The sequence below is a fragment of the Chanodichthys erythropterus genome, chromosome 19 (genome assembly GCF_024489055.1).
Source record: "Chanodichthys erythropterus isolate Z2021 chromosome 19, ASM2448905v1, whole genome shotgun sequence".
NCBI lineage: Eukaryota > Metazoa > Chordata > Actinopteri > Cypriniformes > Xenocyprididae > Chanodichthys > Chanodichthys erythropterus.
In genome coordinates this window covers 15,316,149-15,460,327 of record NC_090239.1, presented here as the reverse complement: position 1 = coordinate 15,460,327, position 144,179 = coordinate 15,316,149, and the positions used below count along the sequence as shown (strand labels likewise).

General features: G+C 36.6%; 4 protein-coding genes across 8 annotated transcripts; 3 read left to right on the top strand and 1 right to left on the bottom strand.

Annotated features, from left to right (window-relative positions):
• The first annotated feature begins 1,988 nt into the window (after positions 1-1,988).
• Positions 1,989-3,936, top strand: six3b (SIX homeobox 3b). The gene is made up of 2 exons (XM_067369462.1): positions 1,989-2,680; positions 3,618-3,936. The coding sequence occupies exons 1-2, from the start codon at positions 1,989-1,991 to the stop codon at positions 3,805-3,807; spliced, it is 882 nt and encodes a 293-aa protein (XP_067225563.1). The 3' UTR covers positions 3,808-3,936.
• A 6,126-nt stretch (positions 3,937-10,062) lies between these two features.
• six2b (SIX homeobox 2b) lies at positions 10,063-11,814 on the bottom strand. Of its 3 annotated transcripts, none has more exons than XM_067369459.1 (2): positions 11,252-11,814; positions 10,063-10,381 (listed from the first exon to the last, which is right to left on the bottom strand). In XM_067369459.1, the coding sequence occupies exons 1-2, from the start codon at positions 11,812-11,814 to the stop codon at positions 10,063-10,065; spliced, it is 882 nt and encodes a 293-aa protein (XP_067225560.1). The 3 variants fall into 3 exon arrangements, with proteins under 3 accessions (XP_067225560.1, XP_067225561.1, XP_067225562.1); XM_067369460.1 differs by having other exon boundaries at positions 10,063-10,375; positions 11,255-11,814; XM_067369461.1 differs by lacking the exon at positions 10,063-10,381 and adding an exon at positions 10,597-10,614 and having other exon boundaries at positions 11,272-11,814.
• Positions 11,815-27,947: 16,133 nt separating this feature from the next.
• Positions 27,948-104,723, top strand: prkcea (protein kinase C, epsilon a). 2 transcript variants are annotated; one of them, XM_067370324.1, is made up of 15 exons: positions 27,948-28,934; positions 42,770-42,833; positions 64,343-64,508; positions 65,033-65,067; positions 65,338-65,426; positions 68,148-68,277; positions 68,360-68,502; positions 68,735-68,834; positions 72,643-72,845; positions 72,928-73,101; positions 88,476-88,630; positions 99,852-99,990; positions 100,070-100,258; positions 100,801-100,947; positions 104,073-104,723. In XM_067370324.1, exons 1-15 carry the CDS (start codon positions 28,587-28,589, stop codon positions 104,217-104,219), a joined length of 2,229 nt encoding a protein of 742 aa, XP_067226425.1. In that variant the 5' UTR covers positions 27,948-28,586; the 3' UTR covers positions 104,220-104,723. The 2 variants fall into 2 exon arrangements, with proteins under 2 accessions (XP_067226425.1, XP_067226423.1); XM_067370322.1 differs by having other exon boundaries at positions 27,949-28,934; positions 72,640-72,845.
• Positions 104,724-107,395: 2,672 nt separating this feature from the next.
• Positions 107,396-134,995, top strand: epas1a (endothelial PAS domain protein 1a). Of its 2 annotated transcripts, none has more exons than XM_067369942.1 (16): positions 107,396-107,690; positions 113,965-114,155; positions 117,904-118,055; positions 118,182-118,266; positions 120,153-120,271; positions 120,366-120,568; positions 122,944-123,050; positions 126,392-126,539; positions 126,617-126,834; positions 127,872-128,074; positions 128,363-128,473; positions 129,390-129,802; positions 130,774-130,900; positions 130,996-131,107; positions 131,235-131,390; positions 133,123-134,995. In XM_067369942.1, the coding sequence occupies exons 1-16, from the start codon at positions 107,665-107,667 to the stop codon at positions 133,272-133,274; spliced, it is 2,523 nt and encodes an 840-aa protein (XP_067226043.1). In that variant the 5' UTR covers positions 107,396-107,664; the 3' UTR covers positions 133,275-134,995. The 2 variants fall into 2 exon arrangements, with proteins under 2 accessions (XP_067226043.1, XP_067226042.1); XM_067369941.1 differs by having other exon boundaries at positions 130,993-131,107.
• Positions 134,996-144,179: the final 9,184 nt, after the last annotated feature.

Below are 144,179 nucleotides of genomic sequence, written 5' to 3'. Positions count from 1 at the left end.
TGAACTGGGAATAATTACGCTACAACGAAACTTTACATTTCGTGTTTATTTTGTAATTCTGCAACAGATTTGTAAGTGTTGTTAAGCCAGCCCACTGATAAGCTGCCTTAAGCTTTACCGTGGATTATTAAGACTTCTCCACCGACGAAAATCCAAAAGTAATCGCAGATTAATTTTGTATCCTGTTATCTGTAACTTTAATAAATGGCTTTGACTGTCGACCTAATGAGTGTTTGCAAGTATTTGTTTTTCCTATGCGAGTTGCTCTGAATGTGACCTTCCCCTTGACCGTATCACAATCTCAAAGTTCAGTATACATTAATAGGCCTATATATATATATATATATATATATATATATATATATATATATATATATATATATATATATATATATATATATATATATATATATATATATATATATATATAATATTTCCAGAACATTTTTTTTTCCACTTGAGAAACTGTTGAGACATCTGTAAATAATTAAAATGTAAAAGATTGGAAGTTGTAGGCTTACTCTGCTATTGCAGAACTGTAGTGACCATAATATAATCCTACATTTAGATCTTTCGGTTTCTTGCAACTTTACAAAACGTGCTCCTTAAAGCGCTTTGCTCAATTTTGTGCTCAGTTCGTGTGTAAATAGAGGTTCATATTTGCGGTGAACACGATATTCAACCAATTAACTAATCCTGATGAACAAAGACGTCTCGTTACTTGTCTACGGGGCGCGAGATTAGTGCTTTTGTTTCCAGTTATTATTATGCCAACACCTATAGCCCAGAAGATAATGTTTAAATCTTGCCTTGGAGCAATGCCGTTTTTAAAATCGTTCAAAACGCATTTTATTATAGCGACTGTTTTTTTCTTTACTAATAGCCAATTAATCACTAATGATAACTATGCAGACATCACCGCCTTTTAACTGTATACACATTAATCTTTAATGTAAGACAGTAGTGGTGTGCCCACTGGAGAGAAGGCCATTAAGCGCTAAGCCCCAGGATAAACAGACAATTAGGCCAAATGAATTAACTTGTTTGTGGCATTAATTACACGCTTTGTGCAAACAAAAAGCCTTGTGAAAGAATGTTATTTGACTCAGGCCTAACAAGCCGATCTCGTTTCCTCCTGACATTTTATCTTGCCTTTAAATTGATAAATAGACAAAATAACTAATAGTCTAATAATTACACGGAATACGCATTATGTCATAGACTAATAAAAACGCGTCAAAAAATATATAGGCTATAAAAAACGTTACCGATTGAACAAAGCTTAGATTCTTCTGTAATAAATATTTAAAACATTATTTAATTTTACAAGTGAGTGCCAACGTTTCTTGAGGATCACATAACTGTTTTTTATTTAATTATTTTTGTATTTTATGGATAAATAGATTATATTTATTATATCAAATATATAGAAAAAAAGAAAAAAATGTGCACGTGCACTAACTGTAAACTAATTTCCTTTTATCACCTATTTAATTCAATAATTGCCTCGTTATATAAATATTTGATAAGTAATTAAACGATGTGTTATTTATTTGTTGACTAGCTCGACAACTTTCACACCCATTCACGGAAGCATACTCGCACTAATATAACAATATTCCACCTATTAATCCTCCTACCGTCGAGTGAACTAGCGCACCATTCGCCTGCTTGAAAACATCCCGCAGTGAGTGGCCAGTTCTGATTGGAGCGACGATAAAACCCTGCGCGCGAAGCAAATGTGCAGAAGGGCAGCGCGCACTGGCTAATGACGGGCGAGCTTGACAGTGATTGGCAGGGCTGCCATGACAACCACAGCACGACTCAAGGAAGACCAATAGAAAAGCGAAACAAAATGTTTCACCGTTGCACTCGAAGTTGATTAAGGGTAGATATCACGCGTTCGGTAGTACTGCAGCGATAGCAGCGCAAACACGTCGTCAGTTTTGCCGTCTTTTCCCGTCTGTTTGTCTCTGTCCGGCGACTCCATGGTGTTCAGGTCTCCTTTAGAGCTTTATCCCTCACATCTTTTCCTGCCCAATTTCGCGGATCGCCCTCTGCTTCTAGCGGGCAGCATTCCCAGAGCGAGGTCCCCGGAGGACTTACCGATGTTTCAACTGCCCACCCTAAACTTCTCTGCGGAACAGGTGGCCAGCGTGTGCGAGACGCTGGAGGAAACCGGGGACATCGAGAGGCTCGGACGTTTCCTTTGGTCCTTGCCCGTGGCACCCGGAGCCTGCGATGCCATCAACAAGCACGAGTCCATCCAGCGAGCCCGAGCGGTGGTCGCGTATCACACTGGAAGCTTCCGCGAATTGTACCACATCCTGGAAAACCACAAGTTCACCAAAGACTCTCATGGAAAGCTGCAAGCGATGTGGCTCGAGGCGCACTACCAAGAGGCAGAGAAGCTGCGCGGTCGTCCCCTCGGTCCAGTTGATAAATACCGAGTCCGCAAGAAGTTCCCCTTGCCACGGACCATCTGGGATGGCGAACAGAAGACGCACTGTTTCAAGGAACGGACTCGCGGCTTGTTGAGGGAGTGGTACCTTCAGGATCCTTACCCCAATCCGAGCAAGAAAAGGGAACTGGCACAAGCCACTGGACTGACTCCCACTCAAGTGGGCAATTGGTTTAAAAATCGGAGGCAAAGAGACAGGGCGGCAGCTGCCAAAAACAGGTCAGTTTAATGGTTTCCACTTAACTCGGGGAGGAAATAAAACGAATATTTGTGTAGACATAAAGAAAATAAATGGTAATAGATTGCATAAGCTGTCATTAAATCTGAATGATGTGCTCAATCTTGGTTGAAAGAAATCGCACAATTTTTTGTTTAATTTAGACTATATGAATAATCCAAAGCAGCAGTTTGCTTAATAGCATAATAAATTAAGCCAGTCTCTGAGATTGAATTGTTAAAGCTTTGGAAAACACATATTATTTGACGTTTTTAAATATAAAAAGAATAAAAGTAAATGTGTAGCACTTAAAGAAATTAATCAACAAAAAAGCAACAAAAACATCAGACATTTCGTTATGATTATTGTTTTTTTTTTTTTCCCTCAGACACATTTCTTCCTCATTGGTAAATAAACAAATTTCATATAAATATTAAAATATAAATTAATATAAATATAATTTATATATATATATATATATATATATATATATATATATATATATATATATATATATATATATATATATGTTTTATGTAATTGCAAAATAAATGTACCAAATACCAAACTAATATAATCAAACAGGCTTCATACATCAACCTAATATATAAAATGTCATTAAGGATGTCTAGAGCTCATATTAAGCAGTTCTGTTCTTAAATAACAATTAAAATATATAGTTATATATTAAAGAATAGAAATGATTACTTCATAAACATATACGCTTGTATATAAATATTATCCACCTTATAATCATTGACTTGTGTAATTAAATCTCTTTTTACTCTTATTGATGTGATCCTCACATTTCAATGGTTAAAATTTGGGTTTGTTATCATAAGAGACTGTATAACATGTCGAATTCTTCAGTCTGTGATGTATGTACTGAAAATGATGTTGCATAAATAATCTTAGTTTCTAAAAACTTGTGTTTTTTAGGCTTCAACATCACGGACTGGGTCAAAGCGGCCTGCGCTCCATGTCAGAGTCCGGGTGCACACCGCACAGCTCGGCCGAATCCCCGTGCGCGGCCGCCAGTCCCACTACCAGCGTCTCCAGTATGAATGAACGAGGCGACGGCGGGACCATCCTCTCAGTTACAGACAGTGACTCTGATTTCGATGTATGATGCACCGTCAGACAAATATGGAACATTTTTGCCCAGAGAAAAATGAACTTGTGAGAAAATGTGGGCAACATGAGGACCGGCCATTTTGCCACCTTGTGTTTGACAAAAGCATGCTGTTTTTCCAGCGCTTCATCGGACTGACGCCCTTTCCTTTCATTTCCAAGGCCTACACGACCATTTTGCATGTTCATTTGTGAATATTTTGCATTTTTAAAAGGCATTTATGAAGTGGAGTCTGAGAAAGTAGAACTCGATGCTCAAAGAAATGAGTGAACCAGAGAGGCAATTTTGTTGTTTTGTGTTTATCAGACAATCGTTGAAGTCAAAAGCACCTTTATTCCCCATCGTCTTTTACTCGGCAGCAGATGTTCATACTAATTTTATCGCGAGATTTATATTGAATTGTCCATGTCTGATTCAAAGTTTTCCTTAGGTCTAGGCTTGTCTAGATATGCTTGTATGATATCGCAATTACGCCACTCTCTTTCCTGCAAATTTCTTTATGTTGTGTCCATAAAGCGTGAGTAACTGTTAAGTGCTTGGAGATTTTAAGTGTCTGTTCATTCTGCTCGTTTTTATACTGTAAATGGGTTAATGGCGCTGAAAACACAGTGTTATGGGTCACTTTTATGCAAATAAATATAATTTAATATAACGACTATCAGAGTATTATTTGTTTATTTAACATTATGTCAGAAAATACAGGAAAAAATTGATATTTTTTATTCTGTACATTAATTTCTTCGTTTTTATTTTAATTTCAGGAGTTTATCATTTGTCTTATACTGAGCGAGAACTTAATTCCATTCAAATCGCACTCAAAAAAAAAAGAAAGAGGTGAAGAATATGTTGTTTATTTGTTTAGCCTATTTTTTAAAATCTACTATTATTTGGTTATTATTATTGTTAAAAGAGTTGAATATTGGCGCACGTGCGGTTCTGAAATAACACGAATTTTATTTGCAGTATATAAATCAAATGGGAGAGTAGCCTAGCTACAGCTTTCGTGTTGCCAGTGATTGTGCGTTTATTTTATTTTTTTATTTTGTGTGTGTGTATGTGAGAGAGATAATTGTTGGAAATGTTTTATGCTTTAGGTAGAGAGCAATTCGCAGAATAATAGTAAACAATAACACATTTCTGTGGCTAATTTACACCCGTGGTGTAGGCTATGTGTAGGTTTGTTTTAGTTCAGCCTTACATTCAAGAAAAAATAAAATGCTGAAATACTTTTTTTTTTTTTTCGTAACAAAACAAACCAACGTATTCTTACATCATGCCATCTTTTAAGTCTATACTTCAACCACACTACTTAGGCTACACATTATTGCAAGAAACTCAATGTAATCACCTCAATGTTCAAACGTCATTTATCTGCCTAATAATGCCGTCATTCAATTTCACTCTCTCTCTTACTACGACCAAAAGGGTAAATAACAAGAGGATGGTTTGTTTGTAGTTTCCTAATAGCATTCCATATAAGAGAAAGAGTGTGTCGTTTACTGTGAGAGGATTTCTGTTCCCTCTTCTCCCCTTTGATTTGATCGCTTAACTGAGCACAACTTTTTATTCATGTTTATTCACGCGGCAGTTCCCCTTGACCTGGATTCATTGTGCTGCGTGGAGCTGCGCTATAAAATAAACGCGACGAGAAGCACACCAGAAGTGCAATTTCAAGGTTACATTTAGTAAGTATTAACATGTTATAGTGAGGTAAATGTAGTGAAAATGGAATATATTGTTGAAGTGTTACCTGTGGCCTAAATCTGCTTCACAATTTTTGGTTAATTTAATTTAATAGCATGTTAAATGAATTAATTAATAAGCCAACCTATGTCGAAAAAGGGAAATTCGATTACACGTAATAAATATTTCTAAATATACGCGTTTTTAAAGCAACCACAAGTCACAGGCTCGCCAACAGAAGTTACGTTTAGCCTGAGGAAGCAACCATAGCAACATTACACCGATCGAGCGACTTCCGTTTAGATCAGTATCAGACGGTAAGTCTACAAAACTTAAGTACGCCTTGTCATTATCGCTTATTGTAGATTTACAAAGACATACCACAACACCAATTACCAATAGCCTGACTAAAACTGAAGTGTTTTGTTTACAAGCTCTTTTAAAATAGGTGAGTTGGTTGGTGACAGCATGTAAATTGAGAAACCTCGAATTTAGGATTTAGGCCTATGAAAAAAACGCATTTTATAATTCGCACAATGACATGAGAGTGAACGCCTGTAACAAGCCGTTTGAAATTTGCAACTGCAACGATCGCGGCCTTTCCACACAGCGCGGCGAAAGAGCATTTTCATGCTGATAAAACAAGTTTTAAGCTACTACATTTTGTGACAGCTTTGCATTTACCTCGATTAAGCACTTGTGTTTTATGTAGTGATAGGCCTATTCTTAATCATTAGGTAAATGTTTGCTCAGCTCTTGTCTTCACCACAAACATTATCAGCTGCACACACAGCGATGACGTTACACGGCTGACGACATTTGAACAATTACAACTGTCAAATGAAGCAAATTTATTCAACTGTGGATCTGTTAGTGACAGAAAGGAGCTGTTTAAATGAGACGTAAAGCTTTATTAAGTGTATGAATCGATATATGTGTCGTGAACTTTTCTTACAGTAGAAAGGCTTTACATCTTATTCATGTGCTCATGTCGCCATCATGTGGTGAATACTTGGTAAAACAATCTAAAAGAAGCTGTAGGTCTGTATGCTTCTGCAGTTTCAAAACGAGGGGTGCATGGACCCCTAGTGGTCCTTGACATAATGCCAGGGGGTCCTTATAAAATATTTGAATATTAATTTTTGTATATTTTGACATTTGACATGTTCCCATAAAAGAAGATAATATATAATATAACTGATGATATGACTGAATATTGGACAAGTCAACTAACGTAAATTACACTTGATTGCATTTGGTCGTCACAAAGACATTAATGATACCAATGAGCCAATTTACTACCACATTTTTTAAAATACTATAAGTATAAGGGGTGTAACGATTTATCGTAGATGGTGTGTCTCAATCAGCTCTCTAGTTCAGTAAGTGTTTTTCGGGCACACACTGAATCTTGCAAGCAGGTTTAAACGTTTCTCATGTCAGTCTCTTGCATGGTCGCGTGAGAAAAATCGTGGCTTTCTTTCACCGCAGTGCACAGCAACAGCTGTGCTCACAGAAAAGCAAAAGACTCTTGCGATGCTTTGCTTAAGAAGTTCTGTGGGGCCGTTCACATATTGCGTCTTTTCCGCGTGCAAGTCAGTTATTATTTTCAAATGTAGCCGCGCGGCAGGCGCGCTCATAATGGGATCGACGCGCACGCAATTCTCAAATGCCGCAAGCGCACAGCAGGTCGTGTGACAAGAATCAACCGATCAGTTATGGCCTTTCCGTAACAAAACATCAAAAGCTCAGCCGAACAGCTGATCATAGCTGTACATGGTGGTTTTTATATCTTATCTCCATCAATATATCTCGTAGTAAAACTAATGCAAGGGCTAGAAATCATTTATCCTTTGCAGAAACATCCTGATCCTCTTGGAGAGCTCAGTTCATGGTTGCATAGCAACGACCGACGCCACGGGAGCGCAAGCGCTTTGGAAAGAAGGAGAAGCGGTGCGGCCGCGCCTTCCACGCGTTTTTACACGCGATATGTGAACGGCCCCTATTCATAATTCTAAGTTCATGTTAAATTAAAAAAAAAAAATTCAGTGACAGACAGCCCTATTCAACTGTTAATTTGAATACAGAAGGTTTTTATTAACATTTTATATTTATTTATTTTGTTGAAATGTGATCTTGTATGTACAACAAGGGAAATTATTGAAATTTGTTAATGTTTTTTTTAATAAATCTTGTTTGAATTTCAGTTTCATTTTGTTCAAAATATCGTGATACGTATCGTATCGTGACCTGAGCGTATCGTTACACCCCTAATATGTATATGTATATATATATATATATATATATATATATATATATATATTATATATTAGAGAGAGAGAGAGAGAGAGAGAGGGTTAGGAATAAAGTGACTAAAAGCCTGATATTTACATTATACCGAACCAGGTTGTAACTTTTTTGGCACCACGGTTATTTTACTTAAAACATACAATTTTTAGTTTTGTCTGAAACTGTGAAGTCGATACAGCCTTTGTTTGTAATGCCAGATGTGGCCTATTTTTAAGAAAAATATTATCATGATTTATTCTCATTTAAGATGGTTGTTTTAAAAAATAGTTTCATTTAAAGTTATTAAAATAATATAGGCCTATATTAATATTTGTCTGCTTTTCACCTCTACATCCATAATGTATGCCTACTTTGATGATGATAATAATACAGTAGAAAGATGAACTATTCTTAATAGTTCACAAGAAAACATGTGACCATGTGATAGTTTTAATATCATTATTATTATTATTTTACAAACAAATTTATAAAGATGAATTTCCTCCTCCCCTTTCTCCCCTTTTTGAAGCCCTGCTTTACCAAAGTTATAATCATTTATTTTATTACATTCAGAAATAGTTTATTACTTTCAGCCCCTCAATGATGGAGTGAAATTTTATTATTAAGCTACTTCAAGTTATTTTCACGCTGAGGAAACAAACTTTTAGACACGATGGGCGAAAGTTTCTGCGATTTATACACGCTTGTTTGGGGAATTGAATTGTTATTCCTTTGTATAATGAATTACAAGGATAGTTCACTTTAAAATGAAAATCACCCCAAGCTTTACTCCCTCAAGCCATAGCTAGTTGTAGCTTCTGCCCGTCCGCATTCCGTATTCAACTTACAAAATTTTTCGTAATTTGATTACGGAAAGTCGTAGGACGCAGCATAAGCATTTCCAACTGCAAGAGTTTTACACTTTCTTCGTAAGTTGAATACAGAAGGCAGTCTGCCGGAAGCTATTTACTTTATAACTTGTTAAATATGTATATTTTTCTTGCACAAATGCATCACTTCGCTTCAGAAGGCATTTATTAACCCCCTGGAGCCGTGTGGAGTATGTTTATGATGGATGGATGCACTTTCTTGAGCTTCATACTTGTTGGTCCCATTCACTGCCATTATAAAGCTTGGATGCATCAGGATATTTATTAATATAACTCCAATTGTGTTCATCAGAAAGAAAGTAAAAGTCATGGCTTGAGGGTGAGTAGAGCTTGGGGTAATTTTCATTTTAAAGTGAACTAATCCTTTAAGATCATCTCAGCAGTGATTTGCAACTTAATAGGGGAAACCCAGCAGCAGGTTTATGCCTATAATGTCATACCGTCACCAATAGAGGGCAGTACATCTCCATAATTTCGGCTTCAAAAAAAAAAAGTAGGCCTAAGCCTAACAAAATAGAGAAAAAAAGTGAAAAACATAAATTTGCAAAAATGGCATGTTCTCTATAAAAAGTAAAAGTCTATTTTTATGCTATATACAGAATTTATATTAGAAACGGCTTCATTGCTGCCTTCATTTTTAAAATCACAGTTGTGATAAAATTACAGTCTGCAGCGACAAGATAATTGCTCATTTTTCGACCACGCTGAATTTAATAACTGATGAAAAATTTACGAAGAACAAGTTGGACAGAAATAAAATTGTTATATCCCTAAATAAAGATGTGTGAACTGTACATATGTTTTGGCAAAGCACTGCACTTTGACAGATAATAAGGTTATGCTACATTGAACATGGACAGTCATACCTTTTATCAAGAATATTAAGTATGCAAACTGCAAGCAAGAAAGAAAAGAATAGATTTATCCAAACATGACTAAGCGTCATGCGCTTAAAAAGAAAATCCAAACTAAATCGTTTTATTTGTTGGTTTGCTCCTATAATATTTCAGATATACTGTAGCCTATTAATGTTGATGGTCGCATTTATTGTATTGCATTAATGATTCAGCATGAGAGATTCTCCTCAATCCGCTATTAATATTGACAAATATAGTATTAGACCATACGAACATAATATTCAACCGCAAGGAGACAACACATTTTGACTTTATTAAATATATATTTTATTAGTTCATTTTATAGCTAGACATATCAAAAACTATCCCTTGATTACATTAAATTGTTACAGTAATTTCTGATGGAAACATCGTTCTTCACGTAGGCCCGGCATTTTTTGGCTAATGTCCTCTACTCTTGACTAATAAAATGTTTGGTATATGATAACGAAGCTATAATTGCTGAGAAAGTCAAAGAAGATGTTCTTTATTCCTTATGATCCAAGTTCCACCAGGCTGGCCGTCATGGGGTTGAGGAGGCCGTCGTGCATGGAGAAGTGGTGGTGGCCCTGAGAGTCTGAGCCGCTGACGGGGATGATGGAGGCGCTGGGGCCGGGCGGAGGCGCAAAGCTGTGCAGGGGTGGCAGACCTGAACTGGAGGGCATGAGGATGGCCGGGCTCATGGAGGTGTGATCCGGAGTCGCCGCGGGGGATTTATCATCCTCCGAACTTTCACATAGAGATTTGTTTTCGTTCACGTGAGAGGTCAGTGGGTTGTGGCCGCTTGGATTTGCTCCATCGTTTTCCCTGTTGAAGCAGATCATTGAAATTTATTAGCGAGACAGCAAAAACAAAAATGACCGCTTGCACATACAAACACCTGGACTGTGCATACTAAAATATATGATACTTCTATTTTTCAGCATTAGGAGGACATTATAGGCATATTTCAATTTTAAAGCAAAAGCTTTAACTATGAACTAGGCCTATATTTAACAATTATAGAAGGCTACAGTAATTATATATGATTATGACGACAACTCCGTCTTAATTAAGCATGTTCTTTGGCTCCGTTTCTCGATGATTTTACTGAGTTGATATGATTTTTTTTTTTCAAATTACACATTTAAATACACAAGATTTTAAAAGATTAATAATATTAAATATCCATATCTATATTTTAATATAATATGGATAATATAGGATATTTTTTTCGTGTGTTTAGTTTTACTATATATATATATATATATATATATATATATATATATATATATATATATATATATATATATATATATATATATATATATATATATATATATATATATATATATATATATATATATATATATAGGCTACATAGGCCTGTAGTTATTTTGTCAAACAATGACTTTAGCGTTACTTGTTGAATAAAAAGACAGCATCAATTGTCATGCACTGATGCCATCAAATTGATCAAACATTTATAAAACGTATATTTGGGGTTATATAAGCCTATCTATTTTCTAAAATCCAGTTGTTTTTAAATCTTTGACATTTTATATTTAGTCTTTACTTTTTCTTACCATCAAGGACACTAATTAATGTAATTTAAAGTTTTTACATGTTATTATATGAGCATTTTGGTCATTGTTAGCATAGATAACAGCTTGTTTAAAGTCTTGAGAGTAATGGTGTTCTTATTACCTTTCCTTTGCTTCTGCGGCACGATCCCTCTGCCTTCTGTTCTTGAACCAGTTGCTGACCTGCGTCGTGGTGAGGCCCGTGGCCTCGGCCAGTTCTCTCTTCTCTCTCGGGGAAGGATACGGGTTGTGAGTGTACCACTCTTTAAGCACACATCGGCTCTTCTCTTTAAAACAGTAGCTGGTCTCCTCTCCATCCCAAATGGTTCGAGGCAGCGGGAACTTTCTGCGCACGCGGTACTTTCCAACTGCACCCAGAGGACGACCGCGCAATTTCTCCGCTTCGATGTAGTGCGCTTTCAGCCAGAGCTGTTGCAGTTTAGGGTGGTTGTGCGGAGAAAACTGGTGGCTCTCTAATACTTTGTAGAGCTCCCTGAAGTTGCCCCGGTGGAAAGCAACCACGGCTTTCGCTTTCAATACGCTCTCGTTTTTGTGGAGGTGCTCACAAGCAGGTAAGGACCACAGAAAGCGTCCGAGACGTTCGATACTCCCACCTTGCTGAAGGACCTCGCAAACGCAGGCAACCTGCTCTTGGGTAAATCCAAAAGTTGGTGGCATAGACATAGTTGAGCGCAATGGGATACTTGATGTCCTGTGCGTATCTCACCCACTCTTAAGGCGATATCCACTTTGGAAACTCAAGCAATGAAGCTCCCCCAACTGCAGAATTTCAATTCGTGATGTACATTTTCCATGAAAAAAAGTCCAAAGTAAAAAAAAAACCAAACAAGAAAAACTAACAGTTTGAGTCAGCGTCTTGCATCGCTCAATCACATTAGTTGCAATATCATGACGCGCTAATCATTTCATTCTTACGCGCTCTCCTCGTGCGCAATAGATTATTTTTCCTCGACTGTCCTTAGCTATCAGCCCGCCCTCTGGTTATCATATCTCTTACAGACTCGCTAGTGTGTAAGGACGGCTAGCGCATCCTCCTGGGCAATCATACGGGCAAGTGTGGAGAGAAGTTGTGTAGCAGAAACTAACCCTGCCTCTTGGATATAGAGTGGCACTTGGATGTCATGCACCTCGGGGGAAGGAGTGCGCGCAACACACTCCAAAAACAGACACTGCTGTGCTCTATTATAATCTCAAAATAAGGGGAAATCTAGCTATAGCTACAGTGACATGTTTTTGTTATTATTAACAAAAAGCTTTGCAGGGAAACCACTGCCCTTTTGATAGACTGTAGTTTCATTTCACCATCACTTGTTTGCATGAAAATGCATAGGCGACACGTGAATACTGCATTTACGTCATTTTCTAAACTAACACGGAATCATAAAATATTTGTGCAAATTTGCAAATAGCTTTTAACACAAGGTAAATATGGGAAACATAAAGAAAATCTGAGAAAACATTTTAAATATGTTTTCGAATTAATTATTTTATTAGTAATGGATGGCGGGCACCAAGGGTTTGCTGGATTGATGTTTGTGACGAGAAGTCTCTGGTGTCGTGTATCTGACGAGTTATTTTGGAATGTAACGCGACTCCAGCGTACTTTTTCATATGGACATTGTAATTCTAGCATTTGGTTCCAGAGGGACACGGATATTTGGCAAATTCATTTTATGGGGAGCTAATATATTCAGTATATGCCAGCTCTCACCGAGTCATGAAAATAATTTGTTGTTAGTTTGCATATGAAAGCAAAACATATTAGGTCTTTTTAGATCGAATATGCTGCTCAGTGGTATTAATATATTTTATTGCATTGCAAAATATAGTAGTCATAAAACTATAACTTTAATATTAAATAGAAATTCACATCTTAAAAAAAATTATGGTTCAGCAAAAATGATTCCTCTTATCAAACACAATTTTAAGCTGTATAAATTAGTTTTTTTGGAGATTAAAAACAGATTTTTGGTGTTAAATTGTATGTTCTTCAGATCAAGGTTCCCTTTTTAATTAATTGGAATCTTAATTCAAGATTTTTAAAGGAAAAATGGTTTTTTTAGAAGCAAAAAAATGTACCAGTAACCATATATCTCACATATATTTTTATGCATTCAGAAACAGTGGTCACGTATTTCCCCTAAGTACCTTTAAATTTGCATGGCATGTTTCACGTTTGCATTGTGGCATATTGTATTACGTATTTTACTTGTCTTTTTGTAAAAAGTCCACACCCATCTCAATAGCCTGCCGACACACATGCTCATTCTCTCACACGTGCACACGCAGACGTAAAGGGTTGAGTTTTCAGTAAAAGGACCTGATTGATTATACATGGCTGGGATCATTTTCCAGTGAAGGGGAGGAGATGTCTGAGCAGCCGTTAGCCAGTCTGAGACCTCCTGAGGGCAGCCACAGCAGCAGAGATGGGCGATGGTGGACGTTTAGTAAGCGCCTTCAGCTCACAGCACGACAGAAGGAGTCAGTTCAAGTCCATTTTGAAAGCCATTCTTTATTCAGCGGAGCTGCTTCACGCTAGCTTTGCTGTGTCATTCTAAACCCTGCGTCAGAGACAGTGAGCCGAGCTTGGCTGCTGTCTGGTGCTCCAGCCTCTGACCTTGATGATGGAGAACTGAGGAGATGATGGAGACAATGTTTGCCTCTTAAAGGGCTAGTTTACTCTTTAAAGGCACAATATGTAAGATTTTTGGATTAAAATATCCAAAAATACTGTATATTTTGTTGACTTGTGTATGTACGTTATCCCAAAAGTTTCCAAGAATGTTTAAATCCAGAGAAATAAGCAATTATAACCAGGACATGGACTGTCAATGATATCATATCCACGTTACCCTCGATTTCCAGTTTTATTTTGTAGAAACCATGGAAACACCAAAAACGCTTTTTAATTAGACAGTTGAGCCACTGTTTGGATACATTAATTGACAGAAAACAAATCATTATCATATAGCTCAACACAGTAAGTCTTATTGTTTAAATCTCATTTTCTTGATTTACCACGAATACCATGCCTGATATAGATCTACCTTACTGCAGTGTGCAACTAGTGCCTCATAGCAGCTGCTGAGCGAACGCACAGAGTAGCATTATAACAACTTTCAACACATAAATGTATCTAATATGATAAACAGCACTGCGTATGTGTAAGCTAGTAGTCGCTGTGCAAGTAAACCTCACTCCTCTGATCTCAAGAGATGCTCTAGCGACTGACGCTAGGGGTTGCAGCCTTTAGCCTCCTTGTTAGGGCGTCTGACTCCCAGAGCAGGGCGAGTAGGACCTGGGTGAGGGGTTACATTGGTGCCGTGGCCTGGATGGGAGTGAGGTTTAGGGGGTGAGTGTAACAGAGGCCAGCTAGTAGTCGCTGTGCAATTAAACCTCACTCCTCTGATCTCAAGAGATGCTCTAGCAACTGACACTAGGGGTTGCAGCCTTTGGCCTCCTTGTTAGAGCGTCTGACTTCCACGCCGGAGACCCAGGTTTGAAACCCGCACAGAGTGGGGCGAGGTTTGTAATTTGGGTGAGGTTACATATACCCCACATACTCATGCATGACTGGAAGAAGTGGAAACAGTCGTCTGTGGCATAATAAGAGCTCCGCTGCTCTCGAGCCGTGTCGTGCTTGTCTCCAGTGACCTCGTTCCGCTCCAACTGCTTTTAGCCCCACCCTACTTCATACTACAGTAATGTTAATAAATCTTTAATACATTAGCTCATCCGTGAATATGATTTCTGCCCGAGTCTTGTCGGATTCTTTTCCAGAAGACAACACCGCCCATGATTCCGCAAAATCAAGGAGTCATCAAGCTACGCCTTTGTTTTGAATCGTATTGTTGTGTCACTCGTATTGTTTTGAATGGGAGAAAGTGTAACGCGCAATATGGCGGAATAAGTCCCGCCTTCTAAATAAGAGCCAATCGCCGACTGGTAAAGTCTTCGCGTCACTTCAGCGGCCGTTAGAAGCACCGGTTTCTATAGAAACAGTCAGACACGCGCCTCCGAAGAGACACTCATTCAGGTCTGCGCATGCGCATTAGCTTGATCCAGCCTGAAACATACAGTTTTTTTGTCATGATTCAAGCGTTTAGAAACTGAATTTATGAGCCAGTTGTTGTTAGATTTCATTGGTGATTTCAAATATGAAATTTAACCATAAGGTTGGAGAACAGTTTTGGAGAATTTGATGTTTCACCATTCAAAGAGATTGCATGATGCCCAGGATGCCCGAGAGGCGTTTCAAAGATGGCCGCCGAGTGAAATTACTTGTCTTAAAGGGACTTTATTATCGTGCAAAGATTGACGGTTTCTCCTAAAGATAGTTTGCCCAAATGATTCACCCAAAAATGGAACATCTGTCATCTACCTCACCTTCATGTCATTCCAAACATGTATGACTTTATTTTTTGTGCAGAACACAAAGGTAGACATTTTGAAGAATGTTTCAACTGTTTTTGTCCATACAATGAAGGTATTTTTTCTAAATCTTCTTTTGTGTTCTGCAGAAGAAAATGTCATACAAGTTTGGAACAACATGAAGGTGAGTAGCCTAAATAATGATAAACTTACCATTTTTGTGTAGACTATCCCTTTAAAAGTGAATCATATTACTTCAAGAGATTAAGCCAATAATAATAATAATAATAAATAATAAAAAAGTAATCATTTACTCACGGTCATGTCATTCCAAACCTGTATAACATCCTTTTGTCAGTAAAAAAAAAAAAAAAAAAAAAAGATATTTTGAAGAATGTTTTAACTGTTTTTGACCACAAGGGAAGTAAATTAGGTCCAAAACAACAATGGTCAGCTCTGACTTTCCCTGTATGGACAAAATAACCTTTTTCAAAATCTTCTTTTGGTGGACTAATTAATACGGAATCAATAAAACCCCAAAATTAAAATTCTGTCATCATTTACCCTTACGTCATTACAAACCTATATGACTATATGCAAAACACAAAAGAAGATATTTTGAAGGATGTTTGGTAACCAAACAATTTTGATTACCATTGACTTCCATTGTATGGACAAAAAACAACTTCTCAACATTTCTCAAAACATTTCCTTTTATGTTCCACAGAAGAAAGAAAGTTATGCAGATTTGGAAAAAAAATATGAACAAACAAAATTCATGACAGAATTTTCATTTTTGGGTGTTTGTCTGTTACAGTGAAACCAGCTGACATTCTCTGGTATATCCACCTTACTGATCATCTTGCTTTATTTTCTGACTGTATATTAAACTTTCACACTTTTCTTCTTTGAAAAAAAACTCTTGAGTTACACTAAAAGCATTTTACACTGTGATTTGGCATCCAAGGAAATGCACATCACCACCTGGACCGAAAGAGGAAGAACAGGCAATCCAAGCAGCTCTCTGCACACACCTGCACCTGTCTAATGTTTCATGGGCCATGAGTGAGAAAGATGTCTGCTAATCTGCCCACACGGCTGGGCAGCGTTCGTTTTTCCTGGAGGCCCGTTGCTGACCATGCAGTGGCCTAAGCCTTTTTCTTTATTCAAATCAAGGCAGTTGTGTAGGGGGCCATGGGCAGAGACACCCAACACCCGGCAATCACACTGTCCTCCACTCACAGCGCACACTCTAAATGATTAATGAAGCTGGCTCACCTTCCCTCTCAGGAGGGACGCGAAACCTGATAGCGCCGGGAGAGGCTGCGCTCAGCCGCGCGCATGTGTGTGTGTGTGTGTGTGTGTGTGTTCATGAGCGAGAGCACTAGGAGAAGACGTGTAGGGCCATAAGTTTCATCAGTTTTGTCTGGTGTTTGACGCAGAGAGCATTCACAGTAGTATACCGGTGACGATTATGTAGAAGATGATGACTGGCTAGAAGCAATATTTCACTGCGTTCACTTGATAGTTAATATTAATGTTCCACCACCACATGCATCATATCAAGCTTTAACACATAATCAGAGTATTGTGCCATTATCTAAGATGCTAAATCATGTCAGTACTTGTTCTCTTTCTCTCTCTCACACACTCTCCTTCTCCTGTCCTCTTGTGTGTTGGCCCCCTGGGTGATCAAGTTTCAGCCCTCTGTCCTCCTGGCAGGCAGAGGGATTAAATGTTCATGCATAGGGAAGTGACACCACCAGTGTCTGGGCAGGAACATGCTTCTCAGACTGTAATCAAAGCACTATCTTTCATTCTCCTTCTCTCTATCTCATTTACTCACTCTTATAGTTTCATATGCTCGTTTTGAATATGTTTCTGAACTATGAAAGATTATTAGCAATTTTATCCAATAAAAACGGTCTCTGTCAAAAGATATAATCTCTGGTGTAAGTATATTTGCTAATCCATACCAATCACAGTAATGTCGTTATGGTGTGTAATGTGTTGAAACACCTGTGACATATAAATCTAACTTTGTCACAGATCTTATTAGCAGCTGATCCTCCGCATTCCCAAGTGTTTTATTGGGAATGTTGGCTTATAGCAGATGAGTAGCCTGCAGAAACTACTCCCCTAATGTTTCATATACATTTAAAGAATGCGTCCATATGTGTGATATAGAGTGAGCATTGTATATTTTCCAGAACAGCAAACTATGTCCTATACAAGTGTCACTGTATAATTTTCTGTAAATAGGTTGATGACATGGCACTCCATAATATCCTTTAATGTATTAAAAAAAAAATACTTTAAAAATTCAATTTGTACATACAGTATAATCCCTCAAACCCCACCCCACAACTACTCAGGCATCCACACACACATCTGTTAGACACTAGGTGGCGCTATAAAAATGTCAATTGCGTTTTGGTTCATAGGACAAGTCCTACAAAAATGTATACCTCCTGTTTCATTTGTGTCTATAATGCCTGTTACAGACTGTATGTAGAATGTACGATGATGACACCTATTGAATCATAGGCTATAGTATAGAAGAATAAAACGTCATCAGCATTTGCTAGTGGTAAACAAATAGAGCAAGATGGATCGCACTTTGGCAATTGGGGTTTTTATGTGAGCTGAAAAAAAGAGGAGAAAGCGAAGGAGGAGAATATGGACGCGGTCATGGCTAGGGAAAAGAGGCCAACTTGGTATGCCAATTTTGCAAATGGAGCTTAAGGTAGGAAATTTTAAGTTTTAGCGTTTATAGTTTTTTGAAAACAATTTTTTTGAAAACTATAAAACTCTTTCTAGGCTGTTTGCCCAATCTTTACCAAGCTTTTTATTTTGATAACTTTTTGCAAAAATAGACTATAGCTGCTTTGAGCTACTTTTGCAAAAAGTTGTCAAAATAATTTTGATACATAGAAGCATTGCAAAGATGTTAATGAATTACATTGGCTGGCATTACGCATTTTGACGAATTGACCTGTCTCTTGTGAACGCAAAGTCGAAGTTTAACAAAACTTGACACACATAGTCAACAGGCCATTCTGAATAAACACACAAAGTCGCTTCAAATTCTACCCATAGGGGGTGCTACAAAAAACACCTGTAACGCTGTAGCTGAACGAATAAATCAAGTGGGAAATGGGTATGAAGGAGAGAGTGAGAGTCAGAGAGAGAGAAAGAACAAGCACTGACATGATTTAGCATCTTAGAAAATGGCGCAATAGTCTTCAAATATTACTCTTATATCCCAACAAACATGGCCAACAGCAGCCAATCAAACTTAAGCAACTTATAACGTCAAATTTGAATGGCAGATTATAACTAAATATTGCAGACACTTAGAAGGTGATTAAGCTGTGTGTTAAATTTGGTGAAAATCAGCCACAAGGTAGCGTTATAACACATTTTTGCCTATAACTTGGGAATCGTCATTGATAAGATGAAAATGTTTGCTAAATAATGCAGTGCCCCCAAATCAGATGATCGTATGCGTATCCACTTCTGCATGACAACTTTTCCACCATTTTGAGTTTTTGAAAAGCCTACTTTTTCTAAACTTCTCTAAGCTGTTTGTCAACAAAATTGGGTATCTACCTTTGTGAGACACTCCTGACAAAAAGTTGTCAAAATAATTTTGATTTGTTTTATGTGGTTTTTGTGGGTGTGACCCATAATAACTAATTGGCCTATATCTTGTAAGCGTATCAACAGCAATTTTTACAAAAGCAGCCATTTATATCAATGGGAATGAGAGATGAAAGGTCCTCGAGGGAGCTTTGCAGAATATGTGGAGTGGGTGCTAGTAAAGTATGGTTCCCTGCTCACTGTGTACATTGTGGAAGAGGAGAATGCCAGCCCCACTCCAGACCCAGAGCCCAGCTCATTTAGCCATGCCCACCATGGATTACAAGCCAGAGCCAACCGCTGACTCAGAGCCCGAGCCTGCCACGAAGATCGAGCCAGAGTGATTGCCAGAGGTCATGCTCGTCCCAGATCCCGAGCCCATTGCGAACTCTGAATATGGATGGCATATTAGTGGAGTTTGTCTCTATGGTTTGGAGCCCCACCCACACTCCTGTCGCTGAGGTGCATACACAAAGTGCGTAACTCAATGGAATTGTTATATGATTAGCTGGATTTTGAAATGTTCCATCCAGTTCCTCTGCCTCACCTCCGCTGTCTCCCTTCAGACGCTTGGCTCTTCCAGTGGTTCCAGCGTGCTGCTTGGATCTGCCTGGGGCTTCCCAGTCATCAGCTCCGCCTTGGCCTGTGGATCCCTCATACCTCTGGCTCTACCTTGGTCAATTGTCACTCTGGCTCTGCCTCGGATTTCCGAGTCATCAGCTGTGCCTCATCCCGCCACCTCTCACCTCTCATAACCGTTGTATACTTCCTAACTCCTAACTCTTTCCTCCATTTCCACTGTTGTGTTTCCCCCTGCCAGATCTTGAGTCGCAACGTTCTCCGTCTACTCCTAGTCCTCTTTGGGAACCCCCTCCCTCCCGCGCTTTCACAATAATGTTCTGTTCAAGTTCATTGTCATGTTCTGTTTAATTTCACTTCTGCTGTCGTTTATCTGAGTTCTCATTCATTTGTTGTCATGGTTTCTGATTAGTTCACATCTGTTTCTTGTTTGGTTGATTATCATTCCATGTGAATTTAAGCCCCCAGTTTTCTTCAGTTCATGGTTCTGCGTTGTCAACATTTATGTGTAAAATTGTTTTATTGTTCCTGTCTCGGTTTAAAAACCACATAAAAACAACATGAATACAAACAGTATACTTTTCTAAGAATTTGGCACGTATTTTAAACTTTTTTTTTTTTTTTTTTTTAGATTTTCCTTTTCTTTATCAGGGACACAACTGCTAATGCTATTTGTTTATTTGCTCGAATAATGAATTTTAAATACTATAAATATGTGTACAGTTTGGACAAGACTATATACAGTGTAACAATGGTGTGTGGCTGTCATCATTCCACTATAATTCCATCAGATTATTCAAGCAATAGCTCTTTCGCATACAGTGATTATGGGAACCATATTTCATAACCACAGATACAAAGTTTGTCTTATGAAAAGTTTAATATTTCAAAAGAGCAGTCAGAGCCTAAAATCAACAAATTGTTACCATACGCTCTCTTTCAATAAAGCTGTCAAGAAAACGTACACACTAACCCGACTAGAATAAAATGGAATGGAACGAGCGATTGATGTCACTATCTGTTATGTTCTTGATCACCATTGGACCATTAAGGACCAGTCCAAGCTCAAAGATAACCTGTTTAAAGTGACCGTAGCCTGCCTGTGTGATATTCGTTGTTATTTGTGACAGTACTCTCAAAGAGCTTCTGCTTGTTCGGCTGTTATGAGGAGTGTTCTGTAAATATTTTGTAACCGTCTACCATGCCAGTGAAACCATACACTTGCTACAATGTGGAAAACATTCTGACTACATACTCATCTTCTGCTTGCCAGAGACTGAAAACAGATCTTGGAACTCAGGGATAGGAATCAGTCCAGTTGACTGGGTCATCTGACCTGTTCTAAGGCAGCTGTCCTGCTTGCAAGCCCCTTTCCCCATGCTAAACGGGGGTCAACACATTTAACCATGAAGTTATGGGAGCAATTCGAGGAATAAGCAGACAGAGGCTCTTGGGGAAGCCTGTACATGACGCTTTTCTTGCCATCTGACCTTTCTGCTGTGACACTCTAACTGCTAATTCAAATACCAGCAGCATTTGCAAAGCTGCACAAATCGGCTTCATCAAACTTGGTCATGAAGGCATATAAATCAACAGCAGGGGCCTGTTTTTGGAGTCTGACAGTGTAGACTGAGTGCAAAGAGCTTTGTGTGTAAGATTAGGTCCGCAAGCGATGCATGTCTGTGTGCGTGTGTGTTTGAAGTTTCTAAGTCTAAACAAGGTTGTTAGGCCTGTGCTGATAGGTCTAAATGTGTGCTAATGATGAAGTGTTAATGGAGGGTTGGGTTGATATTGACACTTTAAACCTGTGCTATTCCCAGTGGACCAACGGTAGGATTTGACACTGTTTGGGGCAGTGCATGTATGTATGTGAGTCTGTATACGTTTGCTGGTTTGTAAGTGTGTGTGCTCATTGTCAATGGCGTGCAGAGTTTCCTCAAGGCTACTTTTACACAGCAGAAGAATACGGTTGTCAGTTCTTTATTTGAGTAATGTAAATGGGCATCAAAAAACCCTACTTTTAGTCATTTTAAAATAGAAATAGATCACCACCTTCACTCTTTAACAGCAACAAGAAATAACAAGGCAAAAAAGACTGCAATTATTAGTTTTAATTCTATATTCTCAGCATTTGATTTGCTATGATTGGTATTTGTCATAATTTCCTTTAATTATGTGTTCAGTGTTCAAAATGTTGCAGTTAAATACAGTCCTTTATTTGAGTGCTTAATACGTTTATGTTATTTACAAGAGTTTCAACTGAACTCACTCATCTAAAGGACTCACAACCTCATTTTCTGCATTTTGTTTTGTGTTTTCAAGTGCAGTTTCTGGTAACTTATAGAGACCGAGATATGAGCTGCTTGTATGTGAAGCTTTTAGATCCATTCAGCATCTTACACCAGAGCTGTTCCCGTCAGCTTAATGGTCTGCGTGTGATTCAAATGCTATGATAATTAAAATTTGAGTTGGGTTCCAGATGTGAAAATCCCATTTATTTTCTGCATATGGGAATTGATTTTCACTATATAGCCTAACCTAAATCTTTAAAGACAGATCTATGATAGATCTGTCTTTAAAGATCTGAGACAGATCTGAGCTATGAGGTTGTGAACCAATGATATATGCTTTTGTTGAAACCATCAGTCCATATTATTTTAACATATTTTTTAAATAATCACAATTAATGGTGGAATTTATTTGCTTAAAAAAAAAAAACATTACCCATGATTATGCAAAGAAATCTCCACCAGTCAGATGAAGCCCTGCAAATAATGTAATAGTCAGTCTCCCTATGTGCTCTCAAAGTACTTAAATATTTGTTGCTCTATATATGCATATTTTGCAATACATGTAAAATGTGTTGTTTTTATACACAATCAACATCTTTAAATCAATAGTTTTATATTATCCTTGGTTTTTAATTATGTAATTTGCAATGCTTCATAGGAATGTAGTTCTTGTACCTTTGTCTTTTTGTCTGATTTTCAAATAGTTTTTGCTTCAAATCAAAGTTTGTATGTTGTGAAAAGCACAATCCTGCTGAAAAATCCAGCATTGCTGGTCACCTGCATAAGGTATGTTTTGCATGCTTGGTCCAGCATGGGAAGCAGGAGTGCTGGTGGACCAGCTCAGTTTTGCTTGAGAACAGCATGACTATGCTGGTCCACCAGCTAGACCAGCACTACACCAGCTCTAACCAGCATAAATCAGCCTGGACCAACATGGAATTCATGCTGGTTTATGCTGGATTTTTCAGCAGGGAAGAATGAGGATTGACATTGGCTTACTCATTCATACAGTACTGACTTGAATACTGTATATAAGCTGTTGTGTGAACAAGACAATCTGAGAGTCACATGAGAGCAGTGACATCTGTCCATCCAAAGTACTTTAAAGAAAAAGTGAGACTTTCTTTAGGCCTATGTGTTTTATGAATTTTAAATGCATTCTACGGATCCTATTTCTTCTAATTTTCCTTGTTTTTTACCTAACAGGGGATTTTTAATGCAAATACATTTGCATGGCTCGACTCATGGCTCATAGTTGTGTTAGTTTGTGTGTTTAACACAAACAAAGGGTCTGCTGCTTTTAATACACCCTTTCTCACGCAAATTTCTGTCTTGTCTCACCAAATCTCACCTCTTATTAGGCCACCAGAAATGTGGGTGAGCATGTTTGTGGTGGCCTAATAACATGCAAGCTTTGGTGAGACAAGATAAATCCAATCAATACTATTATTTATAGTATTTTATATATATATATATATATATATATATATATATATATATATATATATATATATATATATATATATATATATATATATATATATATATATATATATATATATATATATATATATATATATATATATATAAAATCAATCATGACAACTGTCAGAAGATTTTTAGCATGGTAATGGATATGACAATGTTAATGTATTTGGAATAGATCTGCTACGCTGCTGTTGTTGTAGATTATTGCTGCTGCAGCATAGCAAGTACAGGAACTTGCTACTGCCAATACATACGCTGATACGCTGGTGCAAGTAAGACATAGTGCTGCTGCTGCACAAATAGCATATATCAATAACCCATAGCAGATCTATACAGGTGGAGCTGGGGAAGGTGGAGGGTTTTAGAGGAACTTTGAAGCACACTGCAAACTGCTATAGTGAATGTAACCAGCCATTTAAACGTGCTCATTGGCTGCAGAAGTGACATGAACCAGTCAGCTTGTGCCAAGTAGTTAATGCTGTAATTATCATCAGCTTGCATTAAGGACCCATCAGTGGTATAAATCAAAGAGAGCTGTATATGTAAAACCAGTGAAGTGATTTGTTATTAATCACTCATTATGCCACAACTGAAACATTCATTTAAATCACAGGATTTCGTATAGTGGTATACACGCCCATAGCAATGTACTCATACATCCATAAACACATAAAGAAGGTATTTTTGGCCCAGTCGGTTGGACTAAAATGAGCCCTCTGTAATTCACTGGAAGAGTTTGGGGTGTATAGGTTTACAGTGTATGCCGCAGGCACATCCTCTCACTAATGTTACAATGCAATGTTATACCACCATTGTTCAGATCCAGAAAATGACACTTCCCTTAAGGGCATGCACATCAACTTACAGGCTCCACACAGCCCCACACCCCTCTTAGACCAGCTTGATTTGGCTAAAACATCATCCATGAATGGGCAAAACTTGCTAAAATACAATATCTCTCTCTCTCTGGTGCACACTGAGAAAGACTGTGGTAACAAATAAGCAAAACAACATATATATACAGTTAATATGTATTATTTCTTTATGTATAGCTTGCTGTATTTTTAATGAATCATTTTAATTAAAATGTTTAAATTTTCATGTTTGACGTCACATTTTGATATTTTAAAAATGAATTTCATAACACTATTTCTGCAATGTATTTGTGTGTGTAGTAATTTAATATGTTGTCATATTTTTCATTAATCATTTCATTTTTTGTAGTCCTAATTTCCTAACATTATTTCTCTTTTAAAGAATGTATGCCTCATTTGTGCAGCAGCCTTTTTGTGTATGTAAACAGTAATTTTTATATCACTTTGTATTATTTATTTCTATTTTTATTTGTATTTTCAGTAAGTAAATGCAGTCTGCACCTTTTTGTTTATACAGCTTCAGAAGCAGCTTATATGCTGCATTTGTGGTGTAAAGACAGCAACAATCCCGTTACAGTATCTGCTGATAACCATCCAACTAAACAGCACCTGTTTTACATGTTTTACAGCCCACAAGAAAAGTACATGCTAAAATTGCATTTAATTGACTGGACACGTGTAGTAACCCAAGTGCGTGACCTTTCTCTTGGCCGTGGGTTCCCCTGACCTTTCCGCAGTGGACACCTGTGTGGGCAGATAGCAGGTTTGTTCACCTGAGAAGAGGAGCAAGGAGTGTGCTGTGAAAGGACCACACACTCCTGTGCAGCGAGGCCAGCTTTTCCTCACAATGGCTGGAATTATCCAAATCAATACACCTTTGTGCACCTTAAGCAGAGAGGAACTAATGCCAGTCAAGGTCTCAGACTTTATTTGAGAGCTTTAAAGAGCAAGATCTTGCACATTTTATTAAATCTGTGTCTGGAATTATAAAATCCTGTTTGCCAATCAACTTTCAGAGCTAATGCACCTAAACATGAGTTGGGTAATATAACAATAATTCCTTTTGATCATATTCCTTGTGTTCTCTTTTACAATTTGAGACTCAATATATCAACACAAGGATAAAATTAGTTTCATTATACTGTATGCAAAGTAATGAGTATATGTTACAAAACAAAAACAGAACAATGGAAGAAAGCAGCAGTGAAGTTCCATATTGTGCACTGACTTATGCTAATCGGTGATATGGGTATGATTATGGCAGAATATGTAATTAAAACAAGATTCCCTCTCTATTATAACAGAAAACTTCAAGCTTCAAAATGCTGAATGTCTGAAAGAAGAAATGGAAACTTGTATTCTTTTTAGCTTCACTCTGCTTTTATGTTCTATTTTTATGTTCACAAAATTAAAGCCTACTGATGCACAAATCACAAACTGGGAAATGTTAATGCCAATCTCACATGACCGAGTATCATCCATTTATCTATGCATTTGTGTTCCAATGAATAAGAGCCCAATGCTCATTTCTAATCTCAGTCTGGAGTTTGAGCCGAAATAAACACAACACTACCCCCTGCATGGCTGGCATGGTACTGCAGCCATATGGTGAGGGCAGCCACCCAAGGGGGTTTGGCTATTCTAACATAGCCAGTCTTTTGACTGCCTGATTAGTCAGGAGGAAACTCTCTGACCTACATGTAAAGCAAACAATAACAGTTTGTTTATATGTGCCATCACCATACCACAATAATAGGCGAGGCAATCTCTTTAAACAGTTGTCAGGAACAGTGGAAAATGTGCACAGTAAGCACTTTGTGAGCAGATTTTCTCTCCATTGTAATGGAGTAAAAAAGTAAGATGTTTTTCTCTATTGACGGCCATTCAAAAGTATTACTCTTACTATTTCTTCCATAGAAAGATATGGTAAATGTAGTAAGAGTCGTGCATATGTGGTTCCGAATTCAAAAAAAGAGAGATACTTTGGCAGGAATGGGTAAATGCTGACTTGGCAATATGACCCCAACCCTTAAAAAATTCTGGCTGCGAAAATGGCTAGCGTACACGTAAAAACTGAAGTAGCCTATTTAGAGCAGGGGTGGGAAACTCTGGTCCTCAAGATCCACTTTCCTGCAGAATTCAGCTCCAAACCTAATTAAACATACCTGAACAAGCTAATCAGGATCTTTAGGATTACTAGAAAACAACTGGCATGTGAGTTTGATCAGGGTTGGAGGTAATCTCTGCAGGAAAGTTGACCTCTAGGGCCGGAGATCCCTGCTTTAGAGGTTGTTCCACTTGGTAAACTGTAACCTGAATCTATAGTGCCACCTACTGGAATAATATTCTCATTGTATGCATGTATTATTCATATACTGTCTGACCTCTTTGCTATAATTCAATATGCACATGTAGATTTCCCTTTAAATTCTTTGGTTTGTTTACTTCCATGTCATCCATCAACTTGAACATCCTGTTCTGATTTCTGTTTGCGTGCATAAATAATTCTTGTAATGCTACCTGTGTAGCACTAATTTCCACCACTAGAGTTCACTAAATTACATCATTAGAATAGGCTACTATATACTATCCGTTTCAAACAACTTGTAACTATCTCTTGGAGTAGACATTGTGGCCACATGACACTAAGCTGTAGTTTCAGATGACCCAGTGTGATACAATTCCTAAATATAATTTTGTAATAAGGGACAGAAATGCAACCGAAATATTTTGATTTGGAATAAGTCCCAGATGTAGTTATTTGACTTATCAATGTCAAGCAGCATGAGACATTTTGGAAATGCAAGTGATTCAGACAGAGAGAGAGAGAGAGAGAGATCTTGTATGTCCTCTACTGACTTCTATGGTTCTTAATGATCGTATCGTCATTAAAAAGTGCACAAACATATCTATGTGTGATCCTCAAGCCAAATTGGACCTACAATGAAAACAATTTATTTATTAAAAGCTAATTTTAATTGAATATCGTTGAAATAACATGACTCAAAGTTCAACATGTTTTACACAACTGACAAAGACTTCTTCCTGGTTAACCTCATTAACTTTTATACTTTAAAATCTCAGGCCTATTTCATAACTTCTTCACATGAACGCGCGCGCGCGCACACACATACACACACAGAGACAGGCTGCGAATGTGAACAGTCAAAATCGTTATAAACTACATAAAAACTCGTTATAAACTGAAAATATGTTGTTTAAAACCCTAACAACGACTTAAATTAGACCTGCTTGTATTAAATCCTACCATTAACCCTTCCTTTAACAGACACCTTATAGCCAAGCCATTGTTTGGTCCATTGATGAAACCAACAGACTCTTCTAATCCAACCCTCGGGTGCCTTCCTCTGTTTCCCCACGTTTCTGCTCCTCTGTCTGTACACACACGCTCCCCCATCCGGTGTAGAGTGGACGCGGCGCGGCTTAAATCATCTGACGTGTTTTGCGCATTTCCTGATCTGGCGCTTGAGCGTAGGGAGGGAGAGAGAGGGTGAGTGAGAGAAAGAGAGAGAGAGAGGGGGGAGAAGGAGAGAGAGAGAGAGAGAGAGAGAGAGAGGGCGAACAGGGAGGAAGGCTGCAGCGCAAAAGACTACATGAGCGTGTAGCTCAAATGCTTTCGCCTTCTCAAATCAACAAAGAAAAGAAGCAGCTGAATATCTCGGCGAGTGGATGGCAATAGTCTCCGAGCGGTTCGTCAGCAGACTGGGAGAAGGAGGAATCCCAAACGCCTCTCCCACTCAACGCATATTGGAAAACGAATAGTACAAGACAACCCCATCTGAAGACCATCACATTTGGGATATTTTCCTCTATATTACTGCCGCTATTTCGCCTCCTGGACTCGTTTCTGTACACAGCGCTATTCCTGACGTAGGGAATTCGATTGTTTACGTATGCTTTCCCATTACGAGGAGAGACGGGTCGTAAACAAAAACAGGAGCCTCTGGGTTTGCATATCGCGTTTTTGCATCCTATTTGATTGTTCCGCTCAAATGAGAGAATCAGGTTGATCCGTGTAGTGGTTTGAGGGATTAAAGCAGCACAGCATCCATCTATATGTGCATACTGATGACGTGATGACATCTATGGGTATAGCGACCCCCTGAATCAAAACCTGAAAACGTCTGTTCTCGCAAAGAAGCCAGCTGCATCTCACTTGAGCGTCATCATGGTGGTTTTTAATGGAGTGTTGAAGATCAAAGTTTGCGAGGCGCTGGACCTGAAGCCCACTCCGTGGTCGCTCCGGCATGCTGTTGGACCGAAGACCCAGACCTTCCTACTGGACACGTACATTGCCCTCAACGTGGATGATTCACGTGTGGGCCAAACTTCTACCAAGCAAAAGACAAACAGTCCAGCTTGGAATGATGAGTTTGTAACTGAGGTTTATGATGGGAAGAAAATTGAACTGTCCGTCTTTCACGACGCACCAATTGGCTATGATGACTTTGTGGCCAACTGCACTATACAGTTTGAGGACCTGCTGCAGAATGGCAGTAGGCACTTTGAAGATTGGGTATGTTTATCTCACAATTTATTGGCATGGTGTAATCACTTCAGTCTGGCCCCTCAACACTATTCATTTTGGGTGTCTTACTATTCTCTCACACCCAAGGTTATGGAGCACTTCTAATGAGACAGGATTGAGAAACGCTGGTGTAATCTAGTGCGGTGGTTCTCAATCCCGGTCCTGAAGTAGCTCAGCACTGGACATTAAGAATGTCTGTTTACTTATCACCCATGATTTATATAATCAGCTCATATACCTGTACAAACACCTAAAGTTGGTGTGGAGACATCCAAAATGTGCAATTCTGCAGAATTAAAGAAAACACTGATCTGTTGTCTAGGCCATAATTTTCACAGGGGCTGGTCGGTTTCTTCTTCTCCCCAGCAAAGCCCCTTATTTCCCAGCCTTCCTCATGGGTTCTCACGCTCTGGGGGTTTTCCCATTTCTCGACAAAACATGTTCTTGCTGCTGTTGAATCCAGACCTACATTTACCATTTCCGTCAAGTGAAGCTGTTTTGCAAATTGGCTTTATGAGATGTAATGCTCTCATGCTAGAGAAGGAAATAATCAATGCTTATTATGCAAGCTGCAAAACGAGTTTGACACATAGTTTGCTAGATGTATAAGTTACAACCTGTCATTTGTCTTGCAATCTTCTCTGAAGAATTATGATACCTATAGTGCTTAGATAGATAGACCTGAGTGCTTCACCTTGCTAGTCACCTTATTTTGGATTTTGTCCACTTGAAAGAAATAGGCCCATTTAGAGCTCAGTTCATTGGCTTTCATGAGAGTTTTAATAGGGTTGGCACTTTTGTGTCTTCTCTTTTGAGAAAAGAAAGGCTATATGCAATATAGATTGTAATATTGTTTGCAATTACATGCTATTGTGTGTTTTTATAGGGTGTATAACACGCATAAAAACTTGTCATTGTTTTTTTACAATAGTCTAAAAGTGGAATGTTTTGATGCTGCTGTGTTATAATGTGTTTCAGTGTCATGGAAAAATAGTCAGAGATTAATTTAGCATTCTAATCATGCCTGGAATTATGAGTTGGTCTGTTATATAATCTTCGCCCAGCTGAGGGGCTGCAGTAGGGAGTGCTTTGTGTGTTTGGTCGTTAGACACCCAGGGAAAGGTCAGCATATATCGATTATGTCGCTGCATTGGTCAATCTTCCCCTCCTGTCGCTGGCAACTCACGCTGTAAATGTGTCAGACGAGAGAGTGAGAAGGAAATCAATTTAATCTCTGCATTCCCCCATCACGGCTTTGACGACCAGCCTAATCGTCATAACACATCCTGAGCCCTCTGTCTCACTGTCAGCTCTTTATTTCACCTGTGTAGTAACATTAGTCCAGTAAGAAATTGTTAACCCATCCCAGTTGTATATGCTAAACTAATTTTACAGGGTTTTTTTGCAAATATTGCTCGTTTCCAAATGTTAACCTTTCAAATTTACAACAAAATGTACAAGTTCTTGTTGTTTTTTTTTTCTTTTCTTTTTTTTTTTTTTTAGACTGTTAGTCTAGTTTTGGCCGTTGAAAGGGTAATATTGCATTCACTATGCCAATGCCAATCATAAAAAAATGGCTTTACAAAAAGGGCAGTTGCTGGCATATGTTAATTATGGCAAATGCATCGAACATAATTGGAGCTGAATGTTTTGTCAGACTCCATAGCCACAGACACGCTTGATAACAACGATTCAGACAGAAGCTCTGGTATGTCTAATTTCCCAGAGAGGCAGAGAAGTACAATCTTCATCTGCCAAGTCTCGTTTATGCAAATTAATAAAGCAAGAGTTTGCTTTCAAGAGACAGTGACCGGAGACAGAGGGCAAAGGTGTCTGGTAATCAGAGTTGTACGGCATTCAAATTTGAATTGAGAATGTTCAAAAACAATGCCTGAATTTAAACAGAATTTGAATTGAGGTAACAAATAGGAAAAAGAATCTTAATTTGAATATTAAGAAGTACAATGTAAAGAAATTCATGTAACTGTATTTATTATTATCTTTTTATCTAGAAAAGCAACTTACAAACTAACGGGCTGATAAAGCCTTGTTAGAAAATGTTTGATTGAAAAAGCTTTGAAAGCCTGGAAATGTAAATTTTTTGGCTTTGCAGACAGAGAGAATAACACATAGACAGATAATATAGTTAATATTTAATAAACTTTTGTGGACTTTTCTTTGAACTGTAATTCAGTAAATTCCTCTTCCTGTCATTCCAATTTTAATTAAACTTAGGCCCCGTTTACACTAGTGCGTTTTTGTTTTAAAACAGCGTTTTAAAATGAAAACGATCCTCATCTACACTGGTGTTTCCATAGCATTTCAGAAACGATCCCCGTCGGCCGAAAACGCATGTCACATGACCGTTCACACACACTGGGTTGCCTCTGCATGTAGGTAGCTGCAGTATTAAAAAATGCAGAGTTTAACTGCACATTGGCTGCTAAAAATGACAGCAAAGCCATCAAAGATTGCAGTTCAGTCTCTGTGTTATTGTTTACATGGTCGTCAAGGATACGCAGAGCGAACGTGGGCAGCCACGCCATCGTTTTCAGAAGACTCCGTTTTGGTACGTTTACACTGAAATGCAACCCCCGCGTTTTCAAACTAAACCAGGCTCTGCTGCGTTTTCGAAAGTCTCTGTATTCGAGGTTCAAAAACATCGGCATAGTGTAAACGACAGGCGTAACTGTAGCAAAACTTATGAGTTTTAAAACGAAAATGCACTAGTGTAAATGGGGCCTTACTATAGATCATTGTCAATTCAATTTAAATTCAAGTAAATTCTTTAATTCCGAATTTTACACAAACCTGTTGGTGATGTGATATTGAATTTGTTGGGGCTTTTTCCTATTAGAATACATGGCATATGAGACTTAGGATGTAAACTTCTTGAAGTTTTTAGTGTCGTCTCGAATGAATAGAGGGGCACTATAGGTGCGTCCCAATTTGCATACTTATGCACTATTCTATGACATTTTTAAGTATAAATAGTGCAAGTAGTGTGTTCACACTGAAAATTCCAAAAAGAAAAAGTACACTTTAAATACCCGAATGATGCACTAAATTAACGGAAAAAACAAAGTGTGGAATGTTGGACTCTTCATGCAGGGAGGGCGTATCATCGTACTCCGTTGTTAAATGATAAAATAACCTTATACAATTCACACACTACATGGATGAGTACATAGTGTATAAGTGCATAGTATAGTGCGTCGTTTGAGACGCAACTTATGTCTAAGACTGAAAAAGAAACCAAATGAGGCTAATTTTTAGGAAGACAGTTGTTTCTTGGCTCATCATTTGAGCAGCAGAGACTGGAGCCAGACGTCTCCAGAGAAACCCACACTGTTCACTCAGTGGACTCACATCCAATGAGCTTCATCTGTACATTTACTCCCACTGTTACCCACACAGGTGGAGCTTTATTCTGCTTGGAACAAGGAGAGCATGCTTGCTAATTTGGATAACCACCTCTACTTCAACAAACACAAACAAAACCGCTGAGAAACAGTAGCAGCAGTGTTACAAAACTGTTTAGTGGAAAAAGTAACCAAGAAGGACCTCAGACCCTAAAGAAGACACTATTGTGTCATGTTTGTTGCTTTACCACTTCTCTGTTGGGTTTCTGGCCTGTAATCGTTCCCCAATACATGTTGCGGTGGCCTGGTACGATGCAACAAAGTTTTCAGAAATTGCACCACTTTTGGGCTCACACATCTTCTCCTAAGCTGATGGTTAGTTTGGTTTGAGTAGACATGTTAGCTGTCTGTGTAGCGTTTAGCGGAAGAGGTAATTGGAGCCTGGTTATTGTGGATGGTTCTCAGACACTACTAAGACAGCCTCCCGTCTTTGTTGTGTGAGGCAGGGACGGACTGAATAATTTACAACCCTTCCATCAGCCTCTTTATGGAATGTCTGACCCTGCAGAGATCATCCACAACACCCTTAGCTCAAGTTAGCAACAATCCCATTATCACCAGCGAAAGTGGCCCTTATCTTTAAGGAAATCTCTGCCTTCAGTTACCAGCCCTTTACTTAGGGGTCACCTGAGAAAGAGGGGACCGCTCGTGGCAGGGCGAACTTCTGTTGATCTTGTAGCCATTCATTCGCTCTTGTCTTTTTCAGGTTCATTCATTCTCCTTCCTCATATTGTCCTCCTCCTGCTGTCCCTCTGCTTCCTTCATTTTCTCTCTTCTGGGTTTCCTTCCCTTCCATTTTGTTGTCCGAACTATCCTTGTTAATTTCATAGATATTCATGCTAGTCCAGGCCTTTACAAACCAGCTCCAAATGCTTAAAACACATTTCACTAGGAGTGTTGCTTTAGCCACAGATAATGAGCTTTAAAGGCCTGCAGTTTCCTTAATGTCTTTCCACTGCATTACAGCTTACATTACAGTTATCGATTGCACTCAGTATTTTACAGGTTTATGCCCAGCAGCTCTCTTTCCATTGTGTCTTCTTAAATGTTGGTGTTAGCTATACAGTTCTTCCTGGTTACTGGACATTGACATCATCTGCCCTCACTTCTCCCTGGCCATTTGCGCAAATAGGCCAGGCTGAGGCTAAAACACAAACTCCTCCCTCTCCTTGGCATACCGTTGCCACAGGAACCCACATCACCCTTTTGCCAAGCCAAGGCATATCGGTGTTGATTAAGTTCCTTCACCCATCAGGGATTTCATAGGAATCTCGTATCTATGCTTCTAGAGGAAGGTGGCAACACCTTGACTTGCACAGACATAAACCTTCTCACGTCACGCCGGTTCACAGTGTTTTTCATCAGTTCTCAAATCTCGGGATTTGAGGGGGGAAGGGTGAATTGTGGGTAAGCAGGATCAGTCCATCCAGCATCACTAATTAATTTCATGAAATGACTCGATGAGAGACCAGTGAAATGTCTTTATATGTTTGTTGTGGCTGTCCTCATTCGTTCCTCTTGTGTAGTTTGGTTTGTGTGTGTGCTTTGCAGTTTTGTGTGTCACCGCCGGTTGTCTAGCTTTCACATGCTGCGTTGAGCTCTTGCCTGGGGCACATTTAGCATGCTTACAGTGAAAGGGAACAATACAGGTGACATATGAGATACTCTGGCAAATATGCCTGATCTGCACCGCTATCTACATGACCCAGTTATTCACACACTCACTCACACTTATACACTCAGCTCCAGAGCAAAATACAGCCCAAATGTGAATATCGTCTCTTTGTAGCTAGTGCTAATGGGTTTTAAACTTCTGACTTGTTGATCTTTGGTGTGGATTGAGGGTTAAGTTCATATTAATTAGTGAATGGAAAAAGGGATCTATTACAATGTGATAGATTTCATTTTAATCTTAAAACTTTGAAGCCATTTTTCACAGTTCCAGTGTTGGCATAGTTTTGCGTTTTGACTTTTTGGGCATCATCATTTATCCTTTTTTTTAATAAAGAAATTAATACTTTTATTCCGCAAGAACACATTAAATTGATCAAACGTGACAATAAATACCATAGACTGTAAAAAAAAAAAAAAAAAAAAAAAAAAAGTATGGATGACGCACCTCCACTCTCTTCCATTTCCCAATATGGCTCTGACATCTTGTGTTGATTCGGGACCTTAGTCTGCGGAGTAGTGAGAGAGAAGTAGAGCCGCTATCAAGGCCCCGCCCACACTCCTGCAGAATTGTTTAGTACAGTTTACTGCAGAACAACTCATTAATGTTGGTGTGAAATAAACAGTAGAATTAAAGTTAAAGCTCCAATCTCCTCCCGAAAATCCCAAAAAATGTCAGTGACTACTTCACTCAGAGAAGCTGTCAATCACAGCTCTCAATCATGACGCCACACCCCGTTTTTATAGCATTAAATAATAATTAAATAAATTAAATAACTACCTAAAAACAAATTTCGTTAAAAAACGAAAACTTAAACTTACATCCGTGTGATTAAAAACTACATAAAATAAACATAAACATCTTTGGAAAAAAATATTTGAAATGTAATTTAATTTAGTTTGTCTCATGTCTATAAGATTACATGGAGAGGGGCGGGGTTTATGACCTATACTGGGACTAGCCACCTGTGGGAAATCGAGATGCTTTGGGTTCACTTTTCAGGATTTGTGCGGCACGCTTGTTAAATACATTATGTTACTAAAACAATAATGTTACTAAAGATGTCAATTTCGAATAAATGCTGTTCTTTTGAACTTCTTATTCATCAAACAAGAACAAAAAAATTTAATTTGAAATAAAATTAACTGTTTCCACAAAAATATTAAGCAGCACAACTGATTTCAACATTGATAATAATAATAAGAAATGTTTGTTGTCCAGCAAATCGGCATATTATAATGATTTCTGCAGGATCATGTGACAATGAAGACTGGAGTAATGGCTGTTGAAAATTCAGCTTTGGCATCACAGGAATAAATTATATTTAATATATATTAAAATAGAAAACCGTTATTTTGAACTGTAGTGCATATATTTCAAAATGTATTTCTAATTATCTTTTAGGCACTGTAGATGCAAAATATGCTTGTTAATGTTACAAATGAAATATATTATTATACATTTTTACTGAAAAAAAAATGACTTCTTTTCCCAAAGAAGTGTTCATATGGCCCACAGAGAGGCCAGAATCTCCCATCATCACCATCATCATATCTGCAGTCATCTTCACTGCAGGAGCCGGCAACAGACTCGAATCTTCTCAGCACCCTGTTCACACTCTGCATGTTCACACACACACATACCAGTGCACCACAACCATCAGTGAACATGTGTGTGTGTGCTCGTTTTATGAGATTAAATCAAAGTAATTCACACCCCATGATGTTTGAGACACAAAGGCTTGTAGTCTGTTCCTGTGTTTCATCTCCAGATGGCTGTTTTCGTTTTGTCTGGTCTCTTTTTACGCTATTTACTAAATTAAAGCCGCGAAGCCCTCTCAGGACCTAGTGTTTATTCAAACTGAATTCCAATCAGACCTTCAAAGGCTCTCATTATTAGTCTGTATCATGAATTATGCACAATTAGCCCTGGTGTGGTGTCTTATTAGTAATTCATGGAGCTCTGAAGGTTTCACTCAGAGCCGGTGCGTTCACGGAGCCGAATGCGCTCGTATGGCCACATTTGTGTGTGATTTTGAGTGTGAATGGGAGCCGTGTGTGCCGCCCCGCCGTCATGCTGAGGCTCTGCTGTTGACAGATGGACGTAGGAGGACTGTTGCCGAGCTCAAACTGTCTTAGAGAGAGGGTAAGAAATGGATGAGGAGAGTATAATGGAGGAGAGGGCGAAATTGAGGAGGAGTGCAAAGTATTCCTCTATGTTTAATCATAGCAGAGATTCATTTATAAATCGGTGGCACATGTGTTTAAAACTTCTTGGACCTACTTTTGATTTCCCATGTGCGCAGTTAGGAGGCTGTCTTCAGTCGCACACAGCCTTTACGTCTCTCTCTCTCGCATCTCTACACTGGGCTCTCCTAGTCAAATCAACAGTCCTAATAGGACTAACAGCTTAATGTGATGAACTTCTTGACCACAGCCTACTCTTTTCATATTTCATTTTTAAAGAAACAGGCCGCTTTTTTTGTATAGTCGGGATTGACGCATCACTTTATATTTAGTACTGAGACGCAGATCCATAAATCGCAACCACCTCCACGTATACTGAATGTACAAGGTGGAAGTTTAGCATAAACTGTCTTTCCAGTGCCTCATACAAACTAATTCAAACTTCATGTTTATATTAAAGGATTGTTTTACCCAGAAATAAAAATTCTGACATCATTTACTCACTCTCATGTCATTCCAAACCTGACTTCTGTGAAACCTAAATGAAGAACTTGTTTAAAATTCTCAGTCATTTTTTTTTTGCCAATGCAGTGAAATTTAATTATTTTCTACAGATTTTTTTCCCCCTGAGGGTGAGTAAAGGCCCGTTGACACCAATGATGATAACTACAATGTTTTAATAATCATTCTAATTCTATGACAATAGTCCTCAACTATAATGATAACAACACAGAGGAACAATTTCATTTCAGAACCACTTTTTTTTCAGCTGATGAACAATAAAAACATTGACAGCCAATCAGAATCCAACTTGCTTAAAAGACCTTGAGCAAATAAAGCGGCAGATGACTTAAAGGTGCAGTAGGTGATCTGTGAAATGCTAACGTTAGCCTACTAGCATTGAGAGCATAAGATCCCACCCTCCCTGCAAATCGCTGTCCAAAGCCACGACTCCTCCAAAACACACTCACACACACACAGCTGCTTCCTGCAAAGCATCACAAGAGATGGTGTTAAACTACCTCATGTCTCAAAGTAGAGTTGTCAAAAGTACCGACTTCGGTACCTATAGTTACTGAAATTTTAAAAATGTGATGCTTTGAGCGCTGTTGTGCAGATTCGTTAACACCTCTGATTGACCATTGTGTATATATAGACACCTGCTTTCAAACGCTCCTGTGAATCTGTGTAAGCGCTCAGTGAAGAGCTTCACTGATGATTATTTACAACGTTTTTACAGTATTGATCATTGAGGCCAATCACAGACATGTCCAATGAGCCGTGAACACAATGGCCAATCAGAGGTGTTTACGAATCCGCACAACACCACTCAAAGCGTCACATTTTTAAAATTTCAGTACTGACTAGGTACTGAAACGTGCTGATGACGTGTGATGTCTGCGCGAACAGGGTACGTTAGGCTATGTGAAAACATATGTTGACAAGTAGGCAAGTAGGAAATTGTATTGTTTCATTCGGACCGAACATTTTATGGTCCTACACCTTCCATAGATTATATATATATATATATATATATATATATATATATATATATATAGAAATACATTTAGACCGTTAAACATAGTGATTCCTATCAGGATATGAGGAGACTTTCAACAAGTATAACAAAAAATGTTTCTGTAGAGAATCACCTATTGCATCTTTAATGGCAGCGCATGCTTGTAATAAACAGGACATTATCTTGTATTGATGCTAATATAGTTATCTTTAAAGTCCTCGTTCGTAGTGTAAATTGGAATTTAATAGTGAAATTAATAATTAAAATCGTGTTGTTTCAAAAACCTCAGCTTGTTTTTAGACCGCTGAGCAGTGCTAAGCATTTTTCCATAGAGACGCGCATTCAGGAGAGCGTGAGCGGCATGTGTTCTCTGTGGCTTGTGGGTATCTGTTTGCACAGCGGTGATTAGAACAGAGAGAGGGCGAGTTAAGGCCAATGAGGGGTGCACGTTCTGGCTCTGGAGGACAGTAACCAGAGCAAGAGTTTGTTTTCTTTGTGTTGTACTTGATAGCCTTTCCACATACACACCACACTGGCATATCCGCATGTGTAGAACTGGTCCTGAGGTGATTTTTTAGCGGATGTATGAAGTCAGTTCTCCTCAAGTTCTCACAGGTGTCTTTTCAGACTAACCACAGGTGTAGGTCATCACATTAACTATTGAAGATGTTCCACTAACATCCCAGATACATTCTAGAAACTTCTTGTTGTAACTTTGAACAGTATATACGTGTTATTTTGTACTTCTCCTTCTCATTCCATATAGGAGAAAACAAACTAGACACAAATGAGACAATTGTTTACATTCAGTAAGACAACTGATCTATGTAGTTGTTGTGAATAGTATTATTCCAATAATCTGGTCTTGTACGAATTTGAGAAATGTTTTGAGTTCATATAAATCTTTTAGAGAATCTGTGAGGCTGGAGACTCTTCACAGTATCTATTTGTTCTCCATGTCATGTCATTTCTGTCTAGGAGAAACAGTTGAGATATTAAAGCGATCTCATATGTGATATCTCTTTTGTAAGGGGAGGGACAGTGATACAGTGAGCCTCTTGAGCTGTGGGTGTGGACGAGGTTGAGCTGCAGGGTGTTGCATAAGAGGAGCTGATTATGTCCCACGGCTTATCTCTGGGTTTTATCCTCCCTTTCTCCCCTTTCTCTCTCTCTCTGATTTTTCTCTCTGTTCCTTTCCCGTTACATCCTCATGATATCCGTATGATGACTTTAGTTTGACCCCCTGTAACATCCACTGTTATAACTGATTTTGTGCATGAAGTGCTACAGTAACTTGAGCAAAAGTTTGAGACTGTGTACTAAATTAAAAGCACTAAACTACACATCCCATGTAACATTGCAAATGATACTCCAATCAGAAACAACAGTACAAACCTGTATTGACCTATAGTGAGCTTTAGTATGTAATTTATAATTATTAAAGCACTATTTTTGTAAAGATTAATGAAGATTACAATGTGTGTGTGAAAACTGATTTTTTTCATAAGTTATTTTCATATGGGTTTGGACCAATGACAGGGAGTCAACATGACAGTGAGTAAATGATGGTAGAATTTTTCCATTGAGATGTACAGTATGTTCTGGAAAGTTTAAGCTCTCTTAACAAAAATTGATGATAATATTATTAATATACTGAATTATTGTTAAATGTTTAATATTGTAATGTTATTTAAAAATAGATATTTCATTTTTACATTTAATATTAGTCTTTTTAGAACTGATAAATTCTGTGTAGGTGTGAACAGTCAGTTATAGTGGTACGTATGAGATCTATGTATGAAAAAGGAGTGAAAGAGAGAGCAAGCCTCAGAGATGCCACAAAAGGAGGAAGAAAGAAACAGCGCAGAAAAAGATAAAGGCAGGAAGAAACAGTTTCTCTGTGCAAGTAATGTAATCTAACACTCTGCAGCAGTGCTGCTGTACATTATTCAAAAGGGACAAATCAGTATTGATTGACAGACTGTTGTACATCTGTCTGTATTGTGTGCTTATAGTGCTCTCTGGTTTTCCTCAGTGGTGTTTTTTTTTTTTCCTTTCTCCCACTTGTTCATTTTATAAAAGCTTATAAAATTATAAAACTTAAAAGCTTCATAAAATTTCTCATGTTATCAGTGTAATATTGGCATGTATGCATTTGACAGCCTTTTGACATCACATGCAACAGACAGATTAATTACATCAGTTTGTCCACTGCCAGTTAGCAAGAGATTTTAAAGTAATGCATTGTGGGGTGCTAAAGTCTCAGACCACATTAACAATTTTGACAGACTGTTGATTCAATCTGTTAAACCTAGAAATTAAGAATATTAAATGTTATGACTTGAAATGATTAAGAAAAAATGTAAGATTCTGCTCTATTTCTGAGTCACTTAGTAAATAATACATTTACCTTTTATTTGTTGTGTATAGCATTATATATATGCATAAAGTATGCCTTATAGCATTTTCGCTGGTGATATCAAATGTTTGGGCCCCATTGTATTTTTACAATTCTGATGTCATTCAAATGCAGTTAATGCACCATTTTAAGATCATTTTAAGAAACATATTCAATAGCAGCATCTTTTGAGCCATATAAGAGAGACTGGTATCATGCCACAGGCTGTTTCTTTCACATGAGTTCTTCTCTTTTCATATTTGGCCTTGTCCCAAATGATGTACGTGACATAGACTTTGCTTGCCTTCGTTTGCGCATGTAAGTAAAGACAACAAAATTGTGTTGCATTTGTCATTTTAGGATTGAGTTGATGCTTATTAGCTCCCCTCTCTGCTGATGAAGCCAAAAATAATTTTCTTAATCGATGTTTTGTCTTGTTCCACTTGTTCAACAACAACATTTAAACGTCTATAAAATAAAATAAAATAAAATAAAAATTCATTAAGATAATTTATCTTTTATTTTTTTTCCACTTTTTGTTCCTCATTTTAATGGCAAATAGATGCAAATGGAGCAAGAAAAATAAAGTTGAGGATAAAAGGTAAAAAAGATTTATTTTAAGGATGTTTTAAGAAAACTAGACAAAAATCCTTTTAAAGCAAATGTGCGCCTTCTGATGACTTTAACTAGACTGCCGTCTGCAGGCTGTCCTGGAGCCCGTATGACAGCAGCTTTGGAAAGAGCTTTCAAGGCAGCGACGACTGGACAGGCTCACAAACTCACATACACGACCAGCTAAGCTGCTTTGCCAACATTGTTTAGCAAAGCATGATACTGGTTTCCTGGAGAGTGTCATCAGGGAGACTACACCGCTCTATCCTTGCACGTTCATACACACACACACACACACACACACACGCGCAGTGGCCTTTCCTTCCTCTGCTAAATTTAGTGGCCGTTGCACCTCTGAGACAAACACACTCAAGGAGGCTGCTGTTGAATGGAATCTCATGACATCACAGGAAGAGAGGGGGTGGGGGAGGGGCCACGTGACTGAATAACAGACATGTCATCACCCTGTTAGCATTTCAGATGACATCATCAGTGGTTCTGAAGTCATAACTTTCATCTTGCAGTGATTTAAAGGGTTAGTTCACTCAAAAATGAAAATTCTGTTAACAGTTACTTACCCTCGTGTCGTTTTAAAGTTAAACCCATGCGACTTTGGTTAATCTCCAATTTTTTTTAATGAAGCCTGAGAGGTTTCTGTCCCTCCATTGAAAGTCTTGGAAACAAGAATGAATCACTATTGAATGATTTAATCAATATGAATTGAACAATTTAATTAAGCCTTGTGAAGAGATATAATCGCTTTATATGATGAACAGATTTAATTTACGCTTTTATTAACGGACGCACACACGAGCTTCCGTGTTTACCATATTTCATGTGCTCTTTGCATGTGTGTCAATTATTGTTTAGGTGTAAATAAAAACCTAAATTAAATTAGTTCATCATATAAAGTGATTTTATCTCTTAAAAACTTGAATTTGTGTTTTGATGGTGAATAAATGAAGACTGATTTTTTGTTTGAACTATCCCTTAAAAGCGATTTTTGATTGTAATTTCATCAGATGACGGCAGGTAGATGGTCTGATATGTTCAAGAGGGCAGTTTTGAGAGTGCAACGGGTTCAGTTTTCGAAAGTGCAGCAAAACTTGATGATTTCATTAGGAATTAAAGGAATAAATCAGGTTTTTCCCCTTTAGCTGAGAGAGCAGGTTAAACTCAGGGCAAAACGACAGAACGGCAACCTCCGCAGCACAAACTGTGACTGAAATCTGGGCAAACCAAATCTCTTGTGCTGCAGAGCCCATCAGATGAGCTTGTGCCGTTCTTCATGTCCTAATTCCCGTATTCAGGAAGAGGCTAAGACCTGGAGTGCTGATCTGGCACCGGGTCCGCCGTGTCCCTGATGATCTAGATCGCTGTGAAGAGAAAAATAAAACAGGCCTCCTATTTTGAGACGCTCTATGAATGCAGCTCGATATCTCTCTCTCTCCGACACCTCCATCCACCTCCACACATGCACCGCGGGGCCCGAATTCTCTCTCTCTCTCTGCATAATAAGATTAAGCAGTGGTTTCCTGACATTGTGGATCTGGTGCCTCTCCCAGCTCCTCTCCCCCCACGCGGAGTCGATGGCAAGTGGGCGTCGAATCTCGGCTAGGCGTCGGGCCCATGTGGGGTCTGCGTGGGTCGCTCGGGGATGTGCTGCACTGGCAGGAAATTGTTTGAAAAGGAATTATAAAACCGAAGCAGTTTCCCTGCCAACTCTCTGCCACCCTCCATCCTTAGAGACAACAAAAAGAGGCAGAGAGCAGGAAGTTAGTGAGCACATGTGTGAGGGGCCCATCCCTGTAGAGAGAGATTCACAGAGGGAATCTATTACTGGGATCGTGAACTTTGGCATCTGCTGATAAAAGTAAAGGTGATGTTGAATGAGATGTTTTATGGAGCGTGTTCACAAAATCAGTGAATAATATGTTTCTGGATGGCTTTGTCTCTCTTTTGTGATGAGATGCTTTCCTCTGATTGGTTTCTTTTCTATGTTTCCTCTGTACAGATTGACTTGGAGCCTGAGGGCAAAGTGTACGTCATCATCGATCTGTCTGGATCCTCCAGTGAAGGTGAGACTCTTGAGTCCACGGCAAATTAGCACAAGAAGCAAACTGTTACAAAGACAGACACAGTACTATAGGTGTGACGTCAGGCACTCAAGGAAATTGCTGACAATTTTTTATTTTTTTGCTAAATAATAATACACTAACATTCTATGTTTGGGGTCGTTCGAAGAAAATTCTTTTATTCAAGGAGGACACATTCAGTTGATCAAAAGTGACAGTAAAGACATTTATCATGTTTTCTATGTCAACTTTCTGTTCATCAGAAACCCTTTTTTCTGAAAAGTTTTTCAGTTTCAACAAAAATATTAAGCAGCACTGTTTTTAAATTGACAATAATAAATGTTTTTAAATGTTTTTAAACTGATCATAATAAGATATTAGAATGATTTCTGAAGAATCATGTGACACTGAAGACTGGAGTAATAGTCTCTGAATATTCAAAAATTATCACTTGTATAAATTACATTTGAAAACATATAAAAAAATTACTTTAAATTGAATTCAACTTAATTTTAAATTGCATGAATATTTCACAATATTACTAAATAAATTAATGCAGCCTTAGTGAGCATAAAAGATCTGAAAGGTAGTGCAATATATGCTTAAGTTAAAGGTGCAATGTGTAAATTTTAGGAGGATCTATTGACAGAAATGCAATATTATGTACATAACTATGTTCTCAGAGGTTTATAAAGACCTTACGTAATAAACCATTATGTTTTATTACCTCAAAATGAGCCATTTCTATCTACATAAACTGCGGGTCCCCTCTCCATGTCAAGTCGCCATTTTGTGCCGGCATTTTTCTACAGTAGCCCTAAATGGACAAACTGCTCTACAAAGCACGTTTGCTTGACTGGCTACTCTCTGCTGTCTCAGACGACGACATCTTTGTCCTGTGTTGGCCACCGTAGCTTCTCTATATTGCAATTCGCAACCTCATTGCTAAATGCCGCTAAAATTAACATGCTGCACCTTTAATGTATAAAATTATATAATATATAGAATGTTTGAATATTTAGTTTAATTTTATATTTATATTAATCTTTCAAAGTAAAATGAATTAAAATGAATTAGAATTAATTTTATTGAAGAATTAATAAAAATTAATTAGCTGCAATCCATAAGTTTTGCCTCTTTGGCGCCATCTCTGTTTGAAACCTGCAATTGCAGTTATTTTGCGGAAGTAACATCTTTACGTGGGTTGTGTATCGGCACGGCTCCTCAGCGTGGATGAATCTAATGTTTGCTGTCAGTCACCACATCGGTGTGGATACTGTACTTTGGAATCACATATTTGGTCATAAGTATGGTCAAATTTCCCACGGAAACCTACCAGTCTAATTAGAAAACATTATTACAAGCTTACCGTTGTGAACCGGGCCAAGGTAAGTAGATAGTTTGAACAATGGCTGGTTATGAACTGGTTCAGAAATTGATTTTGGATCATTTTTAACCAAAAAAAGTTACGAACTGCAGCTTTGATATGAAACAAAGTATTTACTCAGTTTAAAAGGAAATTTGCATCCAAAGACAAAAACTGTAACGAAAAAAAATTTGTTTTGTGCAGTCACTGACAACTGAATAGTAATGATCTGAGAACTGGTTTGTCTGTCCTGGTGGTGGGCGTTTGATAGATTCATGAAATCCTCTTGGTTTTGTGATGCATCATTAGTGCATCAAGAGAAAGGCCAGTGCCAAGATACTTATAAATGAGAGGAAGTGTGTGTGTGTGGAAAGCAGCAGTGTCCATTAGGGAAATCCCACTCTTTAACTCTTCTGTGTGTGTGTGCGGGGGCTGAAGCTGTTCTTTCCTGGGTGTGTGTTGAGCATATGTTCTGAGAGCCCACTCACAGACCTGAGCTGGGAGATACCTTTCTTAAGCTGAGGTAAAAATGATGCCGACTCAAAGCAGAAATGCTGGACTGTGATTCAGGAATAGCTTTGTTTAATTCCCCACTCAGGTTATAACTGATTGGATGTATTAATAGAGATGATCATGACAGATAATCTTCATTGAATAACAATTCAATCAAAATTCAGATAATGTAGTGTCAGTCTCTGTGTTTTAAAGGGATAGTTCACTCAAAAAGGAAAATTCTTTCATCCTTTACTTATGTTTTTTACCTATTGAGCAATTGCAGCTATCGAATCTCATTCCGACATGTGTATATTCCAACTTGGCACTTCAGTCCGTGTTGCACAAGGTTTGACGTCAAATAATGGTATCATAATTTGTGCTGCTTTAGCTCCAGCCACCATATTGAACATTGCAATGCCTGTATCCAGAAAGTTTGAGCTCTTTTGTTTAACTTATGGTCAAGACTATTTTTTCCCATTCATATATGTAAGAGTGGACCATCTCATACAGTCTGTTTTTTATATTTTTCAGCTCACAAATCTGCTATATTTTATGGTTTCTAAAAAATTTGAACAAAGCAAAAGAGGGCTACAGTTGTGATGTTTTTTCTTGTCATTTTTTTGGAGCTTAAAGGGATATTTTACCCAAAAATGAAATTATCCCATAATTTACTTACCTTCAAGCCATCCTATATGACTTTTTTCTTTCAGCCAAACACAATCTGAGTTATATTCAAAAAAATCCTGCCTCTTTCAAGCTTTATAATGGGAGTGAATGGCGCCATTTTTTTTTTAAGCCTAAAAAAGCGCATCCATCCATCATAATAGTAATCCATACGGCTCCAGGGGTTAAAGGTGCTAAAGAGGATGTTTTGTTTTATACATTTTTACAATATTACTTGAAACTGTCTTTACTAACTGATAAAATACTATTTATTGTATTTGTATTTATTGTATTTGTATTTATTGTATTTGTATTTATTGTATTTGTGCACTGAAAGGAATAATATAAATACATCATCTGTGCACAAGGTAGGGCCTTAAAAACATCAGCCAATCGTTTATGCGATCATCGCATAAACGATTGGCCCTCTGGCTTGTCAATCACTGCCGTGATGTTCCTTGTGAGAGACATGAGCGGCTGCGCGCTCCAGTAACTTTCCACACTACACAGGCACCGCGTGGGATGTTTTTGTCCAGAGACAGGAGTAACAACTGCAGATTATGAGTTACCTGCGGTGAGTCCGACATAATGAATCCACTAACACAACACAGCGAATGCCGGTGGTAAACACTTGTGTTCCAATACTCTTGCACAAGTTTTGGGAGGCATTCCCTCGAAAGGAGGGAGGTTGTTCTTACGCATGCGCTCATTTAAAAAACTTGTGTTTGGTTGAAATAAAAAAGACATATACAGATAGGATGGCTTGAGGGTGAGTAAATTATGGGATAATTTATTTATTTCTCTTTTATTGATGTAAAAAATATATATTTTTGGTTGAACTCTTTCTTTAATGACACTTTCATGACAAAGAATAAAAGTTGCTAAATTTACTTAAATCTGAACAAGTCATACAGAGTGAGTAAATGATGACCAAATATTTGTTTTAGTTTGAACTAGCTCTATTAAAGCATGAATTGTTCTTTTCATTTTACAGATTATTGGTGTTTCGATGTACTAGGACACTAGGCTAATTCATCAATGAGCTGTGAAAATAGGCCTGCAAATGTGTACGTTTACGCACAAATGTAAGGGGCAACAAACAACTACACAGCGCCCACACAAAGGCACATCCACATACAGTCGCAACAGACAATAAAACGCACACATACAAGCTCTGTGTCTAAATAATAGTTGTGTTGTCTGGATGTTGCGTTAATCACAGGCCTCTTTTCAGAGGTGTCGGTAAACTGAGGATGAGCTTGGCTGGAGATCACTTAATTCTAGCGTCTCCGTGCAAACAGTCAGTTAGTGCTAATGTGTGACTTTGCTCTGGGCATAAATGAGAGATCAGCATCCCTCCAGGTTATATCCAGTGGTCTGAACAAAGCCTTGTTCTGTATTGTATGTACACATCTATTGATCTCTGGTTGATCTTTCATATTGATTCAGTGCACTCTGCTTGTTCTGACCTGCCTGGTTGGGGTGATTTGACATAGGCATGAGAATCCCAACAACAAAAAAAGATCAGACCAGTGCAGTATATTAGTAGAGACTGATAAAATATCAGTAGATGTGACTCTCAAGAATGTTTCAAAAAGCTTCCTTTTAGATCATGACTAGGGTTGGGAACCAAGAGCCAGGTCTAATTAAAGGGTTAGTTCACTCTAAAACAAAAATTCTTTCATTTATTATTCACCCTCATGTCGTTTCAAACCCGTAAGACCTTTGTTCATTTTTGAAACACAAATGAAGATATTTTTGTGGAAATCCGAGAGCTTTCTGACCTGCAACATTATTACCACTTTCAAGGCCCAGAAAGGTACTAAAGACATTGTTAAAATAGTCCATGTGACTCCAGTGGTTCAACCAAATGTTATGAAGCATCGAGAATGCTTATTTTGCGCAAAAAAACAAACAAAAATTACGACTTTATTCAACAATCTCTTGTCTATTTTTTATTGTATTATTGTTTTGCACACAAAATGTATTCTCGTCGCTTCATAACATTTGGTTGAACCACTGGAGTCGCATGGACAATTTTAACGATGTCTTTACTACCTTTCTGCCTTGAAAGTGGTAATAACGTTGCAGTCTATCGGAGGCTAAAAAGCACACAGATTTCATCAAAAATATCTTAATTTGTGTTTTGAAGATAAACAAAGGTCTCATGGGTTTGGAACGACATGAGGGTTAGTATTAATGACAGAAGTTTCCTTAGGTGAACTAACCCCTTTAAGAACAGGGTCTATTAAAGAAGCAAATTATTTTCATGGTTCGCTTCCAGTAATGGTCACTGCATACTAAAATATTCACTGCATACTTAAATACCCTGCATTTCTATTCAGCATAAAATGTACAGCGTGATAAATTAAGTTTGATTGCTTAGTGAATGGCTCTTGTGAACTGTTTTTTTTTTTTTTTTTTAAGCGAATCAGCAACATACACAGTGAAATCCGATCACCAAGCTAATGTCTATGAGCTGAAGACGTGCCGATATTCAGTAATGCGATATATCACGATGAATATGCACGATATTGTTATCATGGGCACTTCAAAATACTGTAAATAATAATTTATTACCAATTTTTTAAATTTTTATAATGCATTTAAGAATAATTTCCCCATCAACCATATAAAAGGCACAACACCGCTGTATTCTGCGTCAAAGGGACACGCGCTGAATGAAAGTGCACGTTCACCCTCTGACAGGAGAGGGCACTGATGGGACAGCAGAAATGCAGCGGTTACCCCGGAAACCCGCAAACAAAGTTTTTAAAATGCTTCAAACTGCCATTCAGATTTTTGTAATCTCAATTTTGTTCATCACAGCACCAAATAATTAATACTTAAAGACTCAATAGGCAATTTATTTTCAAACTTATACATTTTTATATTTTAATCTGGACTACAACATGATTAGAAATGTTCTGATTATTTGTTATTGTTCAGTAGAACTTTGAGACATACGGCTTCATTAGTTAACATGTTAATTCATTATTACCAAACTGACAATGAAAAAGACTTATAAAGCATCAATTATTCTTAGTTAATGTTAATTTCTTCTTAGTTACTGTTTAAAAACATTACTAAAATCAAAATAACTTATTTAATGGACCTGAGATAAAACTAACAATGATCAGTTGTGTTTATTATACTTTCTGTAACAAATGTAGCTATTGCTCAATCTTAGTTAATGCATTAAATAATGAGACCATATTGTAAAGTGTTATCTGTTGTTCTTTGTAGCCAAAATCTTTCGCACTTTAATCTGTTTCAAAATTTACTTTATATATATTTTGGTGTATTGTATTATTGTACTTAAACAGTCAGAGTTCTTTTTGTTATTACAATGACATTATACTATGACAACACTTTTTTTTGCTACTTATTTCAATATCGTGATATTGAATAATAGCTTAATAGCTTCAGCAATTAATCGCAACATGAAAATTTGATACCGTTACAATCCTAATGAGCCATTTCTTTAAGTTTATCAAAAACAAACAGCTTGACCAATGAGGATTTACTCTGAAGCATATCACTCTTTTCAACTGGTTCTTTTAGTGAATCAAAAACAAGGTTGACCAGTGAAGTTCGATTGAACCAGTTGGAGCGGTTTCTCAGTCAAGCAACCTTTAAATGCTCAATCTCTTTAAGTTCTGATAAGCTGCCAATGTTTTTATCATTCATCAGCTGGAAAAAAATGGTCCGAAAGTGATTCCAATGTTATTGTTCCTGTGGGTCGTTATTGTTACATCTGTGGTGTGGACTTCCCTATTCTAATTAGAACGATTATTAAAACTTTGTAGTTATATTTATCGTCCTGGTTTGACCGACCCTTAATTGTGTTATGTTGTTCTTGAGGCTCTTGAGACCTAAATCAGTGTCTTTTATGATGTGTAAACTAAGATACAGTTTATGAGTTTTATCAGTGGTGTTTTAGAAGGATAAAGGAATGAATGAAGCATGTTGCCACATTTATGTTCTTTGTTGATTTGAACAAAGAACAAACTTGAAATGATCCTAGCGTTTGGCAACACAATTGCATTTCTGTTTTCCAAATATTTCTTACTTAAATTCAAAATAATAATTCATATAATGGAATGTTAAAGAACCAGAATCTTTAGGAGGAGTCAGAATGCAAATTTTATTTGACATTTTTTACAAATCCCTCCTCTTGACCTTTGATCTCTTCTGCCACCAATAGCAGTTGAGAGCAGTTTTTGCTACCTAGAGTTGGGAGAGTGTTGTCTCGTTTCCATAAACAGATCCAATCAATGAGTCTTACACACACACAGGAAAGAGACTCTCTTTAGATATGAAGGGCAGTTGAGCTATTTTCAGTGGCACCTCAAGCTACGCAGACCAGAATAGCTCAGGCACTGCAGCGTCCTTGTATTCTGTAAAATTACCCACGTTCCTACCTGCCTGACCCACGTCCCACTAGTGTGTTAAGACCAATTCAGAGCGTGAATTTTCATTGCTGTTTACAGACTGATGATATCAGAGGCTTCCCAAGCTGCACTGGTCACAGATGTTTCACTCTGATAAATGAAATATATTTCTGTCTGTTCCACTGCCTGAGCGCATTTATATACACATAAATCTTGAGATACTGAAAAGAAAAAAGGGAACAATAAAGTATCATGACTCCAACCTGCTTTGTGTAAGTTTGTCCCTTTTGCCGTTATCAGCTCACCCTTCTGATGAAAGGTGACAGACGCTGTGCTTCTATCTTTACCCTCCTCTATTTATAGTGATCCTCTCATCAGCCAAATGTATTCCTCCTTTCTCAGGATTCTGACTCATCACACCATTCAATACATTTAACCATATTAAAGGATAACCAACACAGGTTGAAAAAAGGAATAAGTAGGAAATGTGTGTGTGTGTGCCTATAGAGTGGAAACGTTTTTGTCGGGTGCAGCATGTCAGTTGTTCAGGATTTACTGTCTGAAAATAGCAGGTGGGACTGAGCCATGGATTAACAGATACAGACACACACCTTATAGGTGAGTCAAAACAATGGCGGCATGTGAAAATGTTTAGTTGCAGTTTAAATGTAAAAAATGGTTGCACTGTATTTTATAGGTATGTGTACTTATTGTGTACTTACCTAAGACATACTGGGTAATATAAGGTAGCTACATTTGTTAGGGTTAGGCTTAGGGGTAGGTTCAGGGCTAGTTATTTCCCAGTCAAAGTGTTAGTTCACCCAAAAATGAAAATTCTGTCATTTATTACTCACCCTCATGCTGTTCCACACCCGTAAGACCTTCATTAATCTTCGGAACACAAATTAAGATATTTGAGTTCAAATCCGATGGCTCCGTGAGGCCTTCATATGGAGTAATGTCACTTCCTCTTTCAAGATCCATAACAGTACTAAAAACACATCTAAATCAGTTCATGTGAATGCAGTTGTTCAATATTAATATTATAAACCGACAAGAATATTTTTGGTGCGCCAAAAAAACAAAATAACGACTTATTTAGTGATGACCGATTTCAAAACACTGCTTCAGGAAGCATCGAAGCATTCTGAATCAGTGTATCGAATCATGAATCGGATCGCGGTTCAAACCCGCCAAACGGCTGAAATCACGTGACTTTGGCCCTCCGAACTGCAGATTCGATACACAGATTCACTGTGCTCCGATGCTTCCTGAAGCAGTGTTTTGAAATCGGTCATCACTAAATAAGTCGTTATTTTGTTTTTTTTGGCGCACCAAAAAAATTATCGTCGCTTTATAATATTAATATTAAACGACTGTACGCACATGAACTGATTTAGATGTGTTTTTAGTACCTTTATGGATCTTGAAAGAGGAAGTGACATAACTCCCTATGGAGGCCTCACGGAGCCATCGGATTTGAACTAAAATATCTTAATTTGTGTTCCGAAGATTAATGAAGGTCTTACAGGTGTGGAACGGCATGAGGGTGAGTAACAAATGACAGAATTTTCATTTTTGGGTGAACTAACCCTTTAATGTCATTACTATAATAAGTACATAGTATGTACATGGGGAACAGGACTGTAAAATAGAGTGCTACCTAAAAAAAATATTTATACACTACTGTTCGAAAGTTTGGGGTCAGTAAGATTTTTGGTTGCACTTTATTTTACAGTAAGTGCACTTACACTATACTTGCCTAAGAAAATACTTGGTAATATAAGGTAAAACATGGGTTAAGGTTAGGTTTATGGGTAGTTTCAGGGTTAGTACCTAGTTATTACCCAGTTATTACTATTATAAGTACATAGCATGTACATGGGGAAGTGCTACTAGATTTTTTTTTTTTTTAAAGAAATTCATACTTTTATTCAGCAAAGATGCCTTGAATTGAACAAAAGTGACAGTAAGGCATTTATAGTGTTGCAAAAGATTTCAAAAAATGCTGTTCTTTTGAACTTTGTTCAGGCCTGAAAAAAATGTAATTTTCCACAAAAATATTAAACAGCACTACTGTTTTCAACATCGAATCAGTATATTAGAGTGGCACTGTGACACTGAAGACTGGAGTAATGATGTTGAAAATACATTGCCTTTTAAAATACATTAAAAAAAATCACAAAATCACTGTTTTTGCTGTATTTTATGATCAAATAAATTCAGTCTTGGTGAACATATGAGATGTCTTTCAAACACATAAAAAACTGTACCCAGATCTGTCGTGTTGGATGATGACAGTAGTACCCTAAATGTAAAAAAAAAAAAAGAAAGGTGAAATGACCCAAATAAATATTTAATATAGACCAATATGTATCCAATATCGAGTGGTACTGATAAATGAAAAAATCTCAGATAACCGATTATGCTACTTATATATTGTGTATCCCTAGTCTTTTTCCAACTCCAAGGCTGGACACTCTGAAAATACTAGTCAGGAATACACTTAATAAACACATAAAACACACACACTACAGTGATGCGCGTTCATAGCAATAAGAAAAAGACCAAATATTGCTACAGCTGTCCTCTAACAAACCCTTTAACCCCATTTCTGTCCATCTCCTTCCTGATTGGCTGTCCCCATCCACTTCCTGTTCGTCCTACACTTGAACTTTCTCCCAGGGTTCATGTGTTCACCACTCAGTGAGTGTCAGCCTTTGGCTGCTTACCATGCAAATGTATGCAGGGCTGCTAGGAGAGGTGGAATCAGCTATTTTTATATTTTTCTCTCTCTTTTCCTTAATGAGTTTCTGTATCTGAGGCTTCAGTGCACTAAATGTTCTCTGTCTATTAGTTTTCTTCCAGGTTGTCTCCTTCTCTCTACAACTTCCAAATCTGTCTATCTGTATGTTGAGCAGAGGGGATCTTCTGCGGTCGCTGTGTGTGTTTGTTCAGCGGGGCGGCCCAGGCTCTGAGATGGTTTAGATTGCAGGGGTTGCCATGGAAACGAGCCTGTGCGCTCACACTTATAGATGGATAGAGTGGGTGAGAGGTCTGAGAGCAGGGGAGAAAGAAAGCGAGATGGAGAGAAGGGTGAAAGAGTGGACAAGGTCACAATCTGAACAATGACATTGCCGTCGTGAAGAGTTTTCACATTAGTTAGCCTAACCTCGCACAGATGTTTGTCTCGTTTTGTGTGGCATTGTGAAAACTCAGTCTTGAGTATATGCATTTTGTGAAGTGTTCCATAATATCTGTTCTAAGTGTTGGACTCACAGGTGATCTTAATGTATTTCCCTTCATGTGATCAAGGACCCTCAATGGAATAATCACTCATTTAGATTTAGAATGCAAGAGAGATAGAGAGTCATGTGACAGATGGCTAGTTAGATAACATCTCAGATCACTACAGCACTGTGGCTCAGTAATACTGTAGGACTGTGATATCACCTGCCAAGCTTACCAGAGTCAGACATGACAGCTTGACAACAATCTTGTGATTCGACTACATGACTGAAGTAATCTTTCATCTATCCATCCCATCCAATCCATCCATCCATCCATCCATCCATCCATCCATCCATCCATCCATCCATCCATCCATCCATCCATCCATCCATCCATCCATCCATCCATCCATCCATCCATCCATCCATCCATCCATCCATCCATCCATCCATCCATCCATCCATCTTAGTGAAAGTACACCTTTCAAAAGTTTGCGGTCAGTTTCAATGATGATAATATATAACGTAACAGTTGTACTGCTTAATATTTTTGTGGAAACTATGATACATTTGTTTTTTCAGGATTCCTAGATGGATAGAAAGTTTAAAAGAACAGCATTTATTTTAAATGGAAATCTTTTATAACATTATAAAAGTCTTTGGTCCCCCTTTATATTTGGTGGCCTTAACAACTATGTACTTCCATAAAAATAAGTACAATGTACTTATTGTGTTCATATTGAATTGCAAAACACTTTTGCTGCTATTGAGGTGGGATACGGGTAAGTTTAGGGACAGGTTTGGTGGTATGGGTAGGTTTAAGGGTGGGTTAAGGTGTAAGGGTAATTACATGCAGGTATTTTTAATTACAGTGTAAAACATGTATGTACACAATAAATGCATTGTATCAAATTATTAATCTAAATGCAAGTACATAGTAGTTAAAGGATTAGTTCACTTCTGAATGAAAATTTCCTGATAATTTTCTCAACCCCATGTCATCCAAGATGTTCACGTCTTTCTTTCTTCAGTCGAAAAGAAATTAAGGTTTTTGATGAAAACATTCCAGGATTATTCTCCTTATAGTGGACTTCAATGGTCTCTAAATGGTTGAAGGTCAAAATTAGTTTCATTGCAGCTTCAAAGGGCTTGAAACGAAACCAGACGAGGAATAAGGGTCTTATCTATCGAAACGATCGGTCATTTTCTTTAAAAAAATACAACTGTATATGCTTTATAAACACAAATGATCGCATAGCAAGTGCTTCCGCTTTCCGCATTCTTTAAAAAGCTTACGCTGTATGTCCTACACCTTACCTATTCTACTTACGAAAAAAACAGAACTGGCGCCGCGTTCGTTCTGTAAGTTGAACAGGGAAGGCGTAGGACATACAGCATAAGCTTTTTGAAGAATAAGGAAAGTGGAATGGTGGAAGCACTTGCAATGTGATCATTTGTGCTTATAAAGCATATACAGTTGTATTTTTTTTTTTAAGAAAATGACAGATCATTTTGCTAGATAAGACCCTTATTCCTCGTCTGGTATCGTTTAAAGCCCTTTGAAGCTGCACTGAAACTGTAACTTTGACCTTCAACAGTTTGGAGACCACTATAAGGAGAATAATCCTGGAATGTTTTCATCAAAAACTGTAATTTCTTTTCGACTGAAGAAAGAAAGACATGGACATCTTGGAAGACATGAGGGTGAGAAAATGATCAGGAAAATTTTATTTGAAAGTTGACTAATCCTCTAAGACCATATAATATAAACTGAGACCCAAATGACGCACTATACACTATGCACTTATACACTATGTACTTGTGCACTATGCACTCATCCATGTAGTGCGTGAATTGTATAAGGTTATTTTGTCATTTAACAACGGAGTCCGATCCTCCCTTCCCCACCACTACGTAATTAAAGCTGCGACAGTTGAGTGCATGAAGTGTCCAACATTCCACACTTAGTTTTTTTCCGTTAATTTAGTGCATCATCCGGGTATTTAAAGTGCACTTTTTCTTTTTGGAATTTTCAGTGTGAACGCACTACTGCACTATTTGTACTTAAAAACGTCATAGAATAGTGCACAAGTACGCGAATTGGGACGCACCTCAAGTCTTTACTGTCACTTTTGATCAATTTAAGGCATTCTTAGTCAATAAAAGTATTAATCTTTTTAAAAAAAAAAAAAAAAAAAAAAAACATACTGACTCCAAACTTTTGAATGGTAGTGCATTCTGTACTCATTTAATTGGATGTGCACTTTGGGAACGCTGCAACCACTGGTTATGAAAATTACATATGACTTAAGGTCTAAGCAATTCTAAGCATATTTATTTTGCCGCCCATATTAAAAGGCTGCTGTATTCACACAGCAGGAGAGTAGCTGCGAGTACAGTTGCAGCGCCGAGTCTATTTTTGCTGTCCGTTGTGCACTGAACTCAGTGGAAATAATTGAATATACACTGTTAACCTATTCATGAACACAGTCTTTTACTATATATGCTTTTATGAAGCAACATAAAGTACTGGAGTGAACTAACTCTCAATACAGGTTACATGCACATTGATAAGCAGAAAGAGCAGTTTCTCTTCAGTTAATCTGACTGAGTCCAGATGATTTTATGACAGATTATAGCTTTTGCATTTTGGGGTTTGAGTTCCAATCTGTGTTGATTAATTACTGTACGTTTGGTTCACCGTCTCATGTAAATTAGATTTTGCAATGATCAATTTGTAATAACTCTAAATGACCATGTTCTCATGTATTTCTCTTAATAACTGCTATAAATCATCCATTATGTGTATGTTACCTAATAGCCTAAATAGCTTGAGTCTCTAACACACATTGTTTTGGATGCTGGTAGGCTGTTGTATAGACTTCTGAACTAGTTTAACCACACTGTAAAACTGAACAGTGAAATTAACTAAATGAAATGAGTTCATTGACTCAAATATTACTTAAACAAAAAAATGGTTTGCTGAATCACTTAATAGCTTTATAATATGCAATGTTTCATGCTATATATTTATAGGTTCTATATTTATTTCTATATATATACTTTACTCAGATATTACTGAAAGTTCATTTTACTTAATAGATAAAAATACATGAACTCAATAACTAATTTTTTTAAGCTGAACTTAAACTGAATGAGTTACAACAGATTTCTAGGTCCTAGCATGTTTTGCATCAGACTGAATAAGAAAAATATATGTTGAATTATGTGTTATTTTGTGTTTTTGCATGATATTAATATAGGGAGAGATGGGTTAGAGTCTAATATTAATATTCTTTATAGGGGTTTCTGTTATTTTGCAATTGGATTACCATTGTGGTAAAGAGTAGAGCCTGTTATCAGGTCAAGGATTGGCTGCAAAACTTCAAGACTATGCTTTATGTTGTGTACATGCAGTATAGTGATAGTATCTTTGCTAGTTACATTAGCACATACAAGTCTGCTATTGTAAGCTAACAGTTAACAGCAAAAGAATTGAGTTAATATGATGTTTACATATTCAAATAGTATGAGTTAGCTTGGACAAAATTGCAATTAACATGTTTGTATAGTACAAAATCAAAACTGAAGTTGATTACCTCCGTTTTGCCAACTTATTAGGGTTTACAGTCCAGCAAAGTTCCCTTTCAACAGAAAGACTTAGCTCAACAGGTTAGGGTGGCCCACCAGCTAGACTAGCACCAAACCAGCACTAACCAGTTTTTACCAGCATGCTCTTTTCTGCAGGGTTCTATCAGTCTATTTCTCCAGCTCTAAAATCTTTAAACTTTATCTGGGATGATGAAGTTGAAGGTTGTGTGGCTCATCTGCCACTCACTGATCAGTCTGAAGTTATGGAACCGACCGTCATTGAGTTATAAACAGATTTGCAATCTCTCTCTATCCCTCTCTTTTTTTGATTGATGCCATTTTAATTGGTCCCATGCTGTGCTCTGGCTGGATTGGAGAGTGCTTGTGGGTGGCGTGTCTGGGGCTGAAGTGGCATTGGCGTGGGTGGAGGCTGCCCCGAGCTCCTCTTGGCTGTCTGACCGTGGGCGAATACAGCCGTTTGGCTCAAACTCTCATCAGCTCAGCCTTCCACAAACCAATCAGCAGAATAGTAGCCGAAATATACACAAATTAAAAGAGAGGAACAGAGAGGTGTAGAAGGATGAGTATAGTGCGGATGGAAAGGAGAGACCGTGCTTTAGTGGAGCGCACGTTTCACGTCGTCCCTGATCACCATGGACACAGTCACTAGGGAACGTGCTCTCATGCATTCTCACCTGCTGCATGTCATCAGACTTGAATGAGAGAGATAATGATTGTAAAGGTGTATGTATACTGTTCACCTTCGTCACACTTTATTTCTCTTTTGCATGTTTCTGATCTGAAGTTTATCTCTTTATTTGTTAGCATTAACTAAATAGTGTGTGTGTAGGTGTGTGTTTGTGTGTGTGTGTGTGTGTGTGTGTGTGTGTGTGTGTGTGTGTGTGTGTGTGTGTGTGTGTGTGTGTGTGTGTGTGTGTGTGTGTGTGTGTGTGTGTGTGTGTGTGTGTGTGTGTGTGTGTGTGGGTGTGGGTGTGGGTGTGTGTGTGTGTGTGTGGTTCAGGCATTCCATACAATATATGTCCCCACAAAAATGGCAATATCTGAAATCCTTGTCCTTGTGGGGACATTTTTTGGTCCCCATGTGGAAAACAGCTTGTAAATCATACTAAATTATGCTTTTTGAAAATGTAAAAATGCAGAAAGTTTAAATTTCTGTGATGGGTAAGTTTAGTGGATAGAATATACAGTATAAAAATTATTTTCTGTGGAAAGTCCCCATATTAAAAATAAAGAAAATAAGAACAATTTTTAAAACTAAAGCAATAGCACAAATAAATATAATAGAGCAAAGATAGTTTTTTTCAAGTTTTCAGTTAGTTTTTCAGGATCTAACAGTAGTTTTTGGGTACAGAAATAATAATACAGTATGAATTAAATAATGATTTATCCTTATTAAAGTTAAAAAAGTTATTCAGTCGAGCAGTGAGTGATTTCTTTGTCTTTTGTTGTTTGATTTACATTAAAAACAGACAGCAGCAGGAATATTTTAATTGCTGTCACTTTAAGACTAATACACTGATCCAATATACTGATACTGAACATGTGTTGTCTTACTCGACTGTTCCTGTTTGCTTAAGACATATTCAACCGTGTTTTCTTGGATACTCTCCAAGACAGGCATGTTGACATAATTTTTAAATTAAGCGCAAGAAGACTTGAAAGCGAACTCAGTTTAGTATTCACGTGCTGTCTGAGACACGGCTTTCTATGTGCGTTCTTCGAATGTGCGCACACAAAACTTCTCACACAGCAAGCGGTGGTTTTCTTGCGTGTCTTCTTGCGCTTTTAATGTTTAAATTGGCAAGGCTTAAAGGTAGGTTTTCAGAGCGGCTAGCAATAGCGAGCTAGCTTTGAAAGCATAAGATCCCACCGTCCCTTCAGAGTGTCTCCAAAGCCACGCCTCCTTCAAAACACATGAATGCGTACAACAGGGAGCAAACAAAAGCTTCACGAGAGACGGCGTTTAACTACCTCATGTCTCAAAGCACATAACATTAACAATAATGAACATATACAACTTAATTAGCACTGACCTCTATCACCTGACTGCTGCAGATTAATTTCAGCGTTGATAGTGTTGCCATTGAAACGCATAAATTCAAGTCATGAACCACTCAGAGAATAACGTCACAGGTTTCCATTTCTTCCACATTACGGTAGTTATAGCATGAACGCAGCATAGGCTCATAAGGAACTGTAAAACGTGGCTGCTGTTTTGGTTGCGGTGCTCATGACTGATGTCTGTCTAACTCTGCATAGCACGAAATGTGCTGATGACATATGATGTCTACACAAGCGGGGTGCGCAAGGGTAAAAACATATGTTGACAGACAGGTAGGATGTCATATCTTATCCCTCGGACTGAGGTTTATGATAGTACACCTTCTACAGATGATATGAATACATATAAGTACATTAAGCCATTTAAATTAGCGATTGCTATTGGGATGTAAAGAGACTTTCAACCAGCATAACAACAAATGTTTTTGAAGCAAATCACCTACCCTGCCTTTAAAATGATAAAGTTTTGTGACGACTAGCAGCATGATGTTCTAACAATTATGAATAAAATAGTTTGCTATTATAATTGCTATTAAAATAGCAATGTCATTTTGTCCACCATTTTGGGTGAACTTTTTCACTGAGCTTGCCACTGCCTATTCTAAGTTTGCCTTCTGTGAATGACGCAGTACGTGCGATGCTGCCTTACCCTATTTTGGTCAAAATCTCTCTAAGAAAGCATAATTTTGCAGTATAACTGCCTTCATGTTGGGCCTATGATGCCTTAAAATGCTGTCTAATTAGTCAGCACACTAGGTTTTAAAACAGAGCTATCGATTTCCTCCCTGCCTCATGTTCATGTCACATTAAATATGGTGACTGCTCTGACTGGATCTATAAAGCGAATACAGAGAGTATGAACTCCACTGGTATCATGTCTTCCCCTTTCAGTGTGTCTGTGTGTGGTACACTAAGGTGAACTGTTTTGTGCTGGGAGGTATAGGTGTGTTCTGGTTAAGCCCTGCTTTTTGAGCAGATGGATAATGTATTATGTAAGCACATCTATCCCACTAATGGCCCTTTTAGCTGCCACGCTGTTCTCCAGAGCAGCTGCCCGCTCCAGAAGACAGGACGCTCTCTGATATCAGACAACACACGCACACAACTTGCCCCAGGAGCACCCTGACATGAGACAGAACGCAGATACACACAGACTTTCACGCACACGCTTACCGAACGTCCCCCAGGAACCTTGCAGTGGTAATTGTACTGAGCCTAGTCACTCTATGGGGGCTGCGTGCCACCCTATGGGGATTCTTAGCTGTAATCACACCTCTGCAGCAGCTCCTCTCACAGACAGCATTAAAATAATGCAGCCCACACATACGCTGCTGTACTGAAAGACAAGAAGTGTGGGAGGAGTTGGATGGCAAGTTTATTGGAACCAAACAAGAGGGAGAAACTACTCTCCTTTAAGGAAACCACACTCTCTCTTTCTCATTGATGGACACAGGGCACATTATGGACACATGTAGTGATGTGAATGTAATTTCATAGTTGTTTGTCTGATGATGGAATGTTGTCCCTCTCAAAGGCATCACCTGACTGCTGGAATGCATGGAGCCGTGGCGGTGGGTCACATGGTTGGTCAGGTGGTCCTTGGCCGCCAGTTTCTCTCATGATCAACACACATATACACAATTACTGCAGCCCTCAAAGGGGCAAAGTGAGGGGAAGAGTTGCTTGAGAATCAATGATTTGTTTGTTCACTTTCTCCGCTGGCTGGGTTAACTTTAGATCATGAGGAATCTGTTTGGTTGCGAGCAGCATTCTAGTGTGTGGATATGTATGTGATTTATCTTTGATGGAGAGCGTAAAGTGATGTGAAATGGATAATGATTGTTTTCACACAGGTTTCCTCAACTACTTCCCCTGTCTGGTAGCCAGTTTTACTGTGTCATGCTGCGATGTAGGAAAAAAATAGCAAAGACAGTGGAAAATCATTTAATTTCAATGAAAAATGTAATCAATAAAAGTCTCTGCTCGCGCATATATATATATATATATATATATATATATATATATATATATATATATATATATATATATAATGTATATATGTGTGTGTATTGTCAATATGTAAGCCATTACTTTGTGTTTGTGTTACATGATCCCTCAGAAATCATTCTAATATGCTTATTTGGATATCAAGCAATATTTCTTATTTTATCAATGTGGAAAACTGGTTATCGATAACCGATAATTCTTTACATTTGAAAGCCGATAACTGATATATTGGCCGATTAATCTAAATCCAAATTTTATATAATTTTTGAGAGCCTCACCATTAAAAGCCATGTCGCAAAATTATAATATTATATTATCACTATAATTTTATTTCGCCAATATGACAGATTTGCATTGCACATGTTGCACTTAACTGTATTTTTTGAAGTCACTCTAATCATATTTCAAGCAATTCAAAACCATCATGGCGAACAGTGCGCATCTGAAATGTCTCAATTGAAGGAAATAATCCATTATTTATCAGCTTTTATATATCAGCCAGATTTTTTTATTGGGCCGATAACGATAACATTAATGAACATATATCGGCCAATAATGATATGGTGGCCGATATATTGTGCATCCCTATTCAAAAGCACAGCACTTATTTGAAGTAGATATCTTTAGTAACAATATGAATGTCTTTATTGTCACTTTATCAGTTTTTGTGTTATTGTGTATAAAAAAATATTAAAGACTCCAAACTTTTGAATGGTAGTGTAGGCAAGTTTATATTTTTGTTTGTTTCTTTAGTTATCTTTGTAATCCATTCAAATGCAATATAAAAGGGAACCTACAAATTGTGCAATATTCTGATGAATGTGTGATGAGTGATAAAAACTACATATAAAATATAAAAAAATAAATAAATAAATAAATAATAATAAAAAAAAATAATATATATATATATATTATTTATTTTTTTATATTTTATATCAAAAAAGAACAGTGTTATTTTAATATATATATGAGCAATATCGCACGGCTACGAGTGTGATATTGCGTTTATACAACAGTTCGACGGCACGAGTGTGTAAATAAATAAGAACAACAACGGAGTGTCTTTAAAACCCTCTTTTGTGCAGCACTACTTCCTTCCGCCACGGATTCAAATCTCAATTTGACAGTTGGACCAAGCCTCCGTTGCTAATTCTAAAACGTCACTTCAGAACTAGTAACGAAGGAACGTTGAGTCGCTTCATTGAAACACATTGAATTTTCTACAGTGTTAGAGAGAGAGAGAGATAGAGAGTAGGCTATTACCTGTGTCTGGTATATTGCATTACATTCATTCATCAAGTCGATGTCCATAATATTACATCCTTTATACAAGTCCGTTTGAATGTCCGCTGAGGTAAGCGATCTTTGTATTTGTCATTTTTTCAGCTTTGGGAATTTTCCATCCATAACACCACAGCGTTAAAACAACTTCCTTTTGCAAAAGTTCCTTTCAATTTAAAAGTCTCTTGTGACTCACTGACTAATTCTCCTGTAAAGTGTTGCCGCCATCTAATGGCGTATTAATGTAATGTTCACTCAATCCATATTACTTAATGGACATATTTATATAACATAATATTTATTGAACAACATATAAGCACAATTGTACAGTTCAGTCAAACATAAAGCACTAGTTATTAAAAAAAAAAAAAATAGGTCACCATTTACGCTGGTATGTGGGTTTTACAAATATTTAACGAATGAAAAGGATTTTAAAGAGCTTGTGACAAAACCTCCTAACTCCATTGGATCCTCAAACTGTCAATCAAGCCTCATTAATCCGCCTCACCTCGTGAATGAAGTGCGCACGCAGTTTGGACATCTCCTCTGTGCAATGCAAAGGTAAATAAAGATCTGATGTTTGAAAAAAAAAAAAATTGTAAAGCGTTTTCTTTACTCAAAAAAACATATGTTTATAAAGTTTAATGTTTTACATATTTGAAGCGGAGAAGAGACTGATATGTCCGTCTAGTTGTAGTCAATGTGCTATATAAGGATGTAACGTAACGTTTATTATTATCAAATTTAATATAGCACAATTTGACTTGCTCTTGTAACAAATAATAGATTAATAAGACCAAAGATTGCCTGTTCTATGTACTCAAATTGAATTATGTCTCGTGTTTAACCACTATAAGAGCCAGCGGCAAATCCCCGAGGCACTGGCCGAGATGAAGCTGTTCTCGGCAGTTACAGAAGCACTAAACGGCCGCTGACGCAATCGAGATCGCATCTCCGAAAACGTCAAAACAAATTGTAAAAAAAGGCGTTGTTATTAAATATGAGTCACATATTTCAGGTCTAAACAACTACATTCTCGCCTAAAAAACTATTAAAACTACAGTTCGTGGTACAAGAAGTAGTATTTGTAAAAATTACGGTTGATTTTATCGGCCGCCATGACGGTCACTTCAAGCGGAGTGATACAAACGGTGAAAAGGCAGTAGGAGTGCTGTTATCACTGAAATATCGCATGGCTATCAGCCAATCAGATTCGAGAACCAGACAGAACTGTTGTATAAATATATATATATATATATATATATATATATATATATATATATATATATATATATAGATATATATATATATATATATATATATATATATATATATATATATAATATACAGTACAGTCCAAAAGTTTGGAACCACTAAGATTTTTAATGTTTTTAAAAGAAGTTTCGTGTGCTCACCAAGGCTACATTTGTTTAATTAAAAATACACTAAAAACAGTAATATTGTGAAATATTATTACAATTTAAAACAACTGTTTTCTATTTGAATATATTTCACAAAGTCATTTATTCCTGTGATGCAAAGCTGAATTTTCAGCATCATTACTCCAGTCTTCAGTGTCACATGATCCTTCAGAAATCATTCTAATATGCTGATCTGCTGCTCAAGAAACATTTAATGTGTACAATTGTACAAAATATTTGTGTACAATATTTTTTTTCAGGATTATTTGATGAATAGAAAGTTCAAAAGAACAGTGTTTATCTGAAATCTAATCTTTTGTAACATTATAAATGTCTTTACTGCCACTTTTGATTGATTTAATGCACCCTTGCTGAATAAAAGTATTCATTTCGTATCATCAATTTCTTTTCAAAAAAATAAAAATAAAAATTCTTACTGACCCCAAACTTTTGAACGGTAGTGTATAATGCTACAGAAGCTTTGTATTTCAGATAAATGCTGTTCTTTTGAACTTTCTATTCATCAAGGAATCCTGAAAAAAAAAAAAGTACACAACTGTTTTCAACATTGAAAATAATCATAAATGTTTATTGAGCAGCAAATCAGCATATTAGAATGATTTCTGAAGGATCATGTGACACTGAAGACTGGAGTAATGATGCTGAAAATTCAGCTTTGCATCACAGGAATAAATGACTTTGTCAAATATATTTAAATAGTACAGTTATTTTAAATTGTAATAATATTTCACAATATTACTGTTTTTTACTGTATTTTTAATTAAATAAATGTATCCTTGGTGAGCAGACGAAACTTCTTTTAAAAACATTAAAAATCTTAGTGGTTCCAAACTTTTGGACTGTACTGTATATATATATATATATATATATATATATATATATATATATATATATATATATATATATATATATATATCCAACATTCAACTAACTTATTTTTCAATGTCATTTTATCTTGCAGCTGCATCATCCAATGAAAATGAGGAGAGAGTGTTCCGTGAGCGGATGCGTCCACGGAAACGGCAGGGGGCTGTTCGAAGGCGTGTCCATCAGGTTAACGGACACAAGTTCATGGCCACCTACCTGAGACAGCCCACCTACTGCTCCCACTGCCGAGATTTCATCTGGTAAGACACTTATCAATCCTCACTGTAGGCAGACCTTTATATAATTTACAATGGCTACTATTATAAAGGACTACCTTTATTATAAGATCCCTTTTAGACGTATAAAAGATTTGTGTCATTTTCAAAGGCGAAACCTGATGCTAATCACAGGCACTCCTCCTCCTGATTACAACAAAAGAGTTTTTGTAATGAATATTAATTTGATAGCAAATTAGAGACACTGTCCTTTGTAGTGGTGCGGAGGGCCTAGACTACAGGGATGCATTTATAGATTAGACAGATGTTTATTTTTATCTCTGTAAACAGTACCTCCCTTCAGTAATAACTGTTCAGTCTAATTATTTGCATACCTGGTGAATAGTGCATCTGTGTGGCTTTGCACAATGCTGCTTGTTGCCATTGACAGAATCAGCTCTATAGATATGTGTTGTAGCACAACGCACCCTCTGCTGGTCAGAAACAGAATTGCTCAATCCTGCTGTGTGATGGAGTTGTCTAACTCATTTATTTCTCTGGTTCTGCAGGGGTGTGTTGGGGAAACAGGGGTATCAGTGTCAGGGTGAGTAAGACGCTCTTCTCTTATGTACAGTGATAATAATATCAATCATAATATTTCCTGGTTTGATTAATCTTTATCTTTAAATATCTGAAAAAATTGTAACACTTTACAATAAGGTCCCATTACTTAACAGCATTAATTAACATTAAATAACAACAAGAAAACATGTGTTACAGTATTTATTAATCTTTGTTAATGTTAGGTAATAAAAATACCTTATTGTAAAGTGTTGCCGAAGTAAACTTTTCGCCTATCCCTCAAATCTCTCAGTGTGTACCTGCGTGGTCCATAAGAGATGCCATGAGCTCATTATAACAAAATGTGCTGGCTTGAAGAAACAGGAAGACACTCCTGAAGAGGTCAGTTCTACATCCTTACTTTCTCTCAAAGGACCGAGCTATGTTTGAGTTAGAGTATTATTTTTGCAGTATGTATTCTGCAGATAATTTTATGACCTACTACAGTACATTTACCAAAATGTTGACAATTATCACAAAAGAAAATACAGCAGGCCAAGGAATACGGTTTCCTAGAATACAATACGGCTAACTTGACCTTCCTTTTACAGTGTGACATAAAATTAGCCTCAATTCTTCTGCCTTTCTTGTAATTTTTACAAATTACAAATTAGTTTCAGTGCAACTTATTTATTTTCTAGGTGATAGCACCACACATGACATAATAAGATAAATGTACTGTAGCAAGGTCATGATGACTGTTTTATATGTTAAAGAATGATGCATAATGTGTAATGATACACATACTATTTCATAAAAATTGTAGGAAGCATACTGTACAGTGCGCCAGAATTCCAAACACAGCCCATGCAGTGCTATCTTAGTATTATTTTTATACTATTATAGTATTTACTATTATATAAATTATTTATATTTTCATTTTATTTTTATATTTTGAGTTTTCATATTAATTTTAGTTTAAGTTCTAGTAATTTTATGCTTTTAATTTATTTTTATTCCAGTTTTAAATTGTATTGCTTCAGCTTAAATATATTTTATTTCAGTTAGTTCCCATGGCATCTATTATTTATATTTAATTTCAGCTTTATATATATTAACAAAAATAATTTTTAGGGCCAGAGCACCGATGGTGTGAAAACTTTTTTTAACTTTTTTTTAAAAGTTTATTATTAATAGGGTAACACTTTACAATAAGGTTTCATTTGTTAACATTAGTTAACATAAACTAACAATGGACGATACTTCTGCAGCATTTATTAATCTTAGTTAAAGGTACAGATTGTAGGACCTGCCACTAGAGGGCGCACTATCAAAACAATCGCGTGGTTTGATGACGCTAAGAAGGTGCGTGGAATGATGGGATTTGTTGTCTTCTACCCAACCGATTTGTGCGAGTAGATTACATACAAAGTCAATGCAAAGACGCGATCAGACTATGGATCAGACGCGTCCTCACGCGGGTCTAGAGACGCGATGCCCCGCGTTTGGCGTGTATGCCCCATAATACTAATCGTGTTGATCGTTATAATGGCATACGTTTTCTGTAAAAACAAAAAAAAGCAAGCTCTCTCCATCTAGAAAACACCGTTATTGATCCTCGCTCTTTCTCACCTCTTGTCCCAAACTCTTCTTGGGTCGTTTGGTTGGCCTGTATGCTTACGTTTACGGGAGCTGTCCTTGTCGACAGAACCAACGGCAGATGGTAACAGTAATTATGTTCCCTAAATAAGTAACACAATCCACCATAAAACGTGCAAGAAGTAAATAAGGAACTGCTTGAAGCAAGCTAGTGGTTTGCTGGACGCTAGACACTACTTCCGCATTTGTCCACGGCACTGTTGTTATGTGGTTTCTATGTCAGTAAAGGCGGTACCAAAGGGTAACTGACGTGATTGACAGGCGACTGCACTGCCCCGTGTCACTGTTTAGAATGGGAATTTTCTCATGATTTACAAGTAGTTGAAAACATTAGAGATATTGTTAGTAATCAGCTGGACAAAATATATAACACTAGCCTAGTGGTTTTGGGATATTTTACTGCGAATATCGTACAAATTGTACCTTTAATGCCATTCTCAACAATTAGTAATACATTATTAAAAATCAAAGGTATCTGTTAACATTAGTTAACACACTAACATGAATATAAACATTTTTATTAAAGGCACATTAATTATTAAGATTATGTAAGCACTTACATGATCCCAAACGTTTCCATCAATGTTGAAATCCAGAGAAATCAGGAATTTTAACAAGGACCTTGTCATTTCGTCGCCTGTCAATGACGTCATATCCTCGTTATCCTCGATTTCAAGTTTTACTGAAACCATGGAAACTAAATAGACGCTTTAATATATTATGATTTTATTAGACAGGTGAGCAACTGTGTGGCTACATTTATCAACAGACATCTAATCATTGTTTTATAGCTCAACACGGTTAGTCTTATTGTTTGTTTTCTTGATTTACCGCGAATACTATATTTTTACCATGCCTCAGAGACAACACTATTTTGTCAAGTGGCTAACATAGCATAATTGGAGAGAGCTTTCTCCATCATACAATATATTTTAAAATTAATTGCATGTCATTTAGCAGCACAAGTCAATAAAAGCTCCGCTGAACTCCCGCGGCTCTCGGCCCACCTTGTTTCATACCACAGTAATGCTGATAAAACATGAATACACTAGCTTACCCATAAAAATGATTTCTGCCCAAGTCTGTCGAGTTGCTTTCCATTGGCTGTAGAGGTGAAGACGACAACTCCCATGGTTCCATGCTCATTCACGGGGTCATCAAGACACGCCTTTGTTATGAATAAGCAACCTCTAGTGGCGAAAATTACATATTGTGCCTTTAACTAAGATTAACAAAAGTTTTAAAAAACGCTGTCAAAATGTGTTGCTCACTGTTATGTAAGTTAATGCATTAACTAATATTAACAAATGACACCTTGTTGTAAAGTGTTACCTTTAATAGTTTTATATTTAGCACTGAGCCCATGTACCTAAAACTACAGTAACCTGCACAGGATTTCCTCAGCAGAGAGTTCAGCTGAATTGTGGATATCGTGGCATGAATGATGTTTTTTTTTTTTTACAGGTTGGCTCCCAGCGCTTCAGTGTAAACATTCCACACATGTTCAGCATTCACAATTACAAAGTCCCCACCTTCTGCGACCACTGCGGTTCCTTACTTTGGGGACTGATGCGGCAAGGCCTGCAGTGCAAAGGCAAGCATTACAGATACCAGTGATGAATAATAACATCTGTTTTTGTTGCCATATATTCACTTGTCTTCCTGCCTGTTTTCAGCCTGTAAAATGAATGTCCATCGGCGTTGTGAAAGTAATGTAGCTCCTAGCTGTGGTGTAGATGCCAGAAAAATTGCTAAAGTGCTTTCTGATCTCGGGGTGACACCAGACAAAATCTCCAACAGTACCCAACGCAGGAAAAAGGTGAGTGGTATTAAATGTCTGCAGAATGAGAGGTGGCCAGATGGACCATGGGTCGATGCAAAAACTAAATGATGACGCATTATAAGCAGATAAAAAATTAAAAGTATGACCACTTTAAATAATGATACAGTAAAATGAGGCCAGTGATGATTGTGATGTAAAGGATTAAGCGAGAACGACATTAAAATATTAAAAACCATTAGTATTGATATTAAAATTGTTTTCTCTTCAGTTGACTCCAGGGCAGGACCCTCAGCAAACCATAACAGAAGCCCCCTCATCAGAGGAGTCTGACCGATGCAAATCAGCTCCAGCTTCACCCTGCGACCAGGGTACAGAATTACACAAACTCTCTCTCTCACTCTTTTGCACACACTCTAGGGTAGGTTTACACAGCAACGTTGTATTAAAAACAGAAAACTTTTACCATTGCATTTTTCACATACAGATGACAACATTGTCAAAATGATCCCTGTTCAAATGGATCCACAAAAACGAATAAAAACGCTGTATTCTGCGTGCCAGGCCAGTAGTTGGCGAGGTCACTTTGTAAAGAAACCCTACACATCTAGAGACTGAACACATTTGGACACATGACGTCACAGTTTTCACAAATTTTCATCTTTGTAGTTTACACAGAGAGGACAACGGTATCGTATTCTCTTTGAAACCCTTTTTTTTTTTTAAAGGTGCACTAGAACCAGTTTTTACAAGATGTAATATAAGTCTAAGGTGTCCCCTGAATGTGTCTGTGAAGTTTCAGCTCAAAATACCCCATAGATTTTTTTTAATTCATTTTTTTAACTGCCTATTTTGGGGCATCATTAACTATGCACCGATTCAGGCTGCGGCCCCTTTAAATCGCACACCACATTTAACAGTACGTAAGCAACATGCTAACGAAACATTTATAAAGACAATTCACAAATATCACTAAAAATATCATATAATCATGGATCATGTCAGTTATTATCGCTCCATCTGCCATTTTTCGTTATTGTTCTTGCTTGCTTACCTAGTCTGATGTTCAGCTGTGCAGCTCCAGTCATTAATACTGGCTTGTCTAATGCCTTGAACATGGGCTGGTATATGCAAATATTGGGGGCGTGCATATTAATGATCCCAACTGTTACGTAACAGTCTGTGTTATGTTGAGACTCTTCTGAGGTCTTTTAAACAAATGAGATTTACATAAGAAGGAGGAAGCAATGGAGTTTGAGACTCACTGTATGTCTTTTCCATGTACTGAACTCTTGTTATTCAACTATGCCAAGGTAAATTCAATTTTTGATTCTAGGGCACATTTAAAGTCGTGTAAATGAACGCCCAAAACGTATAAAAAGTTTTCTGTTTTTAGTTGAAAATGCTGTCGTGTAACAGTCCTTAGTCTTTCACTTTTAAACATTTATCATTTATTTGCATAATTAAAGGGATAGTTCACCCAAATATGAATATTTAATGAATATACTGAACATGTTTTTCTAAACCTGAATAATTTTTTTCCCCCTCGTGGAATACAAAAGGAGAAATTTTTAGGAATGTGCTGGGTGCCCATTTTAAACATTTCAATTATTTGCTGATTACAATGAATGGAGACTGGAGCTTTCAAACCTCAAAAATTACTTGTAAACACAGTAAAAGACTTTAAAATGGTCCATTTGACTTTGTGTGAGAAACAAACCAAATGGGCCATCTTTATCAATTTATCCAGTACCAGAAGTTACATTCATTTAAAGTGCCCCTATTATGCTTTTTCTGATATTACCTTTAAAGGGTTAGTTCACCCAAAAATTAAAGTTCTTTCATTAATTACTCACCCTCATGTTGTTCCAAACCCATAAGACCTTTGTTCATCTTCAGAACACAAATAAAGATATTTTTAATAAAATCCGTGCAACAAAATAGACAGCAACACAACAACCACTTTCAAGGCCCAGAAATGTAGTAAAGACATCGCTAAAATACTCAATGTGACTGCAGTGGTTCAACCTTTGGAGCAACATGAGGGTGAGTAATTAATGACAGATTTTTCATTTTTGGGTGAACTAACTAGAAGTCCCAGAGAGCAGCCATTTGGCTTTTCTACCTATAAAACCCGCAGGACAGCCGATGGGCTGGAAGGCTTTAGGCTAATATCCTTAATCAGCTGTGAACAGTTGCTTTTGTTATGTAAACAATGTGGGGCCATGCTGAGCCACTTCAAGGAAACTTGTGTTTCACTTTGCCATCTTAGGGAGAAATCAACACACATGTTTTTTTTTTTTTTCCCTTTGTTGCTGAGATCTATTGATAAAAATAGTACAAAATAAAATAAAGAAACCAACCATTTGTACACATATTTACAAATAATGTTAAAAAGTGAGTGAGTACATTCCAGCAATCACTCACAATCCTGGCACTGCCTGGCAATATATTATAAATACATTTTGTATATATTCATTATATATTAATCTTATATTTGAAATACATCTTAAGTCCATTTTTAAAAGTGTTTGAAAGATGGGTTCAAGTGTACTACAATTGGTAACTAAATACATGTTTCTATACAGAGATAGTATGTTAAAAGCACATTTTAGTTCAAATTCATGGTGTCTCAAAATAGCACAGTTGAGTACACTTAGATGTTCTTAAGATTATCTTAAGAAGTACTAAAGAAGAGCTTTTAGTATATTAAGTACAAAATAAGTGCACGGAAATAGAGCACTGTACATTATGGAAGTGTAAAAGTGTACTAAAATAAAGTGTATTTTACTGCACTTTTTTTTTCACCTGGGTAGACACTCCAACACTTTCCGTTTGCATTAAGATTTTTATTACCACACTGGCAGATATTGATCATTTTACTTAAGTAAAATGCACTTAATTTAGATCCCCCCAGGAAACAAGACTAAATATCATATATAATTTTCTCATATAGAAAATCCATCTTGATTTAAGATTTTTTTTTTTTTAAATTAACTTGAAATAGGGTAAAAAAATACTTAGTATGAAAAGCATTTTTGCAGTGTGAATGAGTGAGTTAACTTTTTAAACATCACTTGCACTCCCTCATTTCAGGGTTAACATACTCAGAGTTTTCACTTAACCTCCTTTCTGAAACCGGCCAATGGTCAATCAAGTTCTCTGCTTTTAGCTGCCCTCCCTCCCCCACACATACAAACAAGCCACCAGCAACCATTCACACACACACCCCCAACCCTCCTGCAGATTGCTCAGGTAATGACCATATTTACACATGAATTGATGCTAATGATAGCCAAAAGACTAGCCAGTTAGCATCCACTTGGCTAAAGGAGGGTTACAAATCCCTGGGACTTCTAGTGTTAATGTAAAATGTCTGCAAAGTTTCAAAGATCAAAGTGAACCATAAATGGAGTTATAGCCTCCCAAAAAAAAAGAACCAATTCTGAACTGCCTGAAACGAGTCGTCAGTAATTCCAGCACAAACCTATGAAGGTTTGTAACAAATTTGCATATTGGCAGCATATGGTGTTCATTGGCTGCCTGCGAACAATGTCTTTGCCCCGCCCTCAAACACTGTAGATATAGCTGAGGCCTGGAAGAGTTTGGTTAGTGTTGTTGACATGTCGAGAAGATGCCCTTTTCTGCACTGCAAAAGCAAATCCACTTTACATGCACTTCCAAAGCACGAGGACTCGAGTTCGAATTGATAAGGTAAAACCGACGCCATCGTTACTATTTGTATCACTGTGAATGTATACACATGCTGAAAAAAAAGCCTCTGGAACTGAAATCTAAAGTCTTTGGCTGAAATTCAGATATGGTAATAGGGGTTTTGTTTTGAAACATGCTGTAAGCAGTAGACCAATTACAACAGACTGGGCCATCTGACCAATCAGAGCAGAGGAAGCTCTCGGAAAGGTGAGGTTTAGAGAGAACAAGTCCTTGATCGAACTGTTTCAGACACTGAGAAAAGAGATGATGATGCAAGTGTTTTTTTGACCTTGGATGCATGTAAACCTGGTGTAGGAGACCTTCAAAACAAAATTAGGAGGATAATAGTGGCACTTTGAAACGTTTCCTTTTGTGTTTTATGGAAGAAAGAAACTACAGGTTTAGAATGGGATTAAATGATGACAGTTTTGAAAGTCTAATGTTGTATTTGTCTATCTGTAGCAGAGCTTGCAGAACTGGAGAGTATCCGCAAAGCCCTGTCATTTGGCCAGGAGCACAAGTCTTCCTCCTCTTCCTCTTGCAGCGGCATTCAGAGCACAGCGACTGAGGGCCGGGAGAATGGAGAGGTGAAGACCGTACAGACTAAGAGGATGAGTCTCACAGACTTCTTGTTCATCAAAGTGCTGGGCAAAGGCAGCTTCGGCAAGGTGAGGGTCACGAATTTGTACTTTTCAGTTTTAGTGTATGAAAACAAATCAGCTTCTTCAAATTGCCCTCTCCGTGCTGCAGGTGATGCTGGCTGAGCTGAAAGGCACAGATGAAGTTTACGCTGTGAAAGTTCTGAAAAAAGACGTCATCCTTCAAGATGATGATGTGGACTGCACTTTGACAGAGAAACGCATTCTGGCCCTGGCTAGAAAACATCCCTATCTGACTCAGCTTTTCTGCTGCTTCCAGACAAAGGTAAAACAGTCAATATATCAAAACCTGATTCTCTCTAATCCAGACATTTCAAGTCATTTCTTTCTTCTGATCAGATTAAACACTTTAGTACTTCAGTCTTCCTCATGTCACCTTCATGCTGTTCTAAACCCAGTATTCATTTCTTTGTACTGTGAAACAAACATTGAGATTTTAGACTTAATGTCCACCCTTCTGTCGTCCGTAGAATGAAAGTGGATGGATTTATAAAGTCAATCTCCAAAATAGAGCTTTATACAATGATTCATTGTAGCTTCATATGATTTGTATGCTACATTCCAAACCATACAATATGTATATGTGACTAATAAACAGACTAAGTAAATGATAACAATGGCAAGCTATTCCTTTTTAAAAATATCAATAAGACTACAAAAAGTCTGAACTAACAATAAATAATTGCTTTGATTAGTTTAGGTTAATGTTAATTTGTAAATACTCTATGGTTGAAACTTTTGAGGTCAGTAAGATTGTGGAATGTTTTTGAAGTCTCTTCTGCTCACCAAGGCTGCGTTTATTTGATCAAAAATACAGTAAAACAGTAATTTGTGAAATGTTTTTATAGTTTAAATCAACTTTTTTTTTATTTTAATATTTCTATTTTAATTCCTTTGATAGTAAAAACTGAATTTTCAGCAGCCATTACTCTTTTTTTTTTTTTTTTGGTGTCACATGACCTATCAGAAATCATTCTAATATGCTGACATCTTTGTGGAAACCATTATAATTTTTTTCAAGGTTTTTCGATGAATAGAAAGTTCAAAAGAACAGCATTTATTTCAAATAGAAAGCTTTTGTAATAATGTAAATGTCTTTATTCTTTTGATCAATATAATGCAAGGGATAGATGAATTAAGCTTTTAAATAGTAGTGTATTTTAATAAAGTTTTAACATTTCAAGTTCATGACACCTAATGCATTAACTAACGATCACGAATTGAACCATATTGTAAAGTTATATGGAAATATCATGTGAAAAATCTCAATCTATTCTTACAGTCCAGCAGATGGCAGAGCCAGACAGGATTGATCAGGATTTAGAATAACAGAAGTTGTCCAGGAGGTGGCAGTGTGAGCTCTTTTTGATACTCCTGTATCAATCACAATGTGGTTTGAGGTGACAGTCTGTTGACTTGTTTGAAGCTTTATAAAAAAAGAGAGGTCTGATGGGGTTATGAAACTTTTAACAAGTTTAGCAATTAAAAGTGGTTTAGCATAAAATGCAAGTTTTATTTTCTAAGTTTAAAAAACAAAACAAAACAAAAAAACAGCATGCAAGTTTAAAATAGCCATCCAGTAAGTTCACTTCAAATGCTGTTAACTACTTTTAGTTTTGTTTAATCACCAGGGGTGCCCAAACTTCTGCACACGATTGTATTTGCAGATAGGGAAGACTAAATGAAGTGCTACTAGTTCTATCAATGAACTGTGCTCATTAAAGACTCTAACATCCTTTTTACAAGTGCTTTTATCACTCTCATCATCTGTCTCTTTACCCTGTCCTTCTCTATTTTGCACTTTCACTTCTTTCCGTCTCTTGTTCAGCTTCCCCTCCCATGCCCCAGTTACACTCACAGTGATATCTAGTGTCCTCATTTCTCTTTTTCACTCTTCGACTACCGCCCACAGTATCTCCCCTCTCATTCGCCCACATGAGAACACAGGACACACACTGACGGAGGGCAACAAAGCAAGAGACGCAAAGAAAGAAGGGTTGGAGGCGGTAGTGGTGCGGGAAAGGGGCCGAAAGAAGAAGGAAGAGATGATTTGGGGGGAGCGAGGAGTCGTGTACTCTTTTTGAACTGCTGCCTCTGGTTTTAATCAGCTTTGGGATCACAGCCATATTCTTATCGACTGTAATTACGCTGCAGAAATGTAAATAACATTACACAACTGTTTCTGATGAGGCCTGTTGGGACCATGGGCAGACATGCTCCTGCAGATAGAAAATAGCCAAAAGAAGGGGCCCTAGAAAGACCGTGAAGAAGATTATGGAACATGTAAAGTCTGAATGATTGCCTGGGAAAAAGAGAAAGACTGAAAGGAGGGGCAGAGAGTTAGCTCATGATGGAGAGTTCTCTATGATATTATATTATATTATATTATATTATATTATATTATATTATATTATATTATATTATATTATATTATATTATATTACAAGTTGTTATATTATATATTATATTGTATTATATTATTAAAACATAAGTTTCAACAATAAAAATAAAAAATAAAGGATTCTATCCTACTGATTATTATAAATATGAATAATGAATATTATATTATATCATTATATTTTATATTATATTATTAAAACTTAACAAAAGTTTTAACAATAAAAATAAAAAATAAAATAAAGAATTCTATACTACTTATTATTATAAATATTAATAATGACCATTATATAATATTATATTATTAAAACTTATCATAAGTTTCAACAATAAAAATAAAATAAAGGATTCTATCCTATTGATTATTATAAATATGAATAATGACTATTATTATATTATATTATATTATATTATTAAAAACTTAACATAAGTTTCAACAATAAAAATAAAAAATAAATGATTCTATCCTACTGATTATTATAAATATGAATAATGACTATTATTATATTATATTATATTATTAAAAACTTAACATAAGTTTCAACAATAAAAATAAAAAATAAAGGATTCTATCCTACTGATTATTATAAATATGAATAATGACTATTATATTATATTATTAAAACTTATATGTTTTAACAATAAAAATAAACAATTAAATAAAGGATTCTATCCTACTGATTATTAATAAATATGAACAATGACTATTTATATTATATTATATTATATTAATATATAAGTTAAGAAGTTATATATATAAGTTAATATATATAATATATACGTTCCAACAAAACAAATAAAAAATAAAATAAAGGATTCTAGCTTACTGATTATTAATAAATATGAATGATTACTATTATAGTATTTTATTATATTATTAAAACTTAACATAAGTTTCAACAATACAAATAAAAAATAAAAAAGGATTATAGCAAACATATTATTAATAAATATAAATTATTATATTATATTATTAAAAACTTAAGCTAATTTCTAAATAAATATAAAAAATAAAATAAGAATTCTACCCTACTGATTATTATATTATATTATATTATATTATATTATATTATATTATATTATATTATATTATATTATATTATATTATATTATATTATATTATATTATATTATAAACTTACTGTAAATGAATAGTTCACCCAAAAATTCTATCACAGTTTACTAACCTATAAATTTACATATAATAAATTATATTGCCTAAGGTCAGGATATGACATGATATAGCTAAAACCTAACGCTATGTGTGTGATGATGTGACTGAGTATTCTTAGGTTCATTTTGATGAATCATTTTGCAAGCTTCCCAACACCTAGAGATAGTTTACAGCTATAACTTTTAATGACAAGTGAGTAAGAAGAATTAGACTGGATGGTGAAACTGGTTCTGTCTTGACTTGTCATGGTTATGGACAGTGTGTTAGTGTGACATGAGTGTGTTCTTCATTGCCATCTGAGGACAGATACAGATGAGGTCATTATCACAGCTCACTGCTCACTATCTCTAACACTGGCACAACCCAGAAGCCCTCATGTGCTTTCCTCCACTACTGTGAAGCAATCTAGACTCAAGTGAGTTCAGTGAAACTGTGCCTGATGATTTAGAAGCTTCAGAACATGCTTGCTTCTCTCTTTCTCTCTCCCTCTTTTTCCAGAGTAGATTGATGAGTTGAATTCGCTTTCAAAACTTTGAACAATGTTGTGGTGCAGCCAAACCTGAGCTCAAATTTCTCCTGAGCATGACAACATCTTTCCTTCCATCTTTTGCTTTTTCTTAGTCCGTCTCTTTGTCTGCATTGCTCTCAGTTTTTGCCTATTTTTACAACTATCTGTTAGACTGCTGGCTCTGAACATTTCTACAAACTGTCAGTGCATCTAATTTAAATCCTTATAAAACTTCTTAATTTAGATATAGAAAGCAGCAGGACCAACCCTTGTTTTAAAGGTCTAGATCTCCATAGCCCCTGAGAAACACCAATGAGCCAGCAACCTTTTTTCTGAATGGACAGAGAGAATATTATTATTTTTTTCATTGATTTTTTTTTTTAATTGAAGCTTGTTACAACTTTAGAGTGCAGTATTTATTGTGTAATAGTCATGCAAATTTTAATATGGTATTTGTGAGCCATGCTTGGTGTAATGCATTACTAAGTAATTTATTAATGTCATTTAATTACTTTTCCCTTCAGAATTAAAATTGACTGACCCCCATGTCATCCAAGATGTTTATGGCTTTCTTTCTTCAGTCAAAAGGAAATTAAGATTTTTGAGGAAAACATTCCAGGATTTTTCTCTATACAGTGGACTTAACCGGGGTTAAATGGCAGTTTCAGTGCAGCTTCAGAGGGTTTTACATGATCCCAGCCGAGGACTAAGGGTCTTGTCTAGCGAAACAAAAAAAATAAAAATGTATATACTTTTTAACCACAAATGCTCATCTTGCACTGCTCTGTGATCCGCCACACATAACGCAATCACATTGGAAAGGTCATGCGTGACGTAGGCGGAAGTACCGCAAAAGGGCGAAAAACCCCATCTCATTTTACTGGTTCGGTACTTTCGCGTGACCTTTCCAACGTGATTGCGTAATGCGTTGCTCATCGCAGAGCTGGTGCAAGACGAGCATTTGTGGTTAAAAAGTATATAAATTTGTATTTTTTTTTTTATAAAATGACTAATCGTTTCGCTAGACAAGACCCTTATTCCTCGGCTGGGATCGTGTAGAGCCCTCTGAAGCTGCGATGAAACTGCAATTTGGACCTTCAACCCATTGTACCCTGGTGAAGTCCACTATATGGAAAAAAAAATCCTGGAATGTTTTCTTCAAAAACCTTAATTTCTATTCAACTGAAGAAAGAAAGACATAAACAACATGTGGGTGAGTAAATTATCAGGATGATGCTGGGTTAAAAACAACCCAAGTTGGGTTGAAAATGGACAAACCCAGCAATTGGGTTGTTTTAACCCAGCGGTAGGGTTAAATGTTTGCCCAACCTGCTGGGTAGTTTTATTTAACTCAACTATTGTTTAAAAATTACTGTATTGCTTAATTAAAATTAACCCAAAGTATGTTGGAAATTAACATTTATTAATGTTCAATGAATAATAATTAAACAATAAACATTTATTAAATTATTATTATTAATATTATTAAATTTATATTAATAAACTATTAAACTATTACATTTATATTAATAAAATATTAAATCTTATTAATAAACATTCACCTTTTGTCTATTATTGTTGTCTCTAATTGCATCTGGTTTTTAATTTCCCAACTATTTTGGGTTCATTTTAAGCTAGCCATATAGCAATTTTTAAATAGTTGGTTTAAATAAAACTACCCAGCAGGTTGGGCAAACATTTAACCCAACTGTTGGGTTAAAACAACCCAATCGCTGGGTTTGTCCATTTTCAACCCAACTTGGGTTGTTTTTAACCCAGCATTTTTTAGAGTGTATTATTTATTTGAAAGAATTGATAGAGTAGTGTCATGTCTATCCTTGTATTGTTCAACTGGTCAAGGTAGATATTAGTAAGTAATAATGCAGTACTTTTTAGAGAGAGTGATTAGTACAGTAATCTAATTACACTGTTGAAGAAGCTAGTAATTAATTACTTTCTTAGAGTAACTTACCCAACACTGTGAGAGAAAATTTAAAATGAGATACATAGTCACAGATATTAAGTTGCAAGTGCAAAAAAGTTGGAATTACATGAAATAAAGCCAATTGCAAGATATGAAGTTGCAATTACAGGGTATAAAGTTAATTTTGTTAGATATAAAGTCTAACCATTGTGACCAATTTACTTTTTTCTGGGTGGAAATGGGTTTCCATAACAGTCATAAATGACTGTCACTCACTAATGGCTTACTACACTCTAAAAAATGCTGGGTTAAAAACAACCCAAGTTGAGTTGAAAATGGACAAACCCAGCGAATGGGTTGTTTTAAGGTATGTTTGCCCAACCTGCTGGGTAGTTTTACTTAACTCAACTATGGTTTAAAAATTACAGTATTGCTTACTTAAAATTAACCCAAAATATCTTGAAAATTAACATTTATTAATATTTTTAATAAATGAACATTTTAATTTAATTTAATTTTAAGTCAGCCATATAGTCATTTTCAAACAATAGTTGAGTTAAATAAAACTACCCAGCAGGTTGGGCAAACATTTAACCCAACAGTTGGGTTAAAACAACCCAATCGCTGGGTTTGTCCATTTTCAACCCAACTTGGGTTGTTTTTAACCCAGCATTTTTTAGAGTGTAGGGGTCATGAAATGTGCTTCTTTTGTACAATTCAAACAATTTCTATGCAGACAATACCATTCAAATTTTTTTGGGGTCCTACTTAATATTAGGTCTCTTTAACTACTATGTACTAACATTTAAATTAATAATATGATACAATGTACTTACTGTGTACATACATAATTTTACATTGTACTCATATTTTTAAAATACCTGCATGTAATTACAGCTGTAATTAATTTCTATAATTATAATTTTGAGCCCTCCCCTACCCCTTAATCCACCCTTAAAGGTGATAGAGAGGATTTTTTCGTTGACTGAGAATCCAAAGACTGTTACTGAGTTTTTGAAATGAGCGCATGCGTAAAAACAACCCCCTCCTTCACAGCTCATTTCAAAGGAACGCCTCCCAAAACTCGTGCACGAGTATTGGAATACAAGTGTTTACCACCAGCATTCGCTGTGTCGTGTTTTTTGGATTCATTATGTTGGACTCACCGCAGGTAACTCATAATCTGCACTTGTTATTCCTGTCTCTGGACAAAAACACTGCATGCGGCGCCTGTGGAGTGTGGAAAGTTACTGGAGTGCACAGCCGAGCTCGTCTCTCACAAGGAACGTCACGGCAGTGATTGACAATCCAGAGGGCCAGTCAATTGGCTGATGTTTTTAAGGCCCTACCTCGTGCACAGATGATGTTAATATTATTACTTTCAGTGCACTTAATAAATAGTCTTTTATCAGTCAGTAAAGACAGTTTCAAGTAATATTGCAAAAATGTATAAAACATAACATCCTCTTTAACACCTTTAAGCCTACCCATACCACCAAACCTGTCTCTAACCTTACCCATATCCCACCTCAATAGCAGCACAAGTATTTTGTAATACAACATGAATACGATAAGTACATTTTAATTATTTTTTGATGTAAGTGCATAATAGTTAAGGACACCTAATATAAATTGTGACCGTTTTTTGAAAAAAAACTAAAAAATATTATTACAAATTAAAATAACTGTTTTCTATATTAATATATAATTTAAAAATTAATTTATTCCTGTGATGAAAAAGCTGAATTTTCAGCATAATTTCTTCAGTCTTCAGTGTCACATAATCCTTCAGAAATCATTCTAATATGCTCATTATTTTTTCAGGATTCTTTTATGCATTTTAACATTATTGTAGTGTAATAAAGATTATCATTATAGAATCACTGCGTATCCAACTGCAGACCATTGCCACAGTCAGTAGCACTGCATACAGTACAGCTGTTATCCGACACAGATTTGGTGAGGTTGTTGAGTTGTGTATGTGTCTATAGGCTTCTATAGGCTTTCGATGATGCAGATTACAGGTCTTAACATGTTTGTGTACTGTATTTCTGTTTGGTGTTTTCAGCACTGGTTTGTCAGAAGCGTCCCGCACCTGCAGTCTTTAGAAAATAAGCCATTGAAAATGTCTTTCATAACACGTTATATAAGCATGGATGAGACTAAACAGACGTTTCCTTACACCACCCGTCTGTAGCAGCATGACAGAGAACTGCCCTGCATAACACACACACACTATAATTTCAGATGTAACGATACACTGTTCTTTTCTGCATTCATGACTCAATATTGAAAAGTCATCTTGTCTCGTTCCCTTTTAAGCTAACAAAACATAGCCAGTTTTGACTAACCCAAACGGGGCTGTGCTGTCTCTGCTATCTTCCAATCAGAACTGCTGTCTTGTGGTCCAACCCAAACGGAAGAAACTATTTGTTCATTTCTAATTAGGGGCAGGAAATGTTTGTTCATATTGGATTGGGTGGGCCTCCTTCAGATTTCTTGGCACATTTACACAAACTATTTAAGCATCCTGTTTAAATTCCTCCTCTCTGAATGAAGCACATAATTCACAGAAGTGGGTTTTTGTACATTTAAATAAGAGAACTTTGTTCATCAAAAGTCATGGCCTAAAACAATTTGTGTCAGTCAGGGAATGCAGAGCATGTCAGTGTGATATTTCTGGCGGCACTTCATTATGTATTCTGCATTAAATACCAACCACCACTTCACCATTAAGATTAATTTAATATACCTATATCCTGATTGATTTAGTATACTATTCTTGTCATTAACCTCCCTGCATAATCCTTAAAGGATTAGTTCACTTCAGAATTAAAATTTCCTGATAATTTACTCACCCCCATGTCATCCAAGATGTTTATGTCTTTCTTTTTTCAGTCGAACAGAAATTAAGGTTTTGAGGAAAACATTCCAGGATTTTTCTCCATATAGTGGATCTCAAATTGGTCCAAAATGCATTTTAAATGCAGCTTCAGAGGGCTCTACGTGATCCAAGCCGAGGAATAAGGGTCCTATCTAGCGAAACGATTTTGCTTACATCACGCATGACCTTTCTAACATGATTACGTAATGCATGGCCCATCGCAGAGCTAGTGCAAGACGAGCATTTGTGGTTAAAAAATATATAATTTTTCATCTTTTTTAGAAAATTACCAATCGTTATACTAGATAAGACCCTTATTCCTCGGCTGGGATCGTGTAGAGCCCTCTAAAGCTGCATTGAAACTGCAATTTGGACCTTCAACCTGTTGGTAGCCATTGAAGTCCACTGTATGGAGAAAAATCCTGGAATGTTTTCCTCAAAAACCTTAATTTCTTTCTGACTGAAGAAAGAAAGACATGGGGGTGAGTAAATTATCAGAAAATATAAATTTCTAAAGTGAACTAATCCTTTAAGAAGTACTTTAATATTGGCACAAAATAACAAGGTCCTTTCATGACAAGTACTTTAAAACTTTGGGATATCTTCAAAATTGAATAAACCTAATGTTTGTCCCGCACTGTTTGTGCTACAGATATGAATTATATACCTCAAATCATGTATATACTTTTACATTTATAAGACTTAAAAAAACAATAAAAGGGACATAAAATCCCATTAACCAACAAAGAATGAGGGAACTTATAGACATTTGAAGGTGGGAAATTTAACTTGAGCCAATAAGAAACAAATACAGTGGCATGAAAAAGTATGTGAACCCCTTGCAGAATCTGTGAAAATGAGAATTATTTTAATAAAATAAGAGGGATAATAAAAAATGCATGTTATTTTTTGTTTAGTACTGTCCTGAGTAAGATATTTTACATAAAAGATGTTTGCATTTAGTTCACAAGACAAAACAATAGCTGAATTTATTAAAATAACCCCATTCATAAGTATGTGAACCATTGATTCTTAATACTGTGTGTGGTTACCTGATGATCCACGACTGCTTTTATGTTTTGTGATGTTTGTTCATGAGTCTCTTATTTGTTAAACTGAGCTCTGTTCTTCTGAATAATCCTCCAGGTCCTGCAGATTCATCAGTTTTCAAGCATTTTTGCATATTTGAACCTTTTCCAGCAGTGACTGTAGGATTTTGAGATTCATCTTTTCACACTGAGGACAATTGAGGGACTCAAACACAACTATTAAAAAAGGTTCAAACATTCACTGATGCTCCAGAAGGAAACACGATGCATTAAGAGCCGAGGGGTGAAAACTTTTGAATTCAAATATCAAGGTAAATTGTACTTAATTTTTCTGCCGGGAAACATGCAACTATCTTCTGTTGGTTCCGAAGGGCAGTACTAAATGGAAAAACAATGATATTTAAACAAAATAAGAAAAATTGTGACATCTTCATCCTGTTCAAAAGTTTTCACACCCCGACTCTTAATGCATCGTGTTTCCTTCTGGAGCATCAGTGAATGTTTGAACCTTTTTTAATAGTTGTGTTTGAGTCCCTCATGTTGTCCTCAGTATGAAAACACAGATCTCAAAATCCTACAGTCACTGCTGGAAAGGGTTCAAATATGCAAAAATGCTTGAAAACTGATGAATCTGCAGGAGCTGGAAGATTTTTCTGAAGAACAGAGCTCAGTTTAACTGCTCAGGACAAACAATGGACTCATGAACAAACATCACAAAACATAAAAGCAGTCGTGGATCATCAGGTAACCACACACAGTATTGAGAATCAATGGTTCACATACTTATGAATGGGGTTATTTTAATAAATTCAGCTATTGTTTTGTCTTGTGAACTAAATGCAAACATCTTTTATGTAAAATATCTTACTCAGGACAGTACTAAACAAAAAATAACATGCATTTTTTATTATCCCTCTTATTTTATTAAAATAATTCTCATTTTCACAGATTCTGCAAGGGGTTTGCATACTTTTTCATGCCACTGAAACTCTCTACAACCTCAGAACCCTCTCTAAACATATTAGCAATCTCATATGAACACCACTCACAACAGCCTAGCATCACATCATTGACTTTTGCACTGACAAGCATAATAAATAAATAAAATATAGTGAAATGTAGTGACTCCAAAAAAATATAGTAACTCCATAGTCAGATAAGAGATTAAGGGCCAGATTTACTAACAGCTTCCTCCAGCGCAAAGGTGTTAAAAATCTGGATTTTCTAAATCACACAGTGAAAAAATAGCAATGAAAAGGCGTGGACACAATTATTTTTTTTTACCTTATTGCATATGCATTTGTAGGAGTTTCCCTTTCAGGCGCAAAATTTATGGGGGGATGCAACGTGATTTACCAAGGTAGTTTACGAGATGAATTTACTGGTATTTGCTCCATTATTTACTGCCCAAAAAAGCATAATACCATTTTGCATATGACATGACAGCGATATGTACTGGAGGAAAAACTGCAGAGAACACAGAGCACATGATAGAAGGGAGAGAATTTTCTTACTCATTCTTTTCTTTGAAATGCCAGAAGAAGACAAACATATCGTTTGCCAAGCCACATTATTGTTAATTTGCTTCCCCTGTGTTAGTAAATTACTCTCACCTGATTATCAGTGGCTCTGTTAGTTTCTGACCATACTCTAATTTGCATTGGTCAAAATGAAAATGAGCTGCTGCATCAGTGTTCTTTCATTTGCTCCCATTGGCACTTTTATGGGATTGTGGTTTCACACTAATTTGCTCTGTTTAGTAAACCTGGCCCTGGAGGTAATTTAGCAAAGAATGAGATGATATATCATTTGATATAAAGTATTTCACCTTAAACAAAGACACACAGTAATTGTGTGTGTGTATTGTATTGTAATGTTTTGTTTCCTTATAATCTATTGACCTATGCTTAGACACACACAAGCTTCCTCATGTGTGAGCGCTGAGTGGGTGTGTGAAACTTTTTGGACCCATGAATTAGCGATATGATTGGTGCAAAAAAGCAGGGCTTATGCCCACAAGAACACCATTACCACGGTCAAACAATGAGCTGGACCAGTCTTGTTATGGGGTGTTTTGCTGCTGTAGGAAGTGGAAATCTTGACTGTATGAAGGACATAATGGATTCTTTGAAGTGTTAGGCCATTTTGGCAGAGAATATGGTGCTTTCTGTGCATAGACTGAAGCTTGATGATCAGTGGACTTTTTCAATGATCCCAAGCATAATCCAAATCTACCCAAACCTGGTTTAGGGCTTGGTCCTACAGTGTTCTTGAGTGGTATGATTAGTCTCCAGATTTAAATCTCATTGAAAATCTTTGATGGGATTCAAAGAGAGCAGTGGCAACATGAAAACCAAAGATTATCAGTGATCTGAAAACTTTTGCGCATGAGGTATGGTCTAAGACTCCAATAGGGAGGTGATAGAAGCTTTAAAGCACTTAGAGGCAACATTTATTGGAGGTTATAAAAAGTAAAGGATTTTCTATTAAATTTGACTTTTGGGAGATGAATAATTTTGTACATGGATGTTTGGAGTCACTTTTAAACAGCGTAATTCAACATTCTCAGAATTAGGCAAATGTGTGTTAAAGGATTAATCCACTTTTAAATAAACTTTTCCTGATGATTTACCCACCCCCATGTCATCCAAGATGTTCATGTCTTTCTTTCTTCAGTTGAAAAGAAATTAAAGTTTTTGATGAAAACATTCCAGGATTTTTTTCCCATATAGTAGACTTCAATGGGCACCAAACAGTTGAAGGTCAAAATTAGTTTCATTGCAGCTTCAAATTGTTCTACACGATCCCAGATGAGAAATAAGGGTCTTATCTAGAGAAACCATCACTCATTTTCTGAATTTTTTTTTAAATTATATAAGTTTAACCATAAATGCTCATCTTGAACTAGCTCTCATCTTCTTCTCCATTTGAATTCCAGCATTGTAGACACTGCTAAGTGTATTACTGCCCTCTGCAGGTCAAAGTTTGAACTATTTGATATATACTATTGAACTAGCATATTGCATATAAAAATTAGTTCAAAACTTTGACCTGCGGAGGGCAGTAATATGCTTAGCAGTGTCTACACTGTTGGAATTCAAACAGAGAAGAAGATGAGAGCTAGTTCAAGATGAGCATCTATGGTTAAAACTTATATAATTTTCAATTTTTTTCAGAAAATGAGCGATGGTTTCGTTTCACTAGATAAGACCCTTATTTCTCATCTGGGATCGTGTAGAACAATTTGAAGCTGCAGTGAAACTAATTTTGACCTTCAACTGTTTGGTGCCCATTGAAGTCTACTATATGGAAAAAATCCTGGAATGTTTTCATCAAAAACTTTAATTTCTTTTTGACTGAAGAAAGAAAGACATGGACATCTTGGATGACATGGGGGAGAGTAAATTATCGGGAAAAGTTTATTTAAAAGTGGACCAATCCTTTAATAAACATTCTATGATAGTTTACTGATAGCTTAGTTAAAGTGTTTTCATAAAATTTCGTTTACAACAGCATAATGTGTTTATGGTCAGGGGTGTTGAATAATTTCAAATTTGGTAATTATATATCATATTTAATATATAATATATTTTAAACAATAAAGTCTATGAAATGTCCCCATGTACAGTTGATTGCTGGGTAAACTTTAAACTCTGTAGGATTTTATGTAGCTTTACTGGAAGTGCATTTCTCTGAATTGGGGAATTGTGTTGTTTTATTGTAAGGGCAATATAAATGATGTATCTCAGCTTCCTGATCATAAACTATGTGGATATACAGATCAACTGTGAGTCAGAATGCGTGCTTCATTTTATCATCCAAGTGCCTGAGCTGTAATTATTTAGTTTATTGTGTTGTCAGGTAATCAAATAAGCAAATTTGCTTTGTTGTCTTTGGCATGTGCAGTGCTTATCTGGACAGGTGTATAACTATAGCCGCTTGTCCACCAAAATTACCCGGAACAATTTGTCCCAGGAATTTTTTTTTCCCCCAGTTGCTGTCTGCGTTTCCATCGTGGTCTAAAGTACCGTGAAGATTATAGGGATAGTTCACCCAAAAATGAAAAACATCCCATGATTTACTCATCCTCAAGCCATCCCAGGTATAAATTGTTCTTTCAGACCGAAAGCTCCGGTACTACCCCGTGAGCAGGGACTTTCTGAGGGGGAAATTTTTACCCAGAACTTCATTTATACCCTTGTTCCTTCTGTTGAAACACACAGAGTACCACCCCATAGTCCCTATCATAGGCGCCGATTTTATGCCCAGTGCCCCACATCACCCCCCACCCCAATTACATTTATTATATTGTAGATAAATTCACGCTCAGTTTTCGCGTTCCTTAATAGTCTAGTGGTAGAATTTTTGATAATAGAATCATAGGTCCAGCCGTGCTCTAATTATCAGTGGTTCGAATCTGCCCTCATATCGTTTTTTTTCCCCTTATAAAGTTCATTAATATATATATATATATATATATATATATATATATATATATATATATATATATATATATATATATATATATATATATATATATATATATATAATATATATATATATATATATATCAAGAGCTAGGACATGTCTGTGTGCATTTTGTTAGTGGTTACCCTGGAAAAAAAGAGTCAAGCGATAGATTGACGCGTATGTCAGAATACTAACTTAAAGGTACAATATGTAAAATGTTTGCAGTAAAATATCCAAAAACCACTAGGCTAGTGTTATATATTTTGTCCAGCTGATTACAAACAATATCTCTAATGTTTTCAACTACTTGTAAATCATGAGAAAATTCCCATTCTAAACAGTGACACGGGGCAGTGCAGTCGCCTGTCAATGACGTCAGTTACCTTTGTTACCGCCTTTACTGATGTGGAAACCACATGACAACAGTGCCGTGGACAAATGCGGAAGTAGTGTCTAGCGTCCAGTAAACCACTAGCTTGCTTCAAGCAGTTCCTTATTTACTTCTTGCACGTTTTATGGTGGATTGTGTTACTTATTTAAGGAACATAATTACTGTTTACCATCTGCCGCTGGTTCTGTCGACAAGCACAACCATAGGGCCACAAGGCATGATTTCAAAAACAACACATTTCAGCGCTAGTTCGCTTCTTATTTAACTCAAATCAACGTCAACTTGATGTTTTATTTGCATTATATCCGTGCGGCAATATGACAATTTCAACCCAAAAGCACATTCTTTTCACGAGTGTCGTCGCGAGTCATGCTCTCGCTGATATCTGGTGCAAGGAGAGTTTAATTTTGAGCTCGCGCATGTATCTGATCGAGAACAGAGCCATTTGTGCTCGCGTGCATCACTTGGATGCACTCTCGACGTTTGCCATTAAAATATCGCCATAGAAACGGCCTTAAATAGACTATAAAAAGGGTGAAGATCGTGTCTGAAAGCTACAATTGATTTTCTATTGGTTAAAATCAATGGAGAATATCTTGTATTTTTCCGTGGGTGTTCGACCATTTCCGTGGGTGCTCAGGGGCTGGGATCGGCGCCTATGGTCCCTAGTTCCTGGGGAAAGTTCCTTCGGTGGAAACTACTGCTACAATAGGAAACTACAACAGGACAGACAGTGAAACTATAGAAGATTTTAGATCACGCTATTACTGGGTGTGGAGTCCCGTTCTATGAAAATGAACTGTCTTTTTTGTCTTCTTTTTCATTCTCTCTCTGTCTCTGTAGGATCGTTTGTTCTTTGTTATGGAGTATGTGAATGGAGGAGACCTGATGTTTCAGATCCAACGCTCACGAAAGTTTGATGAAGCTCGTTCCCGTTTCTACGCAGCTGAGGTCACATCAGCACTTATGTTCCTGCACCAACATGGCGTCATCTACAGGTATACTCACACAAAGTATAAGTCAACAGAAAATGCTGTTCGGAGCCTGTTTTACTTACATAATGTGCCATTTTTATGAATGATAAATGATTTTTATGAGATGGATTTTCAGTGGGGGGAAAAAATGTAGGGCAGGACTTAATTTTATCAATCAGAAAATGACTGGATTGTGAAAAGTGGGCATTACATACCAGAATGGAGCCAGTGGGTTTTGACATTTATATGCCTGGTCTTACTGTGCATAATATTGACAAAATTGAGAAAGGGATAATTTTATTTCGTTACATTTTTTGGTGACACTAGCAGTGTAGGGCACACTTTAAAAACATGAGACTGCAGTGTGACTTCAGCTCCCACAAATGATGCCAATCCTACCCAGGCATCATGCTAACTGGCACTCAAAGACTTTAAATGCTTGTTTTTGTTCCGGCTCTGAGGTAGATTCTAATCCCATTTGACCCAGGAGAGTTAGCAAAAGATCACGCCATTGTTAGCATAGCATTTAGTATCAGCTTACCTCTCTTGATGAAGTAAAGTCACTATTCAGGCCAGAGAAGGTTTCATGCTCTTCAGGGACAACCAAAGATACAGTGTATACTCTGGGCTGACCTCAGCACTAAGCTCTTGATACAGTTCAGATTTTTTTTTTAAACAAAGGCCGATAAGATGAAACAACTGTGAAAAGTCTCAAAGGACTAATCCACAACCTTTTTTCAGGGTCTGCACAAAACAACAAGAGAAGCCCCCTCATTTGTTTAGCATTTCTTTATGCATACAGTACACACACACACACACGTTTGGACAGGTATTGAGACACACACACACACTATGTTTATAAAGCAGCAGTTGTAAGTCTTATTTAAAATGATAAATATGACAAAATACAGTTGTTAATCTTGTTTAGAGTGATAAATATGGTAAAATACAATTGTCTGTCGTGTTTATAGTGACAAATGCAGCAAAATACAGTTCACTAGGTGAACCAAAGACATTATTCAATACTCTTCTGTCTACTCTCATAGTTAAGTTGTTGATAAATACTGTTGTCAATCCCCAACACTGACTGTGTGAATGTAGCCAAATACATTAATTCTTTCCCAGGTACATGTATACCCAAAATCTTTCTGTCTTTCTGTCTGTTTATCACACAGTCAGACTTACAATCAAAAAGATACACTGTAAGCTGAATACAGAAGCTGCAATGGGTCACATGCTTGGAGAAAAGCACAAAAAGCAATATTCCTTATCCACAGCTCGGGTAGATATTGTAGTACTGTGACAATCCTACACATTCCTGCTGGTTTCTGCAAGATACAAGAGGTCAAACTACACACGACCCCCATTTGAGACAGCCGTCGTTTTTGCAGTACTAAAGCCCCTATCTCTTCCTATTATCATGTCAAAAGTTCTTGCCATATCAATGTCCTGATTCTTATATTGATTGTTTTAGTCCAGTAAAGTGTTTTAAGTTAGTTAATGCAAGTGAGCTGTCAGTGTCCATTTCCTTCTCGGTTTTTGTTAATAGCAGTTATCCAAACATAGATCAGAATAGCAGTATTACGTATTACAGTGGGTACGGAAAGTATTCAGACCCCCTTAAATTTTTCACTCTTGTTATATTGCAGCCATTTACTAAAATCATTTAAGTTCATTTTTTTCCTCATTAATGTACACACAGCACCCATATTGACAGAAAAACACAGAATTGTTGACATTTTTGCAGATTTATTAAAAAAGAAAAACTGAAATATCACATGGTCCTAAGTATTCAGACCCTTTGTTCAGTATTTAGTAGAAGCACCCTTTTGATCTAATATAGCTACGGGTCTTTTTGGGAAAGATGCAACAAGTTTTTCACACCTGGTTTGGGGATCCTCTGCCATTCCTCCTTGCAGATCCTCTCCAGTTCTGTCAGGTTGGAGGGTAAACGTTGGTAGATAGCCATTTTTAGGTCTCTCCAGAGATGCTCAATTGGGTTTAAGTCAGGGCTCTGGTTGGGCCATTCAAGAACAGTCACAGAGTTGTTGTGAATCTACTTCTTCATTATTTTAGCTGTGTGCTTAGGGTCATTGTCTTGTTGGAAGGTAAACCTTCGGCCCAGTCTGAGGTCCTGAGCACTCTGGAGAAGGTTTTCGTCCAGGATATCCCTGTACTTGGCCGCATTCATCTTTCACTCGATTGCAACCAGTCGTCCTGTCCCTGCAGCTGAAAAACACCCCCACAACATGATGCTGCCACCACCATGCTTCACTGTTGAGACTGTATTGGACAGGTGATGAGCAGTGCCTGGTTTTCTCCACACATACCGTGTAGAATAAAGGCCAAAAAATTCTATCTTGGTCTCATCAGACCAGAGAATCTTATTTCTCACCATCTTGGAGTCCTTCGGGTGTTTTTTTTTCATGTGTCTTGCACTGAGGTGAGGCTTCCGTCGGGCCACTCTGCCATAAAGCCCCGACTGGTGGAGGGCTGCAGTGATGGTTGACTTTCTACAACTTTCTCCCATCTCCCGACTGCATCTCTGGAGCTCAGCCACAGTGATCTTTGGGTTCTTCTTTACCTCTCTCACCAAGGCTCTTCTCCCCCGATAGCTCTGTTTGGCCGGACTGCCAGCTCTAGGAAGGGTTCTGGTCGTCCCAAACGCCTTCCATTTAAGGATTATGGAGGCCACTGTGCTCTTAGGAACCTTAAGTGCAGCAGAAATTTTTTTGTAACCTTGGCCAGATCCGTGCCTTGCCACAATTCTGTCTCTGAGCTCTTCAGGCAGTTCCTTTGACCTCATGATTCTCATTTGCTCTGACATGCACTGTGAGCTGTAAGGTCTTATATAGACAGGTGTGTGGCTTTCCTAATTAAGTCCAATCTGTATAATCAAACACAGCTGGACTCAAATGAAGGTGTAGAACCATCTCAAGGATGATCATAAAGAAATGGACAGCACCTGAGTTAAATATATGAGGACAGCACTAAATATATGAGTTAAATATATGAGTGTCACAGCAAAGGGTCTGAATACTTAGGACCATTTCAGTTTTTCTTTTTTAATAAATCAGCAAAAATGTCAACAATTCTGTGTTTTTCAGTCAATATGGGTGCTGTGTGTACATTAATGAGGGAAAAAATGAACTTAAATGATTTTAGCAAATGGCTGCAATATAACAAAGAGTGAAAAATTTAAGGGGGTCCGAATACTTTCCGTACCCACTGTATATTAAAAGTTCAGTACGTGATTTAAACATATGATGATCAAATGTTTGTGGATTGTAATTTATTGGGTTTTGTAAGTGTCCTTGTAAATGTGTAGATGGTTTTATATGATAGATCTGGCCTGAGGGAAGTGCTGAGGAATGTAAGTGGAGGTGGGATGATTTAGTGGATTAGAGCACCTTTCTGTTGAATTCGAGGCCTATTTAGCCCCCAGCAACACCACATCCTCTTCACCTTTACTCTCCAACTCCTCCTTTTTTCTTTTCTTTTTTTTTTTTTTTCTTGAGAAGTAAAATTAGGGAGAAAATCTTAAAAATACACTGTACAATTTAAATTTGTACACACACTGGCTATACACTTCTAGAATATCAGGTTAATGTGGGAGATCACTTGAAATGTGTCGAAGATCCTGTTATATGACTTTCTATCCCATTTCTTAGAGAGGCAGAGCTTATGCTTATACAGTATATTGGCTATTGTTCAAAAGCTATGGGTCAGTAAGATTTTTTTTTGTTTTCTTTTTTTTTTTTGACGTAAGATCGACAAAAGATTTCTATTTGAAATAAATTCTGTTCTTTTGAACTTTCTATTAATCAGAGAATCCTGAAAAAACATCACTGTTACCATAAAAATATTAAGCAGCACAACTTTTTCAACATTGATAATAATAAGAAATGTTTACTGAGAATGAAATTATCTCGATAGATAGATAGATAGATTGATTGATTGATTCAGAACTACAAAATGCAAATTTTGATGGCTGTTTTAACAAATTAGATTTTATTTAACCTAATTCTCTACTTTTAGAAATGGGAAAGAAAGAAAGAAAGAAAGAAAGAAAGAAAGAAAGAAAGAAAGAAAGAAAGAAAGAAAGAAAGAAAGAAAGAAAGAAAGAAAGAGAAAGAAAGAGGTTGACTATATCTGTTGTGCAGGTCAATGTTTGTCCTCTGTAAAGACTTGATTAGGCCCATAAACCATTCAGCTTCAACTCTCTTTACTTTCTCTCTGTTCTTGGATGTTTAGCTGAGATTTCTTTTTTGACTGAAGGTTGATCATTTGCAGAGCCTCATGTTAAAGTGACGAGGGACTCTATGGAAAAATCACTCCACACTCAAAGGGAACACAGGAAGGCATTTCAATAGGGCCTAATTATGTGTGTACATGCAGATGTGTGTATGTGTGGGAGTCCATGCATTATGGCATGTGTACGTGTGTGAGAAACTGACCACCGGAGCTCAGAGGAAGTGTGAAATTAAAGTCAAAGTAAAAATAGAATTTCATTATTGTATAATATATATTCCATATATATTTTATTATAATATTTGTATTTTTATGACAATTACAAATATATATGTATATATGAATATATATTTCTTAATTTTATAAAATAATTTTTTTTTTTTTGTTTATTTTATTATAATATTTACATTTTTTAATTATATATTATTTATTTATTTCAATTTGGTCTCAGACTTTTGTACCCAACTGATTTATGTATGTGTAAGAGAGAAATTGATTGTCTGTGTCCGTTGAAGAGCCTTGAACACTGAAGCATTTGCTGGACCTTGAACAGTAGTTGTCATTGTTAAATACTTCCCACAGAGTCCACTTTAAAGTCACTATGAAATTAAAATACCCAATCATTTTTTTCATAGAATATATCAGTATGTATTATAATTGATTTATCTGTGCACATCATTATTTTTGTTAAATTTATGTGCCCTTGTAATCTTTAATCAAAGTAACTTCCCCTCCCACTTGTAACAAAATCTCTTCTCTTCTCTGATGACGTGTTTGTTGGCGCGAGGGTGGGACAACCTGTCACTCAACATGAGATCACAGCAACAGCAAACCACAATGATCCAATCAATTCCAGTAAACAAAAACAAGACCCACCCTACATTTTTTCTTGTTTGAGAAGCCTTTTTACTCAGATGTATGTTACAATAGAGAAGAAAAGACTATCAAAACTTCCATTTCAAGGTGACTTGAACTTGGGTTGCAGCTCCTGGCTTTAAAGAAGCTGGGTTCCAATCCACTAATTGTTACTGGCTATTGTCATATTAAGTGCCTATCTCTAAAATCATTCCAACTTCAATGGTTGCTGTCAAAAATAGAACAGTTACATAAACCTGGGCTGTCCGCCCTCATGTCGGAACAGTGCCTCACAAAAAGATTTGTGCTTGAATGATGCTAGCAAAGAAATGTTGACATTTTTGCCAATCAACCATCAAAGACCAGGCCTGTTTGGCTGTCTTGTGCTATCTTTGTCCTGTAAAGCTTTATTGAACTGTTGACACACAAAACACATTTTTTTTCTTTCACAAAAATAGTGTGGGCAAGAGGGTTAGTGAGATCAGTAAGCATTTTTTAAAGAAGTATCTTATGCTCACCAAGGCTGCATTTATTTCTGGCACAGTAGCCTATAAAGTACAGTAAAACATTTTTTTTTTTTTTTTTTTACAATTTAAAAGTACTCTTTTTTTATTATTATTATTGTAATATATTTTAAAATGTAATTTATTCCTGTGATGGCAAATCTGAATTTTCAGCATGATCACTCCAGTCTTCAGTGTCACATGATCCTGCAGAAATCATAATATGCTGATTTGGCACTCAATAAACATTTCTTATTATTATCAATTTTAAAAACGAGTGTGCTGCTTAATATTTTCCTGAAAACTGTGATACATTTTTGTTTAAGAGAAAGTTAAAAACAACAGCATTTATTTGTAACATTATAAATGTATTTACTGTCAATGTTGATCAAATTAATGTAAAAAATAACTGTAAAAATGTACATAGTAATATACCATAAAAACAATCTATTCTGGATAATATTATTTTTCATTTCAAGAAAAGAGGTCTATAGGCTACTTTTTTTTGAAAATATTACCCAGAATGCATTGTTTTACAGTATATTACTTCTGTATATTATGATGCATTCTATAATACACTGCATTCTGGGAAATATTTTTTGTCGTTTTCGAGAAAGTAACCTATAGGACTCTTTTCTTAAAATGACAGATATTACCCAGAATGCATTGTTTTTATGATATATTACTGTTTCAATGGAAAACGGTATTTTACTGTATACAATTTTGTTTTTTACAGTTATTTTTAGTGTTGCTAATTTAAAGTATTATTATTATTATTATTATTTTTAATGCTTTTATTAGGCAGCTAAAATGACTGGAGTCTTCATATCATATATAGCTGTACATCATTTTGCACATTTCTTTTAGGGTTAAACTTTTTTAATGAGCAAAAAATGACAGAGAACACTTTTTAATGAACTCAAGCTTCCTTACAAATATATGTAGTTTTTATTCACTTTACTTGAAAGGTGTCATACAAATACAATAGCTCATATTTCAGTATGATAGACAGGTTTTACGAGAGTACTGTGAATCCTTATCTTAGAAGTGTGCAAATGAATGCCTGACGTGTTGAACCACACCCTGGCTTCTGTTTTCCTCAATATAACCACATACACATATAAACACACACGGTCATCGAGAGGTCATTGCATGCTCTGGCACCCACATTTCTCTCCGCAGACCCTTCCTTCTCCAAGATATCTGTTAGATAGAGCATGGCAGGAGCTTATTGGCAGTACACATCCCCACAGTCTCAGTCACTCACCTATTGAAGCCATGCTACCTCTTAAGAAGGGGCAGATAGATTGGCAAGGCTTTGATAACAATGGCTCTACACATTCTTACACGAGCTAGAGTGGACTCTATTCTCAGGTGAATAGTACAGTGATATAAGATTCCTCCATGCCTCATTAACTGCAAACTGAGAAAGGCATAGATCAGAGAGACGAGCCATGCTCTGATACATCTGAAGAGATGTCTTCAGATGTATTGCAGCATCCTTTATCAGTGCAATCTAGCCTCTCGTGATTCCAGGCTTATAACTCACAAGTCTGACTTTTTTCTCAGAATTGTGAGATATAAAATTGCAGTTGCAAGAAAAAAAGTCACAATTACCTTTTCTATCTTTTTTCCGCAGCAGAAACAAACTTCCATAGTGAAATGCATAAATTGTAAATGTAAAAACTCTTTCCACAAGTTAGTCTCTTTTTAGGCTCTAGGACACACTAGATGATAAACTGAAGTGTCTATCCTGGAGAACTTTAAATTCAGTAGCATCTGAAGTCAAACACTTTAGATGTATATGTACAGTTGGATGTAGACTGAACATCAGCTGTGTCAATTTAGTTTGTCTTTAACAATGGTTATAATTAAAAAGCATTGATTTAGGTAAAAGTTGTGATAACTGTTGTAATGTCTTTTCAAAAGATTAATGGCCATACATTAGCTGAGGCATTTTACATAGAAATATATTTCTTGTATTTAGTCATGACAATCTAAAAAATGCTTTTTTAAGGGCTAAATGGAGTAACAATATTTTTTTCTGTAGAAATGTAATTGAGTTAGAGTGCATGTATTGATTTTCATAATGAATGATTCAATTTCAAATATATTATAATTATTATTAGGCCTAAATCAAATTAAAATTATTAAAAATATAAAACAATAATATTCATATCCAAATAATATGGTAACACTACAAAAAGGTTTCATTAGTTAACTACTTTAGTTAACATTAACTAAGAACTCACCCTCGTGTCGTTCTACACTTCGTTCATCTTCAGAACACAAATTAAGATATTTTTGATAAAATCCGATGGCTTAGTGAGGCCTCCATTGCCAGCAATGTCACTGAACTTCTCAAGATCCAGAAAGGTACTAAAAACATATTTCATAAAACATATCAGTTCATGTGAGTACAGTGGTTCTACCTTAATATTATAAAGCGACAAGAATACTTTGTGCACCAAAAAAACAAAATAACGACTTTTCAATAATATCTAGTGATGGCCGATTTCAAAACACTGCTTCATGAAGCTTTACAAATCTTTTGTTTCGAATCAGTTGTTCGGAGCACCAAAGTCACATGATTTCTGCAGTTTGGCAGTTTTATACGCGAAAGATTAACAAAAGATTCGTAAAGCTTCAAAGTTGTTTTTTTTTTTTTTTTTTTTTTTTTTGGTACACAAAAAGTATTCTCGTTGCTTTATAATATTAAGGTAGAACCACTGTAGTCACATGAACTTAAATATGTTTTGAGTACCTTTCTGGATTTTGAGAAGTTCGGTGACATCGCTCTCAATAGAAGCCTCACTGAGCCATCGGATTTCATCAAAAATATCTTAATTTGTGTTCCGAAGATGAGCGAAGGTCTTACGGGTGTAGAACGACATGAGGGTGAGTAATAAATGATTTTTTTTTTTTTTTCATTTTTGGGTGAATTAACTCTTTAAAATCAAATGTTGTGTTTGTTAACATTAGTTAATGCACTGTGAAATAACATAAACAATGAACAGCTGGATTTTTATTAACAAATATTAATAAATACTGCAACAAATGTATTACTTATTGTTAGTTCATGTTGGTTAATGCATTAACCAATGTTAACAAATGAGACATTATTGTAAAGTGTTACCGTTAACATGAACTAACAATAAAAATACTTCTAAAGCATTTCTTAATCTTAGTTCGTTAATTTCAACATTTACCAATGCATTATTAAAATCAAAGTTGCATCTGTTAATATTATGCACCAAACATGAACTTGCAATGAACAGTTGTATTTTTATTAACCAAAAGATGAATAAATACTATAACAGATGTATTGTTCATTGTTAGTTAATGCATTAAATAATGTTAACTAATGGGACCTTATTGTAAAGTGTAACTAATAATACTTTAATAAAAAGTCAAATTTGCGTCAGTATCTTTGTGCGTTTCATTCGTGGGATTGACTTAAGCATGCAGTCACCAGGCTCAATAGGGTCTTTTTCTGTAATGTCAGTTCTTGTCTTTATTTTGCTCTGACACACTGAGAAAACAGGATATATCAGGCATGACAATCAGATTAGCTCCTCTGAACATTCCTGCATGCTTTCAGGTTCCAGCTAGTTTGTCCAGGTGCATGTACTGTAACACATATATACATGTACATGCAGAGGAATACTCTGGCGTCCTGTACATACATGTTTGTTGTGAAATATGCAAATCACTTCACTTAGATCATCAGCAAAAACGGTGGAATGAACTGTCTGACCATCTGAAGCCATGCAGACACTGCACTTATATACTTGACTGACATGGTCGGCATGTCTCATGTGATCAGCATGTCAAACTGTCATGTGACCTCCATTAAGTGTATTTAATGTTTCTATACGTTTGAAAAATCCTTTGACACTGATTGCCCTCAGCCAGATTCCATGTACCAGGGTCTCATCCTTTAACCTTTTAAAATGGCATTACAAAATCTCCACCCTCTATATGTGTACTTTTTTTTTTTTTCTCCAGTCTGCAGCACCGAGCACAAACATCCCCCTGTGCAAAACAAACTATCTGCGCTGGGACAAGTCTCTACAATCACTGCAATTCAGATATTATCATCGTGTGCTCCTCTTGAGGTGTTTGGCTTTGGCCACATTGCTAGAGTTTACCTTTAACACTCATCGGAGATCACAGAAATCAGCATATTAGAAGGAATTTATGTGCTGCTGAAGACTGGAGAAATGACTTACAGCAATAAATTACATTTTGAAATATATTAATAGAAAATTTTAAATTATAATAGTATTTCACAATATTATTGTTTTTACTGCATTTTTGGTCAAATAAATGCAGGCTTGGTGAGCAGCACAACAGTCAAAATCATTAAACAATTTTACCAACCCCAAAATGTTCATGAATGGCTAAAGTAAATGAAAGTATGCAGATTAATTTCCATTCAAATTTTAATTAATAATAATAATAATAATTCCCATTATGTTCAGTAGTGAATGGTGATGGTTGTTAGATTCGTATTACTGTAACATTTTTTTTTTTTTTTTGCAAAATATATATATATTTTTTCCCATCACAAATTGAATTCTGTCTATAGGAATTGGGTAGAAATATGGTTAAATGTCACAATGCAAATAAAAATAAAATCATTTCTGTTTGTGCAAAATATAATTTACTACTTTGCTTAAAACATGACAAATGAAAAGAAATAAAATAAATATTATTTGAAATAAAATAAATATATTATGTGCTGTTGCATAATGTAAAATTCAAAAAATAAATAAAAGGAGTGCAGATCATTTTGTTCTTTTGCATTCTGGGTAATATTTTGACATTTTATTTCAGCTATAGCCATTTTCTTTTAGTTTGACTTGGTGTACTAAAGTACATAAAACTAAAATTGATAAACTATAGACATATTTAAAGAAATTATAAAAACACAACAAAATTACTAAAACTTTAAAATACAAATGGAAATGGAAACCAAATTCAAAATATTATAATAGAAACTATAATAATATTGGAGAGAGTCCTAATAGGAGACTCAGATGAAATCTAGCGCTCTGGGTGGTCTGTTGGGTAAAAGGACTCGCTATCATTGCTGTTGTTTACTCTCTGCTATGCATATAAATTCATCATCTTAACACAATGATGACATAAGTCACCAATTGTTTCATACCTTTGAAGAAGCCTGTGTCACGGTCAAAACTAAACCAGGGCTCAGGGCAAAAATGTCATCGAAGTAATGCATATATAAATAAATGAGGGGTCAGAATGTTGACGTGTATGTTGTGAAGGGAAGGCTTTTAACAGCTCACCTGAGGCTTGCAGTCATTTTTACCTCCACAAATGTTCTGCCCTGAACACTCCCAACACCTAGACTTACATGCAGCCATCTCAGGAATGGCGCAAAGAGCAGCTTGAGTTATAAATGAGGCCCAGTGCCATATGTTATTGTTGGAAAACAGTCAGACCCTCAAGGTCCCATAGATCAGTTGTCAGCTTACTGTCTAACAGGCATTTCGACCCCTTCAGACCACCATTTTAAACAGTCTGGCGATTTATTTAAAGAGTTTAAGCCAATCACACACACACAAAAAAAGTGAAATATGGTCTAATTGTTTTTTCCTACGTCACTCCAGAGATCTGAAGCTGGATAACATTCTTTTGGACGCTGAAGGCCACTGTAAACTGGCTGACTTTGGCATGTGCAAAGAGGGCATTCTGAACGGGGTCACGACCACTACCTTCTGCGGGACACCTGACTACATCGCACCTGAGGTACAACTATTAAACCATAATAGACAAACCAGCAACTGAGGTGCATTTTGAACGTCATCCTTGCATTCTTTGCATTCAGATCCTGCAGGAGTTGGAGTACGGCCCATCGGTGGATTGGTGGGCTCTGGGTGTGCTCATGTACGAAATGATGGCCGGCCAGCCTCCGTTCGAAGCTGACAACGAGGACGACCTTTTTGAGTCCATCCTCCACGATGACGTGCTGTACCCTGTGTGGCTCAGTAAAGAAGCCGTCAGCATTCTGAAATCTGTAAGTGTCCCGTTTCTTGAAATCTCTTCATTTGTTTGTGTGTGTGGTTTGTGGTTGGCCCATTTATCATTTCTTATTCCACTTCTGTTCAGAATCTTTTCTCTTCCTGCAGTGCATTGAGCTCCTCTATATGGTCATACAGCTGGTTGCACTTTCCCTCTGACCTCTCCGACCTTCCTCTGTTCATTTTCCTCCCTTTTGTTCCTCATTCATCCCCTCTGTTCTGGTACATTTACCTCTGACTTAAAAATACACTAATTTTGTGGCATATTTGATAAACTTTGACAGGATATTATGTGATTTCTTTCCTTGGTTTTAATGTTTGTGCACCAAAAATTCATGAATTGCCAGAAAAGGCTTTGGCAACATAACCTGATGGTGTTGTAAGCTGTTTAAGCTGCTTTGCTAAATTCAACCAAACTAATGTAGACCGTTACATGTTGAAATGTTATTAGCAAATTATAAAGCATTCTAAGAAAGACAAGTCATATTAACTCCTTCTATATACATTATGTAATATGAAATGTATTCCCTTTCCTCAGTTCATGACAAAGAACCCCAGTAAGCGTCTGGGCTGTGTAGTGACCCAGGGGCTGGAGGAAGCCATCAAAGTCCATCCCTTCTTCAGAGAGATCGACTGGGTCCTGCTGGAGCAGAGGAGGGTCAAGCCCCCCTTTAAACCTCGCATTGTAAGCGTATATGCTTTCTCATACAATGAAATCAATCCTGTAAGCTTCTATAAAGAAATTTCTATACAGTAGCGCATCACACTAGCAATGGCAAGACTAAGCCCAAAGTATGCTTTGGCCATTCGTGTGCAGCCCAATTTGTGTCCACACGGACGGTGTGCGTACACCAGTGCATGTGCGAGTGACTTGAGCACTTGAAGTCCACTACATAGTGCGCATGCGCCGAATGCATCTTTCCGTGCTCACGGCCAAAGGAGTATACTTTAAAGGAACACTCCACTTTTTTTTGAAAATAGGCTCATTTTCCAACTCCCCTAGAGTTAAACAGTTGAGTTTTACCGTTTTTGAATCCATTCAGCCGATCTTAGCATACTAGCAACTAGCATAGCTTAGCATAGTTCATTGAATCTTTTTAGACCGTTAGCATCGCGCTTAAAAATGACCAAAGAGTTTTGATGTTTTTTCCTATTTAAAACTTGACTCTTCTGTAGTTACATCATGTACTAAGACCGACGGAAAATAAAAAGTTGTGATTTTCTAGGCTGATATGGCTAGGAACTATACTCTCATTCAGGCGTAATAATCAAGGAACTTTGCTGCCGTTCCATGGCTTCAGCAGTGCAATGATATTACGCAGCGCCTGTGAGCCCCTGCTTGCACAGGGAACGTGCCTTGCAACCATGGAGACGTTTGTGAGAGACGCTGCGTAATATCATTGCGCCTGCTGCAGCCATGATTATTACGCCTGAATGAGAGTATAGTTCCTAGACATATCAGCCTAGAAAATTGCAACTTTTCATTTTCTGTCGGTCTTAGTACACGATTTAACTACAGAAGAGTCAAGTTTTAAATAGGAAAAATATCAAAACTCTTTGGTCATTTTTAAGCGCGATGCTAACGGTCTAATCAGATTCAATGAACTATGCTAAGCTATGCTAAAAGTGGTACCGCCAGAACCGGAGATCGGCTGAATGGATTCGAAAACGGTAAAACTCAACTGTTTAACTCTAGGGGAGTTGGAAAATGAGCCTATTTTCAAAAAAGTGGAGTGTTCCTTTAAAAGGCTTGTGCACTCATGTATGCAAGATGGAGCAGAATGTGGAAAATGATGATTTGATTCCCAAGGAAAGCAAGGACTGATAGAAATGTACATTATATACCTTAAATGTAATTTAAGTCAAATTGGATAAAAGCATCTGGAAACCGAATAAATGTAAATATAATTCATATAAAGCTTTTTGTGAAATTTCACAATTCATACACTTTTTTTTTTTTTCTGCTAAATGCTCAGATACAGCATGCGCATGTTGACTTTATCTCTCGTGTTCCTCTGTTTTTAGCGTCTGTGGTCTAGACTGAAAGTCGGATGCCACAACGGCACTTCTCAACTTCTGCTTTCCCATGGTGGGGGGAAGGGTTGATGGTGTTGTGTGTATGCGCGTGTGTATATGTACACAAGTGGGTGCTTTAGATGGAAAGGTCACAGAAAGGTTCAGAGAAAACGCGACCGCCACGTGCTCTCTTGCCCTCTGAGTAACTTTGGTGTTCCGTCACCACGGCGGCTTACCAGCAACTTTCTACATTTACATATGCACCTGTGGCTTTTAACTGAAAAACTACACTGCTTCTTAGAACAGCATCAGGGACAAAATACGATTCTTAAGCAATACAGATACTTGTTGTTTATTATCATAATTTTTAAAGGGTTAGTTGGCCCAAAAATGAAAATTCTGTTATCATTTACTTACCCTTGTTATGTCATTCAAAACCCATAAGACTTTCGTTCAACTTTGGAACACAAATGAAGAATGAAACCTGAGAGATTTCTGTCCCATTGAAATTCCCTTTGACACTGTATAAAGACATTGTAAAATGAATCAAGTGGTTTAATCCAAGTACGGTTGAACTTTCGTTTACAATATTTTATGTGATCAATGTACACCAACCAGGCAGAACATTATGACCACCTTCCGAATATTGTTTTGGTCCCCCTTTTGCTTGCAAAACAGCCCTGACGCGTCGAGGCATGGACTCCACTAGACCCCTGAAAGTGTGCTGTGGTATCTGGCACCAAGATGTTAGCAGCAGATCCTTTAAGTCCAGTAAGTTGCGAGGTGGGGCCTCCCCTTTGTTCAGCACATCCCACAGATGCTCCATTGGATTGAGACCTGGGGAATTTGGAGGCCAAGTCAACACCTCAAAGTCACTGTTAGTGCTTTCGGCAGTGGACAGGGGTGAGCACGGGCACCCTGACTGGTCTGCGACTATGCAGCCCCACACGTAACAAACTGTGATGCACTGTGTATTCCGACACCTTTCTATCAGAACCAGCACTAACTTCTTGAGCAATCTGAGCTACAGTAGCTCATCTGCTGGATCGGACCACACGGGCCAGCCTTCGCTCCCCACATGCATCAATGAGCCTTGGCCACCCATGACCCTGTCACCGGTTCACCACTGTTCCTTCCTTGGACCACATTTGACAGATACTGACCACTGCAGACCAGGAACACCCCACAAGAGCTGCAGTTTAGGAGATGCTCTGACCCAGTCGTCTAGCCATCACAAATAGGCCCTTGTCAAACTCGCTCAAATCCTTACACTTGCCCATTTTTCCTGCTTCTAACACATCAACTTTGAGGACAAAATGTTCACTTGCTGCCTAATATATCCCACCCACTAACAGGTGCCGTGATGAAGAGATAATCAGTGTTATTCACTTCATCTGTCAGTGGTCATAATGTTATGCCTGATCAGAGTATATTCATAGATCAATGTTTACATGTGAATAAAAGCCTAAATTAAATGTGTTCCTTATACAAAGTGATCGAGTTTCTTCACATTTGGATTAAACTTTTCAATTTATATGGATTATTTTTATGATCTTTATATTAACTTTTTGAAACACCAACATTTTAGTGGAATGGACTTTCAATAGGGGGACAGAAATCTCTCAGGTTTCAAAACAAGTATCCTCATTTGTCTCGAAGATAAATGAAAGTCTTATGGGTTTTGAATGACATGAGGGTGCGTAAATGATAACAGAATGTAAATTTTTGAGTGAACTATACCTTTCTATCAGAAAACCTTCATACAACCATGTATCTATCTCTCTTTTGTTATAGAAAACCAAGCGTGATGTGAATAACTTCGACCAGGACTTCACCCGCGAGGACCCTGTGCTCACGCCAGTAGATGAGGCAATCATCAAACAAATCAACCAGGATGAATTCAAGGGCTTCTCATACTTCGGAGAGGAGGCTTTGTCTTAAAGCGCAACCCTTCATCTGTCAGCTCAAATATATGCTAAACACACCCACAAACACTCAAAAATCCACATCGCATCGCAATACATGAACACACACTCCACAGATGCGCTGAAGATGGGTCTCAAACCAGACGAGAGCAGAACCGCCAGTCCCTGTGGTTCACTTCCCCTTTATTGCTGTTTTTGCTCTTTTATTCTTCTCTATATCTCCAAAAAAGAAAAAAAGTACTGCGTATGGATCTCTTCCCAGGCCTCAACGAGTCTGACAACCAATCATAAAACGAATGTTCTCCAGAGCCCAAGAAGGAAGGGTTGGAACGCACTACCTTAAACCAAAATTGACCAAACCAATGATTGTACTACCATTTCGGACACTTGTTCAAAATCCCCTGATGGAAAGGTTGTGCCCTCGAAGAAGAATTTACCCTGCATACGTGACAATGAGACATTCTGTCAAATGCCTTTTTGTGTAAACAGGTGACATTTTGGGAGCAATTTTATAAAATATACAAAGACATTTGTAGTATATATATATATATATATATATATATATATATATATATATATATATATACATATATACATATATATATATATATATATTCCATCACAGTGTTTTCAAGGTTCATTAGGAATGATAACCTGCTGTATATGGGTTGTGTTACGAAGTGTCGGCCTGAGTAGGTGTGTGCATGACATGTATCTGTCTGTGTGCATGTGTTTGCATGAATGAGAGCGAGAGGCCATTGCCCTCCTGAAGCTCTACATTTGTTTTCATGTTGTTTTGCAATGGCTTTTCATTTGTAAAGACTGTGGTGTGCGTGCGTGTGTGTGTGTGTGTGTGTGTGTGTGTGTGCCGTGTCCCGCCGCTATGCATAAGATGGTATAGTCGTGGGCAGACAGACCATCACTCATAGCTGTCCGGTCATTTTGTACAGAACGTAACATGTACATAGTATTCGCTCCAAAAGCCTGTGAAAGCTTCTTAGAATAGGCAATTGTTTGCATGGTCTTGCAAATTGTGTCGTTATTGAGTAGCATCAGTTTATGGAAAGATAAACATGTTTTTGATATCTATGTGCAATACCCTGAACACATTTCCCCCAATTCTTTTCTTTATTTTTTGAATTTTTCTCGTGTGTTTCATAGGTTAGAGCTTCACCAAAGGCTTTCTCGCTCTCATGCTTCTCTCTGCCATTCTCGTGTACATAGTTTGCTGAAGTACATAAGCTGTGGAATGTAGTGGACAAATGTGTGAGCTCTTAATTTATTCAATTTACATGTAGCTACGCTTCCTTTTTGTGTCAACAATTCAATCGTTTCTTTGTGTTACTTTATTTCAGAAGATTAAGCCTTGTTACACACCTCCGTAGAGTTTTGAAACTATTCAGTTTTGTTTTCAAATTTTGTGAACCCCCTATAGTTGAATCGTTTACTTGTGCAATGTGAAAGGCTCTAAAGTAGAGGTGAATTAAACAAAAAGGGTACATTTCAGGCGTACTAATTAAAACCTTCTGGAATGTGATGACTTTTGCTTTAGCAATTCAGTGGCGATTCAAAGATGTGTTTTATTGTTCTTTTAAAAGTGGTTGCTGACTTTAAACGTTTATTTCTGTCTGAAGTTTTTTTTTTGTTTCAAATTGTTCCATTGCTTTTTTTAACCGTGTCTGTGGGTAGATTATGGTAGCTAGGTCAATGTTGCCGATTGTCTTTGAAGCCTTTTTCTCTCGCAGGCACCTTCCTGTCTGTCGCCCTCACTGTATCATGCCAAATGTCTCGTTCAGCTTTATTTTCTCCCGTTGTTTCCTTTTTAAGTGTAAAGGAATGAACTTGATATATAGGATGCATACATGGTCTGTCTTCAAAGTCAAAACAGAGTAAATAAACTAAAAATTACCTCTTAAAATAAGTGCAAAGATTTCTCTGGCTGAATATTGAATATTTGCGCATACAGTATTAAAATACATAAATGTTTCATATGTATGATAGTGCTGTATTACATACATCTGGTATTGGACTTTAGTTTCTGTATGGTGAAGCTTCATGTGCACAGAGGTATTTCTTTTCTGGATACACTAGCGTTAACTCATCGTAAGCATTTTACTATGTGCCAAATGTACTGTCATCTAAAGGATGTGAATGTTTTTGTTTAACCTATTAAACCCTAAGATGTATGAAAAATGCTGTGCTTTGGTGATATGTTGAAAGAGTATGATGTGCACACACACACCCATACAGAGGAAACAGAACATCATATTGCAAAAGTGAGTATAATATGTGAGTAGAGGTTACTTGTAAGTCTAAACTTTTAATAATGTCCTCACAAATATAGTGAAACTGACTTGTAAGGACATTTAAAGTGTTTTATGATGATAATCATCATCATCATCATCATTATTATGATTATTTGAACAACTCACAAATCAGCCAAGTGATGTGTTGCTTTAAATCTCCTGAAACCAACAGGTTTAGGTTCAAAAACATCACATCAAAAACATTTGTGTCAATGTTCTTGCTAATATGGTGAAACCAACATGCATGTGTGTGCATTATTGCAAATGGGTGTGATGTAAGCAGTTCAACAGTCATTTAAAGAAAGGCCAGGATATGTTTGGGGTGTGCAGATGCAAACTTTTCAAAATATGTGGCTTTCTCTCATTCTGATACTCTTAAAAAAAAAAAAAAAACATTTTGATACACTCAAAACTTTTATTTTAAAGAGTGTATGAGAGACACAATTGCAGTTTTATCATCAAATACGTAGTTTAAGTCATAATAGGGTTAGAGGGGATCGATTACATGTTCGTTTACATGATATAACCTACTGGTAGAAGCCTCTAGTCATATTAAATGAGAATAATTTGTTCCAATTAAGTCCTACCTCTGGAAAATACGCTCTACTGTTATTTTTCCATGGTCGCGACAGTCATGTTTGCTTGTTTATCCACGTTTAAAGATTAATATCTGGTAAACTTTCGCTCATTTTGGCTTCTTCTTGGACACTTCACGATGTATTCCCGTTGTTTGTTTTATACGCGACTCTGAAACTAACTTTTTCACAGGCCAAAAGCGCATAGAACTCGCGGAGCGTGCACGTGTGACTGGTAAGCGTCGGGATCGCGCGCTGGGAGGCAGCCCAGAGATGTAAAGAGCACCAATCAGTTCGCACAGAGTGCTGATAGCACGCGCAGCACAGGAGTGGCGCTCACGAGCTCTTTACCAGCGTCCGGTCAGTCGGTGTCACTCTGGAGAGGTAGTGCAATCCTCGGCAGTGTTCTGAGACTGCACTAACTGCTCCGGTCATTACTGGAAATGTCATGAGATTACGGAGGAGAAATAACAAAATAAAGGCATCTGTGAGAAAATACGCGTTTAAAGTTTTTCTTTTTTGGAAAAGTTAAGTGAATTCATTATACGCAGGACAAGGTTGTCTTCAGCATAGGCGCATCATGACAGCCGACAGAGAGAAAAAAAGGTAAGGCGCCAGAAATCATTTTAATATAGCGTGAATTCTCATTTATGTATTGACTAAAACTGTTTATCTTAATTTTAGAATCTCAGGTGAGATTTGCAGTGACACTGGCATCAGAGCGGAATAGCTAAACTGCTGTTTTAACAAATCTGAGCCACAGTATCGAGTCAAAGGATTCATAATCGTACTGGTGTTGTATTTGAAATGACATTTTCCCCTTTTATAAATAACCTTTTTACATAATCTCCCCCGCAATTTTAGTTTCTCAAGACTTGATATTGGAGAGGTGCGCGCGCGTCCTATTTTTGGCTCGCTCTTGTTAATGGACTCATATAAAAGACTTGAAAAGTTATTAAAATGTCATCACCAGAGTTGCATTGCTAGCCTACTAAGCAATGACAACGAATGACACACTTACTGCCTACGGGTTAAAATATTGGATAGAAATAATTAAACATTTTTATTCAAAACATTTGATCTTCGGAGACTGAGAATAAAAATGCGCAATGAGGTCTTACAATAAATAATTACCTGTTGAATTCAAATATCTTACTCTGTAAAATATTTTATAATTAAGCACGTTTCTTTGTTTTCATCAAATTAACCTCTTTTCTGTCATTTCTACTCGTTTTATGAGTTTCTAGAGCTCAATTAATTATTATTATTATTATTTTCAGTAATTAAGTGGTCAAAAGAGTGCATTGAACTTAAAAATGAAGGCAGCAATTAAACTAAAGTTTCATATATATATATATATATATATATATTTTATTTTTTTTTTGATGATGATGATCCTGCTAAATTTCGAAGAAAAGGTAAACATGAAGTAGTGCAAACATTATGAAAATGTGTTTTGTCTTTTAGTCTGTAATTCACCAACTACTTCTGATAATATATTTGTCAGTTTGATCCTAAATTACATGAATACATAATTTAATATAATACATAATTAACAATAAATAATACATTTGCTGCTATTTTGCAAACCCATTGGGTATCAAATAGTAAAAAAATTCTCAAAAAACATTGTATTTATTTTGCAGTTTGTATCTATCAAGTAAATAACAGCATACTTTTTAGAGTCTTTATGACCTAATTCATAAAATTATGACTAATTGTGAGTTGAACTAATTAAATCCCATTTCAAAGCTCTACTCAGATACTGAGCCCTCTCTTTCACTGTCCCTCCCCCGGTCACTCAAATGTCTTTATACTCCAAGATACAAACCCATACAATCATATCTTTTGATCATCAAAAAAATGCATTTGCTGCATGGTGTAAATTGTGACTTGGTGATCTGCGTGGATGAAATTCTAAATTCAGATGTTGCCAGAATCAGCATATTGATTTGGTGGTAAAATAAACCAGCACTGGCTCTCCGGTGCCTAAGGCATATTGAACATAGGGGTTTATGTTCCTCAGTGTGGATCTTTGTGGCTTGTTAACAGGAACGTAATGTTCCAATTGAAACTGAGGTTATCGGATCAGGGCTCACCTCTCTTTTTAATTCATGGACAGCTTGAACAGGCCCTGATGTGTTCCTGCTCTGGTTACTTCCATGACTTTATCCGATTCTTATCTCTTATCTGCTTTGTTTAACCTGCTCTTCAAGTGTTTCATTAACACTGTGATTTACTGTGATGTCTTTTGTAATTGGTGCCGGTGGGGTAATGTAATCATTTAAGTGTGCTGTTTTAATGGCTTCCATCAAAGCTTGCTGCAAAGAAGGAATATGCAGTATAATACATATGTGACACTCTGGGTTCACTTATCATATTCTGTTTAACACTGAATCTTTCACTTGTTATTAGTTGGGAAACTAAAGGTTGGCCATCTCTTTGAGGTTAGGGAAAATAGGATTATCTGTAGTGAATGGCCGCTCTGTACAGTCTGGCTTTTGGCTTTCTCTGAACTCTGGCCTAATCTGGTTGAGAGGGGTGATGCAGAGAGAGATAGAGGGAGGAATGGGTTCACGTCGGCCTGCTAATCACATGATCTGCTCCCTTTGACAGGTTTTGCCTTGGTTGTGCGTGATGACGCCCGAGGCAATAGGTGATAGTTTCAGCGGTCTTGCCAATATGTTTGCTAGGTCGTTATGTGCACTTTAGGAATCATGACAGCTCTTAAATTCCCCTCAAGATCTCTCGCTGAAATACAGACTGTTCTCGTGTTAGCTACCTGTTGAAAGCCTGATTGACACTTTTAAAAGAACACTGCATGTTGAGAACAGACGGGAGTGGCTACATATCTGTCGATCTCGTTATTTTGTTCTAGTAATGCCACAAAAGGTGAAAAGATCACAGAAGAGAGGACTAAGAAGTGAAAACGGCCAGCAGGCCTCTTTCTTCAGGGTACCTTGACCTGTAGCACATCTCCAATTCAGAAGTTGTTTAGCCAGCTAATGTCGAAAGCGTTTGCAGTTTAGCTGGGGGTTGAGGTCAGCAGCTGGACTGTGTGGGAACAGAACTCAGTAGCCTAGTAGAGGGCACAGGACACAACTCCCAGAGATTGAATCCAGTTAGAATGAGGCCAAAGGGTTTGTAAAAACTAGTCTCAGCAGAGAGATAAACCTTAACGCTCAGCTCACATTCAAGGGGTGTTTGAGCAGTGTAGATCTGTATTCTGTTACTTAAAAAATAAGATAGGAGATCACAAATTGGGTGATGGTTACTGATTCCAGCTGTCTGTGAGAGAAGTGCTTTCTATATGGTTTATAACGAAACCACTGGAATGATATGTATTACATATTGTTGTTATTGTAAATCAAGTCTAAAAAGTTATGGGCAATATACACAATGCTAATGGGTTTTTATGCATTTTAATCATCAATAGGTAGGTTACATCAGTATGCCAGTAGGTGGCAACAAATGACAGTCTTTGTCATTGAGTCATTCACTCAACCGATTCATTTGGAACACCGATTTATTCAGGAATAAAACATAACATAACTACTAGTGAGTCATTGAATCATTTACTCAACCGATTAGTTTAAAACGCAGATTCATTTAGAACGAAACTTTACTATGGTGTGTTTGCTTGAAGATGTGCGGAAGTTTATTCTCTTTTGACTTTGCAAATAACTATTTTCGTTGACGTACGAAGATAACTGGCAAGATTGTTTCTAAAATGTAAGTTACTCAACTTCTAGTTTATTGAACTTGCTCTTGCTTGTGTGATATTGATTGTTATTGATTTGTTCAGTTCTGAAATGTGAATGATGTGAAATTTCTGGCATTGATAGGCATAACTACTTTCAAACTCAAGAGATCCACTTGGTTTGTCTGGCACAAAGGTTCAGTTTCTGTTTTAGTTTATAATGTTGTCTGGTGGGTTAATGGTTTGCCATGCATGTCAGACCTTCAAAATGAGGGAACAGTGTGCAGTGTTTAAGTCAAGTGCAATGTTGCATTGTACAAATTTTGCAATGAGCAGCATTTTTTTTGTTATTTTTAATGCATGAGTGCATATATAAATTGTACATATACAATGCAGTTTGTACTTAAATTTTCATGCCCTACTATTAAAATGTCCTTGACATATGATTAACACTTGCGTGAATTTAAGAGTTGGATAGTTTCCAGGAAATGATTAGAGCATTTTTTAAAAGGGCAGATAGTGTTAGAGATTGTCTGGTAGATTACATAATCATCATTTCATTAGTGTTTTATTGCATAGAACTTTAAGTTCCCTATAACTGTAAATTGCTTATGTAATTGATTGTATAAGCGCTCAAACTCTGGGAGGACATCATTGTTTGATCATTGCATTTCCTTTTTCCCCACAATTGAATGTTTTGAACATGTGAACTCGATGAGTCTGCATTATCTTTCCCCATTTATTTAACCATTGTGTCTGTATTTTTAGAGCTGCACTTGATTTCTGCTCATTAAGACCTGATATGGGGTTTCATGTATGGTTAGAGACAGAAAGCAGTAACTGTTTGGGTTGAAATGGAAGTTACCATTCCTCATTTAGCCCTGAGAAAAAGCAGACAGAAAATTAATTTTTAAGTCCCAATGGTTTGACCTCTGAGTAAAAACAATCAGCCATTTTCTGTGAGAAGAATACATAGTTACTATTACAATTATAATTTTTTTTTTCTGAAAATGGGAGGGCAGAAAGGGGGCATGATATGGTCGCCAAATATGCAGCTGTATAATAGAGGGCCGATTATCGCATTCCCGCACCCCCGCACCACGCTGTGCACATTTTACAAACACTCCCAGAGCCAGGCTGACCTGAGCCGGGGAATAGGGGACCCACACTGGGAGGCTGCTACTGGAGTTACACAGCTAGATCCTGGTCTCAGCATCGGCCTCCCACAGACACTGAAACTTAGTGCTGCACACAGGCCACGTGTCGTGTGTTGGTATCTGTATTAGTGTGTTATCATATGTGACGCATTAGAGAGCACTTGTGGTGTTTCGCCAACAAACAGTGCTGTGGCTTGGTTTTTTGTTGAGGGTGGCACACCGCACTCAGAGGCCATTGAGAGTTCACTTCTCTCTGCCACACTCTCTTTCACACACTGGCAAGCCACAAACCGCAGAAATCTTTCACCTGCCAAGATAAACGTTCAAAACATTCTTATTTGTTTTCCTTTCACTTTTACATTTACATTTTTGGGTTAACTGTCCCTTTAACCCTTTAATTTACAGAAGCATATTCTGCATTGCATTTTTGTCAACACTCATACACTACCATTCAAAAGTTTGAGGTCAGTTAAGATTGTTTTGTTTTTTTAAAGAAAGTACTTTTATTCAGCAAAGAAAGATGCATTAAATTGATCAAAAGTGACTGTAAAATTGATAATAATATAAAATGTTTATTTAGCACCAAATCAACATATTTGAGTGATTTCTGAATGGTCATGTGACATTAAAGACTAGAGTAATGGCTGCTGAAAATTCAGCTTTGCCATCAGAGCAATAAATTACATTTTAAAATATATTAAATTAGTAAACTCTTACTTTAAATTGTAAGAATATCTCACAATATTACTGTTTTTACTGTATTGTTGATCAAATAAATGCAGCCTTAGTGAGCAGAAGAGACTTCTTTCAAAACTATTTAAAAAATCCCCAAACTTTTTAACAGTAGTGTATATAACTGTCACTTGACTGTCAGATTATACTGTATAACATGTACTAACAAGCTCAAGATAGACATCTGCATGGGGCCCGGCCCTGTGACCTGACTTGACCCGGCCCGATTTGACTGATATTTAATTTATCGGTGTCAAATTTTAAGAACAAAATTATTCTTGAACCTGCAATGACTCAGTTTTTTTTTCCTCTGCGAGTGAGTAAACTTAGATTAAAAGCCTGTTGCACAGATTCTCACAGGTGTGGTTTTGCAATGCTTTTGCTTTGACTCAAAAAGGATGTTGTGCTTGTCGACAAAAAGTATGCTCAAAATGATACAAAATATTTTGAAGAATAGTTTACTTTCATTAAAAATGAACCCAAATTTGACCCCAAACCTGGCAGTTTGTCAGTCTGAGATTGGGAAGCAGACTTATAGCTCCTAGGAGGCTTATAGCTCCCAGAATGGGACTTTTATATATATATATATATATATATATATATATATATATATATATATATATATATATATATATATATATGTATATATATATATGTATATATATGTATATATATATATGTATATATATGTATATATATATATATACATATATATATATACATATATATATATGTATATATATATATGTATATATATATATATATATATATATATATATATATATATATGTATGTATATATACATATATAAATCAAATATGCATTTAGACAATCACTTTTACCTATGCACAGCATAATTTCACAGGCGAAATCCAATCATTTTTTCAATGTGAATCCGTGCAATGTGGAATTTTGCATAAGAGCGGAAGAAAAACTTTGGCACACAAATTTGACATTTTGACCAATAAAAAGCTTCTTGGTTTAAAAGTGACCCCTGTCTGAGCAGTGTTTCATATTTTGTTAATAGACAATAGACCTTCTTTGCCCACGATATTTCACTTGTGACTGTGCCAACAAAAAGACAATAGTTATCTTCAAGGAAAGTTCATTGTTTTATTGTCCTTCCCACATAAAAATGCATTAAGAACAATAAATAATGTAATGTACAATTACTGTATGAGTATATATCTCTCTATTCACCACTTTAAAAACATTGACTGCAATCAGTGTCTAAGCTGAAGATCAGCCTATAGGCTATGTGTTGTTTTCATCAGCCTCTTCTGTTTTCCAGGCACCCTTCAGAAAGGCGCAAGGAAAAGTCTCGTGATGCAGCACGCTGCAGGCGCAGTAAAGAGACAGAGGTGTTCTATGAGCTGGCCCATCAGCTGCCGTTACCCCACAGCATCAGCTCGCACCTGGACAAAGCCTCCATCATGAGACTAGCTATCAGCTTCCTGCGCACACGCAAACTCTTCAACTCAGGTACACAGCTACACAAAAATGTATGTGCATATTGTATCTGTTGGTTTTCTTATTATTGTGATTGTATTGCATCCAAACGAGCCATACAGTAAAGAAATTTTGATGTTTTTGAGTACAAAAAACATTGTATATCTTTCCAAATTTGGCTTATATTTTTGATGGTCGAGATTGTAATCCTGACAAACTGTAACAAACTTGCTGGTGAGGATGTCTAACAAGAAATCAATATTTTTTTGTTGAAACAGTGATACATTTTTCTTAAAAGAACAGCATGTATTTGAAATAGAAACCTTTATTAAAGCTGCTTTTTGGTTAAAAAATTTCCAAAATCAATTTTTGAGCAAGTACATAACTGTCTCCTTACCTTAGCCCAATTCACAACTGTGAATTTGTAAAAATGTTTTCTAATTCGGCTGGTACTAGTAGGTTTCTGCAGGAAATTCGAGCATGCAGCCGTTCGTCTTTGCATCATTACGTCACGTCTGTTTACATAAAGAACGAGTCCCAGCTAGTAGGCTATTTCACATGTGAGGAAGCTGCAGGTGGCGGATCATTTATAGCCATTTCTCACAGCAGGTGGAATAATTAAACTTATAATTTTTATGGTGGATTGTATGGTATGACGAATGGACAATTTGGGATTAGACTGTACAGAAATTGAAATCTAACACTAATACACACTAAATACACATAGTCATGCAATGCTGCTAATGTTGTTAACATTAACAATTTGAGAACAAAGTACAACAATAATAATAATTTGCATGGGTTGACGTGATCCGAGCTAAGCGATCGTGAGATTTAATCACTGATGGCAGCATGATTTATTGTAATTCTTTTTTTCTCAGTTGGTCAGAACAAAAGTGCCAGATTTGTTACTTGCTTGTTTTGATGACATTCTCTGCTGAAAATTCTTATTTTGGTCATAAATCCAAGACTACAATCTGTGATTTCCGGTGCGGTGACTGAAGAGCCATGCCGATGCACAACCCACGTAAAGATGATAATTCCGCAAATAACTGCAATTGCAGGTTTTGAACAGAGATGGCGACAAAGAGGCAAAACTTACGGACTGCAGCTTTAATATTATAAACTTTTGTCACTTTTAATCAATTTAATGCTTGCTGAATAAAAGTAGCCCCAAACTTTTAAGCTGTCTGTGGTTTGTTTGTAGTAATTTTAATTAGCTAACACAAAGGAGGTCTGTGGTATGTCCTCATTTAGACAGCTAGGTAAACATGTTTATGTGTCAGTGAAGTTGGGTTGGGTAGGTCCATGAGATGTCCTGTACTCCTTAATATATACAATGAGAAATGCAGGAAGACAGACAAAGAACACTGCACATTGTTTCCAGGCTCCAGTCCTGACGCACATACATGTGTACAGTATGTGTGCATGTCTGTGTGTGAGAGAGAGAGAGAGGATTAAACAATGAAAAGGGAAGAGATGGAATCTGGTGATGAATTTGCGTGTGTGATGTGGAAGTGGGTGGGGGAAGATCGATGTATGTGGAGAAATAGGGAAAGAGCAAGATGAGTGAGGTCTGGGGTAATTAGGGGCTGCTAGTTAGGATATTGTTTTCTGTGAATTCTTCTCACACTCTTTTCTTAGCCACAATCATTTCTGTGTTGGCGCCTCGCAGGTCCGCTTGTGATATTCGACGTGCTGTATATCTTCCTGGATGTTCTGCTTTGACCTTTATACTGTAGGTCACTCGATTATAAAACCAGAAGTTGTATAAACCTATATGTTCAATGAGGTGTGTGTGTGGGACTCTGCATAGTCATAAATTCATAATATCACTTATAGGTGTTAAAGCGGTTGGCCCTGTCCATAACGGCACGCTTCATGTGCACTTGCGATCTTGTGAACTTACAATGGCCGCTACGTGCGTGTGTCTGAGAACGTATCGTGTCCCGTTTGTCATTGTATGTTTCAGAAGGGTGCTCGTGAGCAGCTCGATATGCACTTTTGCCTAGTCCGTGAGCTCCGCAGCAGATTCTACCTAACATTCAGAGCACCATTACGTCACAAAAGTGTGGACTCGGAGGAAGATTGTGAGGATTCCATTTTGGACAGGGCCGTTATGATTCTCATCTGAACCAAATCTCAGTCTTGATCTTTCTGCAATTTTGAACTTGCCTCAAAGGTGTCATTGGTTGAACACTGGGGCATCATATTATTTCCTGAATTTCCAGCGAAATCCTTCTGAAGATATGAATCTTTGAACCCTCATTAACAAATGGCCCAGGACAGATGAACCAAAGAGGATCATCTCCTGTCAAAATGAAAAATCACAACTCATATCTCTTTCACAACTTAGTTGTTTCTCCTAGACAGCAGTCAGATGAAAATGGAAGCAAATGGAAATCTCTTGCTTCTCTTTTGTGTCTCATTTTCAAACGGTCCACTTTTCAACAAAAAGTTCTGTAAAGGACAATTCAACAGTATTAGAATAGTATCAGAAGTCTCTCATAGGGAAGAAAATTCACAAATGACATTATTCAACATCTCAGTTGTTTCTCCTAGACAGCAATGAGCTTAATGTAGAGCAAATGGAAACTTTTGTGAAGTTTCCAGCTAATCAGATATTGTAAATTTTATCTAAAGACTAAAAAATGTCACAAATTGTTCTCAAATTTCAATATGAGCTCAAACATTTATCATCAAATTCTTCCTAGACCAATTGATCTGAGCTAGACATTTTTTAGACAAATAGACAAATTTATAGCCTCATGCTCTTTCTGTAAATAATTGTACCATTGAAAAGTTTGGGGTTAGTAAGATTTATTTGTATTCTAATATGCTGATTTGCTGCTCAAGACATGTCTTATTATCAATATTGAAAACATTTTCAGGATTCTTTGAAGAATAGAAAGTTCAAAAGAACAGCAGTTATTTGAAACAGAAATCTTTCTAACATTATAAATGCTTTTTAACGTTAACATTTTTAACAAAAAAATAAATAAATAAATCTTACTGACATCAAACATTTGAACTTAAACAAACCTAAATGAAACATACTGTAACTTCCTGAGACATGAAAGAGCAAGGCTCTTAGAGAACCTTGTTTACAACCAGACCAGAAAAGGCCTAAATGATTCTAATAGAGATGGACAGAGGCAGAAAATTGTGAGTTCTTGGGTTTGGCTGAGAGCCAGAGAAGTAAGACATCACAGTGAAGTATTTATAGCGGCAGAACGAATGCAGTGAGGCTTTAGGTGGGAGCGCAGACATGGACCACCTGCTGATACCCAAACACACAATGCGAACACACAGTGCTGATGTCTGAGCGGGGTCAAAGCCTCAGCGCTCGGGACCTCTGTGCCTGATCTGAATGAGCAGGGGAGGACGTCTTATCTGCAGGGAAGCAGACATGAAACTCACAGCATGGAGCCTCGCTTTAATTATTTTCACAAGTTGTTGATGCTTTTCATGGCATTGTGTACCTCATACTTCCCCTCTTTGCTGATATATAGCTTATAATAGCTTGTTTTTATTCCATGTTAGTATGTGAATTTAATTTGATAAATAAGTTTGTTTTATTGAATCTGAGATGTTTACTTTTTTTGTGAAGCTAAATGCTACAGGATATGAGTCTATGTTTGTGTAAGAGTGTGTGATTGTTCCATAACTTTCGAATTGAGAAGGTCTCGAGTTTGTTTTGATAATTTGCCAGTGTAAATTACAAAAAGGACAGAATTGTACACCGTACACACATACTAAATTGTCTTGTCTTTTGTCGCAGGCCGCACAGTCCAACAATCCCGGTACCAGTATGACAGCCAGATGGACAGTTTGTATTTGAAGTCTCTGGAAGGCTTTGTTGCTGTGGTAACATCAGATGGGGACATGATATTCCTTTCAGAAAATGTCAGTAAATTTATGGGACTTACGCAGGTGAGCCTTACCTCATTTCCTTTATTCTTTCAGAATAATTACAAAGAGAAACCTATAAAAGCCTTGTGTTACCTTATTTATTGTGGCCAAGCATTTCATTTTACTTCCCTTACAAAATGTTATCAGGTGGAACTGACAGGCCACAGCATCTTTGACTTCACACACCCCTGCGATCATGAAGAAATCAGAGAGAATCTCAATGTCAAATCAGGTGAGAACAATTTTCTCAGAATTTTGTTTTTTTAATTTGGATATACGGTTGCCTTTAAAACCAAAATGGCGGAATCTACTAGTCCTAGGCCTTTAAACCCAACACACATACAAACTGTACTAATCCAGTCTCATAAACAAGGGGAATTTATTATTTTCATTCGTGCATTTTGTTTAATTCAATTGTTTTAAAAAGCATTCGGTAGTATAGCCTAGGCAAGAATTCATTCAGAATTAATACAGTATCCGTATGTATTTCAGATGATGACAGGAATTCAGCAGGCTTGATTTGAATAGTTTTGGTGCTAAACATAGCTTGTGAATTTTTGTGCTTTCATGTCATTTATTCACACCAAACTTGGTGTGAACTTGGCCTTTACTCTCTCCCAAGTAGCTTCTGAAAGTCTGTAAGTGTTTGCTTGCACACAGACACATACTCAGAATGAGAGTAAGTGGGCCTTCCCCACAGCAGATCTTCCTCGTCCTCTGTTTTTATCTGTCTCTCACTGTCTCTTCCTCTATCTTTCATGAGCCTGTCACCTGACCTGTTTAGAGCTCTTGAGCAAATGACGTAATTTTCTTGCCATTTCATTGGCCACTTGGAGATAATCCCTATGCAATAGCACAGAGAGCTCAATATACTGTAGTTAAGGTTTCGTCAGACTGATTCAGCTTCGGTTGAACTTTGCACCTGGCGTCCACGACCCATTGACAGACCAAAGTCCTCTGAATGTGCTAGAAAAAAAGCTTAAAGGGTTAGTTTACCGAAAAATGAAATTTCTGTCATTAATTACTCACCCTCATGTCGTTACAAACCCATAAGACCTTTGTTTACACAAATTAAGATATTTTTGATGAAATCCAAGGTTTTTTTATCACCTATAGAAAGCAACATGATTACCGTCCTTCAAGGTCCAGAAAAGTAGTAAAGACATTGTTAAAATAGTCAATGTGACTACAGTAGTTTAACCTTAATGTTATAAAGCGACAAAAATACTTTTTGTGCACAAAAACAAAACACAAATAACGACTTTATTAAACAATCTCTTCTCTACACTTTCAGTCTTGTACGCAGTTGATGCAGTGAATGCAGTCAAAAACTTTATATAAAGAACGTTCTCTCGGCTTTATATATAGACGATTCACTCGTATTATAATGAATTGGAGAAAGTGCAAAGCACAACATGGTGGAATAAGTCCCGCCTTCTAAATAAGAGCCAATCGCCTATTGTTAAAGTCATCGCGTCACTGCAGCAACCGTTAGAAGCTCCAGTTCCCATATCCAGCCTGAAAAATGCCATTTTTTGTCATGATTTGAGAGTTTATGAACAAAATTTAGACAGTTGTTGTCAGATTTCATTGATGATTTCAAATATGAAATTTAATCCAAAGTTTGGCGAACAGCTTTGGAGAATGTGATATTTCACCATTCAAAGAGAATGATGGCTGGCTCCTGCATCAGCATCATACATATGCATCGTGGTGCTCACGTGATCAGCCTCGGCCAATACTGAGCCGGCGTTCGGACGTAAACATGAAAGCGCTGAACTGCATTCACTGCATTCGAGACTGACAAGTTAGAGAGGAAATTGTTGAAAAAAGTTGTTATTTTTGTTTTGTTTTTGCACACAAAAAGTATTCTCTTCGCTTCATAAACTTAAGGTTAAACCACTGTAGTCACGTGGACTATTTTAACAATGTCTTTATTACCTTTCTGGACCTTGAATGATGGAAATTTGGTTGCTTTCTATGGGATAAAAAAACCTTTTGGATTTCATCAAAAATATCATTTTTGGGTAAACTAACCCTTTAATGACCAGCACCATGGTCAATTATAAATGCGTGATTTCTTAAAGCATGTATCTTAAAAGGTGTTTAATTTGGCAGGACCTGTGTATGGCAGAAGAGGTAAAGACATGAGCACGGGCAGAGATTTCTTTATGAGGATGAAGTGTACGGTCACCAACAGAGGTCGCACTGTCAACCTTAAATCAGCCAGCTGGAAGGTAAGAATGCATAAGCATTTCAGAAACAACTTCATGAAATGTACACATGTATGTGCTATCAAGTAAAACATTGTGTCGCCGCTCTGTCTTTCAGGTGCTTCATTGCACAGGGCATCTGCAAGTGTGCAGCAGCCGGCCACCTCAAGTCCTGTGTGGGTTCTCGGAGCCACCCCTCACATGCGTCACTATGCTGTGTGCGCCAATCCCACACCCCTCAAATGTCGACACACCTCTCGACAGCAAGACGTTCATGAGCAGACACAGTATGGACATGAAGTTTATCTACTGCGATGAGAGGCAAGGGACTGTTCACTAATTGGAGTATGAATGCATACTGTGTATGTGTGTTTGTGTTTATGCGCATTTGCAGGTGTGTTTAGTGGATAGGACATTCTCATTCTAGATAGCATTTGATTTGATTTGACAAATATCGATGTAGTTTAGGATGAGTCATATTGTATTTATTGTCTGGAGGATTATGAGTGTGTATCTGCTAAAACAACTTATACTACCAATCAAAAGTTTTTTTAATTAATACAGCAAGGATGCATTAAATTGATCAAAACTACATTTTCAATCAAATAAATGCAACCTTGGTGAGCTTAAAGGGATAGTTCACCCAAAAATTACAATTATCCATAATTTACTCACCCTTAAGCCATCGTAGGTGTATACGGCTATCTTCTTTCAGTCAAACACAATCAGAGGTATGTTAAAATAAAAAATATCTTGGCTCTATCCAAGCTTTATAATGGGAGTGACTGGTAACCAAGATTTTGAAGCCCAAAAAAGCACATCCATCCATAGGAAAAGTAATTCATACTGCTCCAGGGGGTTATAAAGGCCTTCTGAAGTAAAGCAATGTGCTTTTTCCTCCATATTTATAACTTTATACACTATAATCACTAGCTTCCGGTAACATCCATCCTGTTGAGTTCCGGCATATGACGTATGACCAAGGCTAGCGTAAGCTTAGGTGAGAGTAGACGCCTCTCGCGGTTCAAACAAATAAGGCTTGGCAACAAACTCAAGCTGACTCAAGACATTTCTCTTTAAAAATGTTCATTTCAGACTTCTAATTTGTGACCGGTGTTTTGTTTTGCTCTATCCTCAGCGCTTTTGCGTTCGTCAATAAGTCATGCGTCAGGTCAAAGTTCACTCTTCCACTGGAATCGACTCGCTAACGGAAGCCAGTGATTCTAGTTTGTAAATTTATAAATATGTATATTTTTCTTACAAAAAACACATTGCTTTGCTTCAGAAGGCCTTTATTAACCCCATGGAGCCGTATGGATTACTATTGTGATGGATGGATGTGCTTTTTTGGGCATCAAAATACTGGTTACTATTCACTCCCATTATAAAGCTTGGAAGAGCCGGAATATTTTTTAATACAACTCTGACTGTGTTTAACTGAAAGAAGAAAGTCATATACACCCAGGATGGCTTGAGGGTGAGTAATTTATGGGATAATTTTCATTTTTGGGTGAACTAATCCTTTAAGAGACTTCTTTAAAAAACATTTTAAAAAATCTTACTGACCCCAAACTTTTGAATGGTAGTGTAATTTTGCGAACATTTAGGAGTACAGTATCTTATGGATCCCCAGACATGGACTATAAAAACTCTCATTTCATTGAAGGTCACTGTATTTTTGGTAAACAAACTGTTTACCATTTTTTCATTTTGCGCTTATGTGAGTGCACGTAAGCAGCATTAGACAGCTAATACTGTATGTGTGGGTTTCAAAGGTCAGGATTGGGAACTCTTATCATAATTCTGTTGTGCTTCTCCTTGCATTGCTATCAGTGTGTGGTAAGGGAAAGTGATTATGAACTTTTCTTGTTAGATTTGCTACATTTCTTGAAAGCTCCTAAGGGGCACAATTGACTTCTCTTACAAATCTTGCATAACAAGCCATGGAAGTTAGTTTGTCCCCTGGCAATATGGGGCTGGTGCTGCTCTGAGTGCCTGGTCACCCATCAGTACTACACTACAGTGGATGTGTTGTGAAGAAGGTTAACAGCTGAGGTCAGATATTTGCATGCTTCCATTTAATAGGGCTTATTATTGACCGCACAGAGTTCATTAAAAGACCATACTGAAACAGGAAATGAGAGGAGGCTACTCCAGGGAAAAACTGGAGGTTCAAATAGAAGAAAATAACAATTGCATGAGTTTGTATGAAGTATTCAACATCACAAAAAAAAACGATATGATGAAGATATTGAGCATTGCAGCAAATGCATTTGTGATTAATAGACAAGCCACATCTGCTTTCAATCTAGCATTTGCTACAGCACTTCAAACACAGAAGAGGATGTGGCCTTTATCTTTTGGAGGCAGTGTGTTGATACGTGTGCTGTTCTGACTTTTAATCCAGCAAGTTGAAAAACAGACATTAAAGATAATGATCCAACAGAACAAGTACGGCTCTCTTGCACAAGAGATTTATAGCTCCAATAAACAAGGGTCCTGCTTGTAATCATTTGTTCTCACTAAGCTAAGCAGAGAGTTTACATTGGCTCCCAGCAGCGCAAGTTTGATTGCTTTCACTAGATGCAATCAATAGTCATGCATCTTGGTTAATGATGGCTTCAGTGCTTTAATTCAATCACACTTTGTTTTGACTGTTCCATTAGTTTTATTCTTGACCTGTCTTTGTGTTTCAGAGTCAGCAGCCTGATCGGATACAGACCAGAGGAACTTCTTGGCCGTTCGGTGTATGAGTTCTGCCATGCTTTGGACTCTGAAAGCATGACAAAGAGCCACCAAAATCGTGAGTACCTGTCTACATCCACCAAAAACAAAGCCAGAAAAAACTAAAACATTAAAAGTTGGACTTTTTCTGTTCAGACCTGAAACAGCTAAACAGTCTTGAATTGGAGATACCAATCTGAACAAAGCCATAGATTCATTTTCAGTTTTCTGCATTTGCTCTGATTTTTGTACCTCCATTTCCCGCATTGGCGCAAACACACCAGAAACAATGCAGTAGCTCATTGTGTGAATACCGTTTTGGCTAATTTACCTATCTTTAAATCAATCTTGTCTCTGTCCCGAAATGACTCACAGTCTGGAACAGAACCAATGCCTCTCATCTCTGTCCATGGGTAAACTACTTGAGTTCAAAACCTTGAAGACCTGAGGTGTTCCCATGGGCTTGATGACTGAGGGAAACAGATGTCCCGCCGGGCTCCAGGAATTGTTGAGGGATATTTATAAACTGAATGGTTGTTGCATTGCTTTATTTATTTGCTTAGCAGATGCCGTAGACTCTACGTTTAATATTTTCGGACACTTTGCTTATAAAATTGGCCTCCCCAAGAACTTAAACCTACCATATACTGTAGTTCTAACCTTAAAGACCATTTGAAAAAAATCTATATTTTGTAGTACATTCTATATTATATATGGAAGCCCTTTTCTGCCACATAAGAAGAAAAAACATGCTTTGGTAAATCACGATTATGCCATAAAAAGAAATTATGAGATAAAAGGTCAGAATTATGTCCTAATTATGGGATAAATAATGGGCTTTTATCCCATAATTTTGACTTTTTATATAAATTCTGGCTTTTTTTCTTATAATTATGACTTTTTAATCCCATAATTATGATTTACTAAAGTATTTTTTTCCTTATGTGAAAAAAATGTATGTATTTTTTTCTCTTTTTTTTTCTTATGTGATGGAAATGGGCTTCCATCGTTATGCTAATGCATATCTGTTCTATTGATTACTTATTGATTTATTTTCATTAATTATGTTTCCGATGTATTATCTCAGGCATAAGCAGTGCATAAACATTTTTATTGTACAGCTGCAATGAGATTAGTTCCCTCACGCGCAGTAATGGACAGCTTCCAGTTTCATCCTAAACCACAAGATGAACCCACTGTATACAAAGGCTCTTGTCAAATCTTGTTTTGAATGTGATTTGAAACTGATTTGATTGTTGTTGCCACATGAGGCATTGAGGCTGAGTAGATGGCCTGAATCCCATTATATGTCCTTTGACTTCATCTATAACAACCCAAAAGCTCTCAGATTTGCTTCTTCAGGATGGCCCACCTGATTAGCTAATGCATTAGTGGCTAACAAGCCTTTGAAGTGTGCAGCACCTCTGATCTGGTTCCTCTGATGTCTTTAATCCAGATCAGTGCTCTGGTGTTCTTCACTGGCCTCTTCCAGTGATAAGTACCTGGAGTATTACCTAACAGTAAGATCTTTTGATTTGAAAAATGACTACACTTACATGATCTGCAGTAATGGACCTTATTCAAAGACAGTATTAAACTTTAAGCCACTTACTTGGTGTTACATTTTAAAACTATTCAGTAACACTTTACAAAAAGTCTACTTTGTTAACATTAACTAACAATGAGCAATATATTCTTACAGCATTTATTAATCTTTATTGATGTTAGTTAATAAAAAAAGTTAATGTTCATGTTAGTTCACAGTGCGTTTAACTAATGGTAACAGATACAACTTTTGATCTTAAAATGTTTTAGTAAATGCTGAGATCAACATAAACTAAGATTAATAAATACTGTACAAGTTTTGTTCATTGTTAGTTCATGTTAACTAATGTAGTTAAAACCTTATTGTACCAATTATTGTTGTAAAACCTTATTGTTATTCTATTTATATTGACATTTACATGATACAGAGCCCAAATAATCCCAAATAATGTCTAACATAGAAAGTTAAAGTTTGCATGATCAAATAATTAATTTGCCATTTATGTCACAAAACACAGCAAAAACACAGATATAGAGTCATATTATGATTAGAATATATACTGGTAGGATATTACTGCTTAGTAAGGTAGGTGTTGGGTAGGTTAAGGAATGTAGAATAAGGTTGTGCAGAATAAGGCATTAATATGTGCTTAATAAGTACTAATAAATAGCCAATATTCTAGTAATATGCATGCTAATTAGCAACTAGTTAAAAGACCCTAAAATAAAGTGTTACCGATATACTTCAATAATCCATCTACTACTCCAGATCTGAATATGGACATTGAAATTAATGCAATCATGCTGTTTAATTGCAGTGCAATTTCTTATTCTGAGGAAGAATGTCAATAGAGTGCCTCAGGGATGACGCATTTTTGTAGGCAAAACCCGGAAGCGAGTTCGCATTTTAGGACTTCCGGTTCCAACGCCGTAAAGTCTATGGGTTTTTTTAATGGGTTTTTGCTAAATCGCCTGAAATAAGGTCTTTGGTTAACAAAGCCTCTAAATACTTTCACGTTTTGATCTATGACATAAAACACACCAGTTATAACCCACTTGTGATTTTTTTAACTTTTACTGTGTCTTAAAGTTGGCGGTTGCTAAAAAATTGCTAAAAGGGACTACTTCCTTTGGCGGAGACTTTAGACGTCATCATTAAAAACGGGACATTTGGACAGAATTTCTCATGAAAAAGTGGAAAGAAGTATTCTTAACAGCACAGATCATAATCACTGAGCATGTTTTTAAATCAAGTTGTTTTCTAAATAAAGTTTGAGGAAGATTGGTGGTGGTGACGTTGATGTGCTGTAGTCCGTTTATAGCCTACTGTTAGCCTTTTATCTGACGACTTTATTTAGGCTTCAAAATCTATAAATGTTGTGTTAACTTGTAAAGATCATCTTGATAGACAAAATGTGTAAGTGTCATAACCCTTTGTTAAACACAGAGCTTATTTTCTGCGATTTTCCAAAAGTCTATGGGAAAAATGCATAGGCTTTCAACCGAGGGAACCCGTGCGCCGCTAACTTCCGGGTTGGCCTACAAAAACGCGTCATCCCTGGGGTACTCTATAGTCATATTAGTTGAATACATGTATGTAAATGTCCTGGCTATTGAACCTAAATGGAGATGTTGAACTTTTTCATGACCTTTAATATCTTCATATTATGGAGGATTATGAGTGTTTTATTTAAACTTTTATTTTTTTATTTAATTAAGTACATGTTTAGGATGTTTAAACACACACACACACACATATTTATATAATCACTTGGATGCAGAAATATATTTGGCATAAATATATTGTGTATCCATTTATTATTTGTTACATGTAACAATTTAAGTCATTCCCTCTTTTTCTGTTTTCTTCTTCAGTTTGTAATAAGGGGCAAGTGGTGAGTGGCCAGTACAGAATGCTAGCCAAGCACGGGGGCTACGTTTGGGTGGAGACCCAGGCAACCGTCATCTACAACAATCGCAACTCCCAACCACAGTGCATCATCTGCATCAATTACGTCCTGAGGTACTGTATTAAACAATGATAATAAATGATGATACTGATACTTATGAAACTATTCTCATGCTGTTTTTGTATTTCAGTTCTGTTGAGGAGCAGTCCCTCATCTTCTCGCTGGATCAGACGGAGGCTCTTTTCAAGCCCTACCACATGTGTAGCATGGGAGAACTGTTCAGCCAGGGTGGAGCTTCCTCTGTTTCAGAAGCTCAGGACAATCTTTTCACTAAACTCAAGGAGGAGCCTGAGGAGTTAGCTCAGTTAGCGCCCATGCCAGGAGACGCCATCATTGCCCTGGACTTTGGTCAGAGCGCCACCCGGCACTACTTCAACCATTCCCCCTACAATACCTTCACCCTCTTCACATCCTCAAACCCCGATTACAAATCTCCTCCCATCCTGCATGCATGAACTCTTACTCCTTCCCTTGGCTCTCCTTACTCTACCTCACAATCACACACATACACTGCCCAGGTCATAAGTTTCGTCAGATGTTGTTGTACTGTAGCTCAGTGGCACTGTAGCTTGGCTTTGCTGCAGGGTACGCAATATGTGACAACATAAATGGAAGCTCAATCTTTCTGCTCCACAGCACATGAGCATCTTATGGCTTAGCATTGGCTTCAGCAAAAAATTTTGTATTATAAAAATTCTTTTTTTTTGTTTGTTTGTTTTTTTATAATAAAAGTAACTTTTATTTCAACATCACCTGTGTTTTTGAAGGTTTACCGATGACAACAGGCAGTGTTTCACCATGTCTACACCAGACGGGACTTATTTCGCGTCGCGTCGTGCCACACCGCCACAGCTAAAAGCTGTCTACACTGAATAAGACAACCGGCTGCATCCAGTGTAGACAGTATCACTGATTATAATGGGTTCTATTATCTTTTGACGCGTCGCGCCGCGTCCGGTGTAGACACGGTGTCTGTGTGTTTCATTACCCTCAACACAGGGCTATAACGGGTATACTAATTTCACTTTTCATCACAATGCATGTCTTTACAAGTAAAACCACTGCATGGAATGGAAATCACCACCTAGTGACGCTTTCAACAGTTCTAATTGCTTTTGGTGATGGCTGAGGTTGTTTTTAACACCCTAATTATTTATGTAACCATTTATTCTCATGTGACTCTCACTCTGAAAATGAGCTAGATCATGGTGAGCACTAAACTTTTGCACATTGTGTTGTTTAAGGTGTGTCTATCTACTGTTAGTTCATCTTCCTTGGCTCTTTATGTATTAGTTCTATGACATTGCATCTATTTTGATCCTACATGTTGAACTGTGACGTCAGAGGCATCGTTTGACTTGTTACTTTGTGCAATGCATTTGCAGAAAGGCCAGAGTTTGAAGAGCTGACTTACTTCTCCAAGTCCACCAAGCTTCCGTCTTGGGTTGTGGACACACCCCCTGAGGGCAGTCCTGATAGAAACCTGTCCAGCATGCCCTCCACCTTCAGCGTACCCCAGGCGCCTCCTGTGGGCAAGTGCACACCCTGTACCACACCTTGCTTGAGTGGCTGCAGCAGTTGTTCTACAGTATGTCCCATCCTCATCTGGTCTCTCTCCCTATGACTGGCTGACAGTAGAGACTTATCATTAACATTATTTATTTTTTTCCATGTGGTATATTGTTTTACATTTCAAATAACCATAATTTAGTTTTCTATATTCAAACAATTAAAACTACGTTTTTATAGTACATTGAAATCTCAAAAGATCAAGGGAAATTGGTTTCCTCCTAATATGACCTCTTTAAATAGTGGTGTAATTATGATTTATTTAACATGATGGTGTGTTTAAGTGTTTTCATGTGTTTGCCTGCAGCCTAGCAGTCCAGTAGATTACTGTGGCAGTGGAGAGTGTGATCTGAAGGTGGAGCTGACAGAGAAGCTATTTACTCCCGAATCCGTAGCAACAAATCCCACGGACACCCAGGTGAGTGAGGCACAATACTTCCAAGCATTTCATACATAATAGTTTACATTACATCAAAATTCTATCCCAGTGTTCTTTTTTTTTACAGTCTCAGTCATAGTCTTTTTGAAGAAAATGGAATGGAATGGAATATAATTTTAGTTAAAAAATGATTTTTAATGAATGATAATGAACAAAAGACTTCTTTAACAGTTTGACTTGCCCATTCTGACTAGCTTGTAACTTCAAGTTCACAAGTTCACTTCAGTGCCTGTGCAGATGCAAGACGTACAGTAATATTAAATTTACTTAATGGATATGGTTGATTAATCACATATACACTGCTACATATTTATTTAAAAGAAATTAATAATTTTATTCAGTAAGGATACATTAAATTGTTCAAAAATTTTGCGATGTTACAATAAAATGATTTCAAATACATGTTGTTATTTTGAACTTTATTGTTATTTTGAATCAAAGAATCCTGAAAAAAAAAGGGTAACAAATGTATTCCAGAGAAATATTAAGCAGCACAATTGTTTTCAACATTGATAATAAGAAATATTTCTTGAGCATATTAGAATGATTTCTGAAGGATCATGTGACACTGAAGACTGGAGGAATGGCTGCTAAAAATAGCTATGCCATTAGAGGAATAAATTATAGTGTAAAGTATATTAAATAGAAAACAGTTATTTAAAATGGTAATAATATAACCATTTACTAACTAATAACCATTAGTTTTTGAATGTCTTACAGAGAAACATTTGAACAGTAGTGTATGATATCAGCTCTTTCACCCCAATTCCTGGCCTACTTACTATTATTTGAACCAAATCGTTCAACATTTTTCTTCTTCTAAAAACATTGCAACTTTTTCTCATCAACTGTTTTAAATAAATATTTGGTTGACATGATATCTAACTGTGTGCAGTTGGACCTGAGCAATCTGGACCTGGAAACTCTTGCTCCATATATTCCAATGGACGGTGAAGACTTCCAGCTGCACCCCATTTGTCTGGAGGAGCCTGTGCCTGACACAAGTCCAGGCCTGAGCACAGCCCTCCAGCACAGCTTCAGCAGTGTAGCTGACCTCTTCCAGCCCCTGAGTCCATTCCCTCCTGACAACAAGAGCAGTCCTAACACGTGTCCAGACACGGCTCATGTGCAGCCTTACCAAACTGCAACAAACGTCCAACTCTCTTCTGAGGAGGGTAGACAGAATCTTCAGTGGACCCCTGACCCACCCTCACAGTACGAACGCACAGATATTGGATGCATGGATGACAGAAACACAACAGATCCAAGACAAACATGCAGTTTCACTGCTGCACTGCCACGGCAAAGGTGAACAGAGTTCATCATTCCCTTACACATTCATTTTATTTTGCAATACATGAACTAGGCATCAATGATTAACTAGATTAGGCCTTCCAGAAGGAAATGGCTTTGCAAGGAAGCAAACGAGTTGTGTTAAAGTTTCAAGTAACCTTCTATGCATCAGAGTTGCTTTGTCCATGTGACAGTACATCTTGTCTGTGTTTGAGAATCAAGTCTAGACAAATCACAAATTAGCATGCAAATAGAAGAAAAAAGAACACCAATTGCAAATAAATGTGCAAATATGTTGTTGCAAACAAATTATCAGTCTATCAGTTTAAGTGAAGCAGACAGGTGAACAGGGTTTTAAGACTTTTTGATGCAAGTGCAACCAAATATAAAGGCAGCTATATATGTTTATGTAAAAAGTCCCATTTGTGACACTGGACCACAAAACCAGTCATAAGTCGCACGGGTATATTTGTAGCAGTAGCCAACAATACATTATCGATTTTTCTTTTATGCCAAAAATAATTTGAATATTAAGTAAAGATCATGTTGCATGAAGATATTTTGTAAATTTCCCACCGTAAATATATCAAAAAAGTATTTTTGTGAGTGGATATGCATCACTAAGGACTTCATTTGGACACTTTTACAGACGATTTTCGAGACAATATTTTTTTTTGCACCCTCAGATTCCACATTTTAAAATAGTTGTATCTTGGCCAAATATTGTCCTGTCCTAACAAAAGCTTATTTAACTTATTTATTCAGCTTTCAGATGATGTATAAATCTCATTTAAAAAAAAAAAAAAAAAAAAGGCCCTGAATGGTTTTGTGATCTAGGGTCACATTTATACACTGTGAGAAAAAAAAATTACGTGTGATATTATGAAGCCATCATGATGTTAGCAAATTAAAAAAAAAAAAAAAATTATATTTGAAATTAGATTTTATATATTATGTTCACTGATGGATTTAATTGCTATTTTCAGGTTTTTTGAGAGCTTTGCCCCTGTACAGAAAGACATGAGTGTGGGGCAGATCGCTCTCTTTCACAACTTCAAGCGGAAGCGGCCATCAGAGTTCAGTTCATCGTGCTCTTTCTCCGATATTCCAAAGGTAAGCTCTCAGATCTCACTGTAGAATAATGGAAATGAGTGAAGTTTATATAGTGATACCAAAGACAGAATATCAAATTGAAATGTGTTCAGCAGGTGGTACCCCCTCACAAGTCTGCAGATGGAATGCAAAAAAGGATGAAGACGATGAACGTCGACAGCTGCGCCTTCTCTGTCAGAAAGTCTCTCAGCACGAGTGTGCTCACGGGTACATCAACTCTCTCTCTCTCTCTCTCTCTCTCTCTCTCTCTCTCTCTCTCTCTCTCTCTATCTTTAGTTGTTTTCTAATTTTTCTATAGCCAAATTTACACACTCTGTTGTTCCTTTTTTCACAGATAAATTTCCATGCATGCAAAATGGATTGGTTTCTCGTCACGGCTGCAGTCAATCTCTCAAAGGGACCTCAGATGACCTTAAACAGCATTTCACAGAGTCATTCTGCTCTCCCAGTAACAGACAATACCACATGATGCCTTCACACAAACACTCAGGTCAGTCACTAGTCCTTACGACACAAACCAAAATATTACCAACACTACAATATTCACAAATATTTCAAATATATCCCATGAGTCATATCTTGGCAGCATCAAAGAGATCTTATTTTCTCTCCCCTCATGTCATTCCAAACCCATATGTCTTTTTTTATTCTGTGGAACACAGAAAGAGATGTTTAGGAGAATGTTCATGCCAAACTGCTCAATAGTTTGGGGTTGGTTACATTTTTTTTTATGTTTTTGAAAAGAAAGTATTTTATGCTCACCAAGGCTGCAGATATTTGATGAAAAATACAGTAAAAACAGCTGTATTGTGAAAAATTATTACAATTTAAAATATTTCTATTTTATTATATTTTAAAGGTGCCCTAGAATCAAAATTTGAATTTACCTTGGCATAGTTAAATAACAAGAGTTCAGTACATGGAAAAGACATACAGTGAGTCTCAAACTCCATTGCTTCCTCCTTCTTATATAAATCTCATTTGTTTAAAAGACTTCCGGAAAACACACGGATCTCAACATAACACCGACTGTTACGTAACAGTCGGGATCATTAATATGTATGACCCCAATATTTGCATATATGCCAGCCCATGTTCAAGGCATTAGACAAGGAAAGGTAGTATTAACGTCTGGCTCTGTGCACAGACAAGGTAAGCAAGCAAGAACAACAGCGAAAAATGGCAGATGGAGCAATAATAACTGACATGATCCATGATATCATGATATTTTTAGTGATATTTGTAAATTGTCTTTCTAAATGTTTCATTAGCATGTTGCTAATGTACTGTTAAATGTGGTTAAAGTTACCATCGTTTCTTACTGTATTCACAGAGACAAGAGCCGTCGCTATTTTCATTTTTAAACGTGCAGTCTGTATAATTCATAAACACAACTTCATTCTTTATAAATCTCTCCAACAGTGTAGCATTAGCCGTTAGCCACAGAGCACAGCCTCAAACTCATAGAGAATCAAACGTAAACATCAAAATAAATACTTTACTCACATAATTCGAAGCATGCATACAGCATGCATGACGAACATCTTGTAAAGATCCATTTGAGGGTTATATTAGCTTTGTGAACTTTGTAAATGCACTGTAATATAGTCGAGAGCTTGTGTGGCAGGGAGCAGGCGAATTAAAGGGGCGGCGCGCTGCCAAAATCAGTGCATAGTTAATGATGCCCCAAAATAGGCAGTTAAAAAAAATAATTAAAAAAACTCTATGGGTATTTTGAGCTGAAACTTCACAGACACATTCAGGAGACACCTTAGACTTATATTACATCTTGTGAAAAAGCATTCTTGGGCACCTTTAAAATGTAATTTATTCCTGTGGTGGCAAAGCTGAATTTTCAGCAGCCATAACTCCAGTCTTCAATGTCTTTCAGAAATCATTCTAATATGCTGATTTTCTTCTCAAGTTACATCTCAATTATCAATGTTGAAATCAATTGGGCTGACTAATATTTTTGCAGACACTGTGATACATATCAGGATTCTTTGATAAATAAAATAGAAATCAAAATCAGCATTAATTTGAAATGTAAATCTTTTGTAACGTTACATTAAAAAAAAAAAAATACTGACCCTAAACTTTTAAACAGAAGTGTATATATTCCATATTTCTGAAGTCATACAATAGATTTGTCTGAAGAACAGACTCGAGTTGGTGTTTATCTATGTGACATTTAAGTTACAGGTCTTTTTTATTTTCGACAGGCATGATAAGTCAACTGTTAGGCCCATCCTTTGACTCTTACTGTCTGCCAGAGCTGACACGATATGACTGCGAGGTAAACGTGCCCCTACAGGGAAACTTGCATCTGCTTCAGGGCAGTGACCTTCTGAGAGCCTTGGACCAGACCAAGTAGACTTAGAGCTTCTTCAGTGATCCATTCATCCCAATTTTGTCTATATATGCTTTTGTCTTGTACGCATGTATTATCAGCCTTTATTTCAACCTATTTGTACATTCTCCTCTAACATCTGTGTGATATTTTAATATATATTTGAAAAATCAGATTGTTACTTGTGTTGGGACGTTCTACGTTCTGTGCTAGACTCTAATATTGTCTTGTGCCTTCAGATGCTAAGTGTTCTTAACATTTATGGTCAGATTTACCAGATTCACTGTTGCAGAATTTACTATGTATATGAATATCAACTAACTAGAGCATACACAAAATATAATATTATATATAGTTTAAATGGTAGTTTAATTTGTAACTTATTCATGGAGCTTGGTATACAAATACTGTGTTTATATAAATCAAAGAGAGTTAAATGTTTTGCAAAAACTATTTCCTTATATATAAGCTTTGTACCTGGAACAAATGTGGCGTAAAACTGTGTCGCTCGGAAACGTGTCTGTTTTCCCCTTTAGAATATTAGTAGTGGAATCTTATGCCTCAGCTTTCCCCTACATTCCCCTCAACGCAATCATAATGACAAAAATGCTGTATTAAATGTATAATTAGTATAATTAAATAGTCATGTAAAGCACTTTATTTTAAAAGATGCTAATGGAAGACCAAAATGAAAACACCCCAGTATAGTGGTGTCCTGGCCAACTTCTCAGCCCCACCAAACACTAACCTTTCTCTAAAATATCTCTCATCTTCTTTCTTTGAAAACTGAACTGTAAATTCAGATATTATATTCTTATACAAACATATCTATTGTGTCTAAATTAGGTCAGAGTTCTATGCTCTGGATCTTTATACACGCAAAAAATGTTTGTATTTGGTGTTCAAAAGTGCCTTGGTACTCGGTCTTGTCTACCTATCAGTAGACAGAGATGAATCTGTAGCTTTCTCATTTACAGTGTGTGTGTATATATATATATATATATATATATATATATATATATAGTAGTTTAAGGTTATTAGATTTTGTATTTTGTTTATCACCTTCTTGTGATACTCTGGGGTTTCTGTGTGTTTCTTAACAAAATATATAAAGCTAATTTTATCTTATAGCTTTTGAGAGAGTCTGTGGTTGTTTATTCTCAGGATAGTCATTTAAAGTAACAAGCATTTGTATTCCAGTCTTTCTTTGTAGCATTAAAAGATATGAAAGATTGCATTATGTCCAAAGCTAATTAAAACCTAAATGGTGCTATACTTGCAAATCATTGTCAGCTTATTTTTCCCATGATCCTCACCTGTCACCCTCCTTTTTGAACATTGATCTGAACTTAAATATTCATGACTGCTTTGCTTGACACTCAGCAAATTATTGCAGAAGTGGAAGCTTAAAAAAAAATGAAAGAGTAAAAAGATATATAAGTTTAACTTTAGTGTAAAGCAAATGTAACTAAACCTTTTTGTTTATTATTTTATACAAAATATATATTTTACAAAATAATTTGAACCCTAAAATTACTAGAAAATCAAAGCCATATGTCTAACAAAGTTGTGTTCCAAATTTGAAATTTATATCACAAAAACTGAGTCCACTGAATGCCTATAAAACACCGTTTCTATGCATGCAACGGTTTTCACAGGATGAATTTTGCATGTTTAAGCTTTTAAAAAGGCCAATAAAAAGTGTGCCAAGTGTCCTGCAACCAAGATGTTTCAATAATGTCCTTCTTTGCCTTAAATAAATTATAAGAGATACAGTATCTGCTCATTCTTCCCACTGATACAGTTCTTATAGACTTCCACTGATTGACCACACACGCATTCATAAAAATGAACAATACTGCGTTCAGGGCTGGATTATGGATCTGGTCTGAGTTTTTCAAAAGCATTGTTAGCTAAATTGGCCGTCGAGACCATTGGTTGCAATGGTTCGATGATCTACTTTATAGGCTTACAATGCTTTTGAGAAATGACACCATGGTCAGTAAGCCTCATAATCATATAGATATGAGTAATTAGTATTAAATTAGTGATTATTTTGGAAAAAAAGGGTAATAAATTGATGTTTATCAGCATTTATGCAGTATAATATTCTGTAAAACAATTCACACAAGCAAATCATTATCATTGCACCAGGTTATGCATATGATTAATCACCCTGGCTTATAGGAATTCAAGAAAGTTCAAGCAAGCCAAAAGAAATGGCAGGAGATACAGAAAATTAACTTGTTTTTAATGACCTAACAATTAGGCTAGAGGAACATTCCGATCCTGGCCTCTATATCCCACAAGACCATGAAACTGTTGGCCACAAACAAATGTGTAGCGCCAAAATACACAAATGACCATATAAGGAATAAATATTTAAACACTGAACAGGCAAACACTTCCTATCAAATGCTTCTGGGAGTCAAGGAAACCTGAGAGCACTGATAAAACAAAAATATACAGGCTGCATGAAATTGATATGTATTCATATTATATGTGGATCAAGGACGCATGCTCTTAAAAATAAAGGTTCTTTATTGGCACCATATGAAAAACATCCATTGAACGTTCCCATTCCCTTCCCAAAAGGTTCTTTATAGTGGAAAAAGGATCTTCGGATTATTAAAATGTTCTTCGTACTAAGAATAAAATGGTTCTTTTAAGAACTTTCACTGCAAGGTTCTTCAAAATGGTTCTTCTATGGCATCACTGTGAAACCCCATTTTGGAATCTTTATTTTTAAGAGCTCTGGTGGGAATTCAATGGGATAATTGGAGTAAGAGATGTGTTGGGCATCCTTTTATATAGATGCTGAAAACCTCAGAAAGGTATAAGAGCATCCTGATGTTGAAAGGCATGGATGTTGCGAAATTCAGAATAAACAGGCTGGCTTGTCCTGTATAGATTTGAATGTGTGGAACTGGATGCGTGATGATTTCAATTACAGAGTTTCATTAGCTACACATACATAAGATAAGGGTTATTCTTTAGAAATCAAAGAATCGTGGTCATTTGTAGCTGAGAAACAACAAAGAAGAGAAGAATTGAAATATCATACAATTTCGTGACTACTGAGATGTTGTTTTTCAAGGATGGCTGTGTGCTTCCAACTATGCTGCAACCACAAAAGAAAGCATTGTGTTCATGTGTATCTGAGGGAAAAAAATGAAAAGAATGGAAATATTATCATCATTTATAAGCCAAGATACAATCTGATTGCAAGTACACTGGCACACTTTCAGAGAGGAAGTTTCTACAATGTGATGTGGTTAAAAGTGAGTGATTTTGTTTAATATTGCCCATATGGAATCAGCAATATGTATCCAGTAATTGTTCCAGTGTGACAATAGATGTTTCATAACTTAAATCATGTGACTGATGCAATCTATGACTATTGAGGTCAAACTTAAATATTATGTAACTATGTGGTTCCCAGAAATCTTTCTATTAATCGCAATAATCTGGGAAAACCAGGCAAATCCTTTATTTTTTTAAATAAAACTCCTCCTAAATCAAAAAACACCATAACTTTGCCTTCAGCTAAATATTAAATGAGTAAAAAAATAAAAATAAAAATCCCCCTTAAATTTTTACATTGGTTATTTATTTGCTAAGAATAAATATATAGTAATACACTATTTTTCTTATGTGCATTTTTATCTACATTTTGTACAGTGCAAGTACATTTTGTGTTTTTTAATTAATTATTAAACCAGTCATTATCATGTAGTTATTTTTTAACTTTATTTTCATGTGTAAATTTGTTAAGGCACCACCCTCACATAAATCTAACTGCATATGACATTATAGAATAACAGAAGTGAGACTGATGGACTGTTTGTCAAACTTGTTTATTTTTACAATGCAAATAAGTCGCGTTTTCTCATGAAAGATGTGGATGGAAGCCATGCAGCCTTATTCCCAATGGGATTACAGGCATCTTCAAGAGCCTCCCATAATGCACAGGGTCTTAGTGACAGACCCTTATTTTCCATGGAGAAGGGAAACACAAATAAGGAAGAGTCAATAGATCATTAGAATCCAGTAACGCCACAATCAAGAACTGTAGTCACTCAGAATTAGGCCTATATACTGCAAAATAATTTGTAGGCTACATCTACCAGTAACATTTAAATTATATTAGAAATAAAGATTAGAATAGACTACACTACAGCCACATAGTAAGGATGATAATATGAGTAACTGAGCACAATGACCTTTGTGGCTAAATATTTTCATTTTCATGTTTATTATAGATTCTCAAGTCAAGTTGTCTCATGTGTTTAACATTATTGCAAAATAATGAAATAACCATTGTTTGTTTATTAATAGAAACATTGCATAAGAGTGCTTACTTTATGTCTTCCTGCTGTCAGCTTTTGGTTTGTTTGCGAGGACAATACTGGAGTTATGATTGATTATTATTATTATCATCATAGCTTTGCGTTATATAAAGATGGGGTAACACAATGACCTTTTTAGACAGTTTGATTTCCATAGAGGAAGAATCTAAATAAATCTGTTTGAGTTTCCAGGGTATTCAGAGTGCACCATTCTGTGAGATTTTATGTAAAAAAAAAAAAAAAAAAAGCACACACTCGACGAAAAGTTCGTTTTTGGTGGATGGAGAAAAAAAGTGTGCTGTTGGACACTAGTTCTCAGACTGCAAGGTTTTTTTCTTTTTTTCTTTTTTTTTTTTGCAACAGCCTGACCTGGCGGGGACCTTCATGCTGCTGCTACCTGAATACCAGACACGAAGAAATGTAAGATTTCAGCTGTGATTTGTAAAAGAGGTACGAGACGACGTAGAGCTGTTATTCAGCTACATTGCAAACACTGCATTCGACATTATCTGTTCTAACATATAGTCACTGATTCGAGACCAGTGACTGAGGTAGTGTAGTGTCTGTCCGCCAGGCAGATGCATTGAGCTTTACGCAAAAACTCACACCACAATAACCACCATTTCCGGCTGTAAGGCACTTGACTGGAGCTTTCTCGTGGGAACTTGTTCGACACTTTACCTCTTGACTTTTTCATATTCACACACTTCTGTGAGTCTGTCTAGATGTGTGTACATGTGCTACATCATGAAACTTCTGCATGTAGCAGGCTAACGTAAAAACATTCAAAACACCAGGACATTTGTGGAGAACAAATATATATATATATATATATATATATATATATTTATCAGAATAATTATCAGTTCAGTAGTTATAGACATAGCCTACATAATGTGAACTGATTTAAGGTATTGTAAATTTATAAAGCGAATGAGCAAGGAGAAATGCGAATAAAACTGAATGAAGGACAAATTCATGAAAACATTTACATGAAATGTACCTCATCTTAAGATAGGTTAGCACAATGTTTCTTTTCCTGGTGTTCAACAGTCAACGATTCATTTTTGACGTTTGGGCTCCATCTAGTGGCAAAGACAGAAAAACGAGCTGATATCCTGACCGTGTTGTAAATAGTTTGTGTTTATTCAATATACCACTGTCATGATCACCAGTTGGAGTTAGCCACCAGAGGGCACTCCACCCCGGACCATGGTTACATTTATAGAACTTCATTTCCTATGATCCCTTTGTCGTGGACTCATCTCTGTTCATTGCACACAGCTGTTTTGATTTACGTCATTAGTTTCTGCCTATTTATACCTGGTTTGTTTTTTGTCTGTTTTATCGAGGTTTTGGTTAATGTTATCTGCACATCTGAGCACTTTCTCTGGTTTTGTTTTCTTGTTTCTTGTGGACTGTTTTTCATGGATTTTGATCCTTTGCCTGGCATTGTACTACTCTTTGGTTATCCCTAAATAAAAGCTGCAATTGGATTTTACTTTCAAGCAGTGACGGCGAGATGAAGCCTCATGAAGCATTGAAGTTTTTCAGCCAAGTGGTTCACAAAAGGGTTCATTTCTCGAGGCTTCATTTGCTCACAATACCACCTGGTGGTCAAAGAGTGTAAAACAAGTAGATACGTTACAGATGTCCTGATGTGATCTGTGATACACTTTATTTTGCGGCAGTTATGGCTTAGAAATAACGGTGAAGAAAAAAAAAAACAATTTCCACAAAGACTTATATATTTATTTGAATGTGTATTTTCTGATTGTATATAATGATTGTAGCTAAAACATAACTGTAATAAACGTATTGGTTTTTAAATGAATGGGGCTATTGTGTGTAATAAATTCTTTGGTCATAATAGGCAGGAGGGACGATATTATTATTCTAAAACCACACATTCTGAGGGGTTCCCATCAGGCACGTGCAGAGGGGGGGGAGGGGAGGGGGGGGCGCTGGGTGCTTGAGCACCTGCCCCTTTGCCCCTCGGTGCTCAAAGTGCCCTTTTGTCAAAGCAAAATTTCCTCTATTTTTTTTGTAATAACATGACCTTTTGTGAATGTCTAAATATTAGTAAAATTTATTAATAATAATTTAGCCGTAAATAAAATGCCCCACATGATGACCTTTTACCTGACGACGACGACCTCATCCGACCGGGACGATTCCCCACGCCGCACGCGCATTTTTAATTGCCAGGGTATATTTTCAACACCGCGGCAGCTGGTAAGTGGTGTTTCATTCTCAGCGAAGTGATTTTGAAGTTTATTTACTTATTATTATTTTACAAGAACGATGTGATGTGAGAACATTCAGATGTGTTGTTTATATTGCTGTGTGTAGTCTGTAGTGTAGAAGTAACGTTAGCGTGCTGTTTGAGGGAGAAAAGTTTCACAGGCAGGCATCGAGGGGTCTGTTCTTTTTTATGTTATTTGACTAAACTATTATTATATTACAATATTTATTTATTTATTTTTTTAAACGTAGAGTGCCTTAAAAATAATTATCACAACACTGGTAAGACTTATTCAAATTTTCTCATTCTCTGAATTATCATTATAAAAATAAAAACAATTCAGAAATGAATTAAAATATAATTATATTTTAAATGTGACACACATTTTTTTTTTTTCCTACAATAGCAACATTGTTTACAACAGCAAGACCACTTTAGCCGGTAAACTCAATAATATCTCTCTGGAAATAAATGTAAAAATATCAATGTCAATATAAAACGAATAATATAGCCTACCTGACCTGACATCAAAGTGCAGTTGTGAAGGATATGTGACCCTAGTGACAATGATGTCATTAACATTTTTAGGGACATGTCCAACAGGAAACTTCTGTTATAAGTGCCTACAACCACTCATCCTCCACTTATAAGATTAATGCTACACTGTGATTTTTAGTGGGTGCCATCAGAATGAACACACACACACACACCCGATGTGAGCCGTCAGCTCGTCCACTACAATTTGGAGCGGTTAATATATATATATAAAATTTCTCGGGTAGGCTACAGCTCCATCGCTCCTTCTCGCGCACAGTTGAGCGCGAGCTTTTCAAAGATAGCCTACTCCGAGTCCTTTGCCCGTGAGCGCGGAAAGTCCGTGGTCACAAAAAACGCGGCCACTATTCAGAGAGTCAAAGCTAGTCCACCGTCTAGTAAACGTTTCTGAAAACACATGATAAACATCAGATACAGGAGACATGCAGTACTGAACATTGGACGGTCCATGCATGTGGATTTGGATAAAACAGTTAATCGCTTTGATGCCGTGCCCGAACGCCGTTTATCCCTTCACAGTGGCGTATATCGGACGGGGCACGCAGGGCTATTAAATTCTTCTTATTATTATTATGCTACTTTTATTATTCAGATAATATTGTAATTAATTTCCCCCACAATATCATAGCGCATCACCGCATAACCGATGCGCTGTGAGTGAGGATAAAAGATTAGTTGGATACTCCTCATTTAAAAAACAACTAGTTTATTTTCGTAAAATTTTACATTTTTTTCCCTCACTATGGACCACAAGAGAAATATTAAGAAAATAAATTAATAGTCTCTAAGAGGATATGCGCCGACAGATGCCAAAAGCTCAGTTTTTACCACAGTCTATGGTTTTTTTTTTTTTTTTTTTTTTTTTTTTTTTTTTTTTTTTTTTTTTTTTTTATTGCAATATTAACAAACAGAACAAGTTGGTACATGTAAAAAAATAACAATATTTCAAAAATTAGAGAAGAGAATAAGAAGAAGAAAAAAAAAAAAAAAAAAAAAAGAGGAGCAAATAGATAAATATATTAAGGAAGAATATTAAACATGGTACAAATTCTGGATGTTTTCATTGCTTTCTTGTTAACAGAGGTTGAAATTGTATTTAAATACATCTTCAATTCTTGTTTGAAAAAGTTAAAGTGGGGTTTACTTTTCATGTATTTACACTTATGGATATAAAACTTTCCAATAAATAAAAGAAGGTTTATACAAAAACTTGCATTAAGTAGATTCTTGTCTTTAACATAAAACCCAAAAAGAATGTGTCTATATGATAAAGAAAAGTTACAAAAAACATTTTGGACAATCAGAGCATCAATATTATTCCAGAAAGACAAAGTAAAGGGACAATCCCAAAACAAATGATCAACAGTTTCAGTGAAGGCTTCACAAAAGAGCAGGATGTATCAATGTCACTTCTAAATTTCTGTAAAAAGTACTTAACTGGATAAAATCTTTGAATAATTTTATAGGATATTTCTTTAACTTTATTTGTTAGAAAGAATTTCTGAGGGAGTGACCAAACATACGACCACTTAATATCATCAAAAAGGTTATTCCAATAAGAAATGGAGGAAGGAATAGAAGTGACGATGTCCAAAAATAATGACCTGATATTGTAATTAGATTTATGCCCTGAAAAACAAATAGACCCAACCACAGTGGATTCAGGGCTAGGGGGACAAACAGAAATCACTGTGGCACTATTATTGTTTCTAAACAGCATACAGATTTCTAAAGAGATGGCTTTGAAAACTATATTAAATTCTTTACTAGATACTGGGAATTGATATCTTGAAATAAAATCAGAATAACTAAATAAATTACCATCACTATCAAACAGCTGGTTTACTAACATCACTCCATTAGTGAACCAATTTTCAAGGAACAAAGATTTCCTCTTATGTAGAATATTACAGTTGTTCCAAATAAAAAAATTGTGTGGCGAGAAGTTATGCTTGTAAATAAGTCTCCAGGCCAGAAGCATTTGCTGATGATAATTGGAAAGTTTGATAGGAAGTTTACTAACAGAATAATTGCACATTAAAAGGAAATGTATACCTCCTAATTGAGAAAAGACATATCTTGGGATTATACTCCAAATAGAAGATTGATTGTGAAGGAAACGTTTAAGCCAATTAATCTTTAAGGTATTGTTAAGAGAATCAAAATCAATGAAATTTAAGCCGCCTTTATTATAAGAGTTCAAAATAACTGATTTTCTAATATAATGAGTTTTATTTTTCCAAAGAAATTTTAGTAACATTACATCAATCAACTTGCAAGTAGATTTATCCACAAATAAAGACTGAGCAGCGTAGGATAACCGGGAGATCCCTTCTGCTTTAGTAAGAAGAGTTCTGCCTTTCAAAGATAGATCTCTTAACAACCAAACGTTAAATTTTTTTTGCGTTTTCTCCAAAACTGGACTAAAATTCATCTGACATCTTAGTTTAGTATCTTTTATTATTTTGATTCCTAAATATGTAACACTATCTTTGATGGGAATGTTACAGATAGAGGATGCAGCACATTTTTTAATCGGGAGTAACTCACATTTATTAATATTAAGCAAAAGGCCAGATGCATTAGAGAAAGACTGAAGAGAGGTTAAAGCAATGGGGATCTGAGAGATATCTCTTAGAAACAACGCTGTATCATCTGCCAGTTGGCTAATAATCAATTCCGTACCAGCAATAGAAATTCCCTTCACAGGACTCTCTTTAATATGTAAATTTAAAAATTGTGTAGCTATTAGAAAAAGATATGGGGAGATGGGGCAACCTTGCCTTACACCACGCTTTAAAGAAAATCTAGGAGAAGTGCCATTATTGAGTCGGATAGAGCTATTCCCATTACAGTAGAGCATTTTAATACATTTGCAAAAAAAATTACCGAAACCCATTCTGTGTAGGGATTGTAACATAAATTCATGTTCTAAACAATCAAATGCTTTGTAATAGTCAAGAAAAAGGATGAAGCTATCAGTGGAAATAAGATCTGAATAATCTAATAAGTCAAAAATCAAGCGTATATTATTAGAAATATGTCTCTGATATATAAAACCTGATTGGCACTCATCTATTATATTATTAAGAATAAATTTTAGTCTTTTTGCTAAGACTAAGGCAATAATTTTATAATCAGTATTCAATAAGGAAATTGGGCGCCAATTTTCTATTAAAAGGGGATCTCTATTGGGTTTGGGAATCAATGTTATTAGCCCCTGACATAAAGAGGGAGGAAGCGTTGTTTTCTCAATACTCTCTAAAAACATTTTATGTAAAAAAGGTGCTAATTTTTTACTAAAATGCTTTATACAGTTCTGCAGATAGCCCATCAGTACCTGGGGATTTGTTATTTTTTAAATTATTTATTGAATCAAGAATTTCTGAAAGACTAATGGGTGCATCACATAGACTACAATCTTCAGTATTAATTTGTTTTATGTGAGATAAGGAATCAAAAAAATCTGTGGCAGACTGCTGGCAAAATTTAGAAGAATATAAGTCATTATAAAATTTAGCACAAAAGTCTGCAATTATCTTAAAATCATCAGTTACATTCCCATCAATACATAGTTGCTGAATAGAATTTTTTACTCGCTGCCTTTCTAATCTAAAAAAATAGGCAGAATTCTGCTCACCCTCCTCTAGCCAATTCCGTCGAGATCTGATGAAGGCACCTTCAGCCTTCCGTTTATATATATCCTCTAAATTATGTTTCTGATCAACAAGCTCAATTTTTTCTGACTCTGTAAGATCATCTACATTTTTACATAATAAT

Coding starts and splice junctions, on each gene's coding strand:
- prkcea (XM_067370322.1), top strand. CDS start 28,587: ATGGTGGTTTTTAATGGAGTGTTGAAGATCAAAGTTTGCGAGGCGCTG. Junction 42,834..64,342: donor GTCTGGATCCTCCAGTGAAG/GTGAGACTCTTG, acceptor TTTATCTTGCAG/CTGCATCATCCAATGAAAAT. Junction 72,846..72,927: donor GCAAAGGCAGCTTCGGCAAG/GTGAGGGTCACG, acceptor TCCGTGCTGCAG/GTGATGCTGGCTGAGCTGAA.
- epas1a (XM_067369941.1), top strand. CDS start 107,665: ATGACAGCCGACAGAGAGAAAAAAAG. Junction 131,108..131,234: donor CAGCACGAGTGTGCTCACGG/GTACATCAACTC, acceptor CTTTTTTCACAG/ATAAATTTCCATGCATGCAA. Junction 131,391..133,122: donor GCCTTCACACAAACACTCAG/GTCAGTCACTAG, acceptor TATTTTCGACAG/GCATGATAAGTCAACTGTTA.
- six3b (XM_067369462.1), top strand. CDS start 1,989: ATGGTGTTCAGGTCTCCTTTAGAGCTTTATCCCTCACATCTTTTCCTG. Junction 2,681..3,617: donor GCGGCAGCTGCCAAAAACAG/GTCAGTTTAATG, acceptor TGTGTTTTTTAG/GCTTCAACATCACGGACTGG.
- six2b (XM_067369459.1), bottom strand. CDS start 11,814: ATGTCTATGCCACCAACTTTTGGATTTACCCAAGAGCAGGTTGCCTGC. Junction 10,382..11,251: donor GCAGAAGCAAAGGAAAGGTA/ATAAGAACACCA, acceptor AATGATCTGCTT/CAACAGGGAAAACGATGGAG.